The 144179-nt window shown below is 40.4% G+C and overlaps 2 protein-coding genes and 1 pseudogene across 8 annotated transcripts; 2 read left to right on the top strand and 1 right to left on the bottom strand.

Moving 5' to 3' along the window:
- The first annotated feature begins 16098 nt into the window (after nucleotides 1-16098).
- Nucleotides 16099-31052, top strand: LOC117978120 (interleukin-1 receptor-like 1). The gene is made up of 11 exons (XM_034951020.3): nucleotides 16099-16137; nucleotides 16919-17128; nucleotides 17641-17851; nucleotides 18902-19076; nucleotides 19470-19632; nucleotides 21007-21078; nucleotides 21818-21959; nucleotides 22052-22197; nucleotides 26733-26879; nucleotides 27867-28034; nucleotides 30324-31052. The coding sequence occupies exons 2-11, from the start codon at nucleotides 17068-17070 to the stop codon at nucleotides 30707-30709; spliced, it is 1671 nt and encodes a 556-aa protein (XP_034806911.2). The 5' UTR covers nucleotides 16099-16137; nucleotides 16919-17067; the 3' UTR covers nucleotides 30710-31052.
- Nucleotides 31053-48577: 17525 nt separating this feature from the next.
- LOC129397126 (ranBP2-like and GRIP domain-containing protein 4) lies at nucleotides 48578-117475 on the top strand. 7 transcript variants are annotated; one of them, XM_055107536.2, is made up of 23 exons: nucleotides 48578-52716; nucleotides 60182-60249; nucleotides 61830-61941; nucleotides 62385-62537; nucleotides 66589-66819; nucleotides 67165-67310; nucleotides 71894-72089; nucleotides 78118-78205; nucleotides 80328-80537; nucleotides 82653-82834; nucleotides 82918-83093; nucleotides 83262-83385; nucleotides 84309-84467; nucleotides 84734-84871; nucleotides 85134-85280; nucleotides 86225-86404; nucleotides 86491-86574; nucleotides 89734-89869; nucleotides 93416-93510; nucleotides 94234-96457; nucleotides 103496-103635; nucleotides 106188-106389; nucleotides 114237-117475. In XM_055107536.2, exons 1-23 carry the CDS (start codon nucleotides 52642-52644, stop codon nucleotides 114269-114271), a joined length of 5301 nt encoding a protein of 1766 aa, XP_054963511.1. In that variant the 5' UTR covers nucleotides 48578-52641; the 3' UTR covers nucleotides 114272-117475. The 7 variants fall into 7 exon arrangements, with proteins under 7 accessions (XP_054963511.1, XP_063450780.1, XP_054963512.1 ...); XM_063594710.1 differs by lacking the exons at nucleotides 103496-103635; nucleotides 106188-106389; nucleotides 114237-117475 and adding an exon at nucleotides 99793-100720; XM_055107537.2 differs by lacking the exons at nucleotides 103496-103635; nucleotides 106188-106389; nucleotides 114237-117475 and adding an exon at nucleotides 96797-99723.
- Nucleotides 117476-132713: 15238 nt separating this feature from the next.
- Nucleotides 132714-134248, bottom strand: LOC100974468 (cilia- and flagella-associated protein 144-like; annotated as a pseudogene).
- Between the last annotated feature and the right edge of the window lie 9931 nt (nucleotides 134249-144179).

Genomic DNA, 144179 nt, shown 5'->3' with positions numbered 1-144179 from the left:
TATTTTTCTCCTTAAGTGGATCACACTCTAAAATCTTTTGTAACTTTTTTTTATTTCTTTATGTTACTTATTGTCCTCCTGTAGGACATGAATTCCACAAGGGCAGGAGATTTTTGTTTCCCTTTGCTCTGTGTGGTGCATTGCTGTATCCCCAGCATCTGAAACAGTGATTGGCATGAAAGAATAACCCTCACTGGTTGTCTGGGTTCAGTATTTTGCTTTTCTAAGCTCAGTTGATGCAGAACAACTGGTTTTCTGGGTTCAGTATTTGCTTTTCTAAGCCCAGTTGATGCAGTGTTGGTATGTGCAGCCATGTTAGATGTTAGAACACTGACATCCTTACCACTGATGAGTCAATAGCCACTGCCCCCGACCCTCCTGATATTTTATGGTCCGAATAATTACTAGATGCATCTACATTTAAGGCTGCAAACATGAATTTACTGGAGGAAGCACAGTGGTGGTGGATGACCCAATCTCTCTCTCAAACTTACCAAAATCGCCAAGGAATCATAAATCCACCCCTCTTTGCATCTTCCAAGCAAAGGAAATTGTAGAAAACACAAGTGAAACTGTTTCACAGAGATATCAGCAATACATAGCAAATTTGAGATGATGGAGATTAAGAGGAAAATTAAATCATTCTTAAGTGGTCAAGGTGAAACATTATTGTGTGGTTCGCTATAGTTACATTTAAAACAGTCCGAAGTCAAACAACTCTAGTCTGATTAGTCTTGTCATTGATATGTGCTGTCTTAGAGTTCTCCAGAGAAACAGAGCTAATAGGAGATTATCTATCTATGTATTTATGTATCTACCTAATCTAGCTATACTCTCTCTAACTATTTTAAGGAACTGACTCATGAGATTGTGGGGCCTGGCAATCTAAAAGCTACAAGGCAGGCTGGCAGACTGGAAATTCAGATAAGAGTTGGTGTTGTAGTCTTGAATCTGAATTCCATAAAGCAGCCAGTCGGAATTTCAGGCGGGGTTTCTGTGTTGCAGTCTTGAGGCAGAATTCCTTCTTCTTTGGGAAACCTCAGTCTTTGCTCTTCAGGCCTTCAGCTGCTCACATTCCACAGTGCTGTCCTTCTGGCCATCCTTCATGCTTTTGTGTTGCCTGTCCCATTGCCCTTAATCTTATATGGAAAAATGGAAATAAATTCAGAGCGGAAACTTATCTAAAAGTTTTGAGGGGAAAAATGATCGAAACCAGAATTATTCACAGGACAACTTGTTCTATGAATAATTTTTGAAAAGGAACCATTTCCTCTACAGCTGGCTTATTATGAGGAGCTTGATGATAAAATATTGGCAAGGCCTCCAGTGAATATTTATCATGTTGTGACATATCCCAGAAATGAATCTGGGTCTCCCCACTTCAATACAGTTCTCTTCCTATTACATAATGAGAGAATACGATTTTCTACTCTTTTCTTTTACTTCACTTGTTGAGAAACAACTAATATTCAATTAAAAGCATCAATCTTACCTATTCAGTTGAATGAGATTCAGCAATCATATCCCCCATGTATCATCATCCATATCACCATCCCAACAGCACAGAAAGCATTTCTTCTTCCCAGAGATTTGCCCTCACCCCTTTCCAATCAAATTTCCACATACTCTCTAGTTTCCAGCATGATAGATTATAATTTGCCTATTGTTGGGCTTCCTATAGGTATGATATGTAATATGTAGTCTTCTGTGTTTAGTTTCTTTTGCTTAGCATAATTTTTCGGGAGCAAGGCTTTATTATGTTTTTGTTTGGAAACGAACTCAGAGTTACATAACATGATGTTTTTGACAGTCATCCTGTGGTTATATCAGTATTTCCTTCCTTTTCATTGCTGAGTAGTTTACATTAAAAAAAAGGATCCATTCTCCTGTTGATAGACATTTGGATTATTTTTAATTTTTGGTATTATGAGTATGGCATTTATGAACATTCTTTTACAAGTGTTTTGTGGATATGTTTGTTAATTCTCTTGGGTAAGGGGGGAGTTATTGAGCCATACAGTAGATGTTCTTTAACTTTTTGTTAGGTTTTATATATATATATAGTGTGTGTGTGTGTATATATATATATATGGTGTATATAATTTATATACACTAAAATATACACATTTTTAAGTGTAAAGTTCAATAAGTTTTGATACATGTATACTCCATTGTCTTTGTTTTGTATTGCTATAAAATAATACCTGAGGCTGGGTAATTTATTAAGAAAAAGTTTATTTGGCTCATGATTTTAATGGCTGCAAAGTTCAAGACTGGGCAACTGCATCTGGTGAGGGCCTCAGGCTGCTTCCAATCCTGGTGGAAGGTTAAGGGGAGGTGGCTTGTGCAGAGATCACATGGGAGAGAAGAAGCAAGGGGTGGGGGAGTGCTAAGTCCTTTTTAACAGCCAGCTCCCATGGGAAGTAATAGAGTGAGAACTCACCACCAAGGGAGGGGATTGAAGGAGGGAATTAATCTATTCATGAGGGATCCACCCCCATGACCCAAACACTTCCCCTTAAGCCCCACCTTCAATATTGGGGATCAAATTTCAACATGAGGTGAGGAGGGTACAAATATCCATGCATACCACCTCTGAAACCATCATCTCAATTGACACATTCCACAAATCTCTCTCATACTCCTTTATAAGTAATTGCTACCCTTCATCTTCCATTCTAGGTACCCACTCACTGGCCTTGCAGTTTGGGAACATTATATAAATGGGACCATATAACATGCATTCTTTTAAAACTGGCTTCTTTCATTCAGTATGTTTCTAAGATTCATCAGTAGTTCTTTTTTTTTTTGCTGAGTAGTGTTCCATTGTATGAATATAGAATAGTTTAGCCATATATGTGCTGACGGTCGTTGGTCTTGTTTCCAGTATTTGGCTATATGAATTGAACTGGTATGAACATTTGTGTACAAGTCTTTTTGTGTGCATAAGTTTTTATTTCTCTTAGGTAAATCCCCAGGAGGAGAATTTCTGGAGTGTAACACAAGCATATAATCAGAAACTGCCAAACTATGTTCATTGTATCATTTTACACTCCTGTCAATGATGCATGAGAGTTCTAGGTGTGCCACATCCTTGCAAAAATTTGGTATTGTCAGTCTTTTTTATTAGCTATGAAATAGAATCTCAATATTGTGGAGCCAAGATGGCCGAATAGGAACAGCTACAGTCTACAGCTCCCAGCGTGAGCGACACAGAAGACAGGTGATTTCTGCATTTCCAACTGAGGTACTGGGTTCATCTCACTGGGGCGTGTCGGATAGTGGGTGCAGGACAGTGGGTGCAGTGCACCGAGCGTGAGCCAAAGCAGGGCGAGGCATCGCCTCACCCAGGAAGCACAAGGGGTCAGGGAATTCCCTTTCCTAGTCAAAGAAAGGGGTGACAGATGGCACCTGGAAAATCGGGTCACTCCCACCCTAATACTGTGCTTTTCCAATGGTCTTAGCAAATGACACACCAGGGGATTATATCCTGCACCTGGCTTAGAGGGTCCTACACCCGTGGAGCCTCGCTCATTGCTAGCAGAGCAGTCTGAGATCAAACTGCAAGTTAGCATCGAGGCTGTGGGAGGGGTGCCCACCATTGCCGAGGCTTGAGTAGGTAAACAAAGCAGCCGGGAAGCTCGAACTGGGTGGAGCCCACCGCAGCTCAAGGAGGCCTGCCTGCCTCTGTAGACTGCACCTCTTGGGGCAGGGCATAGCTAAACAAAAGGTAGCAGAAACCTCTGCAGACTTAAATGACCCTGTCTGACAGCTTTGAAGAGAGTAGTGGTTCTCCCAGCATGCAGCTGGAGATCTGAGAACGGACAGACTGCCTCCTCAAGTAGGTCCCTGACCCCTGAGTAGCCTAACTGGGAGGCACCCCCCCAGTAGGGGGCAGTCTGACACCTCACACGGCTGGGTACTCCTCTGAGACAAAACTTCCAGAGGAACGATCAGGCAGCAACATTTGCTGTTCACCAATATCCGCTGTTCTGCAGCCTCCGCTGCTGATACCCAGGCAAACAGGGTCTGGAATGGACCTCCAGCAAACTCCAACAGACCTGCAGCTGAGGGTCCTGACAGTTAGAAGGAAAACTAACAAACAGAAAGGACATCCACACCAAAAACCCATCTGTATGTCACCATCATCAAAGACCAAAGGTAGATAAAACCACAAAGATGGGGAAAAAACAGAGCAGAAAAACTGGAAACTCTAAAAATTAGAGCACCTCTCCTCCTCCAAAGGAACACAGCTCCTCACCAGCAATGGAACAAAGCTGGATGGAGAATGACTTTGACGAGTTGAGAGAAGAAGGCTTCAGATGATCAAACTACACCGAGCTAAAGGAGGAAGTTTGAACCCATGGCAAAGAAGTTAAAAACCTTGAAAAAAAATTAGATGAATGGCTAACTAGAATAACCAATGCAGAGAAGTCCTTAAATGACCTGACGGAGCTGAAAACCATGGCACGAGAACTACGTGATGAATACACAAGCCTCAGTAGCTGATTCGATCAACTGGAAGAAAGGGTATCAGTGACGGAAGAGCAAATGAATGAAATGAAGTGAGAAGAGAAGTTTAGAGAAAGTAGAATAAAAGGAAACGAACAAAGTCTCCAAGAAATATGGGACTATGTGAAAAGACCAAATCTACATCTGACTGGTATACCTGAAAGTGACAGGTAGAATGGAACCAAGTTGGAAAACACTCTGCAGGGTATTATCCAGGAGAACTTCCCCAATCTAGCAAGGCAGGCCAACATTCAAATTCAGGAAATACAGAGAACACCACAAAGATACTCCTTGAGAAGAGCAACTCCAAGACACATAATTGTCAGATTCACCAAAGTTGAAATGAAGGCAAAAATGTTAAGGGCAGCCAGAGAGAAAGGTCGGGTTACCCACAAAGGGAAGCCCATCAGACTAACAGCTGATCTCTTGGCAGAAACTCTACAAGCCAGAAGCGAGTGGGGGCCAATATTCAACATTCTTAAAGAAAAGAATTTTCAACCCAGAATTTCATATCTAGCCAAACTAAGCTTCATAAGTGAAGGAGAAATAAAATCCTTTACAGACAAGCAAATGCTGAGAGATTTTGTCACCACCAGGCCTGCCCTACAAGAGCTCCTGAAGGAAGCACTAAACATGGAAAGGAACAACCGGTACCAGCTACTGCAAAAACATGCCAAATTGTAAAGACCATCAAGGCTAGGAAGAAAATGCATCAACTAATGAGCAAAATAACCAGCTAACATCATAATGACAGGATCAAATTCACACATAACAATATTAACCTTAAGTGTAAATGGGCTAAGTGCTCCAATTAAAAGACACAGACTGGCAAATTGGATAAAGAGTCAAGACCCATCAGTGTGCTATATTCAGGAAACCCATCTCACATGCCGGGACACACATAGGCTCAAAATAAAGGGATGGCGGAAGATCTACCAAGCAAATGGAAAACAAAAAAAGGCAGGGGTTGCAATCCTAGTCTCTGATAAAACAGACTTTAAACCAACAAAGATCAAAAGAGACAAAGAAGGCCATTAAATAATGGTAAAGGAATCAATTCAACAAGAAGAGCTAACTATCCTAAATATATATGCACCCAATACAGAGCACCCAGATTCATAAAGCAAGTCCTCAGAGACCTACAAAGAGACTTAGACTCCCACACAATAATAATGGGAGACCTTAACACCCCACTGTAAACATTAGAAAGATCAACGAGACAGAAAGTTAACAAGGATATCCAGGAATTGAACTCAGCTCTGCACCAAGCAGACCTAATAGACATCTACAGAACTCTCCACCCAAAATCAACAGAATATACATTTTTTTCAGCACTACACCACAACTATTCCAAAATTGACCACATACTTGGAAGTAAAGCTCTCCTCAGCAAATGTAAAAAACAGAAATTATAACAAACTGTCTCTTAGACGACAGTGCAATCAAACTAGAACTCAGGATTAAGAAACTCACTCAAAACTGCTCAACTACATGGAAACTGAACAACCTGCTCCTGAATGACTACTGGGTACATAACGAAATGAAGGCAGAAATAAAGATGTTCTTTGAAACCAACGAGAACAAAGACACAACATACCAGAATCTCTGGGACACATTTAAAGCAGGGTGTACAGGGAAATTTATAGCACTAAATGCCCACAAGAGAAAGCAGGAAAGATCTAAAATTGACACCCTAACATCACAATTAAAAGAACTAGAGAAGCAAGAGCAAACACATTCAAAAGTTAGCAGAAGGCAAGAAATAACTAAGATCAGAGCAGAACTGAAGGAAATAGAGACACAAAAAACCCTTCAAAAAATCAATGAATACAGGAGCTGGTTTTTTGAAAAGATCAACAAAATTGATAGACTGCTAGCAAGACTAATAAAGAAGAAAAGAGAGAAGAATCAAATAGACACAATAAAAAATGACAAAGGCGATATCACCACCGATCCCACAGAAATACAAACTACCATCAGAGAATACTATAAACACCTCTATGCAAATAAACTAGAAAATCTACAAGAAATGGATAAATTCCTGTTCACATACACTCTCCCAAGACTAAACCAGGAAGAAGTTGAATCTCTGAATAGACCAATAACAGGCTCTGAAATTGAGGCAATAATTAATAGCTTACCAACCAAAAAAAGTCCAGGACCAGATGGATTCACAGCCGAATTCTACCAGAGGTACAAGGAGGAGCTGTTACCATTCCTTCTGAAACTATTCCAATCAATAGAAAAAGAGGGAATCCTCCCTAATGCATTTTATGAGGCCAGCATCATCCTGATACCAAAGCCTGGCAGAGACACAACAAAAAAAGAGAATTTTAGACCAATATCCCTGATGAACATTGATGCAAAAATCCTCAATAAAATACTGGCAAACCGAATCCAGCAGCACATCAAAAAGCTTATCCACCATGATCAAGTGGGCTTCATCTCTGGGATGCAAGGCTGGTTCAACATACACAAATCGATAAACATAATCCAGCATATAAACAGAACCAATGACAAAAACCACATGATTATCTCAATAGATGCAGAAAAGGCCTTTGACAAAATTCAACAACGCTTCATGCTAAAAACTCTCAATAAATTAGGTATTGATGAGACGTATCTCAAAATAATAAGAGCTATCTATGACAAACCCACAGCCAATATCATACTGAATGGGCAAAAACTGGAAGCATTCCCTTTGAAAACTGGCATGAGACAGGGATGCCCTCTCTCACCACTCCTATTCAACATACTGTTGGAAGTTCTGGCCAGGGCAATCAGGCAGGAGAAGGAAATAAAGGGTATTCAATTAGGAAAAGAGGAAGTCAAATTGTCCCTGTTTGCAGATGACATGACTGTATATCTAGAAAACCCCATTGTCTCAGCCCAAAATCTACTTAAGCTGATAGGCAACTTCAGCAAAGTCTCAGGATACAAAATCAATGTGCAAAAATCACAAGCATTCTTATACACCAATAACAGACAAACAGACAGCCAAATCATGAGTGAACTCTCATTCACAATTGCTTCAAAGAGAATGAAATACCTAGGAATCCAACTTACAAGGGATGTGAAGGACCTCTTCAAGGAGAACTACAAACCACTGCTCAACGAAATAAAAGAGGATACAAACAAATGGAAGAACATTCCATGCTCATAGGTAGGAAGACTCAATATCATGAAAATGGCCATACTGCCCAAGGTAATTTATAGATTCAATGCCATCCCCATCAAGCTACCAATGACTTTCTTCACAGAATTGGAAAAAACTACTTTAAAGTTCACACAGAACCAAAAAAGAGCCCACATTGCCAAGTCAATCCTAAGTCAAAAGAACAAAGCTGGAGGCATCACGCTACCTGACTTCAAACTATACTACAAGGCTACAGTAACCAAAACAGCATGGTACTGGTACCAAAACAGAGATATAGATCAATGGAACAGAACAGAGCCCTCAGAAATAATGCTGCATGTCTACAACTATCTGATCTTTGACAAACCTGACAAAAACAAGAAATGGGGAAAGGATTCCCTATTTAACAAAGGGTGCTGGGATATCTGGCTAGCCATATGTAGAAAGCTGAAACTGGATCCCTTCCTTACACCTTATACAAAAATTAATTCAAGATGGATTAAAGACTTAAATGTTAGACCTAAAACCATAAAAACCCTAGCAGAAAACCTAGGCAATACCATTCAGGACATAGGCATGGGCAAGGACTTCATGTCTAAAACACCAAAAGCAATGGCAACAAAAGACAAAATTGACAAATGGGATCTAATTAAACTAAAGAGCTTCTGCACAGCAAAAGAAACTACCATCAGAGTGAACAGGCAACTTACAGAATGGAAGAAAATTTTTGCAATCTACTCATCTGACAAAGGCTAATATCCAGAATCTAAAATGAACTCAAACAAATTTACAAGAAAAAAACAAACAACCCCATCAACAAGTGGGCAAAGGATATGAACAGACACTTCTCAAAATAAGACATTTATGCAGCCAAAAGACACGTGAAAAATTGCTCATCATCACTGGCCATCAGAGAAATGCAAATCAAAACCACAATGAGATACCGTCTCACACCAGTTAGAATGGTGATCATTAAAAAGCCAGGAAACAACAGGTGCTGGAGAGGATGTGGAGAAATAGGAACACTTTTACACTGTTGGTGGGACTGTAAACTAGTTCAACCACTGTGGAAGTCAGTGTGGCGATTCCTCAGGGATCTAGAACTAGAATTACCATTTGACCCAGCCATCCCATTACTGGGTATATACCCAAAGGATTATAAATCACGCTGCTCTAAAGACACATGCACATGTATGTTTATTGCGGCACTATTCACAATAGCAAAGACTTGGAACCAAGCCAAATGTCCAACAATGATAGACTGGATTAAGAAAATGTGGTACATGTACACCATGGAATACTATGCAGCCATAAAAAATGATGAGTTCATGTCCTTTGTAGGGACATGGATGAAGCTGGAAACCATCATTCTCAGCAAACTATCGCAAGGACAAAAAACCAAACACCACATGTTCTCACTCATAGATGGGAATTGGACAATGAGAACACATGGACACAGGAAGGGGAACGTCACACACCACGGCCTGTTGTGGGGTGGGGGGAGGGGGGAGGCATAGCATTAGGCGATATACCTCATCCTAAATGACAAGTTAATGGGTGCAATACACCAACATGGCACATGTATACATAGGTAAAAAACCTGCACGTTGTGCACATGTACCCTAAAACTTAAAGTATAATAAAAAGAAGAAATAGAATCTCATTGTGATTTTAATTGTTTACATTTATCTAATAACTAGTAACTTTGTGCACTTTGTCCTGTGCTTATTGAACATTGATATATTTTCTTTTGTGAAATATCAGTACAAGTCTTTTCCTCATTTTAAAAATTGGGCTATTTTATCTTTTTCATATGAACTTGTAAGAGTTATTTATGAAGTAGAGATACAAGTCTTTCATCTGATGTGCAAATTATGAGTATTTTGTCTGGTCTGTGGCTTAGTCTATTCAAATTCTAATGATGTCTTTGAAGAAGAAGAGTTTCTAATTTTAATAAAGTCCCAGCTATGATTTATTTTTCTTTCATGATTAGTGATTTTTGTATCCATTTAAAAAATATGTTCCTACTTCAGGTTTAAGATGTTCTGTTATGTAATACAATCCATTTTTATTTCATTTTTCTGTATAATGTGAGGTAGAGCTTTTTCACATAGAGAGTCAATTTTTCTATCATTATGTGTCGAAGGCAGTGTTTTTCACAATAAACTTATGTTGGCACTCTAATCAAACATCAATTTACTCTATATTTTTGAGTCTATTTCTGGACTCTCTCTTCTTTGATCAACATGTCTGTCTTTATGCCCATACCACACTGTTTTCACTATGGTAGCTTTTATATTAAGTCTTAAGGTCAGGTTGTGTAAGTTCTCTGACTTTGTTCTTATTCTTTAGCCATGTCTTGGGTATTCCCAGTACTTTAATTTGCCATGCAGACTTTAGATTTCCATAGAAGCTTTAGAAACAGATTCTGCTGCTGGGAGAATAAGTTACACTGACCTCAGGACAAAAGAAGATGTACATGAACTAAATAAAGGATGACAAATGCAGACCACAGCAATAAAGTCTGTGGAATTAGTATGTGAGAAATTACACAATGGTCTAAAATATTAGTCTTGAAGGGATCTTAATGATGATTTAGTCATTTCACATGTGCAAACTGTTAAGACTGCTGGCTGTTTTTCACATGGCCACCAGCCCATTTCTTTTTCCTGAGTGTCTGCAGTCCACAGAGCTTCTTCTGGCTCTCTATGCTCCATCTTTTCTCGGCCCAGGAGTTCCCATGGGACCTCCCAAGGGTGACTCAGGTCTCATCTTCTGATGAGGTAAAAGAAATAAGACAGATATTCGGGGTAGAGATGTAAGAGCATGGTAAAAGGTAGACTGCTCCGTTTAGATCCATATATAAAAGCTTTATTTTTTGAATCCCAAATTCCATCCCCTGGTCATCTGTACTGGTTCATTCAATAAATATTTCTGAGGCTGGGCATGGTGACTCAAGCCTGTAATCCCAGCACTTTGGGAGGTCAAGGTTGGTGGATCTCTTGAGCCGAGATGTTTGAGACCAGCCTTGGCAATATGGTGAAACCCCATCTCTACGAAAAATACAAAAATTAGCTGGTCATGGTGATGTGTGCATGTAGTCCCAGCTACTCTGGAGGCTGAGGTGGGAGGATCACCTGAGCCTGGGAGGTGGAGGCTGCAGTGAGCCATGATCACACCACTGCACTCCATCCTGGGTGAAAGAGTGAGACCTTGCCTCAGAAATAATAATAATAATGATAATAAGTAAACATTTCTGAGCACCTACTTGGTGCTCTTCCAGGCACATGAGCTATATCAATAGACAAAACTCACAAAAATAGTCTTGCCTTCTGGAGGTCATATTCCAATGGATAAAACAGAAAATAATAAACGTGATGCATAAGTAGAATGTTAGACAGTGATGAATGCCTTAGAAAAAGATTGGAGCAGGTTAAGGAGATGGGGACTGGGAGAGGAGACATTGCAATTCAAAATTGATTGGTCAGGAACTCAAACAAATACTTGGACACTAATAGCAGCATTATTCAAAATAGTCAATAGCTAGAAGCAACCCAGATGCCCATTAAGGGATGAATGGATAAACAAAGTGTGGTAGGTACACACAGTGGAATATTATTCAGTCATTAGAAGCAATAAAGTACAGACCCATGCTACAATATGAACAAAACTTGAAAAGATTATGCTAAGTGAAATAAGGCAGTCACAAAGGGCACTTATTGTGTGACTCCATTTATAGGAAATATTCAGAATAGATAAACCCATAGAATCAGAAAGCAGATTGGTGGTGGCTATGGGTTTGTGGTGGAAGAGGAAGAATGGGGACTTCATGTTAATGGGTACGGAGTTATACTTGGGGATGGTGAAAATGTTTTGAAACTAGATAGAGTTAGTGATTGTACCACATTGTGAATGTACCAAATGTCACTAAATTGTGCACTTTAAAATAGTTAATTTTATGTTATGTAAATTTCAGTGCAATTTTTAAAACTCAGAAGCAAAAAAAGAACAGAAAATTGAGTAGTTAGGCTAAGTCTCACAGAGAATGTACAGTTTGAGTGCTCACTTGGAGGAGGTAAGTTAGCTCTTGGAGGAGGTGGGTAACAGGAAGAAGCTGTCCAGGCAGAAGGAACAATGTCTGCCTGGTGCCTTCAAGGAACAGCAATGAGGATACAGGGTTGGAGGGGAGGGGTCAGAGAGGTGATTGGCGGTGTTCCATCGTGTGGTACCTCCCAGCTTCTGTAAAGATGTTGGCTTTTCCTCTGGGTGAGGTGGAAGACTTTGGAGGCCCCCGTGATTTGACCTAGGTTCTAACAGAATCTCCAGAGTGTCTGTTTTAGGAATATACTTAAGAGGGTACAAGTGGAAGCAGGGATAGCCATTTAGAAGCAGTTATTCAAATCCAAGTGAGAGACCATGGTGGCTTGGACAAGGATGGTGGCATTGAGAATGGAGAGATGCAATTGCAGGTAGGATGTCCTTTGAAGATGAAACCATAAGTTGTCCTGATGGATTGCATGTCCAATATGTGAGGAAGAGAAGAGTCAATAATAAATGGAGTCTTGGTCTGAGCCAACATTCAGCATGGAGTTGTCATCATTACAATTAGAAGACAATGGGAGATGCTGAATTTTCTTTGGGCCAAGGGAGGCAAGGAGGCTGGAGGAGATCAGAAGTTCTGTTCTGGAGACATGAAGCTTTTGTGAATTCCACTTGTTCCTTGAATATATGATGGTTTCTTCTGTTTTTGTTTGTTTGTTTTTTTAAATTTTAGATTCTAAGGTACATGTACTTGTTTGTTACAAAGGTATATTGCATTACTGGTGGGGACTGGTCTTACCCAACTTGTGAATATTGTACCCAGTAGGTAATTTTTCATTCATCACCCCCTACCCTCCCTACTTTTGGAGTCCCCGGTGTCTATTATTTCCATCTTTATGTCCATGCGTACCCATGGTTTAGCTCCCACATATGAGTAAGAACATGTGGTATTTGGTTTTCTGTTTCTTAACTGGTTCACTTAAGATAATGGTCTCCAGCTCCATCCATGTAGCAAAGGACATAATCTCATTCTTTTTATGGCTGAATAGTAATCCGTGGTGCATAGGTACAACATTTTCTTTATCTAGTCAACCGTTGATGGACACTTGAGTTGGTTCCATGACTTTCCTATTGTGAACCGTGCTGCAGTGAACATACTAGTAGAGGTGGAGAGGTGTCTTTTTTATACACTAATTTCTTTTCCTTAGAAAAGTAGTGAGATTTCTGGGTTGAATGGTAGTTTTACTTTTGGTTCATTGAGAAATCTTCATACTGTTTTCCTTAGAGATTGAACTAATTGACATTCCCAGCAACAATGTATAAGCATTCCCTTTTCTCCACATCCATGCCAATATCTGCTGTTTTTTGAGTTTTTGATAATAGCCATTCAGACGGGTCTTCTGGTTTTTGGAGGGGAGGATTGGGTGAAGCAAGAAGGAGTTTGGAGGGAAGGAGTGGAGGCTTGAGTGGGCCTAGAGTTTGGAGTATGGGCAAGAAGGATCCCAGAGACAAGCACTTTGCCCACGGCTACACAGCTAGTGGAGCTGGGGGGCCCAGCATATTCTCCAGAGGCCCAGGCTAGGCCGTCTAGGGGCATGCTTGTTCTGCCCCATCCACTGCAGGTCCTGCAAACATTTTCATCAATTAAAAAAAATAAAAAAACAGAATAAAAATGATACCCAGATGTCCTCTAGTGAAAGGAGGGGAAAAAAAAAAATCCATCCCCGGCTTATTGTGAGAGTCACTGAATGAGAGCCTGACTCACTGAAATTCATATAAGATTAATGTAACCAAGTTCCCTGTCTTTTGACACCGGTTTACAGTAAGAGCAGGCCACACATGGCCAGCTCTGGAGTGTGTTAGGACATTTACATTTTACATTTCAGTGTGATATCTGCTAAGTCAAATGAAGAAGTCTTGAAAGATACCTTCTAAGTTCGGAAGTATTTGAGTGTCACATTCCATATGCCAGCAGTTAGTTGTTGCCCTCAAAACATAAGGTTTTGTTTGTTCTTTTGTTTTTTGTTTTTTTAGTGGTTATGTAAGTGAAGTAGATTATAAATAGGCACATACAGGATTTCAAAACTGTAACAAAATTAAGAAAAAGCTGGTTCAATGAGGTTAGATTCTATGAGATTAATCTGAAAAGGGAGAGTATTTATGAGAAGTCTTAAAAAAGTGGGTGTTTGCCAGAGAAACAAGCAGACACTGGAAGATTTCTGATTAAGTTGGCAGAAATTTATGAGTGCTTAAAATGCCTTGCTTTATTCACGTATTAGAAGCCCTTGCCTTTTTGCAGTTTGTCTGAAGTTGCTATAAACTACTCTCTGTTATGTTGAATGGTGCCTGAATAGTGAGAAGCCAAAATAATTTAGTTCTTTTCAAAGAAGAAATTATAGACTAGCTTATTTTAATAACCCAGTCCAAATTATAAAAAGAAAAGCTTTACCACCCTAATCTCTGGTATAGAGAATGTTCTCTTTTTTAGTTGACACTGGGGGGAAAAAAGCTTGACTTTGAAGTTCAGCAAGTCTGGTTTCAACCCCAGCCACAACTGGGTGAACTTTGTCAAATTACTTAAACAGTCTTATCCTTGGGTTTTTATTTGTATCTATAAAATTTGAGTGATGTTAATAAGGACCACAGAGTATTGTACTTTGAATGAAAGGTCTTAATTGTCAAATGAACAACTGAATTATTTTATAGGAAGAGTTCAACCTTAATGAATACTCCTGCAGAATTTCATCATTATGATGTTAAAATTGATGGAAGCTTCATTTTTTAAACTGAGAAACTAATGCTTACGTGGCCTAGTTTAAGAATGAATGCTCCAACTTAATACATGTTTTAAAAAGATGTTTTGGGATACCAAATGTAAAAGAATTCCGAGTTTGTGTTATTTCATTGAACAAACCCTATTCAGCACTTGGGGAATCGCAGGCAGCGTTGCAGACTCGCTGGCTCCTGGCTGTGATCTCACACCCAAACTGCAATAATATCCTGATAAAACGGACTTCCACAAGTAGGTCAAGAATAATAATGTGCAGACCTAATTCCTCTAATTTACGGCGAACATCTCGTGGTCAATATCCCCGCGGTCAAAGGACTGTGTATCTCTTCCTCTCAGAGCCACTCCACAGGCCAAAAGGCTGACAAACCCTGACAGATAAGAGATTCAAGAGTAGTCCCAGCCCCCATGGGGAGCAAAGACGCTGGCTCAAAAAACGTACTGATAACTCTCCCTTTTGCAGCTCCTCCTTTCTGAACCTTCCACAAGCAGTGGCAGTTGGATTCTGTGATTAGTCTAGTCTTCAGAGCCAGCCTTCTTGAGTTCAAATTCTGACTTCACCCCTTAATGTGAAGTGACATGGGCAAGTTGCTTAATCGCTCTGTGCCTCAGTGTCCTTGTCTGTAAAATGGGCATCATAATAATAGCACCTGCCACATTGGGTGAGTGTGAGAATGAAGGAATTAATACATGTAAATCACTTAGACTGTGTCTGGCATAGAGGACATTCTAAAGAAAAGTTAGCTATTATCATTATATTATTATATTGGTCTGGAATTAGTTCCTGAATCCTTCTGAGATGTGATGACTTATAAACGTAGGTTGAGTTTACTCATGATAGGGTCATCGCAACTATGCATAGCTAAAATCAAATTTTGCTTTTCAAGTTTGTTTTACCTGGAGCCCTAGAGTTCAGGGTTATGGTTTCCTTTGTCGCTCCCCTTGAGGAAAGCTTCTTAGTCACAGCCTCCTTCTCTTTCTCTGCACTCTATGCACTCTAGAAAAACTCCTTTTTTTTTTTTTCTTCATCCAGGCAGAGAGGCCTACTGGGACTTAAATCCAAGGAGCTGAAATCTGTTTTGGGATGGGGTGGAGTCACATTCTGGACCCTAGACAGAGAATTTCTAAGTTCCAGAAAGTGCTGCTTACTTCGCATTTCCTCTCCCCCACCTTTGCTTTTGAAACTCCTGGCACCAATGCTGCCAAGGCTGGCGGAGCTTTCCTGAGTGGTGTCTGCCAAATGAGGAGTCAAGGAATATCTGGAAAGGCAGCCTCCAGGTCCCTGATGTCAAGACCATTTAGAACTGAAAGTGTCCTAATATCGGGGCACAGGCAATAAGCATTAGTTATTAATCAGCCTGAGAAGTTGATTCTAAAATAGGAGGAAATGATTCAATTATTTCCTCTCAAAGGATTACTCAATGTTGTTTTTATGTTTAAATATTTATTTGTCAACATCAAGAATTCTTAGTACATGATGCACCAGCATTTTTGAACAAGTCATAGATTTGGCCACAAATCAAATTTCAGGATGGGAGGAGTGTCTCCCCTTTAAAATAGAAGAGAGTGAGTAGTCTATGAGGAGGGACCTACAAAGACTGGAAACTATTCTTAGCTCCATCACTGACTCCAAGTTCATCCCCTCTGTCTTTCAGTTTGGGTAAGCATCAATTACTTATCTAAAATTTGTAATAAGAAAAGTCTTCATAATTCATGATTGTGTTTATCCTTATGTTAGTAAATTTCTATGTTGGTTCTATTCTTCCCCTTATATTTTAAGAAAAGAAGTAAGAAAGTAAATGATTATTTTTCTGAAAGAAAAAATTAATGTATTTATTATTATTCATAGACCTTCAACTACTCTTAGAAAGCCTTTGGTGACTCCTGGGAACAAGCTGAGTCAGGAACAAAAGTTTGAGGGTTTGGGGTTGAGAATAGGACAATTACTTGGCTAATGCTTTAGTCTAGTTCTGATTTTGCTACTCCTTAGTTGCTTTGTGATGACTACTTGCACATGTGTCTGTTTGTGAGTTATTTTTGTGAGCATGCTGCCACCAGCCTGTGTGGATGTCTGTGGTTTCACATGATACATTTTATTTTCTAAAGTCTACTGAATTTTATGTTTTTTTTTTCAAAAATAGAAACTCATATTCTTTCCTTCTTAATTTAGTTTCTTTCAGGACATTCTCATGAGACTGGTGAAATATAACTGCGAAGCAGCATGATAATTGTGAAATAGCATGATCATTGTGAGAGCTATATGACCCAAAACTTCCATAGGAATAAGTGCAATGCTTGCATATCTGAAACCTGCTGTTGTTACATCTCTTTGCACTTAATAAATATGTGTTGACTGATTCATTCTCCTGGGTGGTGCTAAGAAAGTAAAAATCATGGCTGATAAAAATTCTGTTTATGGTTTTGTCTAATTTATTTTTCAGTTGAGATATAGGCTACTCTTCCCAACCCAGTCTTGAAGAGTATCACCAACTGCCTCATGTGTGGTGACCTTCACTGTCGTATGCCAGTGACTCATCTGGAGTAATCTCAACAACCAGTTACCAATACTTGCTCTTGATTGATAAACAGAATGGGGTTTTGGATCTTAGCAATTCTCACAATTCTCATGTATTCCACAGCAGCAAAGTTTAGTAAGTATTGCCTTCTAAGTATAATTTAAATTTTTATAAATTAAATAATTTCAAGAACATTTACCTTGTTTTAAGCAGTTTGCTTCCAGTTGTTCCAGTTGAATTGTAAACTGAAAAATATATTGCTTTTGTACAATCATTTTTCATTACTAATCTATCAGAAGAAATTCTTTGTAATGAATATATCATCAGTTTGGCTTTACATATTCAAATGCAGCAGAATTTAATGTGGTGCCTGCACATGGGAAGTGTTGTGGATGTTTATTGACTGACACACTGTTTGTTTAGATAGATAAGTCTGCTTTTCCATTGGATAACTGTGGGGGATTTAGCTCCAAATTAATTCATTAACATTTCATAAGAGATCTTAATCAGTTACTTATTCTTTCCCAAGGTATCACAGTATATGACCGGCTTCTAAATTTAATCCTAGAAGAAAATATTGAGAGTATAAGAATTATGATCTTTTCATTTGATCATTTCAGGACTGTCTTTATATCTTTTATTTGCAGGTAAACAATCATGGGGCCTGGAAAATGAGGCTTTAATTGTAAGATGTCCTAGACAAGGAAAACCTAGTTACACCGTGGATTGGTATTACTCACAAACAAACAAAAGTATTCCCACTCAGGAAAGAAATCGTGTGTTTGCCTCAGGCCAACTTCTGAAGTTTCTACCAGCTGAAGTTGCTGATTCTGGTATTTATACCTGTATTGTCAGAAGGTATTATGCGGAAAGCTCCCATCTTCTTTCACCCTGCTCCCCTTTCTTCAATGGTTGATTGCCTGAGCTGCCCTTGCTTTCATTCCTTCCCTAGTCCTTTCTGGAACAGTTAAATTTATAAAGTGATTTGTATAAAAGTGATTTGGATAAACTTCTAGGAATACTATCAGGTTGAGGTCTAGCTCATTCTGAGCTATTTGGATTTACAGTTGCAGGGATTGATTTGTAGCTGACTTAGAGAAAAACCTAGCTTTCCTAGTGACCAAGATAACTGAGAGCAATTGCTTACTTTTGGCTGGAATTAAGAACAAACTAGCACAGAAAATAGTAATCTGGATGTTTTCCATCTCAGGGGGCCTCTAGTAGGTGAAAAGGGGCTTTTAACCTTCAAGTTAAGCCAGAGAAGGCTGATGAGATTGTGTGCCTAAAAATTAATTACTTTTGTTCACAAATTGTTAAATGTTTTGATTTTGTGGCTGTATTTGGCACACACAAAATGTCAAATGAATTAAATCAAAAAGCAGGAAGTATTAGTTAAGGGCCTAGGTCTGAGACTAGACAAGTGTCAAATTCATGCTCTGCCACTAGTTAACTGTGCGATGCCAGCAAGTTACTTCTCTGCCCTTCAGTTTCCTTCTCTGTAAAATGCATATAATGTAATAATATATTTCATCTCAAAGCATTATTGTGAAAATAAACTAAGGTAATGTGTGAAAAGTGCTCATCATCATCACTGGTACAGAGTAAACTCTGAATAAATAGTAATTATCTTTATTACACTGGGATTACAGCATTACAGCAGATGTAGTGTATGAATAAATGGTGAAGAAGTCATTGTTAGGGCTACTATGGGGGCTATGTTTTTAGCTCAAGTGTAACAAAAAAGTATTTAAACTCTAGATTTTAATGTTTATTTTTAAATAAGAAAATAACCATTATGTATATTGATGGTTTTTAAGAAGAAAAGCAATATTAAGTAAAGGCTGAATTTAGATTAAGTTATTTCACAATGCTAAGTGACTCTTTTAATTGTCTGACTTATTTTAACAGTCCCACATTCAATAGGACTGGATATGCGAATGTCACCATATATAAAAAACAATCAGATTGCAATGTTCCAGATTATTTGATGTATTCAACAGTATCTGGATCAGAAAAAAATTCCAAAATTTATTGTCCTACCATTGACCTCTACAATTGGACAGCACCTCTTGAGTGGTTTAAGGTAAGAAGAAATTTGGAAGGAAATAGATGAAAATTACACAATTAAAATAGACACAAGTGGCCGGGCACAGTGGCTCATGCCTGTAATCCCAGCACTTTGGGAGGCCAAGGAAGGCAGATCACTTGAGGCCAGGAGTTCGAGACCAGCCTGGCCAACATGAGGAAACCCCATCTCTACTAAAAATATAAAAATCAGCTGGGTGTGGTGGCACACACCTGTAATCCCAGCAGCTCGGGAGGGTGAGGTATGAAAATCACTTGAACCTAGAAGGCAGAGGTTACAGCGAGCCCAGATTGCACCACTCACTCCAGCCTAGGCAACAAACATTCTGTCAACAGATAAATAAATAAAAGTGAAGAATTACTGAGAAGGAAATGGAATTTCTTATTTCAGAATTGTCAGGCTCTTCAAGGATCAAGGTACAGGGTGCACAAGTCATTTTTGGTCATTGATAATGTGATGACTGAGGACGCAGGTGATTACACCTGTAAATTTATACACAATGAAAATGGAGCCAATTATAGTGTGACGGCAACCAGGTCCTTCACGGTCAAGGGTAAGCTACTGACATTAATGAGATAGAATACTACGTGAAAGAAGTCGAAATGGGAACAGCGGTGCCCTTCTGGTTGGGTTTCTTGCACTTCTCCCTCCTCCCTTTACTTCCTCCTGCTCCATCTTATCTTATACATTCTGAACTATGACGCAAAGAGGTTTTCTGAACACACTATCAAGATTTAAGAAATTTCAGGGGGAAATTACATTACTAATTCAAAGCCACATCTGTTCTTTATTCTTTTTTTGTGACTTAATTTTCCAAAGATAAAGCAATCTGAATGCTAACTTAATTTACTTTTTTTGAATGGAAATACAACTATTTGGAGAGAAAAACCAGCTTTTTTTTTTTTTCTAGTTTGGTGTCAGAGTTTCTGCAATTTAAAAAAGAACTTAATCTTTAGTAATACTCATTGGATTCAAAGTTTAATGAGAGGCTTTGTGATAGTATACTATGGTGTACATAAATGTTGTCGAGTGGTTTTTAATCTTTGTTTGCAATACTTTCAACATCATCAATGGCCTTGAGTAGGTCACTTCATTCTAAAAATGTGTTTTCCAAGTTATTTTAAATTTTATAAAAGCTTATTTAAGGGAAAGATTTCACAATCATAGCTTATCAATCTACAAAGGATTGGGGTCTCCTTAGCACAAGTCGATCTACAGACGTAGATGTAATAGCCCCTTTACGTATGACAGTTTTTTCAGGGCAAAGCAATATTGGAGACAAATTTTTGGAGTTTTTCAATACTCCACCGCTGTAAAATAAGCATCACCAGACCACATTCCTATCAGTGCCTCTTCCTGTTTAATATCAACCCTTACAGTGGTCCTTAATCACACTGTCATTAAATAAATGAGCATGAAGGGATGGAGGATTGCAGCAGTGCTCCACAAGCACTGCCCGTCTTTCAGCCTTAGTGGTCACAGGAGTCAGAATTCTGTACGGGGAAGATTTCACTGAGGATGGGCCACCCTAGTGGAGAACTGCGAGCAAATCTGTGGACTCATCCATTTATTGTTTTCCTGGGTCTTTTGAAATCTTCTCTGTAGTCTTATTCTTATTCTGTAGAAGAGTAGTTTTCTAACAACTACTAGGTCATGTAATTAGTTTTATGGGTTGGACCTGCATTTGTTTAAGTGATATCAGAGAATAAAGATATTAAAGAGCATCATAGGTAATAAAAGAAAGTTTTATTTAAGTGCCTTTCTGTTTCGTGTGTGTGTGTGTGTGTGTGTGTTTGTCATTATGGGTTATTGTCAGAAGAACTTGAAAAACATTGCTATGAAATAGAATAGAAACATGAAAATACAAGCTTTATATTGACTAGCATTCAATGCTCTCCTAATATTTATATTTCTTTTTGTCTTTAAGATGAGCAAGGCTTTTCTCTGTTTCCAGTAATCGGAGCCCCTGCACACAATGAAATAAAGGAAGTGGAAATTGGTAAGAAAATTTATCAGAATGCTGTAAATATTGCCTGGAAAAATCCTTCCATATGACCCCTGTTCTGAATTCCCTTAGCAGGGGTCAGGCAATTAGCATAAGGAACCTTGAGGAGTAAGTGAGGTGACATCCCTGGAAGCACCTGCCCCAAGCATTTGCTAATATTGGGAACAGGGACACAGCAATTGCAGTGTTTACATTTGTTTATTGTACTTTGTAATTCATGATGCTTTCATGTATGCATCTAATTTCATCTTCATCTCTATCCCAGAGCTTGGGATGGAGACCTGCAGGGTGTTCATTCTGGGCAATGGTAGCCAGATCCGGTAAAACATGTTTATCTTCAAAGTAGCTTATGGAGAGATGAAGAGAGTTCTGTAGAAATATGTGGAAGAGGGCAGTTGGAAAGAAACTCTAATTTCTAGTAGAGGGCAATCCTTTTACTAGAAATCCTTTATAATGTGGGGTTGGTGAAGGCAGAATCATTGGCCTTGTTAGTTTCCCATGCAGATGAGAACATAGTGGGAGCTGAGCTTCAAACCCAGCTGGGTGAATGAAGGTAATGGAAGCAGGGAGGAGGCAAGAGAGGACATAGAAAGAGGAAGGTGCTAGAGATGAGGGAGGGAGGTCCTGGTGGGGTGCATACTAAGTGTTCAGTAAGGTTTTTTTTACATTAAATGGGATAAAATGCCAGTCGCAGAAGTTAATTTTATTGGTGAATGTCCTTACTCCCCTCTAGGAAAAAACGCAAACCTAACTTGCTCTGCTTGTTTTGGAAAAGGCACTCAGTTCTTGGCTGCCGTCCTGTGGCAGCTTAATGGAACAAAAATTACAGACTTTGGTGAACCAAGAATTCAACAAGAGGAAGGGCAAAATCAAAGGTATTTTTATATTGAAGAGAACCATCCTCTTCCCCTTGCACATGGTTTGCACCTGCAAAGTAGGCATTAAAAGTAACAGGTTGCTTTCTTAGTTTCAGCAATGGGCTGGCTTGTCTAGACATGGTTTTAAGAATAGCTGACGTGAAGGAAGAGGATTTATTGCTGCAGTACGACTGTCTGGCCCTGAATTTGCATGGCTTGAGAAGGCACACCGTAAGGCTAAGTAGGAAAAATCCAAGTAAGGAGTGTTTCTGAGACTTTGGTCACCTGAGCTTTCTCTAGCAAGTGTAAGCAGAATGGAGTGTGGTTCCAAGAGATCCATCAAGACAATGGGAATGGCCTGTGCCGTAAAATGTGCTTCTCTTCTTCCGGATGTTGTTTGCTATCTGCTCTTTGTAGACTGTTCCTGTTTGCTGGGAGCTTCTCTGCGGCTTAAATTGCTCGTCCTCCCCCACTCCCTCCTATCGTTGGTTTGTCTAGAACACTCAGCTGCTTCTTTGGTCATCCTTGTTTTCTAACTTTATGAACTCCCTCTGTCTCACTGTATGTGAAAGAAAATGCACCAACAACCGTAAACTGAACGTGTTCTTTTGTGCTCTTTTATAACTTGTATTACATGTTGTAAGCATGGTCCCTTCTATACCTTTTTCTGGTCATAATGAACACTCATTTTGTTAGCGAGGGTGGTAAAGTGAACAAAAAGGGGAAGTATCAAACTACTGCCATTTCAGTGAGAAAATCCTAGGTGCTACTTTATAATAAGACATTTGTTAGGCCATTCTTGCATTGATATAAAGAAATACCTGGGACTGGGTGATTTATATGAAAAGAGGTTTAATTGGCTCACGGTTCTGCAGGCTGTATGGGAAGCATGGCGGCATCTGCTTCTGGGGACACCTCAGGAGCTTTACTCATGGCAGAAGGCAAAGCAAAGGCAGGCACTTCAAACAGTAAAAGCAGGAGCGCGAGAGAGGTGCCACACTTAAACAGCCAGATCTCATGAGAAGTCACTCACTATTGCAAGGACAGCATCAAGGGGATGGTGCTAAACCATTCATGATGAACTCACCCCCATGATCCAATCACCTCCCACCAGGCTCCACCTCGAATACTGGGGATTACCATTCAGCATGAGATTTGGGCAGGAACACAGACCCAAACCATATCACACACATTATCATTGTTAAACTTTATAAAGTGTTTAAGGTACATGGAACACCTGGGAAGTCTGGTAGCTCAGCCCATTTCTTTATTGCATCTGTTATTCACCACGTAATTCAGGTACCACCTATTCCAGGGAGCCTTTCTTGGCCCTCAGTTTGCAGTATACACACTTTCCAAGTACTCTTGTAGCATCCTGTTTGTATCATAGCACTGGTCACATTGCCTTACCTAAATCTGTTTGACAGTCTGCTCAACACGACTGCAAGCTCCATGAGGGCAGGGACATTATCTCATCCATCTTTGGGTCCTTAGTGCAATACCTGGCAGCTAGCCAGTGCTCAGTTAAATATTTGTTGGCTGAATAAATGAATGCACAACCAAATTATTGATACCAAATGTTTTTTTGTGTACATTTCTACTTCTCTAGCTGTAAGTCTTAATTATACAACAAAATACTATTTTTATATTTATGTTTGGTAAATTCAATAACTTTCCTCATCATTTGGAAAGTCAAATTGTTTATTGCTTCCCTACAGTTTTTTCTGAATCTAGCAGGATTTTAACAATATCATTATAATTTGACACAATAAAAGGACAACATGAAACTGATGAGTCTTTATTGGGTTAATTTCAGACGCTATATAATCTTTTAAAAATGTAACATTCTTTTTTATATATAAATAATTGGTGGCATCACAAATAGCCAAAGCAGGGTGGAGAGAGTGATCCTTCCTGGGTGCAGGCAAGAAGGGGATATGTTGTCTACAGAGTTTTCAAAACAGTGATAAAGCTGTCTACAAGTCATTGTGCTTTTTATCATCACTATGCCCAGACAATGTGAAACATCAGAGATGAAGTGCTCCTCCCACAGAGGTGGACTGATCCTTCTCCCCACTCCCTTGGTGTGTCTCTGAATGCAATGTTGTCTTGGAAAACAGCTTTCCAAGCATTTCACTCCTGAGCACTTGCCAGTTTCCTCACTTGTTCTTCACATATCCAGGCAAAGACATCCTGTTTGCTATATGAAGCATTGTATCCCGTATAAAAGGAAGGAAAGAGAGAAATATATTTTTACACTCATCACTCCTCAGGGGCTGTACAACCATGTAGAAATTGTTTAATGTGCTTGTCAAATAGCCAAAGAAAGTGTTAAACCCTGAGTTCCCACCCATGTGTGTGGTATGGTTAGGATTCATCCAGATACACACAGAGAGACACAACAGGAGGAGAAAGGATAGGGGTGTGAGGACAGCGGGCCCCCAATATGGTGTAATCGTGGCAGGTCTCTGCCTGAAGTGGTATGTGGGGTTTTTCTGGTTTTAATTTTGACTTTAACCCCTGATTTGTAAGTTTTTCATGAAATAAACAGAATCATAACTCATGTAGATGGCTATAAGTGCCGTAGTGTTCTGTGGGTCTCTGGTGTCTGCCAGTGATAAGTGTGGCACCCCAGGAAGGCTGTGGACCCCATCAAGGTGCTACGTGAGGGCCATGCTTGGGGTGGTGGTGGGTCCAGTAGACCCTGCAGCCATCCATCCAGCCTGCCCACCCATACTGCCCTTGTGTCCTCCTGCTTTGCTACATTATCATTGATCAATGTCCCTGGTTACCTATGTGTTTGAATTATCTTCGTGTTACAGGTGTTTAATGATTTTGCTCTGTCTGGCTTATTTGTATTTCACCTGTTTTTCTTTAAATCAACATGGTTACACTCTGTTTCAGCAACTGTATAAATTAAACACAAATTATTACTACTGCTATTGAGTTGTCATGATGAATTCTTTTTTATTTCTGAAATTATAGCATTTCTTGAATTTAAGAGAACAAAAACTTGAAAGGCCTATGTCTCCATTTTATTAACTATTACTAAATACATATTTGATGCTCATAATAATAATAATACACATTTATTCATTATTTCCTATGTACAAGGACTTATCTACTTATTTTACATTTAACTTTCTCATTTATTTTCTCAATACTTCAAAGTGAAAGACAAAGAAAGTTGAATAACTTGCGAAATACTACAGTTATGGAGCAAGGATTCAAACACAGCCAGCATTTTCCTAGCTATATGTGTATACAGAAAGTAATGTTTTGTCATCACATACCTGAATTACTTATACTTTTATAAAATAATTCACACTTACGAAGACTTCCTCTGGTGTCTTGGATCAACTTCTTTCCTCTACTTGGAAGCGTCCAGCCAATGGCATGGTTACTTCCCAGCAACCCCCACAGGAAGTACGCATTCCTCTGTGCATCCAGCTGGGGTTTTTAGAGAGAGAGTGACCTGGAAAGGAATCCTGTTGAAACGATTTACTTACGGAGTTTTCATTATTTAACCTGATGACAGTAAGCTCTCTTTGTCAATTTTCACTTTTTCCCCCCAATTTTGTGTCACATCACCTTGATAATTCTTGATTCCATACTGCTGGTCACTGAGAGAACTGATAAACTATTAGAAGTTGTGGAGGAATTCGTGAATATGGGCCAGTGATTTTTCTACCTTAAAACTGGGAGCCCATGCATGGAGACTTAAGACGGAAAAGAACCGTATCAGCAAATCTCATTTGAGATTCTTCTCACATTCATCAGTGCATATGCATGTTGCATCTGCATTTTGTGAAGCAAGGAGTACTAGGAAAAATTTCTGGGTTGGTTGAGTAATGTTCACCATGAGAGAAGTATGGGCTATGAGTAGGACCTAGAACTTAGTAATTTGACTTTTGAATTCTTTATCAAAGATGCTTTAGCCACTTAGGTGACTCTTGCTTCTTCTCCTACCTCCCACACTGCCAAGCCCTTAGAGGCAACGAGTCTCTCAGACCTGTTGATGCCTTCTCCTTAATGCCCTGACAGCACCTTGTCCGTTCCTTTCTCATTATTGCATGAGTTACAACCCTCTGCATCTTGCAACCCAAGTACCACACTCCATTCTTCTCTGAGTGCCCATAGTTTCTTTCCACAGAAACAAACTTTCTGCTACCATCAGATTAATCTCTTGGGAAAACCACTCAAGTCTCCAGTGCTCCTGTGACCTTCAGAAGAAGGCAATCTGCCTTAGTTGGGGTTTCAAGTCTGGACAGAACCTGGCCCTGACCAAACTTTCTAATCATATCTTCCACCAATTCCCCAAACTGGGTTATTCCACTTCCTCAGAAAACATACTTCCTCTCTGCACTTAGGCTTATGGTATTCTCTCTGCCCAGGTGGGCATTTCCTTTTTTGCATCTCCCTGAATCCTACTCATCTTTCAGAGGCCTCCTCTTCCTCCAGGAAGGCTCCCTTTCCCAGTCCTGCATGGAGCAAGCTCTCCTTCTAAACTCCTCTGCCAGCAAAAATCATGCTTTTGCCTCCCATCTTAGTTAAGTTGACAAGTGTCTCTCTGCCTCTTTTGCCTTTGAGAATTCCCTATAATGCTTAGCCTGATGTGTTGTAGAGGCTCAATAAATGTGACTGTCCTGGTACTTAAAGCAGCCATGAAAATTCCCAGTGGGTATATCTTATGTGAAATTCTTGTACTCCCAAGGGAAGCCAGCATCCATGTATCAGTTTATTATATCTTGTTTCAGTAGTAATAATAATCTTTTTCTTTCTTTTGAATAGTTGATCATCATAGCACCTACTGCATAATTGCAGTATGTAGTGTATTTTTAATGCTAATCAATGTCCTGGTTATCATCCTAAAAATGTTCTGGATTGAGGCCACTCTGCTCTGGAGAGACATAGCTAAACCTTACAAGACTAGGAATGGTAAGTGGCAAATACCAAGTTTTTCTCCCAAAGAAAAAGTCCCATAATAACTGTTGGTTACTTGTCTATTAATCTTTCAGTAGCTAGGCTGCTAAGCCCAGATTCCATTTTGCTTGCTAATCTGTTATCAGTGAGTTGTGTTTTTGGATTTTCTTAGAGGCCATTTTCCATCCTGCTATGTAAATCCTCATGGTCCTGAGATCCATCTCAACAGCTCACTTTTCTTCCCCGATAGGATTGCTATTCCTACTGAGTTCCCAATAACAGAATCTGCCCCAAGCCCAGAAAGGTGTAAATTTCATAATGTATTGGTAAGACATTATGAAGTTAAACACAGTAGCAAAATTGTTCCTGTTTTCCAGATGTGAGCAGGTTAGAAAGGTCTATCGGAAAGCATGTGTGTTCTACCTGAAACCCTGATCCGTAAAGTCTAACCCAGGCACACAAGCATGTGCATGAAAGGAGTCAGTTCTGCCTGCTAGATGCAAACTTCATGCTTTCATTTGGAGGCAGATACATGTTGCATTTTTCAAACAGTTGACTGAAGTAGGAGCTCATTGTTTGATCTGTGGAAAATTCAGATCCCTTAAAAAATTCTATGCCCTTGCTACTATTAGCTTCAAATTTTTTCACTTCCCCAGGGGAGTATGGGGAAACCAAAGATGAAACCAAAGTCTATTCAGCACAGAAGGCCCCCTTATTCATAGATTATTAATCAAAATTGATGAGATGGACAGGTTCTTGTCCACTTTTTTGTTATTTAGTCTGTGACAGTAAAAAGGAGAAACACTTTGGGATGAAGACTGTTATTTCCTGATAGTGTTTTGTGGCAGTGGTTTGCCGTCAACATCTCTTGAGTCTAGAATATTTTGGAGGATGACATACATTCACCAACAGCCATAAAACTTGGAGAGGAATGTCTTTGAAGAGCCCAGTGAGAATTTTTAGAATCAAGTAAGAAGTTGTACTTCTTGTTTTCATTTTCAGATGGAAAGCTCTATGATGCTTATGTTATCTACCCACGGAACTACAAATCCAGTACAGATGGGGCCAGTCGTGTAGAGCACTTTGTTCACCAGATTCTGCCTGATGTTCTTGAAAATAAATTTGGCTATACCTTATGCATTTATGGGAGAGATATGCTACCTGGAGAAGGTAAAGCTATTGACATACATTAGGGACAGAAATTCATGCTTATTAAAGGCTGTGAACTAGGTGGCCTTATCCCTGCATTGGAAAATGAATTGCATTTACTACCACAGGCCTTAAGACCAGAACTTTAAATATTTATCCAGAAGCAGACACTTATCCTTCAATCGTCCCTCTCCCATCATTGTCCCAGTGATGAGATCTTCACAGTAATGTTGGTGGTGTGAATTCAGAGTTAGAAGTCCTTTGCTTCAAGGACTTAGCAAACCATCATCCCTACTTTATTCCCTTGGTCCCCCACCAGGATAACTCTGCCACTTCTTAATTCTGTCCATAAGATTTGAAAGAGGACTTAAAAATTGACGAATTTTGTTCTGGTAGCCATAGGCACTAGCTGAAATACCTTAAAAGTACTCAGAGAGTCTTCATGACTTTCTTCATGTTGGTGACACATTTGCAAATTTATATTCTCACCAGAACAAAAAGAACTATAGCTTCTGTTCCTTAATATTCCTACCCAATTTTATATACTTCTGACAGTTTTATCACAACTCCTGTGATTGCAGTAGTTATTTTTCCCTTCCCTTCATACATTTATGTCCAGTACCTATGGACCCTCCTTGTGAACTCTTCTCTAATTTCTCACAGACCAGGAAGGGTTTGGAATATAACTGGGGCTCAGCTATCAAGGGCCTAAGCATAATAAAGTAAATGTTCAGTTTTACATTTTAAACTCATTTTACTAAGAAGAGGAATTCACATGCCTATAGATGTAAAGGTATGAACAACAGGTGACTTTGGTTTACCCTGGAATATCTGGGAATGCTAATAGCCTCAATAACGGCTCAAGAGACTTGTGAAAGATACAATTTAGGAGAATCTAATGCATTTCTTCTCTCGAGGCTCTCTTCTTCCCCCATTTTCCCACTGGCCACCCATGCAGGTAGAAGTAATGAGTAATGCTCTCAAACACTCTTTTCATATTACAAATGTACTGAAGAACCTGCAGGGACTCCAGTTGTTTGTGAGCTCAACAATGTGCCACATCTGGCCACAAGCTCTTCACCTCTTCTTTCTCAGTCCATCCACCTAAGTTCTAGTTACACTTCTCCTCAGCCAAACCCAGGTGCTAGCTCTCTCACACTCAAGCTTGTGCTGCCTTCAATGTGTGACAACATACTAATCTGGAATGGTTTTCTACTTCCCTCTGTCAATGCATGTCCTCTGACCTTTCCTCAACCAAAATAAATGAAACCCAACAACACCAAACTTCACTCTTCACTTAGGAAAGTTCATGACTGACTAAGGTACTGTCTATAGTCTCATGCAACTTATCTTGCATTTGCCCCATCAAAATCCTCTCTGCACCACCACTCCATCCAGTGGCCCTGGGTGGCTGATCATCATGGAATCCATTGCACCCTTGTCCTCTGCTCCAGGCTGGGTTTGGCCAATGGGAGGCACTGGCAGGAGGTCAGAGGGTGGTCATGTACCTGCCTCTCCACGTGGGGCTTCTGGAGCAGCTGTGCTTCTCCCTCTGGGAGCACCTCTTCTCAGCTGGCCTGCCTCATGCATCTGCAATCCCTCAGACACCCCTCTGTGAGAATATCTTGGATTGTTTTCTTCACGGTTGTGCTTTCTCCTGTTGCAGTGAGGACTGGGTATTTCATGTTCTTTCTGAGTCCACCCAGAGCTAATTGGAATCACCATGGCGTCTACGCTGTATAAACACAAAATGGGAAAGGGGATCTATTGTCCCTTGAGATTTTTCTAGTTTGGATCAAATCAGTTTCTACAACAGAGATTAATGGGGGTGAAGTAAAGTCAGGACTTACTTTCCTAGAGACTTTGGACAATTTTGAGGGGCAAAGCTTCCTGAGTTTGTGCTTTTTAATATGTGAGTTAAAATTTTAAGCCATTGAAAAACATATAAGCAAATATTCTAAGAAGATAATATGTATTCTAAGAAGAATGAACCAGAATTCTAAGTCTCTAATGCAACAATAGACTAAATATCTTTACATTCCCATTTACTTGGAAGGACTCTGTTTTAGTTAAGACTAAGCTACCTGGGAAATAAAAAGAGGACATTGGGGCTGATATTCTCACAAATGAAAGGAACACAAAGAACAAAACGGGTTCTCTATCCACACATATTTCCACTTCTCTGAGTAAGTGACTTGATGTCAGAGAATCTCACACCAGATTATAACAATAAGACTTTTAAATGTTCAGGATGTTTATGTTTAAAGCATTAGACTGATAGGAAATCTGATCTATTTCTTGTATGACTAGATGTAGTCACTGCAGTGGAAACCAACATACGAAAGAGCAGGCGGCACATTTTCATCCTGACCCCTCAGATCACTCACAACAAGGAGTTTGCCTACGAGCAGGAAGTTGCCCTGCACTGTGCCCTCATCCAGAACGACGCCAAGGTGATACTTATTGAGATGGAGGCTCTGAGCGAGCTGGACATGCTGCAGGCTGAGGCGCTTCAGGACTCCCTCCGGCATCTTATGAAAGTACAGGGGACCATCAAGTGGAGGGAGGACCACATCGCCAATAAAAGGTCCCTGAATTCCAAATTCTGGAAGCACGTGAGGTACCAAATGCCTGTGCCAAGCAAAATTCCCAGAAAGGCCTCTAGTTTGACTCCCTTGGCTGCCCAGAAGCAATAGTGCCTGCTGTGATGTGCAAAGGCATCTGAGTTTGAAGCTTTCCTGACTTCTCCTAGCTGGCTTATGCCCCTGCACTGAAGTATGAGGAGCAGGAATATTAAAGGGATTCAGGCCTCAGGTTTCATCTGGTAACTTTCCTTCCATTTCCCTGCTTCTGGGTGGATGCAAAATGGCCAGAAATTTTTCTCCTCAATCCTCCACCATACTCCAGCCACCATTTCCTTCCCTTTTCCCTTTTGCTTGCCTGTCTTCACTGTGGTGTGGGATGTTTTCACTACTCTTTTTTCCTCTCTCTCTGTCTTGCTTTGTTTCTCCTCATTCTTTGTCAATAATCTGAATAGCAAACTAATCATTCGACAGTAGATTTTCACGTCATCTTGAAGAACATTCTGATTCCCTCAGGCAGAATGACAGTTGTAAATCTTGTTCCCAACATGCCAGATTTTCTTTATTTTTTATATGTATAATATTTTATATATAATATTATATACAATATTATATATAATATTATATAATATATAATATATAAAATGTGTATATAATTATATATATAATTATATAAAATATAACAGAATATCTAATAATGTATAATATATAACATATAAAAATAATATTATTTAATATATAATACATAATATTTTATATATAATATTTTTATATAACATTTTAAATGTAATATAATATATAATTATTAATTATATATAATTAATATATAATATATATTTTATATAATATAATGTTATATATAATATATTATATATTTTATATAATATAATGTTATATATAATATATTATATAGTTTATATAATATAATATTATATATAATATATTATATATTTTATATAACATAATATTATCTATAACATATTATATATTTTATATAATATATAATATATGATATATTTTATATAATATAAATAATATATAATATATTATATATTTTATGTAATATAAATATATATAATATATTATATATTATATAATATATAATATATTATATATATTTATATAATATATAATATAATATATCATATATAATATGATATATAATCTATAATCTATAATATATAATATATAATTATTAAACATTATTATTATTAATAATAGTAATTATATTATATATACAATTATATATAATATATAATAGTATATATCATATTATATATGATATATATTTTATATATATAAAATTTATATATAATATTATATATAAATTATATATTGTATATATAATATATATTATATAATATTATATATAATACATTTCATATATAATATTATATATCATATTATATATTTTATATAATATGATATATAATATAATTTATATATTATATATTTATATATGATTATTATATAAATTATATAACTATAAATGATATATTTATATGTAATTATTAATTATATAATAATTTATATAATAATTACATATAAATATTTATATGTAATTATTAATTATATAATAATTTATATAATAATTACATATAAATATATAATTTATATTTGTATAATTTATATAATAATCATATATAAATATATAATATATAAATTATATTATATATCATATTGTATATAAAATATATAATATGATATATAATATTATATACAAAATGTATAATATATATAATATTATATAACATATATTATATATAAAATATATAATTTTATATATAATATTATATATAAATTTTATATATATAAAATATATATCATATATAATATTATATAGTATATATTATATATATTCTATATATAGTATATATAATATATTATATATAATATATAGTATTCTATATAAATAATTTAACATGTTTTATATAGAATATTATATATAATATAATATATATTTTATATAGAATATTTTATATATATAGTATTTTATATATATGTATTTGAGACAGTGTCTCCTATGAACATACTTGTGGACTTACAATTTTATTTTGACACTTAAGAGTGGTCATAGGGTAGGTGCATATTTAACTTTCAGAGAAACTTATACATTGTTTCGCAAACTAATTGTACTACTTTCCATTCCCACCAGTTGTGTATGAGAGCTCCGCTGCTTCATTGCCTCACCAATAATTGGTGTTGTCAAGTTTCTTTATATTTTAATAATTTTCACAGGTGTTAGATGAAGATCACCATGGTCTTAACCTGAAGTTCCCCGACTAATGATCATGAGCCCTTTTCATGTTTTCATTGGCCATTCGTATATATTTTTTAGCGAAGGCAAAATATTTTGCCTTATTTAAATTGTATTTCTTTGTATATTGTTGATGTGTAGGAATTATTTATGTATTGTGGATGCAAGTTCTTTGCCAGATAGATGTAAAGTGAGAATGTTTCCAGGGTTATCTATTCATTTTTAAGTGATGTCTTTGTTTAGTAGACATTTTTAATTTTGGTGATGTCCAATTAATCAATGTGTCCCAAATGGCTATTGTTTTTTGTGTCCTAGCTAAGAATTTTTTTTTTTTTTTTGCCTCTCCAAGGGCATGATTTATTTATTTATTTTTTGCCTGTTCAAGGGTCTTCTCTGTATTTTTATGAAATATTTACGGTTCTAGCTTTTATGTTTAGGTCCATGGTCTATTGTGAATTGATACTTGTATATAGAACAAGGCAAGGACAAAGTACTTTTTTCTGCTGCTGCTTCTTCTGCAGAGGTACCCAGCTGTTCCAGCAATGTTTGTGAAAGACTGTTTTTTCCCCACTGAATTGACATGGTGCTTTGTTAAAAAAATCAATTGACTAGATATGTGTGGATCTATTAGTCTACTTTCTATTTTGTATGTTTGTATGTTTCTGTGAATATCACATTGCCATAATTACTATTGCCTTATTATAAATCCTCAAGTCAGTATAAGTCTCTCAACTTTGTTCATCTTTGTCAAGATTGCCCAGACAGGCCGGGCAGGTGGCTCACCCCTGTAATTTCAACACTTTGGGAGGCCGAAATGGGCGGATCACCTGAGGTCGAGAGTTCAAAACCAGCCTGACCAACACGGAGAAACCCCGTCTCTACTAAAAATACAAAAGTAGCCAGGCGTGATAGTGCATGCCTCTAATCCCAGCTACTCGGGAGGCTGAGGCAGGAGAATCGCTTGAACCCGGGAGGCGGAGGTTGCAGTGAGCCGAGATCGCGTCATTGCACTCACTCCAGCCTGGGCAACAAGAGCAAAACTTCGTCTCTGTCCGGACAATCCTAGATTATTTGCATTTTCATATGAATTTTAGAAACAGCTTCTTAATTTCTTTGAAAATTTTTCCTGGGATTTGGATTGAATTGTATTAAATATATAGATTCTGTAATATATAGAGTCTAAAAATATACAGTGTGGAGAATAGATGTCTTAAGTCTTCCAATCCGTAAACGTGGTATATCCCTTTATTACTTAGATGTTTCATCTCTGTTAGCAATATTTTGTAGTTTTCACAGGAGATATCTCATATATTATCCAATGAATTTATACTTTGGTATTTTGATTTTTAAATGCTATGGTAAATGGCACTTTTAACAAACTTCACTTTTCAAGTTTCCATCTCTAATATATAGAATTGCTATTGATTTTTATATTCCATGATCTTGATAAACTTAATATTTCCAGTAGTTTTTTTTTTTGTAGATTTCAAAAGTTGGTCTACATATAATTATGCTCTCTGTTAAAACCAGTAGTTTTAATTCTTTCTTCTCAATCTTTATGCTTTCTAATTTTATTTTTATTTCTTCACTTGTTGCAAAGCAGTTGTCCCAGGTGGGAGCCAAAATCCTTATCTCATTACTAATCTTAGGAAAAATTAAAATATTTCACTATTATGAGGTCACCTGTAAGTTTCTTATAGATGTTCTTTATCAGATTAAGAAAGGTCATTTCTACTCTCGGTTTTCTGATCGTTATTAATTCAGAAAGGGTGTTGAATTTTGTCAGATGCTTTTATTTGCATTTATTGAAATAATTACATATTTTTATTTATTATGTGGTGAATTATCTTGATTGGGTAAAAAGAATTAAAATCATTGTCTCATTAAACATTTTGCCTGTCGGCCATGGGTTTCCCTTTTCCTTTTGTTAAATAACAGTTCTGCCACAAAATAAAAATCTAGAAACACACATTCCCCTTTGGCCTCCTTAAAAAAAATTAAAACTTCAACAATTGCACCCCTCTCTATTACTTCCCTGTAGTGAACTCCCATCCTTCTGGGAAAGCAAAAAGCCTGGGGCGCATTTGTGTACTTGAGACGCGGAGCCCCTCTCACCTTCGGCATCCCCCGGGGACCCCTCTTCCACCCTCAGCCCTCCCCTCCTCTTCCTCTGAAGAGCCTGGCGGCCGCTGCGGCCAGCGGTCCTCCCTCCTGGCATCCTCTGCTGTGAACCGCGGCCTGCAGGGTGCTTGCGAGCGGCCCGGGCGCGCCCCCTTCCGGCCCCGCAGGTCACCCGGCTACGGCCCGGGTTTTCCCGGGACCCGCGCCGCGCGGCTGGGGAGGAAGCGCCAGACGCCTGGGGCCCACGCCGTCCGCGGGAAAAGGGCAAGGCGCTGGGTTTTCCAGCAGCAACCTTTGGACCCCGCGATCCAGTAGCTCCGGTAACTCCACGCGGGGCGTCTGGGTGGAGGAGCCGGTCCTGGAGCACGGCTGCGAGGAGCACCCGGACCGGAGGGTCCCCAGACCGGGCCCCCGAGTCAGGGAGGATTCTACGCCAGGGAGCGCCCCAGACTGAGAGCGCCCCAGACCGCTACACTCCCGGACCCGGAGCTTCGCCCGACCGCGGGCAGTGCCCACCTGCAGCCTCCACTGGCCGGGGTTAGCAGCCAGGAGCTGCCAGACGCCTGACATTCTTCTTTCTGTTCCTACTTTTTTTCCTTCTTCTTTTTTTCTTTTCTTTTTTTTTTTTTTGTAGCCCTCTCTGGGTGCCTTATCTCTTTAATCACACCTCTCTTTCACTTTCCACGGTAGTCAGGAGGCGGAGATCGCTGCTTCTCACCTACTTTCTGAACTTGGCCTCCGCAGTCGCGACCTGGCGTGAAGGAGGAGCTGCCGCCCCCGCCCCAGCCTCGGGGAAGCCTCTCTGAAGGTAAGGGTGGGCTCCGCTGCCACCCGCATCCCCTCCCCACCCCCCAGAGGAAGGGAAGACCACCATCCGGGGAGGGATTCTCAAATCAAGATCAATTAAGAGAGAGAGAGAGAGATAGTGTGTGTGTGAATACGTGTGAATAATTGATGAGACAGCATCCTGTCTTTCTCTGAAAGTATAGTTTTAGAAATTAAGACATCCCCAATTATTTTCTGGAGAGGTGAGAACGACTGAAATAAATGATAACAATAGTTGTCATTTTTTAAGTGCTTACTGTGTGCCTGACACTGTAGAAAATTTTTAGATATCTTATTTTCACATAATCCTCCTAAGGGCCACATGAAGTAGGAACTATTATTATGCTTTAATAAAAGGGAGGAGGAATTCCGTCATTTACCCAAGAGTGTCCAGCTACTAAGTAGTAGATCCCAGACCCACACCTACAGTTTTTCTGATTCCAGAGCCTTTATCTTTTTTCTGCCCAGCCTTGGGAAGTTAAAATGCCCAGCACGTTGCATCGTAGTTATCAGACAAATTAATGAGGTGTCAATTGGAGCCAGATACAGAGATCCAAGATTTTTGTATTCATTTCACTGACTTCCCTTGCTTCATTCTCAAGACCCTTTGCAAATACTGATTTTGTGTCATACACAGTGCTGCTATTGGGAGCACACCTGTCAACCTCAGGGCCTTGGATGGGCTAGGAGGGGTAAATTTGGGGAATTGGGTTTGTGCAGGTTCTGGGGACGGTGTTTTCCCTCTCCCTGCACAAATATACATCCAAAGGCTGAGAACTGAGGCTAAGGCCTAGGAATGCGGATTGAAAAGGCGGGGTCTAAATCCCAGCACTTGGGAGGCTGAGGTGGGCGGATCATGGGGTCAGGAGATCGAGACCATCCTGGCTAACATGGTGAAACCCCGTCTCTACTAAAAATACGGAAAATTAGCCAGGCATGGTGGCATGCATCTGTAATCCCAGCTATTCGGGAGGCTGAGGCAGGGGAATCCCTTGAACCTGGGAGGCAGAGGTTGCAGTGAGCGGAGATTGTGCCACTGCACAATCCATCTCAAAAAAAAAAAAAGAAAAAGAAAAAAAGAAAAAAGAAAAAAAAGAAAAGGCAGGGTCCCTGCCTTCAGGGACCTCACCAGAGAGTGGGAGCTAGTCCAGGAGTGATGGAAACACCTGCAGAGTGATGGAGACGGGCTTGGACATAGGCATGTGCCATTTGGGGCTGTTGCAGTTGGAGAGCTTCCTTGAGAAGGCAAATACTGAGCCAAGTTGAAAGGACTCTAGGGACCTGGCATCTGGGAGAAGTGGGGAGGGTGGCCCAGGTAGCACAGGCATAGGCAGATTTGGGGGGATGCATAAGGCTAACAACAGACACTTGTGTGACAAGGACTATGAGGTGGCATTGATTTTCTTGGCCTTACAGATAAGAAGCCAGATTCCACACAAATTATTTTGTTTGTTAGAGTTTAAGCGTGTGTGTATGTTATGCCCCAAGATCATTTTCTCCTCTTTGCATTTGGTTGTTTTATCATCTCACAGGCAGAGTAAAACGACTATGCATGGATCACTGTAGAAGAAAAATTATATTAAAAAAAAACTGGTGTTATGATTTTCATCCAGGCATTTTGTCTCATGAGTTGCTCGATTGTATGTGTTGCTAATGAGTGATTTATATTGAGGCATCTACATTGATTCATGTGTGTCCTTGTGAATAGCTGTAATCTGAGGCTGGCCATTTCACTTCCTCAAATCTCAGGTTCCTCACTAGAAAGAGCTTTGAAATGGCTCTTTCCCTGTACATTATGTGTTTCTGTGAATTACTTTTAGAGAAAGGTCAGTTTCTCAGGGTGGGACCCATAAACAAGGGCAACTGGGCAGAGCCAGGGGTTCAGGTGACTGTTTGGACCCTCTGGAAGGGCTTTTTACTGTGCTGCCTTGGGAGACAGAGTGGTCAGCTTGGAACTGACCTTAAGCCTAGGTCACCCAATTTTTGAAGGAAACTTTTTTTTTTCATTTAGAGAAAATTTCATGCCTTTGGGTGATTAGGTAAGTTTGTGACTATTCGTTATGTGTGTGTACACACACGTACGTACATATGTACATGCACAAATATTTAATATGTCTTAGACACATCAAATATATGCATTTAAGATGTATTAAATGTACTTTCCTAAGAATACAAATAAGTGCCCTACGTCGGCGGCTCTCTACCTGACTGTACGTTAGAGTCACCTGCGGAGTTCTGAGGACTCAGGATGCCCAGTCTGTCCTCCAGACCACTGGGTGGAGCCCGGGCATCATTATTTTTTTCCAAACTTGGGTGAGAGCTGGTGGCCTAGACTTCACATTAGTTGCTAAAACATACTTTCCAAGATATCATGCTTTAAAAAGCATTTCAAAAGTAGATTATGCAGATGTGCCAATGGATCAGATGATCACCTAGATTCAAAATTATGTATATTTTATGGATGTAATTCATTCAATAATTCAGCAAATAACAAAGAAACAAGCAGACATAAAGTGAAAATATGACAGTTAGTGATAAGTGCTATGAATAGAAAAACTAAACATGGGAGGGTAGAGGAACATTGGTGTGTGTGAGCATGTGTGTGTGTGTGTGCATGTGCGTGTTTGCATTTGGAAAAGCATGCTGTGCTAGACTTGCAGTAGAGTGCTCAGGGAGGACCTGTACATTATAAGCTAGTGTCAGCAAACCGTAGGGGAAATACAGGATTATTTAATAAACAATAGAGAAGTAATTAGTAGGTATTTGAGGAAAGTAAGTTTAGTTACTCCCTATCTTCATGTCAATCAAGAAAATTAATTGTTGGTGGATGAAAAAAGTGAAATATAAAAACAAAACAAAACAATACTGAGCCATAAAAATGAAGAAACTACGTAAGCATCTATTTGACCACCAACAGGAAAGTATATTCTACACTTAAAAGCAATGAAAATATCTCAAAGCAAAAGAATGATCGGTTTGACTACATCCATATAAAATTTGTCATATATTAGCATAACAAAAGAGAGAAAGTAAACAACAAGTTAGACAAACATCTGAGAACTGGACAAAAGACATAAAGAGATGGTTCATAAACATGAAAATAAAATGGCTGATAATAAGTGATTAATATTTGCCTCATTTATACCCAAAGAAATGCAAATTCAGAAAACAATGAGCTACCATTTTTCCATTTTGGCTGTCTAATTACATTTTAAAAGTAAAGCTGCTCAGTGTGCTTCTGGGTGTGGTCGATAGATGCTGTCTTGTGCTATTGAGTGAGAGAATATGAATATTGCAACATTTCTGGAATGCAGTTTGTCAGCATGCATCTGTCAGGTTTCAATGTAGTCTTCAACTCAATCACTGTACTGCCATCGAGTAACATCCAGGAAATAATAAGAAATGTAGACAAATAATAATAGCTAACATTTAAGTGGTATTACCATTCACCAGACACTTGGAATAGTAACTCATTTAACTTTCACATCAGCTCCAGGAGATGGTATTATTATTATCCCCTTCTATAGATAAGAAAATTGAGGCACAGAACAGGCAAGTCAGTTGCCCACAGTCGGTTAGCTGGTAGAGGGTAGAATGGAGATTCAAATCCACCCAGGATGCCACCTGAGCCCATGCTGCGAAAAAACTGAGCCATCCTGCCTTACCTGTGAAGATGGTCATGTGATTATCTCATAATACATCTGGTAAATGATAATATATCCACATGAAGTAATATTAGGTGGCAATTAGAATGGTTTTAACAAAGAGTTTTGTGACACAGGAAAAATGCTCATTATGTAATATTAGGTGGAAATGCAGGATATGCAATCATTTAAACATCTTTTTTTTTTTTTGAGAAGGAGTCTTGCTCTGTCGCCCAGGCTGGAGTGCAGTGATGAGATCTCGGCTCACTGCAAGCTCCGCCTCCCGGATTCACACCATTCTCCTGCCTCATCCTCCCTAGTAGCTGGGACTACAGGTGCCTGCCAACATGCCTGGCTAATTTTTTGTATTTTTAGTAGAGACGGGGTTTCACCGTGTTAGTCAGGATGGTCTCAGTCTCCTGACCTCATGATCTGCCCATCTCAGCCTCCCAAAGTGCTGGGATTACAGGCATGAGCCACTGCGCCCGGCCAAACATCTTAATTATGTGACAACATTTATAAAAAGTACAAGAAAACATGCTAAAATATTATACATGTTGAGATTATTTTCTTCTTTCAGTCTTTGTTTTGTAAATCTCCTACACTGAGTGTAAATTGCTTTAGAAATCAGAAAAACTTTAAAAAGAGAGAAACAAGAGTTACGGAAAAGCAAAAATATTGATGTTAAACATAACAATTAAAAACCCTTAAAATTCTTACATGTGAGACATTTAATATTTATATTCTTCTATGCCTATTTTATTAATACTTGCTAGAGTATCTGTTACATTTATCAGAATAGCTCTTTTTCTGGAAATGAATTCATTATTTAATATAACCTTTATCTCTTAAATTCACACATAAAACTTAAATACATTAAAAATTTTACATACACACATCCACATTTGCAGAATGGTGTGCAAATACCAGCTAATTTTTGTGTACTGAGATCTTAATATGTTTCATATTGAGACTCAGAGTTAACTTGTCAGTTTGCTGAACCATCTCCTGATAACTTTGTCTCTTGGTAGATATTGAATTTTTTTTAAAAGTGGTGCTTTTTATAAGGTTACGTCAGTCTTAATCAGAGTGACATAAAGGAAATAACATTTTTTATTCTATCCAAGATAAAAGAATAGGCAGAGTTAACAATAAAATGTGTGTGGAGGTAGCGGGGGAGGTTTCAAACCATAGAACTGGTCTAATTTGATTATGCACAGTTGGTACTTTCCATTCGTACTTGTTTCTTTGGCCTTTACTTTATTGATTATTATCTCTTGGAAATTCCACCAAATATTTGGTGATTTTTCCATAAGGATGTATGTGAATGGTTTGGCAGCTTAGCCATTAAGCTTTATCCTGGATTCAGGCATTGACAACCCTGTTTTTAGGATGGAAGATGAGTAGTTGTTGGTGAGAGGGGCATTATTCTGAGCTGAGAAGCTGCCATGCACTCAGGAAGTCTCCATAAGCCTTAGATGGTTTAATCACTCAATAATTCCAGAAGCAGGCCTTCTTATCATCTCCATTTTGGTAATGACCAAACAGGCTCTAAGACTTGCTCAAGTTTTGCACAGCTTGTCAGGACTCAAACTGGAGTGGCAGCCCAGGTTTGTGTGTTTCCGAAACCAGACTCTGCCATCAGGCTGTGCTCCCTGCACTCAGGATGGTAAACAAGGGATATGGTGTTGTTTATGCAGTATTTAGACTCTGAATGGTCTCCACTGTGGGGGATCCTTCCTCCACTGGGCTCTTAAAGTTGTAATCAGAAGTCCGAATGCTAGGTTGTAGTAGGATCAAAGTTCAATGCAGATCTTAGTTCCACTGGGTCACAGTCAATGTAAAGGAGGGGTCTGGACTGTAGGAGACTGTCACTTCATCTCTCCATTTCCCTAAAGTAAACTCACATGGGCAGCCACAGACACACGCAAACACATGCATACACACCTATGCCTCAGTGACACATGTTAGTGAGTGCTGGCCATGTGCTAGGCATCGTGCTGGATTTTAGTGATACAGTGAAGAGCAAAATAGACTTAGTGCCTAGAATTATGAAACCTACGTTCTGAAGGAGGAAGATGGATTTTTAAAAATTCAACCCTAAATGAAGATCTCATTACAATTCAGGAACGTTTTGATGTGAAAACACACACACACTCTGTTACATGGGCAGAACTGCCATACATAGCTCAGCATGTCACAGATTGTTTATTCATAGAATGGTAATATTTGTAGCAGTACTATTGTTCTGAACTTTGGCCTTGGAAGCAGGATTTAGTAGACCAGGCCTGAAATTCTTCAGACTCTGTTGTATCAGAGAAATAAATTATTAGGGATTTCTTCCAGAAGAAAAACTTCATTGCCTTGACATTTTATTAATTTTATATGGCTGAAAGTTCTGAGAATTGGTTACTATATCAAGATTATAAAAATCTTCTAGGTTGTTTTTTTAAACATCTGTGTGCCAGAAGATTTTTAAACCTTCATAAGATAGTCACACTTTTGTTTGAAAGCTTTGGCTGAATCTGATTTATTCTGTTTTCCAGAGAAGGCATTTGAAGCAGAATCCAAACCATGAATTGTAGAGAATTACCCTTGACTCTTTGGGTGCTTATATCTGTAAGCACTGCAGGTAAGTGACCTTATACATATTCTCAAACATATTTCATGAGTAATTGAGGAAGAATGTCAAAGTTTTTTTTTTTATGTGGTGGCTACTGAAGATGCTGAATTTATTCAGAAAAGAAAAGATTCTGCAGTCTGAGTTCATGTAGTGAGAGCAGAGTGAAAAACTTGCATCTTGAAATAAATTACATTTGTCTGAGGTGAAAATTTATTTCATGTTATTTGAAACTGAGGAGGTGGCAGCCATCTTTATTATTGGGTTTTAGGAAGTTTGAAACACACTTTCTCCTTCCTGAGAGGGAGGCAAAGATTCATCTCATTATTTAGGTAATAATGAGAAAAGTAAATGACAAATATATTAGACAGCTTAAAAAAATTAGAGTGAGACGGAATATACAAAAAAGAGACTGGCTAGACCAAGGAGCTCAAGTAGGCTTCATAGTAGATGTCAAATACCAATTTTAACTTATTAGCAGTGATTGCCTAGAGTTGTTTTTTTTTTTTTAATTGAGAAGGATTCTGAGACTTCATTCTTTAGCATTCCATGATTGAACAGCAAGGCATTCCTTAGGCTTTGGGGGAGAAAGTGGGAGCACAAATATTAATTTGCCTTGATCTATTATCTAGGAGAGGGAAACACATGGGCTCATTTCCCTACTTTGATAATTACTGCTGAAGAGATAGCTGAATTAAGCTTTTGGTACTTTCAAATAACACAGGTCCAATCTCAGGGTATATTTACTTACGTGAATCCATTTATTATTGAGATCCCTGCAATAGAACCCTACCCAGATGATAAAAGAATGAGGTAGATCTTCATTTTTTTATATGTAATGATCTGTCAGAAACAAGTGAGTGGAAAAGCAAGGTACAGGAAAATGTGTCATGAGTTCCATGTCCTGTGGACATACACTAATAGCCTTACTCCTCATTATAATGAGAGCATGTTTCAGGCACAGAAACAGCCATGCAGCCAGTTGTGCAAAGTTGCCAAGCTCCCAGCTGCCTGCCCTGGAGAGCACTTTTCATGAATGTTTCACTCTAGGGAGACATGACAATGTTCTACATGTAGGATTCACTGAACCTAGTTGAGTTTAAGTGACAAAATGCTATGATTGTCCAAACTCAAGACAGTTTCAAACACAGACTTTATTCCAAAGGGCATTGGTTGTTGGCACTGCTGGGTTCTTATACTGTGTTTATGGAACAATAGGAGTGCCTATTTTGGCACTTGGAACTCCACAAACCTTGAATTCCACTTATTTATCCCATCAAGAACCATTTCCAACAAGCATTATGGTAATCAACAAAGCCTCTAATGGTAAACCATGATTAGATATCCAAAGCTTCTAGCTGCCTGAGGAGGAGGGTGGTGTGGACTTTCAATTATCAACCTCCCACCTCTGGAGAGTGTGTAATTCACATTAAGTTTCTTCAAATGATAATACTTCCAGAGAGCACATGTCCATCCAAACACAGTCATATGTGTTTATAGAAGCTTTTTAAGACAAGCGAAAACCTGAAAACCTAGAAATAAGCCAATATCCAATAGACATTTGTTTAATAAACCAAATCCCCAACATGCATCCTTTTATAAAATGGATAAATTGCGAAATGGTAACACGATTAGATACTACATTACAATGAGAAAAGAACACATCACTGCTACAGCATGAATGCATTTATAACAATCATGTCAAAATAACCCAGACATAAAGGAGCACATATTGTATGGCCTATGCACTTTATTATATTAACTCTAAAACAGGAAAATAAATGAACTGTTAATGACTCACCAGGGTTTTGCATGTCAATTGAAGCTGACACCCACATATACACATGTATCACACCTTCTATGTTGAAGTATTAGTATAAAATAGAGATTGTATTGCAACCAGAAAACATGAAGTTGGTGCTCCTTAACTCTTGTGTTTTGTGGTAGATTCGACATCCATGTTTTCAAAGAATGTGTATTAGTCCATTCTCATGCTGCTAATAAAGGCATACTTGAGACCGGGTAATTTATAAAGGAAAGAGACTTTATTGATTCACAGTTCTGTATGGCTGGGGAGGCCTCAGGAAACTTACAATCATAGTGGAAGGGGAAGAAAACATATCCTTCTTCACATGGTGGCATCAAGGAGAAGGCTGAGCAAAAAGGGGAAAAGCCCCTTATAAAAACATCAGATCTTATGAGAACTCACTATCAGGAGCACAGCATGAGGGTAATCACCCCCATGATTAAATTACCTTCCACCAGGTCCCTCCTATGACACATGGGGCTTATGGGAACTACAATTCAAGATGATTTGGGTTGGGGTAGAGCCAAATCATATCATTTCACCCCTGTCCTCTCCCAAATCTCATGCTCTCACATTTCAAAACACAATCATGCCCTTCTAACAGTCCCCCAAAGTCTTCACTCATTCTAGCATTAACTCTAAAATCCAAGTCCAAAGTCTCATCTGAGACAAGGCAGGTCCCTTCCTATGAGTCAGTAAATTCAAGAGCAATTTAGTTACTTCCTAGATACAATGGGAGTACAGGCATTGAGTAAATACACCCCTTCCAAATGGGAGAAATTGACTAAAACAAAGGGGCTACTGGCCCCATGCAAGTTCTAAATTTAATAGGGCAGTCATTAAACCTTAAAGTTCCAAAATAGTCTCCTTCAACTCCATGTCTCATATCCAGGTCACGCTGCTGCAAGAGGTAGGATCCCATGGCCTTGGGCAGCTACACTCCTGTGGCTTTGCAGGGTACATCTTCCTTCCTGGTTTCTCTCATGGGCTGGTGTTGAGTTTCTGGGCTTTTTCAAGTGCATGGTGCAAGCTGTCAGTGAATCTATCATCCTGGGGCCTGGAGGATGGTGGCTGTCTTCTCTTAACTCCACTAGCTGTACTCCAATGGGGACTCTGTATGGGAGCCCCAACACCACATTTCCTTTCCACACTACCCTAGCAAAGATTCTACATGAGGGTTCCACCCCTGCAGCAAACGTTTGCCTGGACATCCAGCGTTTCCATACATCCTCTGAAACCTAGGCGTAGGTTCCCAAACCTCAATTCTTGACTTTTGTGCACCTGCAGCCTCAACACCATGTGGAAGCTGCCAAGGTTTGGGGCTTGCACCCTCTGAAGCCACAGCCTGACCTGGTATCTTGGCCTGTTTTAGCAATGGCTGGAGGGGTAGGATGCAGGGCACCACGTCCCTAGGCTGCACACAGAAGGGGACTCTGGGCCCATCCCAGGAAATCATTTTTTTCTCTTAGGCTTCTGGGCCTGTGATGGGAGGGTCTGCCATGAAGATCTCTGACATACCCTAGAGGTATTTTTCCCATTGTCTTGGCAATTAACATTTGGGTCCTCATTTCTTATGCAAATTTCTGCAACCAGCTTTAATTCCATGCCCCCCATTCCAGCGAACATGGATTTTTCTCTCCTACCACATTCTCAAGCTGTGAATTTTCCAAACTCTTATGCTCTGTCACCTCTTGAATGATTTGCTCTTTAGAAATTTCTTCTTCCAGATAATCATCTCTCAAGTTCAAAGTTCCATAGATCTCTAGGGCAAGGGCAAAATGCAACTAATCTCTTCGCTAAAACATAACAAGAGTCACTTTTGCTCCAGCTCCCCAAAAGTTCCTCATCTCCATCTGAGACCACCTCAGCCTGGACTTTATTGTCCATAACATTATCAGCATTTTGGTCAAAGCCATTTAACAAGTCTTTAGGAAGTTCCAAACTTTTCCATATTTTCTTATCTTCTTCAAACTGTTCCAACTCTTCCAAACTGCCCTCCAAACTGTTCCAACCTCTGCCTGTATGCAGTTCCAAAGTCACTTCCACATTTTGTGTATCTTTACAGTAGCACCCCACTCCTGGTACCAATTTACTGTATTAGTCCATTCTTACACTGCTAATAAAGGCATACCTGAGACCAGGTAATTTATAAAGGAGAAAGATTTAATGGACTCAGTTCTGCAGGGCTGGGGAGGCCTCAGGAAACTTACAAAAGGGGGAAAAGCCCCTTACAAAACCATCAGATCTCATGAGAACTCACTCACTATCATGAGAACAGCATGAGGGTGACTGCCCCCATGATTAAATTCAAGATGAGGTTTGAATGGGGACACAGCCAAACCATATCAGAATACTTCTATCACATCACTTCCTCTTTATGTTGTGGTTAACAATTTTGAGTTAAAACCAGACTGCTGCTTTGAGAAACAAACCCTGACTATAGAGAGGGCATTCTGTCCATGTCCTAAGGGAAATGTTTCGTTCAATTTAAATACTCTTATCCTCAAAATGCAGTAAAAGTGCACCCGAGAGTCACTGGAGGGTAGATTATGAGAAAGACCCATTAATGCTGAACTTGAAGTACCACAAGTGCAGAAAGAGGGGAAGGAGCACCTATCCTGTGTAGACGATGGTTCAGATATATTTCCAAAGCCAGAGAATCTGGGTCAATTGAGAAAGAGGGAAAGTGACAGATATGCAAATTTGGATTGATATTATATTAATGAATTCTTGATTATCCACATGGTGACCTACAGTAATAATAAATGTACACACACTGTAAGTTACATAGGCACACCTTTAACCATCCCCACACTTGCCAGGGAATGTTAGATAGGCAGGGTGAATGCAAGGTAAGTGAGATTTCTGATGGTGCAGAGGAAGAACGCCAAGGTTGCTAGGTTTCTTGTTTTCTTTTCTACTGAGACTCCTCAGCAGGGTATATTTTGAGGTAGGTATGGCAGCACTGTGACTTCTGTGGCTTTCCCTGTGAAGAAGTTGTAATGTGTAATATTTTCTTCTAAGAGGTGACACAATTATCAGTCTTCTAGCTACGGTTGGTTAAGTTCTGATACCTTCCTGTTGGGGAGAAACTGTCACAAGTTGTGTTTTCATCTATGTTCTGAAAGTGCCTTATCCTTTCTAGTGTTGGAAAGATTGATGCAAAAATAAAGAACCCACAGGAAATTGACACCGAGATTTCTCAGGACTTTCTTGCTAACCTTGCTTCTTCACCTAACGCATTAGGAGACCAAAAAAAGTTACCTTTGTCATTTTGGTTTTTGTTTTTATTTATTTTACTTTACTAATCTTTTGAAGAATCTTGTACTTCACGTCCCCACATTACTGTGGTTGAAGGGGAACCTTTCTATCTGAAACATTGCTCGTGTTCACTTGCACATGAGATTGAAACAACCACCAAAAGCTGGTACAAAAGCAGTGGATCACAGGAACATGTGGAGCTGAACCCAAGGAGTTCCTCGAGAATTGCTTTGCATGATTGTGTTTTGGAGTTTTGGCCAGTTGAGTTGAATGACACAGGATCTTACTTTTTCCAAATGGAGTGAGTAACCCTTTCTTTTCAAAATGTATTTCACAGCCCTCTTGTCCTTTGTTCAGCAACTCAAATATGCAGTAATCTGAAAGGTCAGATAATCAGCACATCTTTTTCTTTCCTACTCTTCCTATGACATGAAATACATTCTTTGTTATGGAACAAAATAAGTTTATCTCTCTCTGCATTTATTTTCTTAGTGATCTTAATGAAAGGAGATTACTTTGATAGGATTTCCTTTTAGGGGATCCTTACCAATGACAAGTGACGATTGCATGAAAGTCAGTTTTAAAATTCAGCTGCTCCTGTTGTCTACATGCCCCCAGTCAGAGGAAATCAGCAGCTCGGACTTCACGATAATATTAATGTGTTGTGAATGGGGCAGTGTCAGCTTCCTGGGTGGCATCCTTGGTGGGGAGCAGGGATGGGGTTGATGCAGACACACACTAGTCCAGTCTGCAGGGGCTCACTGGGAGCCAGGTGGCAGTGCTAGTGGAGGAAGTGTGTGTCTGGCAGCCAATCACAACCCACAGCTGGCGGCAGTGAGAGAGGGCAACACGGAAGGGCTTTGCATTTTACTCATGAGGTGGCCCTAGATTGTGCCAGGATACTCAAAATTGGGTTGCATAACTTCCATGAAATGAGCACAGCCAACTGAAAGCATCACCCACACTTACCGAACATGTTTCTTTTTAGATGTACCTACCTACATACGTAGGTAGTTTTATAGAGACATGAGACTGACCTGTAAGAAATAGCTCAGGGCCAGCTGAAGGTGATGGTGTGTAGATTTCATATGTAGCAGATTTCTTTTAGAAGCACTTCTAGAGTGAGTCCTGATCATTATCAACCATGCTGTTGAGAGCAGAGTGAGCTACCACTGTGAATCCTTGGTAGCACTTCTGTGGTTTTGCACCAAATCAGGTCATTTTTTTTTTTTGTTTTTATACATAGGAACTCCCAGGCATCAGAAAAAAATTAAATAAATCTTTTGATAAAAACCAATACATTTTTAGATGATCTTTTAAGAGTGATAATTACAGAAATGGGTCACAACTGGGATTTTTCATAACAAGCTAAGGAAGAATGAATACTCACAAATGGGGTAAAGGAAAAAGAACAACAAACACTGCCAGGAACAGCCAGGCATCTATCATCATCACTTGGAGATAACAGAAGCAAATGGCATTGGCCATCTTTCTGATATGGGTAGTAGAGAATACAGCCTGGCTTAGGAAGCAACAATGGAAGCAAGAGATTGAGGCAGGATGTCAGAGAGAGGTGTGGAGAGACAGGGTAGCAGATAGGAGATGCTAAGAAAAACAAGGTGTCCCAGAGTGGATATTGGAGACTGATCACTATGAGAGTAAAGTGATGAGGAGAGAAGCAGCTTTGACAATGGCCTTGAAAATAAATGGGATTCTACATGGAAGCAGGTTGTTTTAGACACCCAGGAGCATAGAAGATACAGACATATTCAAATATAGCATAATTAGTAAGCAGTATTTACTGCAGATGTGTGTGTATACACATATGTGTTCTAACTTAGGTGTGTACCCCTTTGTAGTTTGATGTGGGATCTATCAGTGAACAGACTTTACACCTGAAAATTTCCCATTAGAACAGTAATTCTTTAATTTTTAGGAGTACATTGCTAATAATCAAATGCCACTGAGGACTGATAATTTAATCCTGCAGTGAAAATCACTTTATCCCACCAAATTTTAAGAAAGAAATCAACTAAGAAGGAAGGGGATACAAAAGGGATAGTTTTCAATGATAGAGATGAAGAAATGAAGGTAGAGGGAAATGTACACACAGAAATCTAATAAACCAATCCTAGGCTGACAGGCAGCAAGTTCAGCTTGGTGAGCAGCCTCGGAAGTGGGGGCTGGTGTTTATCCCCTGGTGTGTGTGGACAAAAATGAGTGGTTTTCATAACCAGGATGGGCTGGGCCTGCAGCAGGAAAGTGTGGTCACAGCTTTGGGTCAGTTGGCCTCAGTGTTAACCCCAGCCTTGGAGCTCCTGGATGGCAGGTGCAGTGTGTTGTTGATTGTTTCAGTGTTCCTAGCGCAGTGTCCTGCACATGGAGTGTCATCAGTCCTCTAGTATTTATTGAGTGTTAGGAATTGAGGATTACAGAGGTAGAGAACAATGTAGTCTGAAAAAATGGGGATATTCATGTACCCTATTCCTTTTAAGCAACAAGTCATAGAGATCCAGAAATCTCTATCTCTCCAATTCATTGAGGTCAAAGCTGGGGAGACATTACAAAAACACACTTGAGAAGAAGGTGCTGCCAATGGGATCCTGAATCCATTTCAAGGGCCAGGTAGCTCTATCATGTCCCATGGCCATGGACCCTCTGCCTATAACTGTGACAACAGCCTGCCACATTCTCCAGTCATGGCCAATGTTTTATAAATTCATGCCCAAGGTGAAGGGGCCAGATTCATTGGATTGTGAAAGTGTAGAATTGTGCAGAGCACTTCTGGCCTCTGGGGCCAAATAGATGTGCATTTGTACCCTGGCCCCATCTTGTAGCAAGTGTGTGGCCTGAGTGAGTTGTTTAACCTGTCTGAGATTTAGCATTCTCATCTGAGCCTAAGGAAAATAGTCATCTCCCTTGCATGTACATAGTCTAATACCTGGAACTCAGTAAGTGTTAGTCTTTTCTTCCTTCTATCCTATTGTAGACCTAAAGGGGAACTGGAAGAGCCTAAGGTGGGCACAAATGTGTCAGGCATAGAGGATAACTTAAAAACACGTGTCTGCTGTATTTAGCAAATAAATCTATACATCACAGGTGCAGTGGAAGCAAACATGAAATTTGAAACATTTTCTCTTTAAAAACTTCATTTAAAAAATACTGTATTGTTTTCCAATTCCAGATCACCTTTTATTGTTGTTGTTGTTGTTGTTTTGAGATGGAATTTCGCTCTTGTTACCCAGGCTGGAGTGCGATGGCGCGATCTCCACTCACTGCAACCTCCGCCTCCTGCCTCAGCTTCCCGAGTAGCTGGAATTACCGCACCCAGCTAATTTTTGTAGTTTTAGTAGAGACGGAGTTTCACCACATTGGCCAGGCTGGTCTCAAACTCCTGACCTCAGGTGATCCACCTGCCTTGGCCTCCCAAAGTGCTGGGATTACAGATGTGAGCCACTGCACCTGGCCTAGTGATAGTCCTGATCACTAATTTCTGATCAGGAGTAACAACTATAAAATCTATTCACACTCACTTTTAGTCAGTAAGGCATTTAAAGAGCTAATTCAATTACACTTAGGGCAGCGACTCCAGACTTTGGTTTATTCAACAGTAAAAGAAGGGGATTGGAACAAGTTGCCTTGAGAAACAAAACCTAATGCATATATACACATATTTAGAAAACAACATCAGGAGTTTATAGACCTTTTGAAACCAAAGCCACCCTCCCATCCTGGGCCAAGACTCTCTGAACTTATCCATCAGTGAAGATCACTGAGGGTAATTGCTGAGAGAGAGTTAATCAGTGAAGCAACCCCATTAACCTGTCTATAAACCCCAGAGCTCATTCTTGAGCTGCTCCTGCATAGATCTGGTCCTGTTCAACGCACCAAAGATTGACAGCTGAACTGAGAGACCATCACCCACAGACACAACTGGCCACTGGGTGGTGCACAAGTCAGACAGAACTGAATAGTCCTGTGAAGACTTTGGACACTGAACTGACTTTGGAACCAGACTGCAGAATGGAGGGGTGGGAACTTGTGGCTTGAACCTAATCAGGTAGATTGCCTGGCCAAAATGAAAATACCTATCATCTCCATAGGATTTAATTTCATTCAATGATTTTTTTTTTTTTTAGTAAATTTGCAATGTTTTACAGCCTTCCCCAAAATCTAATTCCAAAATATCTCTATCACCCCAACGAGAGACTCCATTCACATTGGCAGTCACATGCACTCCCGGATTTCCCCTCTGCCCAGCCCTTGGCAATCACTAGTCTACTTCCTGTGTCTTTGAGTGTGCCTACTCTGGATATTTCATATAAATGAAATGATATATGAGGTTTTGTGATTGGCACCTTTCATTTAGAAGAATGTTTTCAAGGCTGATTCATGTTGTAGTATGCATTGGTACTTCATTATTTTTTATGCAAAAGTAATATTCTATTGTATGGCTATACCACATTTTTCTTTGAGACAGAGATCTCACTATGTCGCCCAGGCTGGAGTTTAGTGGCTCTTCACAGGCCTGATCACAGCTCCTGCATGGATCAAGGAGCATCACTGCAGCTGCAAACTGCAGCTTCAAACTCTCCAGCTCAAGTGACCCTCCTGCTTCAACCTCCCCAGTAGCTGGGACTACAGGCACGTGTGTCTGTGCCCAATAATACCACATTTTAAAAATCCATCTTCAGTAGATGGAAATTTGGATTGTTTCCACCTTTTACTAATAAAAATAGTACTGCTATAAACATTCATGTATAGGTTTTCTTTTGTTTTTGTTTTTTCTTTTTTTGTAGAGATGGGGGTCTCACTGTGTTGCCCAGGCTGATCTCAAATTCCTGGACTCAAGTGATCCTCCCATCAAAAACTCCCAAAGTGCTGGGATTACAGGCGTGAGCCACCATGCCTGGGCTGTATACAAGTTTTTGTGTAGACATGTTTACATCCAATTAATGAACACGGGATGTCTTTCCATTGATTTAGCTCCTCTTTAATTTCTTTCAACAGTGTTGTGTAGTTTCCAGTCTACAAGTCTTACACGTTTGGGTTAAATTTATTCATAATTATTTTATTATTTTTTATAATATTATAAATGGAATTGTTTACTTAATTTTACTTGAATTGTTCCTTGCTAGTGTATAAGTAGACAACTCATTTTTTTAAATTGACCTTGTATGGTACAATCTCTTTGAACTCATTTATTATCACTGATAGTTTAGGTCTTTTTTTTTTTTTTTTTTGAGGTTTCATTAAGGTTTTCTATACATAAGATCATGTCAAGACACCCTCAGACCACAGGGGGCTGCCAAGAGCCCTGCCGAGTGCAGCTCCAGCGCCCACGTCGCCAAGGATACACAGTGCTGAGGCAGAACGCAAGTTCGTCACAGTGGTTCTCCAACGGCTACACCGCTGTGTCACTGGCTTGTAGGCGCTTTCCTCTTGGAAGTGGCGACTGCTGCCGGGCTGAGCGGTGCTCTCACGCGTCTCAGGAGCCAGGTTGGTGGCGCGATGACGCGCAGCAACGCCGATGTGGAGCCGTACGTCTCCTCCTCGTTGCTGGGCTGCAACCCGTCGCCTCCAGAGGTGAGTGGATCTGGAAGAGACCGACGGCCTCGACCTGGCCGGGCGGCGGCCTCTCGACCTGGCCGGGTGGCGGCCCCGATCCGGCCCGGCGGCGGCCCCGACCCGGCCGGGCGATCGGGCGGCGGCGGCGGCGGGCCCCGACCCGGCCGGGCGATGGGGCGGCGGCGGCGGCGGCCCCGACCCGGCAGGGCGATCGGGCGGCGGCGGCGGCGGCGGCCCCGACCCGGCAGGGCGATCGGGCGGCGGCGGCGGCGGCGGCCCCGACCCGGCCGGGCGATCGGGCGGCGGCGGCGGCGGCGGGCCCCGACCCGGCCGGGCGATCGGGCGGCGGCTGCGGCCCCGACCCGGCCGGGCGATCGGGCGGCGGCGGCGGCGGCGGCGGGCCCCGACCCGGCCGGGCGATCGGGCGGCGGCGGCGGCGGCCCCGACCCGGCAGGGCGATCGGGCGGCGGCGGCGGCGGCGGCCCCGACCCGGCAGGGCGATCGGGCGGCGGCGGCGGCGGCGGCCCCGACCCGGCAGGGCGATCGGGCGGCGGCGGCGGCGGCGGCCCCGACCCGGCAGGGCGATCGGGCGGCGGCGGCGGCGGCGGCGGGCCCCGACCCGGCCGGGCGATCGGGCGGCGGCGGCGGCGGCGGCCCCGACCCGGCAGGGCGATCGGGCGGCGGCGGCGGCCCCGACCCGGCCGGGCGATCGGGCGGCGGCGGCGGCCCCGACCCGGCCGGGCGATCGGGCGGCGGCAGCCTCCATGGTTCAGGCGTCATGGTTCCCGACGGGCGCTGCTCCCTGGCGAGCTCTGTTGAGGCGCCGGCCGGCTAGCGCAGTCCTGTGGGCGGCCTGGCGCTTGCAAGCGCAGGAAGAGTCCTGGGGGGACCGCGGTGGGCGGGAGACTGTTGGCGCCGGCGCTTCCTCTTTCTCCCGGCTTGTTCCCGACGGGAACGTGGCGGGATCGTGGCTCACTGCAGCGTTGACGTCCTGGGCTCAATCCGTCCTCCCACCTTAGCCTCCTGGGTAGCTGAGACTACAGGCATGCCAGCTACAGGCATGCACCACCATGCCCGGCTTTTTTCTTTAATGTAGAGATGGGGTCTTACCATGTTACCCAGGCTGGTCTCCAACTCCTGGGTTCAAGTGATCCTCCCGCCTTGGCCCCAAGTGCTGAGATTACAGGTGTGAGCCACTCTGCTCAGCCCGATTTTTTTTTTTTTTAAACAAGCTTAAAAAAAAAAAAAAAAAAAAGCAACCTTAGAGCCTTTCTGAGATTCTTAGTGGGGACCTTGGCTTCCAAAAGATTAAAAACCACTGGTCTAGACAGAAGTTAGAATGTTCTTTCAACTACATAACTTTTACATTAAATAAAGTGGAGTGGTAGCAAAATTTTGAGGATTGGTTATTATGATCACCTCTCTTACACTTACAGAGTCTTCCCCCCCCCCCAAATTTAAAGTCATTTACATTAGAACCTGGGGATTTCAGCGGAATATGGATTAACTAGTGAGTAACTTTGGAACATGTGAAGCTATTCTGTGAAGTTAGGTTTGAGTGAAATGACAAAACAGGGTGCTTTGGATAGAAGGTAAAGAATGGAGGGAGAAGAGGCAGTGGCTGTGAAGAATATAAAGAGGTTAGTATTCTCCCCCAGTTTGGCAGAGGCTGGCCATCTGTGAACTGCCCATGCTTTCTAGAATGTCTGAGTTTTGGAGTGTGATGATGTGTCTGTATATCATATCTTTCTAGTCTTCCATTGTGCTTTCATTTGTTAGTCTTCTCTTGTTTTGCCATTTTTCTACTCCCTCACATGTGCTTTTGCCCTTCTTAAAAATATTCTTCGTCTGTAATCCGAGCACTTTGGGAGGCCGAGAGACCAGCCTGACCAATATGGTGAAAATCCGTCTCTATTAAAAATACAAAATTAGCCGGGCGTGGTGGCAGCGCCTGTAGTCCCACCTACTCGGTAGGCTGAGACAGGAGAGTTGCTTGAACCCTGGAGGCAGAGGTTGTGGTGAGCAGAGATTGCGCCACTGCACTCCAGCCTGTGTGACAGAGCAAGACTCTGTCTCCAAAAAAGAAAAAAAGAAAAAATATATAATTCTTTCTCTAGTTTTTCTTTTTCCAGATGGCTTCTGTTTAGTTTTTCTATGTTCTGTCAAGTTGGTTTCTTATTCTGCAGCTGATTCCTACTTCTCAAAGGCTACTTGACAGCTCTTATTTTTATTTATTTGTTTTTTAGAATAGGGTCTTGCTGTGTTGCCCAGGCTGCCATCAAATTTTTGGGCATAAATGATCCTCTTACCTCTGTTTCCTGAGTACTTAGGACTACAGGCAGGCACCTTTGACAGCTGTTAGTTGTTTTTTCTGCCCTTTACATCTATACTTCATACTTCTGAGTAACACACGTATATACTTTTGTTATTTTTAATTTCCTTTCTCCCATTTTAGACATTTTCTTTTCTTTTCTTTTCTTTTTGAGACGGAGTCTCGCTCTGTCATCCAGGCTGGAGTGCAGTGGCGCGATCTCGGCTCACTGCAAACTTTGCCTCCCGGGTTCACGCCATTCTCCTGCCCCAGCCTGTAGCTGGGACTATGGGCACCCGCCACAACACCCGGCTAATTTTTTAGTATTTTTAGTAGAGACGGGGTTTCACCGTGTTAGCCAGGATAGTCTCGATCTCCTGACCTCATGATCCGCCCGCCTCAGCCTCCCAAAGTGCCGGAGTTACAGGCGTGAGCCACCGCGCCGGGCCCCATTTTAGACATTCTGTACTGGCTATTATGCTCCTCCAAAACTGTCCTCAGACACTTTGGTTTGCCCCTCATTCTTTCAGTACTGTTATTGCAGTTTTTGTTTAAATGAATATTTAACATTTATATAAATATAAGGTAAATATTTTTGCATTTGAATTGCCCTTGTTGTGCAGTTTTGTTTTTCCTGGATTGAATAATTGCTTTATTTTTTGGTTTGCTTGTATGTTGTGTTACTACTTGCTTACTTAAACTCAGCAATTTACACCCTCAAATGTGGTCAAACTGGTCACATAATCCCATCAGTTGCAGCTTAAAACATTGATTGATTGATTGATTGTCTGTCTACCTGGAATACCCTTACTAACTGACTTCTCCAACCAGGATTGGTTTTTCTTCCTCTTTGCTACACAGCTGTGCTCTTGGGACTTCCCTTTATCATCAGTTTGAGAATTCCCTTCATCTTTTTTCTGAGTTAGACCCTTTGTTTCTTGTATCTCATGTCCTCTTCATTTACTTTGTTTGGGTGTAGCATAGTCTCACTTGCTTTGAGGAAAAGTGGATGAGAGGTTTTTTTGTTTGTTTTTGTTTTGGGACAGAGTCTTGCTCTGTTGCCCAGGCTGGAGTGCAGTGGCATGGTCTCAGCTCACCGCAACCTCCGCCTCCCGGGTTCAAGCAATTCTCCTGCCTCAGCCTCCCGAGTAGCGGGATTACAGGTGTGCACCACCACGCCCGGCTAATTTTTTCTATTTTTAGTAGAGATGGGATTTCACCATACTGTTCAGGCTGGTCTGGAAACTAATGGTATGTCTTTAAAACGTCTTTACTTAATTTGGTTGATCATTTGGTTATCGAATTCTGAGTTTGAAATATTTTTTTTCACAATTTTGAAAGCATTGCTTCATTTTCTAGAAGTTCTGTTGTTAGGAGTCCGATGAGATTCTTGTTCTTGGTAACTTAAAGGTTTTCTGGAAGTGTCCTTTCAATTGGGAAACTCATTTCTTTCAGTTCTGTAGCATTTCTTGTATTATTTCTTTGACCATTTCTTACCCTTTTTTTAATGATGTTTACCTGAAAGCTGGAGTTTCTCTAATTTTTCTCTTATTCTCCTCTTTTGTTTGTTCTGCCTTTTGAGAGATTTCCTTACCCTTATGTTCCCGGGGAAGAAGATTGGGGAACTCATGGTTCAGTATCTAGACTTTTCCTCATTGTCCTGTATAATCACGGCCCTCACCCTTGTTGGGACTCCACAGATTTGGAGCTGATCAGATGGGTTTGTTGAGAACAGCAGCTTTTTTGGAGGATTTTAGGGGGAGGGAGATTCATTTGACTGTGCAAGATGGGTGACAGAGCAAGACTCCGTTTGAATTAAAAAAAAAGAGAAATTTAGAACTGCATAATGAAAAAGTAGGCCACAAACATTAAGTTTTGGACAATTACAATTACATCTCTATCTTACTGTGCAAGATAGCGATGATGTGGCATCTCTTAGGGTCTTACTGTTCCTGTTTTGAGCCCTGCATCAGTTCTTGATATTTGGCAGCTTAAGTGAATTCAGGTATTTGCTTATAGTGACATCTGCTGTCATGTAAAGAAGTACTGCTTGAATCAGATATTGTCCTGTTTACATAACATGGGCTGTGCTCCTTCCTAGCTGTGTATCTTTAAACAAGACATTTACCTGATTGAGCTTCAGTTCCCTTGTAAAGTGAGCAGGTTAGAGGCAAAAGATCATATAGAAGAATAATTTGTAAAGTTGTTTAATTATCTTAAGATTGTCTACTTTAATAACATAGTTGGAAGCAAAGAAGGTAATGGAATTATTTTTCTATTATGTTTTGGCATTGTACCTTGAATCTATTTCTTCATTTTGAAAAGGGGGAACTGGCCGGGCTCGGTGGCTGACGCCTGTAATCCCAGCACTTTGGGAGGCGGAGGAAGTCAGATCACAAGGTTGAGAGATCGACACCATCTTGGCCAACATGGTGAAACCCCATCTCTACTAAAAATACAAAAATTAGCTGGGCATGGTGGCGTTGCCTGTAGTCCCAGCTTGTACCTGGGACACAGAGGTTGCAGTGAGCTGAGATCGAGCCACCGCACTCCAGCCTGGCGACAGAGCAAGACTCCATCTCAAAAAAAAAAAAAAAAAAAAAAGGAAGGGGGGAACAAGCCTTGTTCCTTTATGTGCTGTCCGGACTGTTGTGTATTATTTTTGTTAAGATTGCTATAGTTCTTTTTTTTTTGAGACGGAGTCTTGCTCTGTCGCCAGTGCTGGGATTGCAGGTGTTAGCCTGGCATTGAGCAACGTTTTGTAATTTAAGCATACAAGTCTCTCACCTCCTTGTTTACATTTATTCCCAGGCATTTTTTTCTTTTAGATGCGATTGTAAATGGAATTGCTTTCTTAATTTCCTTTTCTGATTGTTCGTTGCTGGTACAGTAGTCCCTTCTTATCCACGGTATTGCCTTACGTGGTTTTACTTACCTGCGTCACCCGTGGTCCAAAAATATTGAATGGAAGATTATATAAATAAACATTTCATGAGTTTTAAATTGCAAACAGTTCTGAATAACATGATAAAAATCTCACGGCCTCCTGCTCCGTCCTACCCAGGACACGAGTCATCCCTTTGTCCAACATATTCATGCTGTATGTGCTCGCCACCCGCTAGTTACATACTAGCCGTCTCAGTTATCAGATCAGTTGTTGGAGTATTGCAGTGCTTGTGTTCAAGTAACCCTTATTTTATTTAAAATGGCACCAAAGAGCAAGAGTAGCGATGCTGGCAGTTCACATATGCCAGAGAGAAGCCATATAGTGCTTCCTTTAAGTGAAGAGGTGAGTTTTTGACTTAGGAAAGAAAAAAGATCATATACTGGAGTTGCTAAGATCTATGGTAAGAACAAATCTTTTGTCCATGAAATTGTGAAGAAGGAAAAAGAAATTTGTGCTAGTTTTGTTGTGACACCCCAAACTGCAAAAGTTACAGCCACAGTGTGTGATAAGTGCTTAGTTGAGACGGACAAGACATTAAATTTGTGGGTGGAGGACACAAACAGGAAACATGTTTCGATTGATGGCAACCTGGTTTGGTACTATTCATCATTTTGGACATTCACTGGGGTCTTGGAATTTCAAAAATAAGATGTTTGAGTAGCTGTATACTCTTTATCACATGGATGGAACATACTCTGGTTGTATCAGCATTTTTTTTTTTTGGGGGGGGGATGGACTCATTCTGTTGCCCACGCTGGAGTGCAGTGGTGCGATCTTGGCCCACTGCAGCCTCTGCCTCCCGGGTTCAAGAGATTCTTTGCCTCAGCCTCCCAAGCAGCGGGGATTACAGGCGTGTGCCACCATGCCCAGCTAATTTTTGTATTTTTAGTAGAAAGGAGGTTTCTGTATGTTGGCCAGGCTGGTCTCGAACTCTTGGCTTCAAGTGATCCACCTGCCTCAGTCTCCGAAAGTGCTGGGATTACAGGTGTGAGCCACCGCACCCAGCCTGGTGTGCATCAGCATTTTGGACTTTGGAGTTTATGTAACCAAGGAGCCAGGCTGTGGACCTCATTTATTACTTGAAGAATTCAATATTTATTTCTGCCTTTTTGACTCCTTGACTGTAAAATACTGATCTGATCTGTAGAGAGAACAGTACATGGACCAGGGAATCCTCAGTGCCTTAATAGATCCTAAGTACTTACTTATTCTTTCCCATAGAGGCTTACACATGGTAGGAGAAGAGATTTCTGGAATACCTTTGCCCCCCAAAGAAAGCTGGTTTCTTTTGTTTGTTAAGTGAGAGAGTGGTACCACAGGGTTTCCAAGATTTCCAAGGCTGATGAAAATTCTTAACTTCTGTTGTCTGCTTGTCTTTCTTTCTTGAATTTATTTTTTGTATGTTATGTATTTATTATTTAGAGAGAGGATCTCCCTGTGTCACCCAGGCTGGAGTGCAGTGTCACAGTCATAACTCACGGCAGTGTCAACCTCCTGGGCTCAAGTGATTCTCCTTCCTTGGCCTCCTGAGTAGCTAGGAACACAGGCATGCTCCACTATGCCTGGCTATTTTTTTCCCCCTGGAGACAGGATCTTGTTGTGTTGCACAGGCTGGTTTCAAACTCTTGGCCTCAAAGCTAGCCTCCCACCTTGGTCTCTGAAAGTGCTAGAATTAAATAGCATTAAAGTTGTGACCAACTGCACCCAGCTTATTTATGATGATGATGATGATGATGTTTGGGAGATTGGAGTCTCTGTCACCCAGGTTGGAGTGCAATGGCACGATCTCAGCTCACTGCAACCTCTGGCTCACTGCAACCTCCACCTCCTGGGTTCAACTGATTCTCGTGCCTTAGCCTCCCGAGTAGCTGGGATTACAGGCACCCCCCATCATGCCTGGCTAATTTTTCTATTTTTGTAGAGACGGGGTTTCACCATGTTAGCCAGGCTAGTCTCAAACTCCTGACCTCAGGTGATCTGCCCACTTCGGCCTCCCAAAGTGCTGGGATTACAGGCATGAGCCGCTGCACCCAGCTCTATTTTTTGTTTTGTGATAGGAAATTATAAAACATGGAATTATGCTTTTGTCAGGCTTTAAAAAAAACTTTTAAGTGAATGAAAATGGCGTATTTGAACATAAACTTAGGACAGATTTTTACTACTTTTGAAAAAATGTTGGAAAATATTTCTGTATGAAACGTAAAACAACTTTTAATTTTTTTTAGAAGTCAATGAGAGAATTCTATTTTGCAAAGCTGCATTATGAAGCTAAAGAATATGATCTTGCTAAAAAGTAAGTACAAACTGTAACATGTATTCTTTTTTTTAAAATCAATGCCTTTTCTCATTTTCTTCTTTGAAATAGGTAAAAATATGTTCTTAGTAGTTCTTCCTAAGTGTATTCTGGAATAAAGGATTTATCACTCAGACTGATGCTAAGGACCAGCCTAGATTCCATTGAGATTGAAACTGCAATTAGTGTTTTCTGCATGCTGCTGCTTTATACCAAGGGCAAGAAATTGTTTGGCTTAAAACACTTTTTCTAAAAATTGTCTTCTGTTGGAGTAAAAGAGGACCATGCCTATATCTTAATTTGTTTTTGGTTAGATATCTGATACCTTAATCAGATGGAAAATAGCAATGAATAAAAAATTAAACTGTAATTGTAAGGCAGGAGAATAGCTTGTATAAAAGATCTTTAATTGACACAATATGTGATGCTGTAAGGCTCTATCCTAGGGATAAGAAGCTTGGTGATTCTGATTTCCTGACTGGGAGTGGATTAAAGCAGGAAATTAAGAGGGAGGCAGGCTTTTTTTTTTTTTTTTTACGCAGTATCTGTCTCTCTTGCTCAGGCTGGAGTGCAGCAGCTGGCTCCATCTTTGCTCACTGTAACCTCTGCCTTCTGGGCTCAAGAGATCTTCCCACCTCAGCGCCCCAAGTAGCTGGGGATACAGATGCGCACCACCACGTGGACCTGGCTGAGGTTTGCATTTTTTGGTAGAGACAGGTGTCACTATGTTGCCCAGGCTAGTCTTGAACTTCTGAGCACAGCAGTCTGCCTGCCTCGGCCTCCCATAGTGTTGGGACTACAGGTGTGTGTTACTGCTCCCAGCTGGGAGGCAGACTTTTAAAGGCATCCAAAGGAAGTTGGAAATGCTGGTAAGAAAGGAAAATGGTGGTACATAAATTATGTAACTAGCAGCACTGTGACTGTTAACTCTTGTACCTTTTTACTGTGAGACTTTAATCCCTTAGTTTGGGTCTGGCCTAATTTCTCTGATCGTAATACTGTCAAGGAACCTAGAGGATATTTACTTATTTTAGTTGTTACTTGATTTGAGAAATGGAAATTTCCTGCATTTGGTACTGTAATTAGTAATTTTTCTTCTGTTCGATTTTAGCTGGATATAGTACTGTTAGAAATTACTTTCTTGCTTAAAGGGTAAATGTATTTCCCTTTGTTTGGGAAATTGTTGCTGTTTAGTATTTTGCATTATGATAACTTTAAAAATGTTTATTATAATCACTTCTAATTTATTGGCAAAACTGTTAGTGCTTTATTAAAATGTGATCAGGAAGAAAAAGCAATTGATATGTTCATTTATTATGTGTGGATAACACTGGAGAAAAATTTGGTAAATGTGACATTTAATGGTAAAACGAGTATGTGGTCAACTCTATGTACATGTTTTTAAGTATTACCCATTTCTTTCTATGAATACTTTTGAGTTATCTGTATGAATAGTGGTAGTTTTGAGTAACAATATAAACGAGTTTAGTGGTTGCTTTGGTTTAAGATGTATTCTTCGGTTAGCATTTAAAAGTACAGTTCTAAGTTTAATTTACTTTTGTATTATTTTTAAAAAACAGATGCATATGTACTTACATTGATGTGCAACAGTGGGATCCCAGAGCTCACAGATTTCTGGGTCTTCTTTATGAATTGGAAGAAAACACAGAGAAAGCCGTTGAATGTTACAGGGTAAGTTATAGGATTCAAATATAGCCTTTGCATAGCCAAACACATGATGCCCAGATAAATTTATATAAGTAAGTCAAATATATTTTATGAATATCATAAAACAGGCATTGGTATCATAGTACAATTATGTGACACAGCTTGGAACAGATTTAGAATTGTTTAACACCTATAAATTGTAAGTCTAACACGGTCAGAAATGGTGTTCTTTTGTGTTTTTTGTATTCAAATGACACAAATATAATTTTTATTTGATTCATTTCTAGAAAATTCCAAGACACTTTTATTTTAACACCTTTGAAGTAACATGTTTTCTCTAGAAGTAGAATTTTTTAAGGGTTGGAGTGATAATTTTTAACCTTTATCTATAAGTATATAAGTATATATACTCCTACTTACATACATACAATTTATTTACTAATCTTTAATTTCTTTTCTGATATTAGCGTTCAATGGAATTAAACCCAACACAAAAAGATCTTGTGTTGAAGATTGCAGAATTGCTTTGTAAAAATGATGTTACTAATGGAAGAGCAAAATACTGGGTTGAAAGAGCAAGTAAACATTTCCCAGGAAGTCCTGCAATTTATAAACTAAAGGTAAACAAACAAAACATAAAGGGAGAAAACTTAAGACATAACCATTTCTAATATTTGGAGTTTAAATTACTTTTCAATAGCAAACCTTAAGCCCAGGTGTTTGTGTTTCCTTTAACATTTTTCTTTTAAAAAGTGTATTAAAACCTTTCTGAGCATCTACTGTCTTATTAGGCATTGTTATACTTTATAAGTGACATCTCATTTACCCTTCTGGAATAATTAATATTTTAGGGATTTTACAGTTTAGTAGCTGTAAACTAAGTAGAGCTAAGATTTACATTAAGTTCTGTCTGGTATACAATTTTTGCTTCATTAAGTGAAAATTACCTACAGGATGACAATTTAGGGATATTTTAAAGAAGTGTTTTCTAATAACTATTGTCTGAAAGTGGAAGGGATTGTATTTTGAGATAGTAAGGTTTTCAAGCAAAAGATAAAAGGTGGTTTCTCTAGTATATAAGACGTAATTACTAAAAATGGTAGGAAGTTCTTGCTAGTGTGTTGACTGGTCCTGATATTCTTTATAGAGTAAAATATAGTTTACTAAGCAACTGTTCTGGAGAAAATCTACACAAATATGTTTGGCAAACATTTAAAATGTATATTGTAATGTTTTATATATTAATGTATACTTTATTGTGTATGTACAATATAAAATTATAAATGTATATTTGCCTTTAGCTTCCTCCTACCCCCATTATATATGTTTCTGATAGAAATTTAAAGAAATTTAATTTTGAAATAATTATAGAGTTTTTTCACAGGAAGTTGCAAAGATTGCACAGAAAGATCCTATATGCTACTTCATTTTCCCCCAATGCTTATACAGTTTGAGCATTTAAAATCCGAAATCCTAAATGCTCCAAAATCTGAAATTTTTTGAGCGCTGACATGATGCTCAAAGAAATGCTCATTGGAAAATTTTGGATTTCAGATTTTCAGATTTGGGGTGCTCTACCTGCTAAGTATCCTGCAAATATTCCAAAGTCTGAAAAAGTTCAAAATCTGAAATACTTCTGGTCTCAAGCATTTTGGATAAGGGATACTCAATCTGTTTAACCCGACCAAAGCACAATATCAAAATCGGGAATTTTGACATTGGTACAATGTGTATGTATAGTTTTTCTTTCATTTTAACATGTGTAGATTCATACCACCACTGCCGTCAAGATACAGAACTACTCTATTACCACAGAGATCTTCCTCATGCTGCCCCTTTTGTAGTCACGCTATTTACTTCTCTTCACTATGCCTGACCTCTGGCAACCATTAATCTGTTCTCCATCTTTATACTTTGGTGATTTCAAAATGTTATGTAAATGTCATCATGAAATGTGTGACTTTTTTTTTCTTTTTTCATTGTTTTTGAGACAGAGTCTCGCTCTGTTGCCCAGGTTGGAGTTCACTGGCGCAATCTCGGCTGACTGCCACCTCCGCCTCCCAGGTGCAAGCGATTCTCCTGCCTCGGCCTTCCGGGTAGCTGGGACTACAGGCACATTTTACCATGTCCCGCTTATTTTTGTATTTTTAGTAGAAACGGAGTTTCACCATGTTGGCCTGCCTGGTCTCGAACTCCTGACCTCATGTGATCTGCCCACCCCAGCCTCCCAAAGTGCTAGGATTACAGGCGTGAGCCACCGCGGCCAGCCAAGCATGTGACCTTTTGAGGTTGGCTTGTTCAGTCAGCATAATACCATTTGTGATCCATATTAAGTTTTGTATATCCATAGTTGGTTCCTTTACTTTTGAGTAGTATTTCATGGTCCACAATTTAACCATTCAGTTTTTTTATTTTTATTTTTTTGAGACAAGAGTCTTGCTCTGTCACCCATGCTGGAGTGCAGTGGTGCTATCTCGGCTCACTGCAACTTCTGCCTCCCGGGTTCTCAGGTGATCCACCCACTTTGGCCTCCCAGAGTGCTGGGATTACAGGTGTGAGCCACTGTGCCCAGCCTTAACCATTCACTTTTGAGGGGCATTTTGGTTATTTCTAGGTTTTGGCTATTGTTCAACTGCTATGAACAATCATGTACAGATTTTTGAAGCTGAAAAAGCATTGAAGATGCTTCCAAAGATAAATATTACTGATAAGTTTTTCTCCCCAGTAATAAGCAGCTGGATTTTAAATATTAGTCTAAAACGTGAGGTCTAATTGTGCAGATTTCTTTACTCTCTTAGGTGTTATGCCTCAAACATAACTCCCCTATTGGGCGTGGCAATCCAGTTAATCTGGTGTCAGTAGTGTTAAAGAACATATGTAATGGCAGGAGATTCTTTTCTTGCAGTGTAACAAGTTAGATACTTTGAAGCATTCTTTAAAGATTTTCTTTAATAACTTGAAGGCACTGTTACACCTTTCCTGTATCAGATTTTTTTTTTTTTGGAATTGAAATCCATGAGATTTATAACTGTCATGCAAAGTAATTCCATTTCTCCTAAAATTTAAGGCTTGCTAAGGTAAACAGTTTCTGACATTTGTTTAATGAATGAGAGTATTACTGTTGAGAAGGCTTTTTCTCTCAAGTATGAGATAGAACTTTTTAAAAGCACTCATAGTGGTTTTTAAAAAAATGTTTAACATAGAGTCAAAGACTAGGGCTTTTGCAATAGGGAGAGACCAGGGTATCATCCATCTCATCCAGAAGAGGAGAAATTGATAAAGGAGAGAGGGGAATGAAATACAGAGTACTAATGGGCAGCTTGGTCTTGAGAGCTGGGGAAAGACGAGTTTAAGTAGGTAAGGTAAAATGGAATTTATATGTGATAGCATCAGGTTTCTCAGTGAAGGATGAATCTAGGTTATAAGTTGAAAGTGAGGGTCAAAGGAAGGTATGGGGAAGTTGAGGAAATAGTAGGAGGTGTGAAGTGTCAGGGAGTGGAGAAAGTGAGTCTGTTAGTACTAAAATGGTATTTTGTTTTAGGCAGCACCAGTTTGATGGTTGAGATAATGCAAATGAAATCAGTTAGCTTGGGGTTATGATTTCCCAAATCTAAGCACACAGAAACCAGTTGGGAGGGTTCTTCTGAGGAAAAGAGGGAATTAGTTGGAGGGCTCTGTAAGCAAACAGTAATTATGGATATAAGGGATTATAGCATTTTTTGCCTGACAGAAGAAAGTGTGTGTATTTATATGTGTTTACAGGTGTTTAAAACTTGATGATGTTATTGTCTTGAAGGGAACTTGTCATATGGTGGAGAAGTATATTTCTGAAAGTAAGGGTATGTAGGCCCTCAGTGAGGTGGAAGAATAAGAAGGGTGGTATGGTGGTTTCGGTGGTATGACCAAAATGCAGATTTTGAAGACCTGTGTCAGTGGCAAGTGGATGGTTGAGGTTGGAGTAGAGGATAACATCACTGGAGATGAGGTGATTAAGGAACTGAGTAGTCAGCCTGGGCAACACGGCAAGACCCCATCTCTACAGAATGTTAAAAAAAATTAGCCGGGCATGGTGGTGCATGCCTATGGTCCTAGCTTCTTGAGAGGCTGATAGAAGAGCATCGCGAATGAGAAGCGAGTGGCCACTTCCTCTCCTTGTATGTAAGTTCAGAGAGAAAAAGCCATCATGGTAGTGGGGGTTATCCTGAGATGATACTGTCTTCATTTAAGGTCAGGAGGTGATGACAGTGCTTTGAGATGATGATGAAGGTAACAGAACAGTGGGAGGAGAGGGGATGTGGGATTGAGTCAGATTTAAGGAGATACAGAGCAGTTTGAGTATAAGGACCTTGTTGCTGAGGATTGACTGGGGAGGTCTAGGCTTCTGGTGGTGACTCAGACAGACAGGGATGTGTGGCAATAGTCCTGGTAGTCTCTGAAGAGAGTATGAGCTACTGCAGTAATCACAGATGCTTTTCTTCACATACAGTTCTTGAGGCTTAGTTTCTGGGTTGTAAGCAACTCTCAGAAGGGACGAATAAGGTATATAGGATGGTGTTTTTGGTGGCATCATCATAAAACTAGACATAGTGGAATGGTGCTCTTTGGGAGCATGACTTGTTTAAAATTGCACAAGTGTTACTCTAATAATTTTTCTTTTTCCCCTCTAAATAGGAACAGCTTCTAGATTGTGAAGGTGAAGATGGATGGAATAAACTTTTTGACTTGATTCAGTCAGAACTTCATGTAAGACCTGATGACGTCCATGTGAACATCCGGCTAGTGGAGTTGTATCGCTCAAAGAAAAGATTGAAGGATGCTGTGGCCCACTGCCATGAGGCAGAGAGGAACATAGCTTTGCGTTCAAGTTTAGAGTGGAATTCGTGTGTTGTACAGACCCTTAAGGTAGATAAAAGCTACTGGGTCTTTACATTTCTATGTAGGCAATTAGCATACATCTTTTTGTGCTAAAGCAGCAGTGCCCCGCAGGACTTAAATTTCTTTTATTTAGGTAGAACAGTTATAAAATGAAATTTTTACCAGGATCAGCTAAATTTATAATGGGAAAATTGGGGAGATAACTATGATAAATGTATATATTTTTGGTGTTTTCATTTATAAGGTTGATGTAAAAATCAATGTAGTTTCACAAACGTGGTTGGAGTGAGAAAAGGAATTTATAGGCATAAAATGGTTAATTTCTTAACACTTGATTAAGTTTTGTAACTTATTATTCATTCCACAAAATAGGAATATCTGGAGTCTTTACAGAGTTTGGAGTCTGATAAAAGTGACTGGCGAGCAACCAATACAGACTTACTGCTGGCCTATGCTAATCTTATGCTTCTTACGCTTTCCACTAGAGATGTGCAGAAAAGTAGAGAATTACTGGAAAGGTGCGTTGACTTTGAGGAGAATGCTTTAGTATAAATTGCAGTTTTTCTTTTTGCAGTAAGTTCATTGCTCTAAATTTCTTCACTGAATCATTATTTCTATAATGTACCTAGGAGTTATAGTTAATACAGTGAACCACTAGGAGGCAATCTTATTTTTCTTCTTTTACGGGGAAGTTCTAATTGGTTTTATATGACTTTCCTTTTTAGAGAACTCTTATAGTTCAAGCTTGATTAAAATTAGCCTTATGGTTACTCAGTTTTGTCATAGTCAAGCTTAAAATGAATGTTCTAACTGCTATTTCATATTTTATTTTTTTATAATAGTATAATCTTGAGTGAAAAAGTTCATCTGTCATCAGATGGCTAGGTTCACATGTACTAGTATAAGCACTTAGCATCACTGGTATTTCAGAAAATACTGTTTTAGCTAAGAAACAAAATAACTCAACTATGTGATTTACCTTTTTTCCTAAATTTTGATTTTGAAAACCAGTGTCTCCATTTTGAAAATAAATTCCATTGAACAAAAACATCACTTGGATTTGTATAAAGATGTTAGTTTAGAGCAGGGGTTGATTAGAACTTGTGGGCCAAATGTGGCCCCTGCCTAATTTTGTTAATATTTATTGGAATGCAGCATGCCTCTGTTTATGTATTGTCTGTGGCTGCTTACATACTACAAGGTTGGAGTTGAGTGGTTGCAGCAGAGATTGTATGCCTGTAAAGCCAGATTAGTAATCTCCTCCTTTTTGTAGAAAAAGTTTACTGATTGCTAGTTTAGGCTGTCCATTTGTTTGGAAGTTAATTTATTTCCCCATCTGGTATAAGGAAAGAAGTTCATTTCACTGAGTGCATGGAGTAGGTAATTTTCTTGAAAAAGTACATAGTGTCCTAAATTGGTAGGGTAAGAGCAGTATCTAAAAGAACTAACATAACTTTAAGATTATTTTAGAAAACATGTAGGATGTTTTATTTTGTGTTCTTTGTATACTCAAATTTTTTGGTCACAAGTTCCTTTTACATTTTTCTTAAGGACATCAAAGATCTTTGTATGTGGGTTCCTTTTTTTCTTTCTTTCTTTCTTTCTTTCTTTCTTTTTTTTTTTTTTTTTTGAGATGGAGTCTTGCTCTGTCACCAGGCTGGAGTGCAGTGGCACGACCTTGGCTCACTGTAACCTCCGCCTCCCGGGTTCAGGTGATTCTCCTGCCTCAGCCTCCCAAGTAGCTGGGACCACAGGCACACACCACCACGCCCAGCTAATTTTTGTATTTTTAGTAGAGACGGGGTTCAGGATGGTCTCAATCTGTCTTTTTTTTTTTTTTTTTTGGGACTGAGTCTTGCTCTCGCCAGGTTGGCATGCAGTGGTGCAGTCTCGGCTCACTGCAACCTCTGCCTCCTGGGTTCAAGTGATTCTCTTGTCTCTGCCTCCTGAATAGGTGGGACTGCATGTGCCCGACACCACACCTGGCTAATTTTTTGTTTTTTTTTTTTTTTTGAGACAGTCTCGCTCTGTCACCCAACCTGGAGTACAGTGGCACAATCTTGGCTCACTGCAAGCTTCACAATTTCCTCTCAATGCTCTGAATAAGAGCTTATCCTCCTGCCTCAGGTTGTTCCCCACCAGGAAGCCCCAGGAGGGCCCTGAGGACAGCCCTTGGCCCTCAGAGGGGGAGGCTCAGGAGGGGAGATGACCATGGGGATGGAGTCACTCAGGGGAGAATCTGGACCACGAGGGGGTGACTTGGGGGCCTGAGGGGAGGACCCTGAGGAAGATAAAAAGCTGGTGCCACCCTAGGCAGTTTCACAGTGTGGCTTAGGGCTGTGGGTGACAGATGGTTTGTCAGATCAGTTAATCAGGCCTCATGGGCCCTTTGTTACCCCCCTTGTGAACCTCCCAGGTTCACGCCATTCTTCTGCCTCAGCCTCCTGAGTAGCTGGGACTACAGGCGCCCACCACGACGCTCGGCTAATTTTTTGTATTTTTAGTAGAGACAGAGTGTCACCGTGTTAGCCAGGATGGTCTCGATCTCCTGACCTCGTGATCTGCCCTCCTCGGCCTCCCGAAGTGTTGGGATTACAGGCGTGAGCCACCGCGCCCAGCCCACACCTGGCTAATTTTTGTATTTTTAGTAGAAACAGGGTTTCATCATGTTGGCCAGGATGGTCTCGATCTTTTTTTTTTGAGATGGAGTCTCGCTCTGTTGCCCAGGCTGGAGTGCAGTGGCGCCATCTCGGCTCACTGCAAGCTCTGCCTCCAGGGTTCATGCCATTCTCCTGCCTCAGCCTCCCGAGTAGCTGGGCCTACAGGTGCCCGCCACCACACCCAGCTAATTTTTTGTATTTTTAGTAGAGATGGGGTTTCACCGTGTTAGCCAGGATGGTCTTGATATCCTGACTTTGTGATCCGCCTGCCTCAGCCTCCCAAAGTGCTGGGATTACAGGCATGAGCCACCGCGCCCGGCTGGTCTCGATCTCTTGACCTCTTGATCCGTCTACCTTGGCCTCCCAAAGTACTGGAAGGTCTCAATCTCTTAACCTCGTGATCCGCCTGCCTTGGCTTCCAAAATGCTGGGATTGCAGGTCTGAGCCACTGCACCCGGCCGTATGTGGGTTATTTCTGTCAGTGTTTATTACATTAGAAATTAAAACAAATAAAAAATGTAATCCATTAAAAATGTAATAAGCCCTATTGTGTGTTAATAATAGTAGCTTTTTTTTGTTTGTTTTTTGAGACGGAGTTTTGCTCTTGTTGCCCAGGCTAGAGTGCAACAGTGTGGTCTCGGATCACTGCAACCTCTGCTTCCCAGGTTCAAGCGATTCTCCTGCCTCAGCCTCCCAAGTAGCTGGAATTACAGGTGCCCACCACCACGCCTGGCTAATTTTTTGTATTTTTAGTAGAGATGGGGTTTCACCATGTTGGCTAGGCTGGTCTTGAACTCCTGACCTCAGGTGATCCACCCGCCTCGGCCTCCCAAAGTGCTGGAATTACATGTGTGAGCCACCACGCAGGGCCAATAATAGCATTTTTTATGAAAAATAATTATTTCCCAACAGCAAAAAAGTAGTCAGAAAAGTGTCATTGTTTTTGCATTTTTGTAAATCTTTTTAATGTCTCGCTTAATAGAACATAGCTAGATTCTCATTTACTTCCTCTTTCAATCTGTAAAACTATTACATGTCATGAAGCCTCTAGAAAACTCAGCTCAGCGGGGCGCGGTGGCTCAGGCCTGTAATCCCAGCACTTTGGGAGGCTGAGGCGGGTGGATCACGAAGTCAGGAGATCGAGACCATCCCAGCTAACAATGGTGAAACCTTGTCTCTACTAAAAATACAAAAAATTAGCCGGGCATGTTGGTACACGCCTATAGTCCCAGCTGCTCGGGAGGCTGAGGCAGAAGAATCGCTTGAACCTGGGAGTCAGAGGTTGCAGTAAGCCAAGATTGTGCCACTGCACTCCAGCCTTGTGACAGAGTGAGATTCTGTCTCCAAAAACAAAAACGAAAAAACTCAGCTCTACATACATGAGAAAATGAGTATGTAATATATAAATTTTTTTTGGTATTATTGTAAAAGTAATTTTAACTTCATGGATCCCCTGAAGGGGTTTTTGAACACCCTTAGAGATCTTTAGACCTCACTTGCTCTGGTTGCTTTATTGTAAGCCACTTTAAAATCATGCTTCACGTTTAAGTGTTTGCTTTTTGCTTTTACTTTTCTTCCAAAGTGAGGATTTGGAGAAACATTAGGATTTAGAAGAACTAATTTAGAATATAGATTACAAATAGTAGGCCAGGCATAGTGGCTCATGCCTGTAATCCCAGCACATTGGTAAACTGAGGCGGGCGGATCGTGAGGTCAGGAGTTCGAGACCAGCCTGGCCAACATAGTGAAACCCTGTCTCTACTAAAAATATAAAAAAAGTTTAGTGGGGCATGGTGGCAGGTTCCTGTAATCCCAGCTACTCAGGAGGCTGAGTCAGGAGAATCACTTGAACCTGGGAGGTGGAGGTTGCAGTGAGCTTAGATCGTGCCATTGCACTCCAGCCCAGGCGATAGTGAGAGACTCCGTCTCAAAAAAAAAAAAAAAAAGACAATTTATTTAATGCTGTAATGATCTATATAGTAAAAAGAGCAATTGCTGTATTGATACTCAAATACCTGTCAGTTATTTACTTATAATTTGGAAATGGTATGTCTAATTTGAGAAATTACAACTGTTAATTAAATAATGAAATTATATGATCAGGAAGAAACTACAAAATAGTCTCCCAACTTTATCCTGGTTTATTTTGAAATGTGCACCTATAATCACTAATCTTATATTTATCCTGTGATTGGAGGGCTGGAAATAACTGGGAATAAGACGACATTTGAGAGGTTAAGCATGAAGTATAGGAAGTATGCAGGATAAAAATAAGCATTAGATGATTCATAATTTATAACATGGGGAATAAGAATTATTAGAAGTTGAATGTGGAAGATGAAGCTTGAAATAAAATTTTTATTTTGTTTTGAATTAAATGAACCATGATTATTCACAGTGCAGTAAGTGTGTATCATCTGTTTGATATTTTCATATTACAGTTTTGATAGTGCTCTTCAGTCTGCGAAATCTTCTTTGGGTGGAAATGATGAACTGTCAGCTACTTTCTTAGAAATGAAAGGACATTTCTATATGTATGCTGGTTCTCTGCTCTTGAAGATGGGTCAGCATGGTAATAATGTTCAATGGCGAGCTCTTTCTGAGCTGGCTGCATTGTGCTATCTCATAGCATTTCAGGTAAGTCTTCCACTTGTAGGAGCAATTGACATTTCATGGAGTCTTGATGTGTTTTAAATGAAGGTGTGCTCTGGTATGTAATGACAATATGTGAACAAACCTGTGGAATTAAAGTTAAAATGAAATAGTCAATTTGATACAGTGGAAAATAACTAAGCATACACAATACTGGTGAGGCTGGTGAAACAGGGATGTTGAATGCACTCTTGTCGAAAGTCTGCATTGCCATGATTTGTTTGTAGACAAATTTGAAGAGTTTGATCTTTTTACTCTGCCATTTTTGGGAACATGATAAAGATGTAATCTCGTATTATGGGTAAAGCTTGATTCAAAAAGATGTGTTACTTGGACAAAATCCTAATAAGTAGACGTAGGGCAATGGCTTTATAGCCTGTGATAGAAGAATATGATTGCAATTTAACATGTTAATTGAAACACATGTATATAACATTTATGACTGTATTGTGTATATGTAACAGTATATTAATCTTTGAAAACATAAAACCTTTTCTTATTTTTTATTTTTTTATTTTTTTTGAGACCAAGTCTCTCTCTGTCGCCAGGCTGGAGTGCAGTGGCGTGATCTCGGCTCACTGCAGCCTCCACCTCCTGGGTTCAAGTGATTCTCCTGCCTCAGCCTCCCGGGTAGCTGGGACTACAGGCCCGTGCTACCAAGCCCAGCTAATTTTTTGTATTTTTAATAGAGATGGGGTTTCACCATGTTGGCCAGGATGGTCGCAATCTCTTGACCTCTTGATCTACCTGCCTTGGTCTCCCAAAGTGCTGGGATTACAGGCGCGAGGCACTGCGCCTGGCGCGCCTGGCTTTTTTTTTTTTTTTTTTTTTTTTGAGACGCAGTCTTGCTCTGTCGCCCAGGCTGGAGTGCAGTGGCGCGATCTCGGCTCACTGCAAGCTCCACCTCCCGAGTTCACGCCATTTTCCTGCCTCAGCCTCCTGAGTAGCTGGGACTACAGGCACCTGCCACCACGCCTGGCTAATTTTTTTTTGTACTTTTAGTAGAGACGGGGTTTCACCATGGTAGCCAGGATGGTCTCAATCTCCTGACCTAGTCATCCACCTGCCTCGGCCTCCCAAAGTGCTGGGATTTACAGGTGTGAGCCACCATGCCTGGCCTTTTTTTTTTTTTTTTTTTTTTTTTAATGAGCTTGCATAACTTTTGAAAGGAAAAGAAATAAGCAGTCTTCCAAAAAAGCATTAAACCAGGCTTAGAAAAATGATTAATTTTAGAGAAGGATTTTTTGCTTGGGGAGGGGAAAAAAAAGGATTCATTACTTTTAGAGAAGGCCCCTCCTTCTAATATAAATCTTTTTTTCTTTTTGAGACGGAGTTTTGCTCTTGTTGCCCAGGCTGGAGTGCAATGGCGCCATCTGGCTCACTGCAACCTCCGCCTCCCGGGTTCAAGCGATTGTCCTGCTTCAGCCTCCCGAGTAGCTGGGATTACAGGCGCACGCCACCACGCCCATCTAATTTTGTATTTTTAGTAGAGACGAGGTTTCTCCATGTTGGTCAGGCTGGTCTTGAGCTCCTGAACTCAGGTGATCTGCGCGTCTCGGCGTCTTAAAGTGCTGGGATTACAGGCAGTGAGCCAGCATGCCCTGCCTAATATAAATCTTTTTATTTTTATTTGAGACGGAGTCTCGCTCTGTCACCAGGCTGGAGTGCAGTGGCACAATCTCAGCTCACTGCAACCTGTGTCTCCTGGGTTCAAGTGATTCTCCTGCTTCAGCCTGTCACGTATCTGGCATTACAGGCACACACCACCATGCCTGGCTAATTTTTTGTATTTTCTAATAGAGATGGGGTTTCACCATGTTAGCCAGGATGGTCTCGATCTGACCTCGTGATCCGCCCGACTCGGCCTCTCAAAGTGCTGGGATTACAGGCATGAGCCATTGAGCCCGGCCTGTAAATCTTTTAAAAACACTGTTGATAGACAGTTCACATGTTAAGTGCTAATATTTGCTCAGTAGAAACTTGTATGTTCATAAGGAATGGATTAGTGAAAATTAATGGATTTAGTGAGGTTCACTAGGTAATACAAGCATTAAAAGGTTCTTATAGAAATTCTCAAGTAACTGATAGTTCTTATTTTTATTTATTTTATTTTTTTTTGAGATGGAGTCTCACTCTGTCACCCAGGCTGGAGCACAGTGGCACGACCTCGGCTCACTGCAAGCTCCGCCTCCTGGGTTCACGCCATTCTCCTGCCTCAGCCTCCCGAGTAGCTGGGACTACAGGCACCCACCACCAAGCCTGGCTAATTTTTTTGTATTTTCAGTAGAGATGGGGTTTCACAGTGTTAGCCAGGATGGTCTCGATCTCCTGACCTCATGATCCGCCCACCTTGGCCTCCCAAAGTGCTGGCATTACAGGCGTGAGCCACCGCGCCCTGCCAATAGTTCTTATTTTTAATGGAAACTTTAAAATTTATCTGTCTGTGTGTCTATTAGAGTCTTGCTGTGTCACCCAGGCTGGAGTGCAGTTGCGTAATCGTAGCTCACCGTAACATTGAACTGGGCTCGAGCTTCCCAGAGTGCTGGGATTATACGTGTGAGCTACGGCGCACAGCCTAAAATTTTTTGATATGTAGTTTTGGGAGGCAGAGTCTCACTCTTGCTCTGGCTGGAGTGCAGTGGCATGATCATAGCTCACTGCATCCTCGAACTCCTGGGCTCAAGTGATCCTCTCCTGCTTCAGCCTCAGCTCAGTAGCTGGGACTACAGGTGCCTGCCACCATGCCTGGCTACATTGTTAAATTTTTTGTAAAGACAAGGTCTTGCTATGTTTCCCAGGCTGGTTGGTCTTGAACTCCTGGCTTCAAGTGATCCTTCTGCCTTGTCCTCCCAAAGTGCTGAGATTACAGTATGAGCCACCACACCTGACTGTGAACTTTTAATCATAATAAGTTAGTTTCCCTCTTAATCCAGTCACTCAGGTCTCCTTTCCTAGATGACAGCTACTGTTAGGAGTTTCTTGGGTGTTCAGAAATATTTTTTGCATATGCAAATGTGCAATACATTCTTTCTCTGCTTTTAAAAGATATTGTGCCTCAATGTGGGTGTGCTTTACCTATTGCCAGACACCTTGCTTTTCTAAATGTTTCTTCATTGTTCCACTTCAGCACAGAGATACCTACCTCAGTCTTTATTAACTACCACATATTTCTGTAGAATGAATATATAATAGAAACATCTTAGATGCTTGTATTTTATTTGATCAGTTTATTTTAAAGCTTAATGAACAAATGATTATAAGCATAAAATGTAGGTTATGTGCTGGCATTTGGGTATTTACGAATTGGCTAACTTTTATGGCAAGATTTTCAGACTCTTCATCAGAGGAATACTGTGGTTCTAGTAAGTGCACCTGCATTGCAGCTAGGTAGTTAACAAAGTGTCTTGAAACCTTTTAGTTAAGATGAGGAAATAGCCAGGCGTGGTGGCTCACACCTATAATCTTAGCACTTTGGGAGGCTGAGGCGGGCGGATCGCTTAAGGTCAGGAGTTTGAGACCATCCTGACCAACATGGTCAAACCCCATCTCTACTAAAAATACAAAAATTAGCCACGCATGGTGGCGGGTGCCTGTAGTCCCAGCTACTTGAGAGGCCGAGACAGGAGAATTGCTTGAAATCAGGAGGCGGAGGTTGCAGTGAGCCGCGATCGTGCCACTGCAGCACTCCAGCCTGGCGACAGAGCGAGACTCCATCTCAAAAAAAAAAAAAAAGAAATAGTGAATTGAGATGATTTGATTGAGTGGATTCACAACTAATTAACTGGTCACAGATTCAACTGTTGAATAATTTTGTAAAAGAGGCCGGGTTTATGAATTGAGGTCAGTTTGAAAACAAAAAATGATGTCAACATTTTGTTTCTTACTTTGTGTGCTCTTTTCAACATATAGATGACAAACTTTGACATGATGTTTAGAAAACTTGTGAGTAAAAGGATAGGCGATACGAATATTTCTAAAATTCAAAATCAGAAGCTTTTAGGTTCATAAATCATATATTTTGAAAAATGAGCATGTTTGGAAAGAATTATATATACATGGTTTAAAATTCTGGCGGCTCTTAAGAATATGCTATGAAGACTCCTTTCTGTTCCCTAGTTATTTACTTTCTCCACCCCCAAAGAAACTAATGTTATTGCTTTCTTGTGTGTTCTTCAGGAAATGTTTTATGCATCTCCAAGTAAACACACATATATCCCCTGTCTTTAAAAGAAGGAGGAAAACATTTGAACATTGCATTTACTTTATTTCCATTAACTGTATCTTGGAGATGTTTCCATGTCTGTATATATAAAGGGCATTCTCATTAGTTTGGATGCTTGCATATTATTCCATTGTATGGATGTACTGTAGTTTTGGAGTTTTTAAAACCAGGGTCCTAAAACCAGGACATTAGCTTGCTTTTACTTTTTTTTTTAATGCTACTTCAAGTAATTTAGCAATGATTAACTTGTGCCATGAATTCCTGAAAGAATTGCAGTATCAAAGTATATCTGTGCATTTATAATTTTTAGAGCTGTTGCCAAATATCTAACCCTAAAGAGGTTGTATCAAATTACATTTCCACCACCAATTAAGAAAGTGGTGATAGAATTAAAAGCCGATGCTCTAGTCACCCATATAGTTACTTTTGGCATGTTTCTAGTAAGCGGGCATTGCCTATGACTGGACGTTTTCAGTGATGGACATTCATTACTTTTCAAGATAGCCCAGTGCATCTTTAGGTGGTTTGGCTCTTGGTACTTCCTTATATAGAATAAAAATATTCTTCAAGCCTTCTACCTGTTGGTCTTGTTTCTTCTTTTGATGATTTCTTTTATAAAATAATTTTAATATTTGAAGGCAGCTGTCACGTCTTCCCTTCGCCATTCTATTCATCATGCTTTTTTTTTTTATAGGTTATTGCATTAGGATCTCTTTAATTTCCTGGTTGTCCCATTTATTCTAGTGCTATCCCCTATTATCCATACTCTGAAAATGTGTTATCTACAATGTGGCGTTTCCAAGTGTCATTTCACCTGTACTTTTTAAAGTAGGGTGTCATATCTACTCAAATAGGACAACATCTGCTGTTGTCCTATTTATGCAGGGTAGAAAAGTAATGTAATTAAATTTTCCATTTCTCTGAATGTAACATGAATGTGCTTTTAGTAGAAACTAATTTCTCAGAGCTGCTCTGTGTATGCTTTTTTTTTTTTCTTTTTTTGGAGATAGGGTCTCACTCTGTCGCCCAAGCTGGAGCACAGTGGCATGATCATGGCTCACTGCAGCCTTGACCTCCTGGATTTAAGTGATCCTCCTGCCTCAGCCTCCTGAGTAGCTGGGACCACAGGTGTGTGCCACCACGCCTGGCTAATTAAAAAAAACTTTTTTTAGAGATAGGGTCTCACCGTGTTGTTCAGGCTGGTCTTGAACTCTGGGCTCAAGTGATCCCCCCACCTTGGCCTCCCAAAGTGCTGGGATTACAGGTGTGAGCCAACATGTCTGGCCCCTCTTTTTTTTTTTTTTTTTTTTTGCGATGGAGTCTCGCTCTTTCACCCAGGCTGGAGTGCAATGGCACAGTCTCGGCGCGCTACGACCTCTGCCTCCCAGGTTCAAGCTATCCTTGTGCCTCAGCCTCCCGTGTAGCTGGAATTAACAGGTGTGTGCCACTACGCCTGGCTCTTTGTTTTTTTTTTATTATTTTTAGTAGAGACTGGGTTTCACCATGTTGGCCAGGCTGGTCTCGAACTCCTGACCTCAAGTGATCAGCCCACCTTGGCCTCCCAGAGTGTTGGGATTATAGGTGTGAGCCACCACGCCTGTACCTGGCCTATTTTTCATAGGTTATATAAATTCCTTGGTTCCCAGTTTTTGCAGTCTTTTCCAATTCAGTTTAATTAATGGTTAACTGTTTATTCATTATCAAAAAAAGTACAGTGTAATAGATAAGACCATGTTACTATTAGAAGTATGGGTATCATCAAATTAAGATTTTTGATTCTAAAATTATTAGGTTCCAAGACCAAAGATTAAATTAATAAAAGGTGAAGCTAGACAAAATCTGCTGGAAATGATGGCCTGTGACCGACTGAGCCAATCAGGTAATAGTAATATTAAACTAATTTAATTTAAAAAGAAAAAGGAATTTCTGTTAAGGCATATCTTATGATAAAATCTTCATCTGTCCAGGAGATAATTTGTCAAAATTATTTCTTTTCACTGTATCAGTTAAGAGCAATAGGTATGGAAGAGATGCGAAGAAATAGCACATTCTTTAAAAAAATGAATATTTGATATTGTTTGTTCCTATGTGGAGAGGATTTCTTAACTCTTTCTTCATCTGGCTGCTAGAGCCTCTAGCCTGAATATTTAGTCACTTCCTGAACTAAGTATAATTATTGATTTGCTAACCATTTAACACCAGCTGATTCTAAAAACACTGCTGTGGGGATATAAAGATGAAGAAGATACGGATCTGTCTTAAAGAGCTGAGAGCATAGTGAGGAAGATAGAAGATATATACTTACCTTATATTAGGCTCTCGGAATTTGTGGATTTTTTCCCCCATTTTTGGCTTGGGATGAATGCTAAAGGTCTGTTGCATATTACCTGTGATTTTGCTAAGATACAAACTTTAAGATAGTTAGATGGCCATTGAATCAAGCAGTGAACTGAAGAAACATAATGCTTTCTATAAGGAGCAGTTTTGATATAAAATTGGATGAATTTTGTAAAGAGCAAGATGTAATATTAAATCAAGGTTATTACAAGCTTTGGTATATAGTTAGGCTGTTGGCCAGAGCTCACATTGCTCTTTTACTCCATAGCCCACTTTTTTTGTGGGAGTTAGGCTTTCAGTCCTTAAAGTGACTTTCTACTTTCTCCCTTTTCTCTTTTCCTTCTACCCTTGCAGGGCTCTCATAAGTGCCTTTGCATGGTGTCACAGTTAGATGAAAATTGCCTGTATTTTTTTTTATGTCTTTGATCTGGGCATCCCGAGGGTGCCTCTGTAAGTGTGCTGAGACACAACTGTGTAGTGGTAACCAAACCTAATTGCCCAGCAGAATTAACTCGAAGGAGGGTTTTTTTAAAAAGTTCAATTGAAATATAATTCATGTACCATACGCTTCACCCATTTAAAGTGTACACTTCAGTGGCTTTTACTGTGTTCGTAGAGTATTACCACTGTCACCACAGTCAGTTTTACAAGATTTTCATCACTCCATGAGGGATTCCTTACCTATTAGCAGTTACTCCCCATTTTACCCAAACCTCTCAGCCTTGGCAACCGCTCATCTGTCTCTGTAGGTTTGCCTCTTCTGAACATTTCACATAAATGGAATCATATAGTATGTGGTCTTTTGTGACGGGCTTCTTTCATTTAGCAAGGTTTTCAAGGTTCGTCTGTGTTATAGCATGTATCAGTACTTTATCCGAGACTATGATTTTTTGATTGCTTAATGTAAACCTATGGAATAAAAATCTCTGGGAACGAGGCCTGGAAATAATTCTTTTTTTTTTTTTCCTGAGACAGTCTTACTCTGTCACCCAGGCTGGAGTGCAGTGGCGTGATCTCGGCTCACTGCAAGCTCCGCCTCCCGGGTTCACGCCATTCTCCTCCCTCAGCCTCCCCAGTAGCTGGGACTACAGGCGCCCGCCACCAGGGCCGGCTAATTTTTTTTTTTTTTTTTTTTTTTTGTATTTTTAGTAGAGACAGAGTTTCACTGTGTTAGCCAGGATGGTCTTGATCTCCTGACCTCATTATCCACCCAGCTTGGCTTCCCAAACTGCTGGGATTACAGGCATGAGCCACCGTGCCCAGCCGGAAATAATTCTTAAAAGCTGTTTAAAGGAGGATTCTGATCAGCCAGGTTCAGAAATCAGTGTATCAGATCAGAGAATAAGAGCTTGTCCCGGTTCTCCTATGGCCACTTAAATCCAGACCTTTTCATCTAAAATGCAAATATGTTTGGCATTTTTCATACACATTCCTGTCTTTTTTACCCCTTCTGCTGTCTTATGTAGATACTGAGAATATTAAACCTGTACTCTTTTCATTTGCTACATAAGCACCCGTTTTGTTGTCCAGCTGTATTTTTTGGGTTGGAGGGTTAGGTCTGCAATAATCATGTTATTTCCCCTTTGGGTATACAAATGAGACAACGTGAGCAAATACAATCTGTATTTTTAAAGTGATGGAAATAACTTAAATTTTTTTTTCAGGGCATATGTTGCTAAACTTAAGTCGTGGCAAGCAAGATTTTTTAAAAGAGATTGTTGAAACTTTTGCCAACAAAAGCGGGCAGTCTGTGTTATATGATGCTCTGTTTTCTAGTCAGTCACCTAAGGATACATCTTTTCTTGGTAGCGATGATATTGGAAACATTGATGTACAAGAACCAGAGCTTGAAGATTTGGCTAGATACGATATTGGTAAGTTATATGTTTCAGAGGAAATGGTCTCCGTCTTAATTCTTATAAATTGCCCATAATCTTATTACCCAGAAATAACGACTTAATATTTTCCTGTATTCCTTTTGTGTGTGGGTTGGGCTGGGGGGAGTTTGAATGTGGTGCTGTGGGGGTGGCATGTATTTTTTGTTGTTGTTGTTGTTTTTGAGACCAAGTTTTGCTCTTGTCGCCCATGCTGGAGTGCGGTGGTGCGATCTCGGCTCACTGTAACCTCTGCCTCCCGGGTTCAAGTAATTCTACTGCCTCAGTCTCCCAAGTAGCGGGATTACAAATGCCCACCACCACGCCCGGCTAATTTTTTGTATTTTTAGTAGAGACGGGGTTTCATCATGTTGGTCAGGCTGGTCTCAAACTCCTGACCTCAGGTGATCCACCTGCCTTGGCCTCCCAAAGTGCTGGGATTACAGGAGTGAGCCACCACGACCAGCCTTGTTGTATTTTGAGACAGGGTCTCACTGTGTCACCTGGGCTGGAGTGTAGTGGCGTGATCGTAGGTCACTGCTGCCTTGAACTTCTGGGCTCAAGGGATTCTCTTGCCTCAGCCTCCTGAGTAGCTGGTACCATAGGCACATGCCACTTGGCCCAGATAATTTTTTTTTTTTAATTGGTAGAGACAGGGTCTCCCTTTGTTGCCCAGGCTAGTCTCCAACTCCTAGGCTCAAGTGATCCTCCTGCCTAAGCCCCCCAAAGTGTTGGGATTAGGCCTGGCACAGTGGCTCATATCTGTAATCCCAGCACTTTGGGAGGCCGAGGCGGGCAGATCCCCTGAGATCAGGAGTTCGAGACCATCCTGGCCAACATGGTGAAACCCCATCTCTACTAAAAATACAAAAATTATCCGGGGGTGGTGGCATGTGCCTGTAGTCCCTACTCAGGAGGCTGAGGCAGGAGAATCACTCCAACCCGGGAGGTGGAGGTTGCAGTGAGCCAAGATCACACTGCTGCACTACAGCCTGGGCGACAGAACGAGACTTCGTCTCAAAAACAAAAGTGTTGGAATTATAGGCATGAGCCACTGCATCTGGCCATATTTTTCATCTAAATGGTTGTTTATGTATGATTTATCTTGCTTCCTTCATGAATTCTCTCCCATAGTCTCTGTATTAAAACTATAAATATCACTTTTATTGGCAATATAATCTTTTTTATGAAGTAGTCATAATTTTCTTGCTACTTTCTGTTATTGGGCATCCAAGTTTTCTCAACTTTTCCACTGTTAATAATCATACTCTGATAAAAACTTCAACAAAAAGTGTCTTCATTGCAAGTTATTTCCATAGAGATACCTAAAAACAGAACTACTGAGACAAAGGACATGAACATCTTTAAGTCTTGCAAATTGCCAAAATGACGGAAAGATTATACCTCTTCATGCTTCCAGAAGCGCATAACCTTTTCTTTTCTTTTCTTTTTTTTGAGACAGAGTCTCGCTCTGTCACCCAGGCTGGAGTGCAGTGGCGCAATCTCGGCTCACTGCAACTTCTGCCTGCCAGGTTCAAGCAATTGTCTTGCCTCAGCCTCCCAAGTAGCTGGGACTATAGGCACGTGACACCGTGCTCGGCTAATTTTTTGTATTTTTAGTAGAGACGGAGTTTCACCATGCTGGCCAGGCTGGTCTCGAACTCCTGACTGCACATAACCTTTTCAATATTGACTTTCTTGTAGAAAAACAGATTTCTTTACTGTACCAATGGATTAATGTAGTGGTGTTCCATTGCTTTAATGACTTAAAGGAAAACCCATTGTTTTGGGGTTTCTTATTAGGTTAGGTGTTCTTTATTTGGCTTTTGTCAGTTGATTTTGGTTTATTGAGTTCTAGTCAGTGTCATTTTTTAAGATGGACTTAAACATTCTTCATCACTACTATTTTTATTAAAATTTCTAGAAATAATCAAGTGAGAATGCATTTAATAAGAACATGAGATTTTGCCTAACATAGAATTCCCTCCAGCTTTGATATAGAAAAGCAGTTATATAATTAAGATATATATATAATGTGAATTGTTTATGTTGGCAAAACTAATGGCACAAAGAAAAATTTCAAACCCTTAAGCCAATTTTTAAATTTTATTTCAGGTGCTATTCGAGCACATAATGGTAGTCTTCAGCACCTTACTTGGCTTGGCTTACAGTGGAATTCATTGCCTGCTTTACCTGGAATCCGAAAATGGCTAAAACAGCTTTTCCATCATTTGCCCCATGAAACCTCAAGGCTTGAAACAAATGCGCCTGAATCAATATGTATTTTAGATCTTGAAGTAAGCAAAGATTTTAACAAATTAAATATTCTGAATTTTGTTTAATTTTTTTTTCTAACTTAACTTTTCCTTAAATAAAACAGGTATTTCTCCTTGGAGTAGTATATACCAGCCACTTAGAATTAAAGGAGAAATGTAATTCTGACCACAGCTCCTATCAGCCGTTATGCCTGCCCCTTCCTGTATGTAAACAGCTTTGTACAGAAAGACAAAAGTCTTGGTGGGATGCGGTTTGTACTCTGATTCACAGAAAAGCACTGTAAGTAGTAAAACAAAAATATTGCTTTCACTTCGTGCGTAGGTTTTACCAGGGATTTAATCCTCATGTGAAGATTTAATTTGTCATGTGACCCATTAACATATATGTATGTAAGCGCTGAACTGTGTATTTAGAAAGCAATTTTAGTATATTGAACTATTTTTTTAGACCTGGAAACTCAGCAGAATTGAGACTTGTAGTTCAGCATGAAATAAACACTCTAAGAGCCCAGGAAAAACATGGCCTTCAACCTGCTCTGCTTGTACATTGGGCAAAATGCCTTCAGAAAATGGTGAGTCTTAAAGTATAAGCATTTTTAAAGAACATTACCTTAATTTTTTAAAATCATGCACTTTTTATTGAAAGTTTTTTTGTTCTGAAAACAGCAGCTTGGTCATATTATGACAGATGTGTTTTTTATTGCTGCAAAATAGTTAATGTAGTTAAATATAAGCACTTAGAGGAGCAATGCCTGGCACACAGTGAATGTTACATATTAGCTGAGCTGTTACTGTTATTCCTTAATAATTAAGTTCTGATAATTATTCAGCCTGAAAATTAAAAACAAATTAGCACAAGGCTTTGTAGATAAGACCATTATAGATCTTTCTAAATATTTAAGGTTTGTTTTGTGTCACCATTAGGTGTAGATGGTCAGCCTTTTGAACAAACTGACACTACAGAAGAGGCAGGTTTCAGCTATCTAAAAATGGCAACTGTTAAAAAGTAGTTGGGATTGCTACATTAGGGTGGTATCATTAGAAGTGTTTAAAAGTTGAGTGTAGAGGCCGGGTGCGGTGGCTCACATCTGTAATCCCAGCACGTTAGGAGGCCGAGGCGGGCAGATCACAAGATCAGGAGATCGAGATCATTCCTGGCTAACACGGTGAAACCCCGTCTCTACTAAAAATACAAAAAAAAAAACTCTACTAAAACTACAAAATTAGCCAGACATGGTGGCAGGTGCCTGTAATCCCAGCTACTTGGGAAGCTGAGGCAGGAGAATTGCTTGAACCTGCACGGCAGAGGTTGCAGTGAGTTCACTGGTATTAAGGTGGTTTAGTTATTACAGTATTTGGAAGTTGAACAAATGACTATTGAGGTACCATTTGGTTTTGACTTGAAATTTTAGTCAGTTCTTACAACTTGTAAATGAACTTTAGATCTAATCATGCGTGTTCCTTAAAGTTGTGTGCTTTTAACTTTCTTTTTTAGGGCAGCGGTCTTAATTCTTTTTATGATCAACGACAATACATAGGGAGAAGTGTTCATTATTGGAAGAAAGTTTTGCCATTGTTGAAGATAATAAAGAAGAACAGTATTCCTGAACCTATTGATCCTCTGTTTAAACATTTTCATAGTGTAGACATTCAGGTAACAGAGTTCCTTTATGAATTTATTGGAGATGGGAATTTCCAGTTTATAAACAAAGACGTGGAGCTATAAACTGCTTAAATTAATTGCCTTGTTATTTAACGGTAATCTTGTTTTCTAAATTCACTAGCTCTCACAGATAAGATATGACAGAGAAGAGTAATGAGATGTTTGTCTCTTAAGATCATATAAAATCTTTGGAAAATCATTTGGGTTTTATATTCTGAGTATAAACAATTTGACTAAAAACTATTCTGTGCGTTTAGGCATCAGAAATTGTTGAATATGAAGAAGACGCACACATAACTTTTGCTATATTGGATGCAATACATGGAAATATAGAAGATGCTGTGACTGCTTTTGAATCTATACAAAGTGTTGTTTCTTATTGGAATCTTGCACTGGTAAGTAGATGCGGTACTTGAGCTAAAAGTTTTATTTATTTATTTATTATTTCTTTTAAAAGACGGGGTTTCTCTGTTGGCCAGGCTAGAGTGCAGTGGCACAATCTTGGCTCACTGCAACCTCTGCTTCCCAGGCTCAAGCGATTCTTGTGCCTCAGCTCCTGAGTAGCTGGGATTACAGGCATGAGCTACCATGCGTGGCCAAGCTGAAAGTTTTTTGTTTTAAAAAGCTAATGATGTCATAAAAGCACTGTTTGTATAGATTTTTCACAGGAAGGCAGAAGACATTGAAAATGATGCCATTTTTCCTGAAGAACGAGAAGAATGCAAAAATTATCTGAGAAAGACCAGGGACTACCTAATAAAGATTATAGATGACAGTGATTCAAATCTTTCAGTGGTCAAGAAAGTAAGTAGCAGGTTGTTGTATGTACGTTCTTACTGATAACCCACTGGTCAATGTTTTTGCGTTGGTCTTATATTTTGGTAATTTCAAAAATACTCAGTAATATGTTGCTATTAATGCACAGAAGGGATGTGTGTATCTAAATGCTTATATTTGCTTGCTTTGTCTTAGGTTTGGTGTGTCTTTTTAAACTTGGGAATCTAGGTATATGCTCTTAAAAAGTACTTCTTGGGGAATTAGAAAAGATTTCTAAGATAAGACATTGATTTTGTTATCTTAGCAGTGTAATCAAAACAAATATTATAACCTCAGGACTAATTCTTAATGAACTTTGCTGAAATCGAAAGTTGTTGCTGACAACTTAAGAGCATTTCTTCTCATCCTCATCAGCCATTATGAACGCCCTTGTTTTCTTGCTGTCAGCTGTTTGAGATTGTCATGATGATGTTAAATTATGTTCAGTCTTCTGAGTGTTTTGTTGATTAATTTGTGTTACTACTCTTTTATTAGGATTTATGTTGTCTGGTGTATTGTAGCATCTGTATTTCTGTCACCATTGAAAATCAGTTAGAAAACATCAGTAACTTATTTTGTTCACTTGGAAAAGCTTTCCAAGTTAACATTCCTCTACAATTATCATGGTTAACAGAAGTAATAGAAAGAGCATGGACTTTAGAATCAGAAGATGTTAGATTGTACAACACTTTTCTGTGTTCATGAAGAAAAAAATAGAATAAAGACAAAAAAATAAAAATAATAATACAAAACAGCAGAAAAACAAAGAAAAAAGATAATTAAAAAACACTTTCACGTGTATTATTATTTAAAGTGTAAAGTGCTTATTAAAATGACAAAAATGTAAATAAGATAAAATATATCATTTTAGAGTTTTTACTTTTGGAATTTTTTGCAAATGAAAGCCCTTAATTAATGTCTTTTATTTTTAGTTGCCTGTGCCCCTGGAGTCTGTAAAAGAGATGCTGAAGTCAGTCCTGCAGGAACTCGAAGTCTATAGTGAAGGAGGTCCTCTCTATACAAATGGTTCTTTGCGAAATGCAGATTCAGAAAGAAAACATTCTACACCGTCTCCTACCAGATATTCACTATCACCAAGTAAAAGTTACAAGGTAAACAGGAAAGAATGGAATCGTTTCATTGTGAAATTGTTTCTAAGTGTTTTAAATGCTCTTTTGTTATTTTTATTTTTTTTTAGTATTCTCCCGAAACACCACCTCGATGGGCAGAAGATCAGATTTCTTTACTGAAAATGATTTGCCAAGAAGTAAAGGCCATTAAGGTAAGTCACTTAATTTCTCTAGCTGTACTTTTTATTCCAAGATTCCTTCCCTGGCCACTCTCTCACTTTTTTTCTGAAGCTGGTCAGAATGTCCCCTTGCCATCCAAATAGTATGGCAAGCGGACATTTTGGTCTTTTTTTTTTTTTTTTTTTTTAAGGCAGGGTCTTGTTGTGCAGGCTGGAGTACAGTGGTATGATCACAGCTTACTGCGGCTTCGACCTCCTAGCTCAAGAGAGCCTCTTGGCTCAGCCTGCCACGAAGCCAGGACTACAGACAGTCACATGCCACCAGGCCCAGCTAATTGTTGTATTTTTTGTAGAGATGGGATTTTTCCATGTTGCCCAGGGTGGCCTTGAACTCCTGGCTCAAACAATCCTCCTGCTTCAGCCTCCCAAAGTGCTGGGATTGCAGGTGTGAGCCACTGTGCCCAGCCTACATACCTTGGTCTTGACCCTTTACCATATTTTGTTTTGTTTTGTTTTGAGATGGAGTCTCACTCTGTTGCCCAGTCTGGAGTGCAATGGTGCGATCTTGGCTCACTGCAACCTCCACCTCCCAGGTTCAAGCGACTCTCCTGCCTCAGCCTCCCGAGTAGCTGGGATTACAGGCACCCACCACCAGGCCCAGCTAATTTTTGTATTTTTGGTAGACACAGAGTTTCACCATGTTGGCCAGGCTGGTTTTGAACTTCTGACCTCAGGCGATCTGCCCGCCTTGGCCTCCCAAAGTGCTGGGATTACAGGTGTAAACCACCGCACCCAGCCCTTTACTATATTTTTGAAAGTACTTTATGTGTCTCTCTCCTCATCTTCCACAAAATTTGAGACCTTCAAAGGTAGAAACTGTTTTATTTAAAATATAAGAGTTCCTGACACAGAGAAGGTTCCCAAGTGATTGAACTGCTACAATGTACTAATCATACTCTGGTCTATGAGTTCATTCCCAGATTAGCTGTGGATTACATGTGTTCAAATGTATAGCTAGGAATTGAAAAGTGGTCTGAGCTTCAAAAAGTCTTACTATATTTTAATACTTCCATATGAATTTGACTTAATTATGTAAGGAAATAGTTATGTATATATATCTTATTTTAACAATAGGGTTCAAAGGAGCTTGACTTTTTTGGAATTGGAAATAAAAGTAGGTTCTTTCATGTTTATCACGCAAGAACTAAATTATACTGCTAAAGTTACATCAAGGATATGCTGATGTGTGGCGATTATTACAGTGTGATCAGCAGTATTTGCAAATTAAGAGAATACTATTTGGTGGGGAAGACATTTTTGAATTTGCACAAAAATCTTGAATGTTAATTCTGTGTAGTCATGGCCTATGACAATTACATACAATTTTGACTTAACATACAGGTTTCAGGCTCCCAACATTGTATTCTGTGGAAGCATAGTGGAGCACTAGTCCATGAGCTTGAAAAGCTTGGTACTAGTACTGACTCTGCCATTAATTAATGATCTTGGGCCAGTCACTTCCTTTGTGACTGTTTGGCTTCTTATCTTTAAAATGAGAGAATTATTGAAGCCAATTCTCATCACACTGAATGTTAAAAATTACAGTTACAGCAGTGATTGCAAATTCAAAGCTCTGGTGTGGATACCAGCAGTGACCATAAAGTTTTCTAGGTGATTCCACTAGTTTCTTATTTCTTGGATGTGTATGTGTAGCATCTGGACTAGGCACTGTAGATGGATGAATGGGGGAAATTTTATTTAGCTTGAAAATTGAGATAGTTTTGGACCTCATGGTTAGGTCTTTCTGGGAAATTTTTATTTGAAACACTTGTAGAAAAAGAAAGCAGACATGCTAGATCTGTCCCTGACCTCGCTTGTTAGAACTGATCGGATTCCTGGGCTGATACAGAGAAGTTTGAAACTTTTCAAAATTTACCTGTTTTCTGATACCACTACAATTTCTTTGGAAAAAGAATTTCCTGTTAAGTGTCTGTTTTGTAAGGGGACATTTTGTAGGTTCTAGGGTTGGGTATGGTGCTGTCATTTAGTTTTCTTCAGCGGAGATCAGGTAGCCACATAGCTACACTAGACGGCATTGTATCTATCTGCCATCTTGTCAAGGCAGCAGAGTTGTGTAAGAAAACATTTTTGGAGTCAGATGTGGTTCAAATTCCAGCTGTTATTCCCTGCATCCCTTTTTCTCATTTTAAGATAGGAGCTAATATTGTTTACCTAACAGTGTAGATAGTATAAAAATTAAGAGTTTAAGTGCATTGGATGTATTATTATATACATAATAAATTATCTGCAGCTACTGCTTTTTTCCCTTTCCTGGTGGAGCATTTGAACATCACCTGGAGAATTAGTTGTATTTTGTTTCAGCATGGGGTTAAGTGAAAAGCTAATTTGGGGAGGTGATTTGGAATGTCAGGTATTCCAGATTGCAGTGTAGAAAGAACACACTGAAAGGATGGTCAGTGTAATGTTAGAGGACTGTGAAAGTTGGGGAAAGAAGTTTAGTTTGTAGGTACTTGTTTCTTTGAGCAGGGAATTGTCTTGGCTGGAGGTGAATGTCAGAAAGGTTAATGTAGGCAAGTGTAGAATGGAAATGAAGGTGTGATCATTTAGGAGGTTATTTGTTTAGGTGAGAGAGTTAATGAATTAGGTTTTGTATTAACGAATGAAAATGGGAGCAGATAAATTTTTAACAAATTAAGAATCATATTTTAAAATCAGCACCAGGTACCTAGAACTCATTGGCAAATAGAAACTTTCAAAAGATGTAATCAGGTCCAGGCGTGGTGGGTCACACCTATAATCCCAGCACTTTGGGAGGCTGAGGTGGTGGATCACTTGAGGTCAGGAGTTCAAGACTAGCCTGGCAAACATGGTGAAACCCCATCTCTACTATTATACAAAAAATTAGCCGGGCGTGCTGGCTGATGCCTGTAATCCCAGCTACTCGGGAGGCTGAGGTGGGAGAATTACTTGAGCCCAGGAGGTGGAGGTTGTGGTGAGCCAAGATTGTGCCATTGCACTCCAGCCTGGATGACAGATCGAGACACCATCTCAAAAAAGAAAAAAAGAAAAAATCAGTTATTTAAATTTAAAAGAGTAAGTTTCCCCAGCACTGTTTCTGGCATGATATAATTAAATGATTAAAATTATTTGATTTTTTTTTTCTTCCAATAGAAAGAAATGCAGGAGTTGAAACTAAATAGCAGTAAGTCAGCATCCCATCATCGTTGGCCCACAGAGAATTATGGACCAGACTCGGTGCCTGATGGATATCAGAGGTCACAGACATTTCATGGGGCTCCACTAACAGGTGAGCTGGCAAGTGGATAATCGCATATTTTAGTAAAACTACTTTACTTCCCTCTTTTAAGTAGATAACGTGTGAAATCACCTTGTTTATATATGTTTGTTAATATACATGTCAACGTCTGTTTATCTGTGACTTCAAAAGCTGTATTTGATGTTACGGAGATTTTTATAATCCCAAGCAGAAAAAACGAGCCGTATGTGATCACGTGTATATAAAGGCTTAAAGAACACTTAATCCACACCTCGGATGAGCTGAGATGAGATTATTCCTTAAATTGAAAAATGTTATTGAATAGAGTTATGCACTAAGAAATGCTTAATTAAGAACCTACACCTCTGGGGAATTATTTTGATGATAATGATGAGAGGCAGGACGTTATATAGGAAATCTTACTTAATTTGAAATATTATGGTTATATAAAGAAAGAAAAGGAGTTTGGACCTGAATCATACTGGGTTTTTAAGTTCTGCTCTATCACTTACTATAATAGCTGTGTAAGTTAACCTGTCTGAAATGTGGAGATAATACTTGCCTTACATAATTACTATGAGCATTTGTGTATGTGCAGGTGGGCGTGGGTGTGTATCAGACATTTATTAGAGTATAGAGTAAACAGTTAATGAACTAAGGTTACTAATAGTGTTTACTGTGGGTTGGCTATGTGCAAAAGTGCTTTGTGAATGTAATTTGATTTAATTACAGTAACTTAGAATGGCCGGTACCATTATTAATCCCTTTTTTATAAATAAGGAAATGGATAAAGAAAGGTTAGGTAACTTACTCATTATTATACAGCTAGTTATTGATAGAGCCGAGATTCACACTCCAGTGGTGTAACTCCAAAGCACTTGCCAGTATAATACATTGCTCCCAGGCAGCCAGAAATAACAAAATTGTTCCTTTTACGTACGACAGACTTCTGAAATGGTAGTAGTAGTGCCCTTTTTTTTCTCTCTTTTTAGCCCAGGAAAGATTTAGAAGAAAATGTAGTTTAGATGAGCACATTTGTGTGATGGTTCATATAGTTAAGGCAACCCCACTAACCTTTTGTGATAGTATCTTCTCAACACAAGCAAAATAACAGAAAATCTTTGTGAAGTCAAGCTTATTAAATGTCGTAAGTCATAGATAAGTATATGAAATGTCTAACGTTCAAACCTTGTTTTCTTGAAACCTTACACATCATATAGGTCCTTGTAAGAGGATAAACAAACCGGCTAGCCTTTCCTGGGGCTTTTTTAGTGATGTGTGCAGTCAGTTATTTGGTGCCTTGTGGGTCATGATTTCCATTTCTTCTGTGTACAGGCATAAAAGGTCTTCTGTTCTTATACAAGCATGTAAATCCAACATTCTCATTGTCTCATTTTATTCTTGCAATGACCCTGTGAAATGTGTAGAAGCAGCACATCCTCATTTTACAATTGAGAAACATGGAGACTCCAAATGGATTATTTACAGGTTCACAAAACAGCTTTGTGGCACTGAAAGGGCGAGAGCCAAGATCTCCTGATTTCTGTTCCTGTGTTCATAGATTCTTTTTCCTTAATAAAAGTAAACATATATCAAGATGGTCCTTGTTTTTTTAAAATAAGGTGATTAAAATTAAAGATTAATGAGCTCATAGGAGATACTCAGAAGTACTGAACAGGGTGAAGAAAACTAAAAACTAACCACCTTATTAACATTTCTTATATTTGAGAACATTTCCTTCTGGTTCTTTCTCTATACATATAGTATTTTTTATGAGATTGTTAGCATGTTACTATGTTGTGTGTAGATGAGCTAGCCTGTTTTTTAAATGTTACTTTAGTTCTGAGCATTTTTAAACTTAAATGTTTTTTGAATATTAATGAGTTCATGGTATCCCATCACATGGAAGTACTGTAAATTCTGTTCCTTTATTTATGTTGTTTCTGGTTTATGCCATTACAAATTCTAGGACACTGTCCTAGTTTTGTAGGGTATTCAAAATATTCAGTTTATGCTCTTACCACTAGTATCTGATAGTGCCATTTTCGCACTTTTGCTAATGCTGACTTACTAGCTTATAAAATCCTTTGCCAATTTGTAGGAACAAAAGTGATATCAATTTTTAAGTTTTTTTAATACTAGTCATGCTCAACAATTCATGCAAATGGCAGTTGGTAGTTTTGCCATCTTCAACGTGGGTACCTTCCAGTTGTTTGGTTTCTTGGTAAAACTCACACAAAACAGATGGAGAAGAGTTTTTGTATATCAACATGAATGTTAATGTGATTTTTTAAAAGCCAACGAACACATTTGTGTTCCTTGTGAGATCCTGTGCATGAATTTGTCAGGTAATTTTTTTGACCTGAACATTCTCATAATAGCTTCAATTTGCACAATGCAACCTCGTCATTTTGCAGATTTTCAAGGCTCACTTCAAAAACATGTTCCTTGAGGCCCATTAACATTTCTTTCCTAAATTGTCTATTCATACGGTGCTTTAAAAAATTAGATTACTTTTAGTAGATTTATTAGAGCCGCACAGTTTAGAGTCAGTAGTCAATTAAAGTCCCTACTTAAACTTCACACTAAGATTTTTTTTTTATTTAATATTTTATTTTTTCTTTTTGCTTTCATGCAGACAGACATCTTGCAAGACTTTAAGATTCTTGGGCCATTTCTGTCAGGTTGTTCTGTGTTCTGTGCCTGCTTCCTCCCCATAGTAATTTCAAAATAGCTATCCTCACCTCTGTAAGGTTTCCAAAATCAAACTTGGGCTTCTGGCTAGCCTTTTCTAGGTCTTGATTTTTCAGTGCTTTCCAGAGGCAATTGTTTGGAACCTCTTGGCACAGTTTCTGTTTCTTCTTCCATGTACAGGCATAAAAGGTCTTTTGGTTGTTTTCTGGTAAAACTATCATAAAACAGTTCAAGCAAATGACTATTGGTAGTTTTGTCATTAACGTGGGTGCCTTCTAGTCATTTTGTTTCCTGGTAAAACAGACCAAACAGAGAGAGCAGACAGTTTGTACATCTGTATGAGTGTTGATGTGCTTTTTATTTTAAGCCAGGGAACACATTTGATGTTATTTATGACATCCATTCCATGAATTTGTCAGGTGATTTTTGAGCTGAACATTCTCAGTAATAGCTTTAGTTTACAAAATACAACCTAGTCTTTCTGCAGATTTTCTAGGCCCACTTCAAATGCATTGACCATCAGATGGCATCTTGGTTCCTTACGTCCTTTCTGTGACTGAATGTCCATAATTCCACATCATACTGATCTTTCTTAGAAAAGGCAACAGTTACTTTCTTCTTTATTCCTTTTTTAATGCTTGTGAGGTAGTTCTTGTTGATCACAGCGATGCTATTCTCTTATTCTTCATGTCATATTTAGCAATTTTTTCTAGTTTGTCATTTGATAATCTTGATTGGTGTATTTTGATGTACAGAAATTTAAAATTTATGTAGTTAAATCTTTCTTTAATTTCTATTGCCTTTGTATTTATAGCTCTTGCCTAGATAGTCTTAACTGTAGTATAGACTTTAACAGTGTTTTCTTTCTTTCTTTTTTTTTAGTTGCAACTACTGGCCCTTCAGTATATTATAGTCAGTCACCAGCATATAATTCCCAGTATCTTCTCAGACCAGCAGCTAATGTTACTCCCACAAAGGTAACAAAGGAATAATTTATACATTTATAATTATTTTCTTTTTAAATTGTTTAGGGTTCCTTCAAATAAATTCAAGAGAGCAGTTCACTATGAAAACTTTTATGTCCCTTAAAATGTAGATATTTTAAATTTATCTCCAAATACAGAAATTATCCTTCTTAGTCACCTTATTTTTGTGTTAATAAGTGTGAATATTTAGAATATTTTAAAAATGGGAGTGGTGGTGGTGGATCCTTCATCGTTCTGTTTTAACAGAAATAGAACTGTAATGCCCTTGCTGACCCACTATGTGGTAAGTACTTTCAGGCCTGATACAGCTATATATATAACAATTGATTGAAGACTCAATATTACAGTGGTAGTTGAATGTGACAGCTTTGAGGACAGAGTGTTGGGGTGCATTTAGACCCTTGCTCTTCTGCTTATTTTGACCACAGGCAAGTTTCTTAACCTCTCAATACATCAGTTGCCTCACGTGTAAAATGAGGATAATAATAATACCTTAATTCATAGGGTTTTTGAGGATATTAAAATGAGATAATAATGTAAAGTGCTTAGAACAGTGCCCAGCTGGTGCATTAATAAATGCTCAATAAATGTTATCATCATCATCATCATCATTATTGTTAACATCATTTGATAAATTAGGAATGAAGAAGGTATTTATTTCATGACTATTTTGGGCATGTGGATCAAGAAAATTCACCTTCATTTATGTTTCAGGGTTCTTCTAATACAGAATTTAAGTCAACCAAAGAAGGATTTTCCATCCCTGTGTCTGCTGATGGATTTAAATTTGGCATTTCAGAACCAGGAAATCAAGAAAAGAAAAGTGAAAAGCCTCTTGAAAATGATACTGGCTTCCAGGCTCAGGATATTAGTGGCCAGAAGAATGGCAGTGGTGTGATTTTTGGCCAAACAAGTAACACTTTTACATTTGCAGATGTTGGAAAATCAACTTCAGGAGAAGGATTTCAGTTTGGCCAAAAAGACCCCAATTTCAAGGGATTTTCAGGTGCTGGAGAAAAATTATTCTCATCACAATGTGGTAAAATGGCCAATAAAGCAAACACTTCCGGTGACTTTGAGAAAGATGATGATGCCTATAAGACTGAGGACAGCGATGACATCCATTTTGAACCAGTAGTTCAAATGCCTGAAAAAGTAGAACTTGTAACCGGAGAAGAAGGTGAAAAAGTTCTGTATTCACAGCGGGTAAAACTATTTAGATTTGATGCTGAGATAAGTCAGTGGAAAGAAAGGGGCTTGGGGAACTTAAAAATCCTCATAAATGAGCTCAATGGCAAACCAAGAATGCTGATGCGAAGAGACCAAGTACTAAAAGTGTGTGCTAATCATTGGATAACAACTACAATGAACCTGAAGCCCCTCTCTGGATCAGATAGAGTATGGATGTGGTTAGCCAGTGATTTCTCTGATGGTGATGCCAAACTAGAGCAGTTGGCAGCAAAATTTAAAACACCAGAGCTGGCTGAAGAATTCAAGCAGAAATTTGAGGAATGCCAGCGGCTTCTGTTAGACATACCACTTCAAACTCCCCATAAACTTGTAGATACTGGCAGAGCTGCCAAGTTAATACAGAGAGCTGAAGAAATGAAGAGTGGACTGAAAGATTTCAAAACATTTTTGACAAATGATCAAACAAAAGTCACTGAGGAAGAAAATAAGGGTCCAGGTACAGGTGCAGCCGGTACCTCAGACACAACAATAAAACCCAATCCTGAAAACACTGGGCCCACATTAGAATGGGATAACTATGATTTAAGGGAAGATGCTTTGGATGATAATGTTAGTAGTAGCTCAGTACATGATTCTCCGTTGGCAAGTAGCCCTGTGAGAAAAAATCTTTTCCGCTCTGATGAGTCAACAACAGGATCTGACTTCAGTTTTAAATCTGCTTTGAGTCTATCTAAGTCTCCTGCCAAGTTGAATCAGAGTGGGACTTCAGTTGGCACTGATGAAGAATCTGATGTTACTCAAGAAGAAGAGAGAGATGGACAGTACTTTGAACCTGTTGTTCCTTTACCTGATCTAGTTGAAGTATCCAGTGGTGAGGAAAATGAACAAGTTGTTTTTAGTCACAGGGCAGAACTCTACAGATATGATAAAGATGTTGGTCAATGGAAAGAAAGGGGCATTGGTGATATAAAGATTTTACAGAATTATGATAATAAGCAAGTTCATATAGTGATGAGAAGGGACCAAGTATTAAAACTTTGTGCCAATCACAGAATAACTCCAGACATGAGTTTGCACAATATGAAAGGGACAGAAAGAGTATGGGTGTGGACTGCATGTGATTTTGCAGATGGAGAAAGAAAAGTAGAGCATTTAGCTGTTCGTTTTAAACTACAGGATGTTGCAGACTCGTTTAAGAAAATTTTTGATGAAGCAAAAACAGCCCAGGAAAAAGATTCTTTGATAGCACCTCATGTTTCTTGGTCAAGCACTCCCAGAGAGTCACCATGTGGCAAAATTGCTGTAGCTGTATTAGAAGAAACCACAAGAGAGAGGACAGATGTTATTCAGGGTGATGATGTAGCAGATGCAGCTTCAGAAGTTGAAGTGTCTAGCACATCTGAAACAACAACAAAAGCAGTGGTTTCTCCTGCAAAGTTTGTATTTCGTTCAGAGTCTGTTAAAAGCATTTTTAGTAGTGAAAAATCAAAACCAGTTGCATTTGGCAACAGTTCTGCCACTGGGTCTTTGTTTGGATTTGGTTTTAATGCACCTTTGAAAAGTAACAATAGTGAAACTAGTTCAGTAGCCCAGAGTGGATGTGAAAGCAAAGTGGAACCTAAAAAATGTGAACTGTCAAAGAACTCTGATATCGAACAGTCTTCAGATAGGAAAGTCAAAAATCTCTCTGCTTCCTTTCCAACGGAAGAATCTTCAATCAACTACACATTTAAAACACCAGAAAAGGGTAGGTACTTTGTTGTTTAAGCACAATTTTTCTTTCTTTTAATATTTAGCTTGATGCAGACTCTCTGTGGGATACTAATGTTGGGATATAAACGATGCTTTGTGAACACCCCCAAAATATTTGAGCAATTTTTTTTCTCCCTTAAGTTCACGGTGAGGTTTCAAAGAGCAAGAGAACTTAGTTAAAGACATTTCAGTAACTGGAAGATACTTCTATCATGCTAGGGCAGAGCAAAAGAACTTGGTACAGTGTACGGACTCATGCTTGAATCATGCGCATTAACGTGAGTCTTTTTTTAAAGTGTTCATTTTCATTTGTTCTGTTTCTTTTGTCACTCAGAAAACATGATATTGAGGCTGGGCACGGTGGCTCACTCCTAGAATGCCAGCACTTTGGGAGGTTGAGGTGGGCAGATCACTTGAGCTCAGGAGTTCGAGACCAGCCTGGCCAACATGGTGAAACCCTGTTTCTACTGAAAATACAAAAATGAGCCGGGCGTGGTGGTGTGTGCCTATAATTAGCAGCTACTCAGGAGGTTGAGGCAGGAGGATCGCTTGAGCACAGGAGATGGAGGTAGCAGTGAGCTGAAATCATGCCACTGCACTCCAGCCTGACTGAGTGAGACTTTGTCTCCAAAAAAACAAACAAACAAACAAACAAACAAAAAAACCATGATATTGAGATGTTCTCATTTTATGTGTTGTATGTCAGTCTTGCTCATGTATTAAATGAGCAAAGAATGAAACTACAGGGATAAATGAATATGTAAGACAGTCAGATTGGTGGTATAAATTGAGGGATTCTGGCTTTTTATGTTTTAAAAGCATATTCATTTTGTTTCCTAAAATGTTAAAAAATGAAATATTCTTTATTTTCTAGGATTTAATTTTAGCCTTTTTAAATCTAATCCCATGGCCTTTTGGACTAGCACCCCTTCCTCACAGCCTGAGAGCAAAGGTATAGAACTAGCATTCTCAGTATGAGATAACAGCAGTTTTTAGCAGCTGGTAGCCCTTAGCAAAGTATTAATAACTGTGGCTGTATGAAATGAAGTACTTACCACTACAACATGCATGTTAAAGAATGCCAGTTTAAGCAAAGTACCTTTTGACTGGTGGCATGACACCCTTGTTGGTTTGTTTTTTAAAATGTACTGGGATGCTGATTTGTAATGTACTTCATTGCTCTGCTATTTGAGGTCTGCTCAATGAAGACCTATGTTTTATCTAATGTTTATCTTTAGCCACTAACGTCTGCCAGTATTCACATGTAGTGGCAACGGCATGTATACAGTATGGAAGAGTGTCCCTGTAGGGCTGTTCTTTTGTGCATGGTTTAGAAAAATGCTGTATTTGAAAATGGACCCCATTTTTAACAGCCAGCATTCTACAGCTTGCATATTATGTATGTTGCACAGATCATTTTTAGAAGTGTGGCTTCTAGAGTGGAACAAGAAGTGGGATCTGTTGAAGGCCTTCAAGAACAGGTTAGGGAAGTGAAATCTCACCCTTAGTGACCAGTAACACATCTTAGCCATGCCAAACAAGTACAATGATAAAGTAACAATCTCTGATTTTTTTTTAAGTATACCAGTTTTATTACCAGCTAAGGTAGCTCTTAATCTTTTATTTTAAAGATACGGTCTTTGAGAAATGTGAAAAGTGTTAACTTAAAAGTGGATGTATACTTGCGTACAGTTTCTGTGAGCTCTAGGTTAGGAATCCCTGACCTAAGAACAAATGTGCCTATACACTACTGTAGAACATAGAGCCTTATTCTGTTTTGAATCTGATAATGTCATTGTCCCAAGGGACCTTAGAAATGAAGACTTTAGACATGAGTAAACTGAGGCCAAGAGAGGCTGATTTACCCAAGGGGTCTTTACTGAGTAATAGCAGAAGTGGAACAAGAATCTGTATCTTACGGTGTACTGTTATTTCTCCTAGCTAGGAAATGATACTAAGTTTTTGTTTATAATGAAGGAGAGGGACAAATTTCACATTGTAAAAGGAAGGGCACTGGTTCTGCAGAGCAGTGTCATCCAATAGAAAGAAAATATAACCTGTGTATGTAATTTAAAATTGTCATTTGGTGCAATGGCTTGTGCCTGTAATCCCAGTTACTTGGGAGGCTGAGGCAGAGGGATCACTTGAGCTCACAAGTTCCAGGCTTCAGTGAACTGTGATCACATCACTGCAGTCCAGCTCTGGGTGACAAAGCAAGACCGCATCTCAAATAAATACATAAATAAATAAATTTTCTAGTAGCCATATTAAAAAGAATAAAAAGAAACCGTTAAAAAGGGAAACAGATGAAAGTAACTTTATCGATAGATTTGATTTAACTCATTATGTCCAAAATATCATTTTAACTTCTAATTAATATAAAAAGTAATGATATTTTACATTATTGTTTTTCACCAAGTCTTCAAAATCCAGTGTGTGTGTTTACACTTACTGTTAGCATGTCTTGATTTGGACTAGCCACCTTGTGAGGTTTTAATAGAATGTGGCTAGGCTACCATATTGGACACCATAGCTCTCAGAATGTTTCCCTGTCACCAGTTGGTATACATGGCATGCTTCATAACTGGCTTACTTTATTAAACTCCTTTAGCCAGAAGTTCTTCTTTACATTAATAGATCAGAACAGGTTGCATATAGAAGTTTTTTCTGTTTCTAATTTTTTGCCCTTTGCATTGATGGTGGCTGGGGATGGGTTGTTTTCAGCCATATGAATGGTCTTAGATTTTATAGTGTTAGCTACCCATAGAGTAACAGTTTTTATTTAATTTTATCTAGTATCATGCTTGAACACAGGCAAACTAGACGCAACTCTAGTCACCTTCCATTCTTGGCAATTGTTAACTTTCCTTACAGGAACTAATCACAGTTGGCTTTGGATTAGTTTCATATGTATACTAATACTTGCTTATGTTTTAAGATTTTTTTCAATTGCTGCAAATGCATGGATATTTTGGTAAACTATTGTATGCTAAGTATAGTTAGGCAACACTTTAAAATTTTTAAGCTTTTTAAATTCTAGAAATTTGTAGTAATTCTTTTCAATGACTATTAAGTAAACACAAGATTTTTTTTTGTTTTCTTTGGTTTTAAATAGATTCTGTGTTCACTTAGGGTTTTTGGTAGAACACTAAATCAGGATGCTAATTCTAATTCATGATTATCGTACATCTCTGCATCAAAGTATATGTGTTTTTTTTCAGTATGCTGTATTAACCTATAGATAGGTTCCATGGTTTTTATTTTCAGGTAGAGTATTAACGTCAATACTTAATACCTTATCCTTGTCAATTTTTTTGACTGGTGTTACAGCAAAAGAGAAGAAAAAACCTGAAGATTCTCCCTCAGATAGTCTCGGTCTCCTGACCTCGTGATCCACCCGCCTCGGCCTCCCAAAGTGCTGGGATTACAGGCATGAGGCACTGCGCCTGGCTGACACATGTCTTAATTCTGGTATTCACCAGATTTGTTTCGTGTTCTCCGTTGTTAGTCATCAAATTTGTCTACTTTTTAAATAGAAACATTAGCTAGAGCAAGGAACTTAGAAACACTCAAGCGGCACTGAATGTGTAGAATTGCATAACCAATATAGCTTCTTTGCTTTCACATTTACAACTAGTTGGAGTTTTAGTTCAGCCGCACCCAGTATCTTCCATTCTGCTTCCAGGAAGAAATGGAAAAATGTCAGCCATGATGATGCAGTATTTTAGTAGCAAGTTGATGGTGTTTTGGTTTCCCATGGGAAATATTGTCACTGGAGCATTAGCAGCTATCGGTCACTTATTAGGGTAAAAAAGCAACTTCAGAAGAATTTAACATATGCCAAAGAATCAACAAAGGAAGTAATCAGCCAGGGCAAAGGTCGCACAAGAGATTGTAATCTAGCAATCAGCAGTGGAATAAGCAGTCAGCTTACCAGAAACCCAGGAAAATGCTTCAGAAAGGGCAGTCAGGACTAAGGCAATTTAATGAAATGCAAAATAAATGAAATCTGAAGTTTAAAAATCTAGATTGCAATTCTGGTTTCTAACTCAGTTATGAGACCTTGGGCAAAGTCATTAAATTTCTCTGAACTTCAGATTTTTGGGAGTCAATAAACCAATACATGTCAAAGGGCCTGATAAACTTGACAGTTTAGACCAGGCGTGGTGTCTCACCCCTGCAATCTCAGCACTTTGGGAGGCCAAGGCGGGTGGATCACGTGAGGCCAGGAGTTTGAGACCAGTCTGAACAACATGGTGAAATCCCATCTCTATTAAAAGTACAAAAATTATCTGGGTGGGATGGCATGCACCTGGAAGTCCCAGCTACTTGTGGGGCTGAGGTGGGAGGATGGCTTGAGCCTGGGAGGCAGAGGTTGCTGTGGGCCAAGATCGTGCCACTGCACTCCAACCTGTGTGACAGAGTGAGACCCTGTCTCAGAAAAAATAACACTTTACAGTTTATCAGCAAACAGGAAAGTCTTGCTAGGCAATGTAATTGATTAGTTCCGTGCCCTGGATTCTGGGCTCTTAACTGTATGAGCACTGTAGGTGTGAGCAGCAACAATTAAGAAGCTGCAGAGGTAAAGGTATAAGGGCAGTGATTGAGGATGTCTACCAAGCAGATTTCAGCAAGTGTGTTTCAAGAAGTATGCAGCAATCTGAAATACCTAATCCTGAAAAATTGCTAGAATCTAGTCTTTTAATTTTGGCCAGTATTTAGCAGTAGTTTGGCCCTCTACTCTAAATTAATAAAAAATAAGTAGTACTATATTATGAGCTGTGTTATCTAACAGTTTATCTTAGCTAGTAGCAATTAATTTATAGCTGCTATTAAAATGACTAACGTAGTTAAAAGTTTGATGACTAAGTTTTTTTGTTTGTTTGTTTTTTTTTTGAGCTGGCGTCTCGCTCTGTCGCCAGGCTGGAGTGCGGTGGCGTGATCTTGGCTCACTGCAACCTCCGCCTCCTGGTTTCCAGCAATTCTCTGCCTCAGCCTCCCCAGCAGCTGGGATTACAGGCACCTGCCACTGTGCCTGGCTAATTTTTGTATTTTTAGTAGAGATAGGGTTTCACCATCTTGGCCAGGCTGGTCTTGAACTTGCTGACCTCGTGATCCACCCACCTTAGCCTCCCAAACTGCTAGGATTACAGATTTGAGCCACCATGCCCGGCCTTGATGACTAAATTTTAAGAAATGTTTTAGCAATTCTTCATACACCTTTCACTTATCTTATAGTTACTTAATTCCTCTACTCTTATCATTTGATATTTTCATTTTATTGTGTATCTCTGTAAGGCCGAATCAATAGATTTTGAACAATCTCACACTTAACCTTTAAAAAAAATCTAATAGGCCCAGTTTCCTCTCAACAATCTTTGAAGAACCTTCGAGAAAGGAGAACACAGACCTCCCGCTTCTAGACATGCACACTGTAACCCGGGAAGAGGGAGAAGGCACGGAGACAACTGATACGGAGTCTGTGTCTTCCGCCAGCACATACACACAGTCTTTAGAGCAGCTGCTTAATTCTCCCGAAACTAAACTTGGTCTGTTACTCTGTCTAAATATGTTCTTCTTCTTTAATTTCACAGTCTTATTTAATTACTATTACTCTAAGGTACATATGCTTTTTTGGGCTGCTCCAATAAAATTTCTTTCAATATTCCACTACCTGTTTGTATTAGGGTTCTCTAGAGGGACAGGGCTAATTGGATGGTTGGATGGATGGATGGGATGGATGGATGGATGCTTATTAAGTATTACCTTACACGATCACTAGGCCATCTGCAGACTGAGGAGCAACGAGAGCCAGTCCAAGTTCCAAAACTGAAGAACTAGGAGTCTGATGTTCAAGGGCAGGAAGCATCCAGCACAGGAGAAAGATGTAGGTTGGGAGGCTAGGCCAGTCTCGCCTTTTCAGGTTTTTCTGCCTGCTTTATATTCGCTGGCAGCTGATTAGATGGCACCTACCAGATTAAGGGTGGGTCTGCCTTCCCCAGCCCACTGACTCAAATGTTAATCTCCTTTGGCAACACCCTCACAGACAACACTCAGGATTAATACTTTGCATCCTTTAATCCAATCAAGTTGACACCCAGTATTAACCATCACACTGTCCAAATGGAAAAATTATTAAACAAATCTTTTTAAAAATAAAATGCTAGCTCTTGCCCTAGGCTTGAACCATAAATAAGTGGTGGGAAGTTTATAGTCACAAATAGGTGGTGGGTATTAGACAGCAGGATAAACTATCCTCTCACCCTTCCAAGAAACTGACAGTTTCAGTTTATTCCTCTTGATGAAGTAATGCTAAATTTTTGTAGTGATGTTTTGGTATATTTTATTACTTGTAATTAATATTACTGTTCAAAATTTAGGGGGAATCTGTCATCTTCCTGAAACTTCAGAATCACCTGGAGTAAGGGTCATTTGTATTCATGGTCACTGGCCACGTGGGGTAGAAACTGCAAGTCATGGTTCCTTCAGGCAAAGTTAATAATGGTGACATGGAGGCATCATGATAGAGCAGCAGACTCCAGAAGCCAATTTGACTTTGTGATTTCTGAAAAAATTACCTGTCAACTGTGAGCCTGTTTCATCATCTGTAAAGTTTGAATAATGATACCTACCCCGCCTGATAGAAGATTCTTATGAGGGAACATGATACATGACCAGTAAATGTTAATGCTTTCCTTATACGTGAAATGACATAAAATCTTGGAATATTAATAGATGGGAAGAAGATGTGTAATAAAACTGTCTATAAACACAATTCTGACAAATTTCAGAACTGGGACTCATAGGGCTTTATTCAGTTAGATGACATGCTTTACAACAGAGATACTGTTTTATTTGTGTCACCTACAATATATAATCTGTTGATTGAGGTATGCTGAATAGATGAATGGCAAAGAAAGCAGACCTATAAAATATCACATAGTAAGATATTTATATTTAGATTTTTCTTATTTAGAATCTTCATCTGTAATGTATGATTTTGAAAATTAATTCTTGGAACAACATCTTGCAGAGCCTCCATTATGGCATGCTGAATTTACCAAAGAAGAATTGGTTCAGAAGCTCAGTTCCATCACAAAAAGTACACATCGCTTAATCGGCCTGCTTTGGGAAACAGAGGCAACCAATACAGTCCTTATGGAGCAAATTAAGGTGAGATCAGAAAACCTGGCCACCGTGAAAACCGCCAGTTTGGTTTTCTGGACCCTCCATACACATGCACCCAAGTTTAAAAATTCACATTGCAGATGCATCTATAACGTCTTGATCTTTATATTAGATTCCTGATGGTGAGAAATATTGCCTTTTTTTTTTTTTTTGAGACAGTCTTGCTCTGTCACCCAGGCTGGAGTGCAGTGGCACGATCTCGGCTCACTGCAAGCTCCACCTCCCAGGTTCACGCCATTCTCCTGCCTCAGCCTCCCGAGTAGCTGGGACTACAGGTGCCCGCCAACATGCCTGGCTAATTTCTTTGTATTTTTAGTAGAGACAGGGTTTACCATGTTAGCCAGGATGGTCTCGATCTCCTGACCTCGTGATCCACCTGCCTTGGCCTCCCAAAGTGCGGGTATTACAGGTGTGAGCCACCGCATCCAGCCAAAATACTTCTTTTACACCTATTACATAAAGATTATTTCTTAATTCCTACTTTTCCTAAGAAACCCTAATAGATTTAGAAACTAGAGAGATGTTCACAAATCATTGTTCACATATGCTTAAATAAAAAATGGGTGTGAGTCTTTGAATTCTAAAGATAACCAGTGAATTTAAATTATTCAACTGATATTTATAGTACTGAACTACTAAACAGTTTTCAGGTGGAGATGGCAAAGTGGCATGGGAAGTTTTTCCTGTTTAAAGTAGACACCAGAAACATCTAGGAATGTTGCAGAACAGTTGAGGATTACTCAAATGAGGTATTTCCACCCTGGCTCACTGATAAATCACCCCTCAGAATATAGTCATACTGCTTATTGAGGAGTTCTTATGACCCAGGCCCTGGGCTCTACATACATTATTTAATCTCATCACTGGTTGAGAGAAAAATTGAAGCTGGTAAATGGTGGAACAAAATTCAAACTCATAGCTGTCTGAAAAGTACATGCTTTTCCCCTGTACTTTGCTGCTCCTAATAGATCTGTCCTGCCACTGTGCAAGGCCACTAGCTATCCTTGTCAGATTATTTTAAAGCCGAATTCAGTTATTTTCAGTAAATTGTATATATCATGACATTCCACCATTAAATACTTCAGTGTGCATCTCTATAAAATAACATTTTCCCACTAATAAAAACATTATCATAGCTAACAAATCACTAGCCCAGTAAACCTAAATGACTTATTTAAATGTTATATTTTCTTTTTTTTTTTTGAGACAGTCTCGCTCTGTCACCAGGTTTGGAGTGCAGTGGTGCAATCTCAGCTCACTGCAATCTCCGCCTCCCAGGTTCAAGTGATTCCCCTGCCTCAGCCTCCCGCGTAGCTGGGACTGCAGGCACGCACCACCATGCCCGGCTAATTTTTTTTATTTTACTAGAGACACGGTTTCACCATGTTGGCCAGGACGGTCTGAATCTCCTGACCTCGTGATCTGCCTGCCTCAGCCTCCCAAAGTGTTGGGATTACAGGCATGAGCCACCACGCCTGGCCAAATGTTATATTTTCATAAATTTATACTCTCTTCATGATTTCTTCGTCTTCTTTATTGTCACTTTTTTAAATGGTCCTAGGTTTGAGGACAAAGTTCGCTAACTTTCTTGCCTAACCTAAAATGAAAATATACTAAAAGCTATGGCTTGGTTTCAACCTGGAAATCTTCCTCAAAGACTTGAACATGATATTACCTTTTTTATATCGTTCTTTGCCTCATTTCTCTGATAGTGTTTTACATTGTCTTATATTCCTGAATTTTCACTGTGTCTGAACTTTTGATTAAGTGCCGTTCACTGTGGACGTCTTAACTGCCTGGGACTTTAGGAACAGCGTAGGGGCAGAGGGTTAGTGGAGGCTACCGATGTTCCCCTCAGCCCATTTTCAGAGCCCCATGCCAAACTGGCTTAGTTTCTATCGAAAGTAGAAGGCAGAGGGAACATCTTGGTACCAACCCATGGCTCCAGTTAGTTGCTCCTCATGGAGATGTTCCATCAGTTCCCCAGCTTTCACCTCCATTTCCATGATACCCTGTGCTTCTGAGACAAGAACTCCAGTATTTACACAGGATGCATCCTCTCCTCTTGTCAGTGATACTTGGTAAGCTGCTGGACTGACTCATTTCCACCTCTTCATCTGTTTCTCGTGAGAATTTCTTGATGTGTCTCATCTACTTTTTCTCCTCTTGTATTAGCTTGTTGCTTTTCTACTTCACCCGTCTTCCTTCCAACCCCAAATAGCTTAGGACAATGGAGTCATATAGCCCAACACTTGGTTCATATGCAGCAATCCACTTTCTAGGCAAATGCAGCTTTGAAATTATCTCATAGTTGGAGTTCCGGTTTTCATGTCAAATGGATTTTATATGGTGATGTCATAAACTCCTTTGAAATGCTTCACATGCAGCTGCTGTAGTTAACTGAATTCCTTCCTTTATTGCCATATGGAGGGAAGGGGGAAATTTGGGGGGAAGAGAAGAAAAATACATGAGTTCAGTCTGCCATATTTAATCAGAAGCCCCTAAAGCCCATTTTTAACTCATTTCTCTAACACCAGCTTCTCAAAAGTGAAATAAGAAGATTGGAAAGGAATCAAGAGCAAGACGAGTCTGCAGCTAACGTGGAACACTTGAAGAACGTCTTGCTGCAGTTCATTTTCTTGAAGCCAGGTAGTGAAAGAGAGAGACTTCTTCCTGTTATAAATACAATGTTGCAGCTCAGCCCTGAAGAAAAGGGAAAACTTGCTGCGGTTGCTCAAGGTGGGTAAAAGGAGAGTCTCAGAACTTCTGACTTCTAACTTAAACTAAACAGCCTGGTGGTTGAGAAGTTGTCTGTATGTGTAACTTTTCAATTTTGCTCATTTGAATTGGGTCTGTCATATGAGTAGGCCATGACTAGATTTGAAAAGCTGACTTTTTAACATCTTGAGGCAACTGTAGTACATTTATATAATTTTAATGTTCAGCAAAATACAATAAGTGCTTAGCTTGATCTTCTAGCTCTTTGAAAATTGGATTTTTATCCTGGTGTTGAGTTCTGGTGTTCAGCTGAACGTGGTTTTGTTTTAAATTCTACTTTTTAAAAAACATTTATTAGCTTGTTCCTTTTCTACTTCACCCCTCTTCCTTCCTCCAACCCCAAATAGCCTAAGACAATGGAGTCATATAGCCCAACACCTGGTCTATATACAGCAGTCCACTTTCTAGGCAAATGCAGTTTTAAAGCTGTGCCACAGGCCAGGCGCCGGTGGTTCATGCCTATAATCCCACCACTTTGGGAGGCCGAGGCAGGCGGATCACAAGATCAAGATACTGAGACCATCCTGGCCAACATGGTGATATCTCATCTCTACTAAAAATACAAAAATTAGCTGGACGTGGTGGCATGCGCCTGTAGTCCCAGCTACTCAGGAGGCTGAGGCAGGAGAGTCGCTTGAACTCACGAGGCGGAGGTTGCAGTGATCTGTCACGCCACTGTACTCCAGCCTGACGGCAGAGCGAGACTCCATCTCAAAAAAAAAAAAAAAAAAATGATGTAGTTAGAGTTGGTTTCCATGTCAGATGGATTTAATACTGTGATGTCATTAACTTCTTTGAAATGCTTCATATACAACTGCTATAGTTAACTGAATTCAAGCTGCATCTTAAGAATTATGGTTTCATTTTTGTTTTAGTTTTAAATTACTTTTATTTTTGACATTTACAAGCACAAGGAAGACACTATAATCTCTCTTGAGTTGTCACCCATCTCTAACAGTTTTCAACTCATGGACAATCTTTTGGCGTAAATAGGGGAGAGTTAGAGACTTAAATCCCACACATCATTTCTTTCCTCAGTGAATAATTCAATGTTTATTGGATTTCTCTGTCACCTATACCTAGTTTATGTTCATTTTGCCTGTGTTATTGTGAATGTCTTTTTATAGTATCCTAAATAGGGCTCATATATTGCATTTGGTTGATGTTCCTTAAGCTTTATTTCGTTGTTATGTTTTTGTTTGTTTGAGACGTAGTGTTGCTCTGTCACCTTGGCTGGAGTGCAGTGGTCCGATCATGGCTCACTGCAACCTCCGCCTCCCGGATTCAAGCGATTCTCCTGTGTCAGCCTCCCAAGTAGCTGGGACTACAGATGCACGCCAGCTAATTTTTCTATTTTTAGTAGAGACGAGGTTTCACCATGTTGGCCAGGATGGTCTCAATCTCCTGACCTTGTGATCTGCCTGCCTTGGCCTCCCAAAGTGCTGGGATTACAGGTGTGAGCCACCACGCCCGGCCATTTTGTTGTTTTTTTATCTATAACAATTATATATATAAGTATATTTTTAATGTGCCACTTATTAATTGAAGAAAGTGGTCGTTTATGCTATAGCAGTCCTATATTTGGGTTTTAATCATTACAGGGTAACACTGAGCTTGTTCCAATTGCCTATAAATAGGAAGATCCAGGTGCAATTGGGTGGGATGGTGGACAAAAATACATCATAGATGGTATTGTGTGCTTTCTAAGACATCAGGAGGCCCAGAATGTCCAGACATCTTACTTTTGACTGATTGACCTTATCTAGTTGGTGCTCTTTAACATGTTCCCCATCCCCTGTAAATCCTAATAACTAAACTGATAACAGTCATCCTCAAAATTGAGCAGGCATCTGAATCATCTGGTATACTTACTAAAATTCCAATTGCTGGTCCCCAATTTCTGACCCAAGATTCTGCATTTTTAGCAATTTGTTGCTGATACTTCTGGTCTGGGGCCCATACCTTGAGAACCCCTGGTCTAGAGGCCTGATAAGATTCAGGCTTAATTTTTTTTATAGACATACTTCATAAGTAGTATTGATAGTTTCTTTGAACCTGGTTTTTAATAATCTTTCTAATGATGAAGGAGGAATGTTCTCAATACTGACAGTAATCTCAGTTCTTCAAACTATAGGATAGGTTTCTATAGCCACAATAGTATTTTTTGTCACAAGGGCCCAAATAAGAATACATCATGTATATTTTTAGTACTTATTCAAATTACAAATTCACTGTCTTTAATTTATTCTAACAAAAGTAAGCCTAATTTTATAGTTATAAAAAAGAAGAAATCTACTTCTAGTCACCTAAGAGTAAAACTGCCCCTATAAAAAACAAGACAGAAATCTCAAAATTATAACTAATTTTATAGTTATAAAATTAACCAGGACTTTAAGAACGTTTGCATTTTAAAATTAAAGTTTTCAATAGTTTTCAATATAACAATGATACTATCTCAAAATACTCAGCATGTCTAACAGGCCTCTTTTAAAAGCTCAGCATGTTTAATGTAGATGTTGCTAACGTCCAGGTGGCTCCTATAAGTTAAGGGTCCATTGATTTAGAAGTTCTAAAAGAGACTAACCTAAGGGATACCAATAACAGATATTTTTAAAGAATTTCATAGAGGAGATACACATTAGAAACCCAGAACTCTAAGATGTGCATTGCTAAGTCCTGTAAACAGACAGGAAAACACATTTACATTAGTTTGCCCTTTAAAGATTATTTCCTACTTGTCTCTTATCAATGTGAGTACATAAAAGAGAACTTATTACAATTAAAAACAATGATGGTTTAGCAGCAGATTTAGATACCTTACATTCTCTCTTTAAGAGAGAGAATGTAAGGCCTGGTGCGGTGGCTCACACCTGTAATCCAGCACTTTGGCAGGCCGAGGAGGGTAGATCACCTGAGGTCAGGAGTTCGAGACCAGCCTGGCCAACATGGTGAAACCCCGTCTCTACTCAGAATACAAAAATTAGCCAGGCGTGGTGGCGCATGCCTGTAATCCCAGCTACTTGGGAGGCTGAGGTAGGAGAACTGCTTGAACCCAGGAGGCAGAGGTTGCAGTGAGCCGAGATGGTGCCATTGCACTCCAGCCCGAGCAACAAAAGCAAAACTCCTATCTCAAAAAAAAAAAAAAAAAAAAAAAAAAAAAAAAAAAAAAGAATGTAAACTACAAGATGGTTCAAAAGAAATTACACAGAATTCAGCATGGGAGAAACAAAAAACAATAGTGGGAAAAGACATCAAACATGTTTTTACTAATCGAAGCTCTAAAAGGAGAGACAAGAATACAGCACAGATAATATATGAAGAGAATGGCTGGAAATCTTTCAGAACTGTTGAAGGATATCTATCCACAGATTCAAAAACCCAATAAAATCTCAAGCAGTATTAAAAAAAAAAGAAGAAATCTACTTCTAGTCACATAAGAGTAAAACTGCCCCTAAAAAAGACAGAGAGAAATCTCAAAAGCAGGCAGAGAAAGAAGACACATTGCCTCACAATAGACTTCTCAACAGCATTGGTGTAATACTATCTCATGTACTAAAAGAAATAACTGCCAACCTTTTATATTTTCCAAGATCTCTTCTGGAAAACAAAAACTTTAAGAATCTGCCCTCACTGAAAATTCTTAATGATGTACTTCAAGCAAAAAGAAAATTTCCTAGGTAAAAGGTCTAAGATGCCAGAAAGAAAGACATGCAAAGGAAACTTACCACCATATTACAGATATGGACTGTCAGTCTAACTGGTCACACTAGGGGCATTTTGTTACCAAGGCCTTGAAAATAATAACCAACACTGCATACATGAGGGATGCCAGAAGAAAGGTCTGAGAGCCACTCTTCCTGGCACTGAAGGAAACAGGGCCCATCAGAGCAAACAAGTACCTTTTGCCTCTCTCATCTCCTTGGAAGCAAATGTTTATAATCTCTGGTTTTGTCTAAAGTTTATAACAGTATTTTTCATTCAGATTGCTACCTATTAGTGGATGGTGAAATTAATTTGGTGGATCACATTCAGAATATTTTTTTTTAAATCAAAAGAATACAAGCTGGGCTCAGTGACTCACACCTGTAAGCCCAACAGTTTGGGAAGACCAGGCAGGAGGATTGCTTGAGAACAGGAGTTCAGAATCAGCCTGGGCAACATGGCGAGACCCTATGTCTACAAAAATTTTAAAATATGCCAGATCTGGTGGCATGTGCCCATAGTCCTAGCTACTCGGGAGGCTAAGGCAGCAGGATTGTTTGTTATAAGGAGTTCGCGGCTGCAGTCAAACTTCTGGTCAAAATCCTGGTCACGCCACTGCATTTCAGCCTGGGTAACAGAGTAAAACCCCATCTTTAAAAAAATATTAAGAAATAAAAATAATATGTGAAACATTAGAATATGTTGAATCTGGTAAGGATAAGCAATTATTTCTTGAAACTCTACATATATACATGAGTGTTGGTAAATACCTGACTGTATCATCAGCTCTAGATATAAAATGTTTATGATGTTGGCTGTGAGTTAATGTGGAATGGTTTTCCTTTCTGTGGGTTTGGGTGTATTTGGGAAACATTAGCTTAGGGGGTAAAGTAGGTTACCCAACTCTGAAAAGCAGCATCAAAATCTTTAAAATAAACACATATTAGGGGCCCAACTTAAATTTCAAGCAGATGTCATGAGCTGCTCAGAGTAGCGTGTTACAACTCTGCGTTATAAGGTAAAATGACTTAGAGTGTAGCAGTAGTCCCCAAACAATGTCAAATAGACAGTGGTAAGTATAGATTGCTCTTCTCCTTGCATCACAAATGTTAATTCACCCTGCCCCCACACGCATTAAAACTCAGCATATTTCACAAATTGAGTGTTTCATTTCTATTTGAGATAGACTTATGGTAAGTCAGCTTTGCTCCCCAAAGAAGTTAGCCATATAGTACTTCTATATGCAAAATTTGAATCTCAATTTTACTACTCAAGCCGGAAGTAAAAGTCATTTTTCTATATCTTCTTTGCTCCCAGACTGGGTTACAGTTTACAGATCTGAATATTGTCACTTGTACACCATACATACACAGAGGTCTAAAACTCTCTACAAGTAAATAAAGAAAAAAAGCCCAGCAACCCAATAGGAAAATAGGCCAAGCCTGTTATAGGCTTTTTGATCATCTCCAGACTGGCAGGAAGAGAATGCATACTCACACTGTAAGTGCCTGATTTGATTTGCAGAGGATATAGAACCTTATCAGAAAACAGCCTTCCAAGGCAAGAGCAAATGCACCCTATCTAAGCACAGCTTTTCTCCAATTCTTATTTACCTAAGGAGATGAATAGCTGCCAGGAACATTGTTTGCACAAGGGCAGGAGCCTGCCAGATCTGAGAACACAGCAAAATTTTTATTTTGTCAAAAATCTTATATTCAGCTTACACCATTCATTTCAGGTGAACATACAACAGTCTGCATTTCAGTTTAGGGAGATGTTTACAGTCGTCTGGTTCTCTTTATTCTTGGGAACAAGGTTACCTCACTTGGAACACATAACCAGTGCCAAGTTGTCCATCCCTAAGCAATATCGCTTCCTCCTACTTTCTAGAAGTTCTTCAGATTGTGGAAGACAGACTTTTCAGAATTCTTTGCCCTCATTCCCTCCTCCAGAAATGCATGCCTTTGTATAATCTCTTCCCCTTGAGGGCCAGTAGGCTAACCTGATGAGTTATTTTTAACCAGTAGAATACAGCAAGAATGATAGATTACAAGAGATTGTGGCTTCTATCTTGCTAGCGGACTCTCTCTGTCTTCTCTGCTTGCACACTTTTTTGAAGGAAGCTACCATCCCAGAGGCAAGGAACACAGGCCATCAGTTTAGCAGCCTTGAGGAACTAAATTCTTCCAACTACCACATAAGTTTGGAAGTAGATTCTTCTCCAGTCCAGCCTTCAGATGAGACCCCACCCATGCCAACATCTTGATTGCAGCCCTGTGAGAGACCTTGAAATAAAACCATTTCTGATCTCCTGACCCACAGAAACTGTGAAATAAATATGTGTTAAGGTACTAAGTTTGTAGTAATTTGTTACGCAGCAGATTGTAAATAACACGCAGATAAAACCAGACAGAACAGAAAAATAAAATGGCTTTAACTCTAGAAAGTTTCCCCATGTAAAATTTTGAAAATGCTACTCTGCCTAAGGTCAAACTGTCCTACATATATATGTATGAAAACACAGAAAGGTGTCTGGAAGGGTAATACCAAATTAAATCTTTATCCAAGAGGAATGAAAACCAGTATTCACACAAAAACCTATGCACAAACCTTGTGAATATATTAAAAACCAGTGAATTATGCACTTTAAAAAGGTGAATTATGTGGTATATGAATTATATCTCCAAAACATTTAATTAAAAACCTGTACACAATTATTCATAGAAACTTTCTTTAAAATTGTTAAAAACGAGGAAGATCTCAGTTATCCTTCAACTGGCAAATGAATAAACAAACTGGTACAGCCATGCAATTGAATACTGCTCAGCAATAAAAAAGAATGCACTGCCAGTTCAGCAACATGGATAATTCTCAAATGCATTATGCCAGTTGACAGAGGTCAGACTCAAAATACTGTGTACAGTGTGATTCTACTTATATGACACTCTGAAAAAAGCAGAACTATAAGGACAGAAAACAGGTTAGTGGTTGCCAAGGAGTGGGAGAAGCAGCCAGGGAGAACTTTGAGGAGGTAAAAATGTGCCAGGCCTTGGTCGGTGGTGGTACATAACTGTGCATTTGTCAAGACTCAGTGCTATATGCTGAAAAGGGCAGGTTTTACTCTAAGTAAGTTGTACCTCAATAAACATGATTTTTAAATGATTAAAACTTTGGTTTTTGTTTGTTTTGGTTCAGTTTTAAGGTTTACCATAAATCTATTGGTTTTAGATTCTAAGTTGTATATAAGCTTCTGTTTTAAAAGAATTTTTTTTTAAATCCTCTTATCGTCAACAATATTTAGTTGTGCTGGAAATTTTATTTTGGAATTGTTTAATAGAGAAAGACAATAAATAATGTTCAAGAACAGACATTGATTCATAACATCAAAGTATATTGTGAGAAGATGGTATTTCAGAATAGAGGAAGAATTTCTTATGTGCTGGTAAGATTGTTTGTAGATAATCATTTCTGCATAATTTTCATAGCTGGATTGCTTTAATAAAGCCATTTAAAGGTTAAGTTCTAGATTGCTTCATGTTGCTTATCAATGTTTAAAAGCTAAAATAGAAAATTAGCTGTTAAGTTGGCTCAACCGGAAATTCAGTATATCCTTTAAAAAGAGAAATTTAGTAAGCAATGTGTCTAAAGAATGACATATGGTTGGGTACAGTGGCTCGTGACTGCAATCCCAACACTGTGAGGCTGAAGTGGGAGGATCACTTGAGCCCAGGAATTTGAGACCAGCCTGGAAAACAGTGAGACCTGCATCTCTACAAAAAAACAAAAAATTACCCAGGCATGGTGGTACACACCTTGTGGTCCCAGTTGCTTGGGAGGCTGAGGTGGGAGAATCACTTGAGCCTGGGAGATCAAGGCTGCATTGAAGTCTCATCACGCCGCTGCACTTGAGCCTGGGTGACAGAGCAAGACCCTACCTCAAAAAAAAAAAAAAAAAAAAAGAACCCCCCCCACCAAAAAAGGCATGTGATCAGTAAAAAAGACATTATTTGCTTATATTGTAGAGTGGTTCTAAAATATAGATTTTACATTGAGAAATTTTAATACTCTCTTTTTTCTTTTTTTTTTCTTTGTTTTACTTTCCAAAGATGAGGAAGAAAATGCTTCCCGTTCTTCTGGATGAGCATCCTATCTTCGTAGTTGGTTTGGACTTCCGATAGGTTGATGGAAGGAATACTGTTATTAACCAAATAGAATCTGTTTACAAAAATGGTTCGTGTGTGTTACCATCATTCTTTCGTCAAAAAGTGTGTATATATGTTTGCATTTACATATATTTGTACATCTGTATGACAGATGTATTTTAAAAGTTTCAACTTGAAGTAAAAGTACAACAGCTTGAAGTGTTGATACCAGGCCACAGCCCTCTAACTCATGTGATCTCCCATGCATGCTGCCAGAATAAAACCACCAGGAATGAATTCACTCCCCACTTCTCTGGAACCTCAGGACCCGCCCATTTCTCGGCAGTACTGTGAATTTTGAAGTTAAACTAAATTTTGGTACCATACCAACTGGAATTTAGGCTTTAAAAATAATGTTTCAAGGCCAGGTGTGGTGATTCATGCCTGAAATCCCACTACTTTGGGAGGCTGAGGCTGGAGAATCGCTTGAGGCTAGTGAGCTGTGATTGTACCACTGCACTCCAGCTCAGGGAACAGAGCGAGATCTTGTCTCTAAAAATAATAATAGTAATAAAAATAACGTTTTATGACTATTTATTGCAAGGTCAGAGTTACAGATTGTTATAAATTGTTGAGAAACTTTTGTGATTAGAATATGAAGGAAAAAGCTTTGTTGGTAAAAGTGACATGTTAAGGGGCTATGAAGTAAATATGCTGCAGTGAATTATGCTAAGTTAAAATACAGTTTAGTTATTTGCTTTAAAATAAACTCTTCTTTTTTTCTTTAAAGTATACTATCTCAAAACTCATTATGTTGTCAGAGCCCTAGAGCTGGCTAGTGTAACACTGACTATGAATAGGTGGGCCCACCACTTGAGTTGAGGTGATTTCATGGTGTCTTTCCAGGCTCTTGATAGGGTGTCACTGCATGCAAGCCATGAATCTGTTTTGAGAATCCTCTCCATTTTCCCAAATAAAAACCTATCCCAACAGTGACTATATCACTCAGCATTGGATCTAAATATAAAACTGGTGCTTTCAGTGTTTTTGGCAGATAGTGTTCCATAAGCTTTCCATCAGAAGGGATTTTAGACACCTTAGAGGTCCGTGCTACATCTTCACAGTTCCTCCGAATAACCTTAGGTGGTAGTGTTAGTTGCCTTTGACACCTGTGCATATGTTTTAATGACTAGATCCAAACTGTGTTGTTCTTAAATCAAAAATTGGATAATTTTTAATGTTTATGTATTAATCACACAGTATGCTCTCTGAAGTTCTCTTAAGCCTTCAGTTTATACTCTTAATTTTCTTTCTGAGCTGGGGAACTGACTTTGCACTTTGGTTACACAGAACATTGGTTTCCAATTTAGTTTAACTGAAATTTGCTGCTGATATGTTGAGTTTGTTCTTTAAAAAATATCTCCTATATCTCGTCTTTCCTCCTTAGAAGAACAGACCTAACTAGCGAATGTATGAATGAAAAAGCATCTATTTCAGAGCCGACATGAAGAGTTCAGTTTTTTTACTTTATAAACTGTGAATATGAGTATGCCAGCTGCATACGATGTAACTAATCATATTTAAATATATTTCACTTTGATTTTAGACCTTGTGAAGTCTGTATAAACTTGTTTTGAAATACAGTCTCCACTTACGAATGTCATAACAAAATACTTTTTTGCATGATAAAAAATTACTTTGATTACAAAAGGCATATTCTTTCATGGTTTCTGCAATGAGAGGAAGTGTAGTGATTATTTTAATATTTCTATTAAATATGTTTAACTGTATATTTTTATGGCTGCTCTTTTATGTTACCCACTGTCTCTTTGGGGTTGTTAATTGGTTTCTGAAAGGGAACTTCAAACTCCTTTACTACTGGCCTTCCATGGTTGGTCCCTATTAGGTTGTTGAGAGAACGTCGACCAACTCTTTGATACCCGCCAGGTAGACTGTAGTACCTGCCATGTCTGATACCCTGCATCCAGCTAAAACCAGAAACAGCGCTGGGCCTCCCTGTGGACAAGACATTGATTTGACCAGAAGCAGATGTCTGGCTAAGGCTGCCAACCAAAGGGTGGCCTTAGATGAAGGGCTTTGTTCAGTTAGGGGCAGAGGTCATTAATTTTTTTTTTTTTTTTTTTTTGAGACAGAGTCTTGCTCTGTCACCCAGACGTGAGTGCAATGGCGCGATCTCGGCTCACTGCAAGCTCTGCCTCCCAGGTTCACGCCATTCTCCTGCCTCAGTCTCCTAAGTAGCTGGGACTACAGGCGCCCGCCACCATGCCCGGCTAATTTTTTGTATTTTTAGTAGAGACGGGGTTTCACCGTGTTAGCCTGGATGGTCTCGATCTCCTGGAGGTAATTGATTTCTTTGGATGTTTGGACTAGGAGATGGGGAGAGACAGAGCAGAAAGAGAAACACAGATGCCACAAGGAGGAGGAACAGAGCTAACCCTGGATAGGACTGGACACAGAAGCCAGACCAAGAGAGGCATCTAGTGAGAAGCAGCTCTTCAGCCCTGGGCCTGGTGCACACATCACTCCTTGGTTTCTAAGAACCAAATTTGGCCCAGCACAGTGGCTCATGCCTGTAATCCCAGCACTTTGGGAGGCCAAAGTGGGTAGATCATGAGGTCAAGAGATCAAGACCATCCTGGCCAACATGGTGAAACCCCGTCTCTACTAAAAACACACAAAAAATCAGCTGGGCATGGTGGCGTGCACCTGTAGTCCTAGCTACTTGGGAGGCTGAGGCAGGAGAATCACTTGAACCCAGGTGGCAGAGTCCAGTGAGCTGAGATCACACTACTGCACTCCAGCCTGGTGACAGAGTGAGACTCTGTCAAAAAAAAATAAAATAAAGCCAAATTCATACAGTCCCTGAGGAGTGGGAACTGATGCACATCTCTTGTATACAATAAGCTATGCTTGTGCTCTGAACCGTGTAAGATTGAGAATTGTATTCCTTTAAAGAAAGTTCGGCAGAACTGTAACTGAATTACTAACAAGGCACTGAGAAGGCATACCGTACTTTGTATTCTTTTTAAAGTCCCTGTTAGGTGGTGATGTAGCTGGAAGTGTATAGTATTGAGGATGTAAAGTTTCCCCTAAAAAATTTTTGGTATTTGGTGAATGGCATAACACATCAAAAAATTGGTTGTATTGTATGATTAAATTGCAATGTGATGATTTCAACTTGGTGGAAGACTTCTACTTTGTCTTGGTATGTGAAAATCCCCTTTGCTTCAAACTTAATACACACCAAGGAAAACAACCTGATACAATTTTGCAAGTGTCTTTGAGCTAATGGTTTTTCATGGGTATTAAAAAGCATTGGGTTATTTATGTATAATTATGTAGAAAGAAAATATTTGTTCCATTCAAGATACGGTTACACGAAAAGGCATCTAGTTGTGACCTTCAAATTATTACTTATATACCTATAGAAAATTCCTATAAATAGGCTGGGTGCGATGGCTCACACCTGTAATCCTGGCACTTAGGGAGGCCAGGGTGGGCAGATCACCTGAGGTCAGGAGTCCAAGACCAGCCTGGCCAATATGGTGAAAACTTGTCTCTACGAAAAATACAAAAATTAGCCAGGCATGTTGGCCCATGCCTGTAGTCCCAGCTACTCAGCAGGCTGAGGTAGGAGAATCGCTTGAACTCGGGAGGGGAGGCTGCAGTGAGCCAAGATCACACACCACTGCACTCCAGCCTGGGCAACAAAGTGAGACCCCCATCTCAAATAAGGAAAGAAAATTCCTATGAAGAAACACTATACCTCTGAGTTTCAATAATAGAGATGATTAACCCAGTTTCCCTGCAAGGATGTGCTCACTGTGAACAGATGTAGTGGTTACCACTCCAGATGTCTGCCTAGCATTTGAGACAACAGTCTCTGTCACCCCTGCCTCTCTCTGGGAACTTCTGCCCCACCACCATACAGAGGGGCAGTAGGCCCAGCCATAATCAACTGAAACAGACACAAAGTTATGACCTGAGCCTAGGCAATTAGGTTTTCTCAGGAATATGGATCTGGGACTAAAGAACTCAGCATCTTCCTGTGACTGGAATTGTAGCATGTAAGTACAGAAGCTTTGGAGTGCCCAGAAAGAGCAGAGAAAGCCAGCCAAGAGAGTGCCAGGTTTAAGTTGACATAAGAGGTCAACAAAATCGTGAAGTGAGTGTTCTGGGGACCTGAGAGTCAAGGGACTGGATTCTGTACAATGTCTCTGCATCATCATAGTAAACTTCCTACACATGCTTTGAAAGTAAATATCAGATAATTTGTAGCACAGTATAATGGTAAAGTATAAACTGTGAACTTACACAAGGACACCACAATTTCCGCCTCACTGACGAATAACTTGGGGCATGTTCTTGACTGCTCTGAGCCCCCATTTCTTTATCTGTAAAAAGGAAATAAATTACGTAGTTGTGAGTTATTGGATGACAAAATAAAACCCAGCACAGAGGGCTGGATGCAGTGGCTCACACCTGTAATCCCAGCCTTTGGGAGGCCAAGGTGGGCGTATCACAAGGTCAGGAGATCGGGACCATCCTGGCTAACACGGTGAAACCCCGTCTCTACTAAAAATACAAAAAATCAGCCAGGCATGGTGGCGGGTGCCTGTAGTCCCAGCTACTTGGGAGGCTGAGGCAGAAGAATGGCTTGAACCCAGGAGGCAGAGCTTGCAGTGAGCCGAGATTGCGCCACTGCACTCCAGCCTGGGTGACAGAGCAAGACCCCATCTCAAAAAAAAAAAAAAAAAAAAAAAAAAACAGCACAGAGTAGGCATGCCAGCATTCTCTCACTTCTCAGCCTGCAAAAAGATTTACCAATTTACCTCATTTTCTTCTGTTCCTTGTTCTGACCTCAGTGCATGACCCATAGCACCAAGTGTTACTGTCGTTTATGAGTGAACAATTGTGTTAATAAGGAAATAAATGGAATGTTTTCCAGCATTTTGACCTTATTTTTTAAAACTTTGTACCTCCCAGAGCTGGGAAGAGATTCCAGATTTCCAGACTTAGTCCAGAGTCATGACTAATGCTGGACTTCGTCTATAGCTCTTATTGAAATGTCAGAAAACATTTTTTGCCCCAAAAACTATTAACTGATAAATTTATAGCATCAAACTGCATTTTTTAAAGGAGGCTTTTTGTTTTTTCTTTTTTGAGAGAGAGAGAGAGTCTTGCTCTGTCACCCAGGCTGGAGTGCCTTGGCATAGTCTCAGTTCTCTGCAATCTCTGCCTCCCAGTCTCAGGTGATTCTCCTGCCTCAGCCTCCCAAGTAGCTGGGACTACAGGTGTGCACCACCACATCCGGCTAATTTTTGTTTGTTTGTTTTTGGTAGAGACGAGGTTTTGCCATGTTACCTAGGCTGATCTTGAACTCCTGGACTCAAGTGATCCACCCACCTCGGCCTCCCAAAGTGCTGAGATTTCAGGTGTGAGCCACCACACCTGGCCAAAAGAGACTTTTTTTTTTTTTTTTTTGAGACGAATGTCGCTCTGTTGCCAGGCTGGAGTACAGTGGCATGGTCTCAGCTCACTGCAACCTCCACCTCCTGGGTTCAAGCGATTCTCCTGCCTCAGCCTCCCGAGTAGCTGGGACTATAGGCACGCGCCACCACGCCCAGCTAATTTTTTGTATTTTTAGTACAGATGGAGTTTCACTGTGTTAGCCAGGATGGTCTCGATCTCCTGACCTCGTGATCTGCCCACCTTGGCCTCCCAAAGTGCTGGGATTACAGGCATGAACCACCACGCCCAGCCCATGCCCGGCTAATTTTTTTTTTTTTTTTTTGATTTTAGTAGAGACAAGGTTTCACCATGTTGCCCAGGCTGATCTTGAACTCCTGAGTGCAGGCAATCCGCCCACCTCGCCCTCCCAAAGTGCTAGGATTACAGGTATTTGGTTTTTTGTTTGGTTTTCAAGCAACCTTTCTAAATTTTGCTATGCTCACTCTTTCTTCACATGTTGGTACTGGCTAGATACAGATTTTGCTTTCCTATTGGAGACTCTTTTGAGAGCTGGCTATCCCCTCTTGCTCCTTTTCTTTTTTCTCTTCCCTACTTTCAAGTTTCTTGCTCTTTTTCTTACCCCATAAGTTACCAGAAATTCATACCCCCTTGAGAGGGCTTTTTGTTTGAACTTCAGTCTTTAGTTTCATCAACTTTTCTAAGGAAATTGATCTGTTAATGAAAGTTGGCTTGCTTGACTTCAGAATATCTGTATTATTCAGTGATGTGTTTTTCTGGTTGCTTTGTTTGAGCATAGTGTAAATATCACCCATTGCATAGCTTTGGCAGTGACATAAATCTAGCAGCGTAAGACTGAGAAAAGCTAGAAGTCCCACCACAGATTGTATTTCAGTGAAAGGGATTCTTTTTAACTGCTTATAAAACTAAAGGAAACCTATAAACATGGGAAACAATTATTAAACCCACCATATGCTCATACTGATATTAAATGGTGTGCCAGATTCTAGAAAGAATTACCTTTTGGTAAGAGCACTGCTTGTTAACTATAGTTGATTGCTTTAGATGTCTAGTGTGTACACAAAAGCATGAATTTTATTCCTTATAACCAAAGTAGAAACCTACTCTGAGCAATTTGACAAAAGGTTTACATTATTTATTTTAGTGTAGTTTAAGATTACAGTAAGATACAATTCCCAAAGAGTGAAATATAAGACTGGGCGTGGTGGATCACGCCTGTAATCCTAACACTTTGGGAGGCTGAGGCGGGTGGATCACCTGAGGTCAGGAGTTCGAGACCAGCCTGGCCAACATGACAAAATCCCGTCTCTACCAAAAATACAACAATTAGCCAGACGCGGTGGTGCGGTGCGCACCTGTAATCCCAACTACTAGGGAGGTGAGGCAGGAGAATCACTTGAACCTGGTGGGGCGGAGGCTGGAGTGAGCTGAGATCATGCCATTGCACTCCAGCCTGGGCACACTCTCAAAAAAAAAAAGTGCAATATAACTTTTCACAAAATATGGAACTGTGGTAGTCTAGAACAATGTCTCAATATACCTCCTACACTAAGTATAATAGTAAATATCTGTATTTGGTGGCATAATATGTTCTTAGTATAAACCAAAAACACATGCTGAGCATTGGACATTGTCCAATGTTTAATTCATATGATTCATTCTGAGTTTCTGACTGAGATCATTCTTTCAGACTATGTGTATTTCTCCTGGGATCCATAAAATATGCAGCCCTAACATGATTTCATTTTTGTTTCCTTTCCTGGAAAAGGAGAAATCATTCAGATCAGCTTTCATATTGCCTTATAGACGATGACTTCAAAATAGTTTGAAAGGGACTCCTTTGTTCTAGAACTGCTCTAACACAGTAGCCACTAGCCACATGTGGCTATTGAAAGATTGAAATGTGGTTATTCCAAATCAGGATGTACAGTAAATATAAAATACACACCAGATTTCAAAGGCTTACATGGAAAAAGTAATGTGAAATATCTCACTAGTAGTTTTTATAGTGATTACATGTTGAAATTTTAACATTGTGAACATATTAGTTTAAATAAAATGTATTGTGAAAATTAATTTCACGTTTCTATTTACTTTTGATAAAAGTACTACTAGAGGCTGGGTGTGGTGGCTCACTCCTGTAATCCCAGCACTTTGGGAGGCTGAGGTGGGAGGATCACGAGGTCAGGAGACCGAGACCATCCTGGCTAACAAGGTGAAACCCCGTCTCTACTAAAAACACAAAAATTAGCCATAGTTTTTTAATACTATGAATTAGCTGTAAACCCTCATCACTCCTTTCCAAGACCCTGGCTTGAGGGAATTAGAGACTCCCCTGGGAATCCCCAGGGACTGACCTGGAGGTAGGGCTGCGAGCGGAGATTGGACCAGAGAGGTGAAATACAGGTGCTGAGTCGCTGGGTTACCTTTACATTCACCTTCCCATAATGACTGAGTCAGCCACAAAACCCACTACCTTTGGTATCTCCCCTCAAATACCCTGAGTCAGCTCGTGAGAGAGGCCCTGGGAAAGACCCAGTCACATTAAATAAAGGGACCGGGAAGGTGTGGTCTTTCCCCGGAGGACCAAGCAAGATGAAGATATACATGCGAAAAGTGCTTGGCAAACCGTGGGATGCCATGAGGAGCTGGCCTGACAAAATATGGAATGTGCTCAGGGAGCCTCAGTCCCCAGGGCCCCCCACACCCATCAGCACCCCATAGTGATGCAGACCACTTCCTGCCACATCATGGTTGACCTTTCCTCGGCACTTGGTCCTGTTTTTTATTTATAAACTTCCCTCCAACACATGCTTGTTTGGTATTGATCTGGGGCTGTGTAAAGTGGAAAATTCCTTCCTGGTTTCCTTGAAGAACAGAGGCTGTTCCAGGTGAGGTCTGGAGTGAGCTACAGAGGGTGATGCTGGCTTTAGGAGTGGTGGCTGCTGGGTCTGAATGTTAGAGGCCACACATCTCCAGTAGTAGTATTATTCTGGGAGATGGGAACTCTGTGTGTGGATGTCCCCTCCCATACACCCAGGGACTTCTGAGAAATGCTGCTGTTCACTAATACAATTCCACCCTCATCTCCCAGGCTGTCCCTGGAGAGGAGCTCTCCACTTGAGAAGGACCTCAGAGCCCTGGCTCTTGTCATCCAAATTCACCTTTCCTCTGGGGCTCTTATAGGAAAGGTGAGATTTGCCACTACTCACCTGTGATCCTCTGGCATAACCCCCTTGCAAAGATAACCCAAGAGAAATGGAAGCCTCAGGGATATACCACCAGATGAACTGACAGCAAGGTAGAGGTTTTCGCATTCCCATGGCAGGTTTCCTCATTAGCCCCCATCTCCCACCACATCAGAAAAGGAGAAAATAGATCTTTCCTGATTTCAGGCCCAGAACTAGGCTCAAGAAGAAAGAAGTGTACTCTCACGACTGGCTAACACTTGCTGGACTGACACCTATGGCTGGAAGATGACTTGTTTTGCTCCATGTCTCCTCATTCCTACACCTATTTTCTGCTGCAGGATGAAGCTAGGGTTAGCATTCTAGACACCCAGTTGAGCTCAGGCGTAGAGAAGAGGAGGATGGGATAAGAGCTGGGGCCATCCCCATGTCATGGTGGGTGAGAGCTGGGGCCATCCCCGTGGTCATGGAGGGTGAGGTGAGAGCTGGGGGTTATCCCCATGGTCATGGAGGGTGAGGGCTGGTGGGGGGAGGCATCCCCACGTCATGGTGGGTGAGAGCTCGGAGCATCCCCATGTCATGGTGGGTGAGAGCTGGGGGTCATCCCCATGTCATGGAGGGTGAGGGCGGGTGGTCATCCACATGGTCATAGTGGGTGAGAGCTGGGGGTATCCCTACATCATGGTGGGTGAGAGCTGGGAGCATCCCCATGTCATGGTGGGCGAGATCTGGGGGGTATCCCCACGTCATGGTGGATGAGAGCTGGGGGAATCACCTGTCATGGTGGGTGAGAGCTGGGGGGATCACCTGTCATGGTGGGTGAGAGCTGGGGGGATCACCTGTCATGGTGGGTGAGAGTTGGGATTCATCCCCATGTCATGGTGGGCTGAGCCCACATGGAAGCCTGTGCTTGGACAGCGTATGCCCTTTTCTCTGTTTTTCCACAATGAACAATTAAACTGTAAATGTTAAAAATATCAGTAATTTGTGAAATAAATTTTATTCTCATTTGAGCCGCATAAATCACAATTTTGTTTGTTTACCATGCCTGTCAAAATCATAAACATTTTCTTATCGGTTTAAATAATGAAAACTGATTTCTGCTAAAATCATCTGACAATTAGCTTGTCAACATTCAAATATTTTTCACCTTAAATCCACTACCTTCGTGGTGTGGTCCACTGAAAAGTTGGGCAAAACCCAATCTGTGATTGAGGCTATAGAGAAACATGAGGGTCATGCACAATAGCTTTTTTTCCCCACACTTAGTAGATGGACTGTTTCTCAGTCTGACAGCCACCAAAGCTTTATGTCCTGATGAATATTTTCGTCCTCTCATCTTCTCTGATGGCCTCATTTCTCCAAATTTCTTCTTCTCCTCCTTTTTTTTTTTTTTTTTTTTTTGAGACAGAGTTTCGCTTTTGTCACCGAGGCTGGGATTACAAGCATGAGCCACCGAGCCCGGTCAAGGCTTTCATATTTTTAAAACTTTGAAGTACAATGAGAAACATAATTTAGTAAGCAACTCAGTATGCACACACGGAATGGAAAAAGCTCTGTTCTATGTTATTTGTTCTATTTTGTTCAAGTCTAGCTCAATTTTTCAAAATGCTGGTCACAGCTCGCCAACTTGTTTTAATAACCAACTTATGCCTTTCCACTGCAATCTGGAGAGCTCAGCCTCTCAGGCTGCTGGTCCCCCTGTCAATCACGATACTTTGGCTACTTTGCTTTCTTCAATCAACAAGGCTTTATCAAGAATTTATGGCTCTTTTAATTATCTGACTTCCTGGTCAATCAGCTTTGTTTGTGGTTTTAAATGACCACAGGATAGTAGAAGTGAACATAATTTCCTGCCTGTGTAAAAGGATGACATCAAGAGGAAAAGAAAGCAGCTCACTGGGTGAAGAACCTTGAGAAAGAGATGAACATTTCCTCTCTTGAGACACAGGACAAACAAGATCACGCCTGAGCTCGGCAAACAAGGACTTCGGTGCCTGCCTACGGCGCCATTGCGCCCTCTAGTGGCTGCTGAGGAACCGCTGTCCAGCCCGAAGCTCACAGAGCCCCGTTCAGGCTGCCGCAACCTACCTAGGCGGCCAGAATGGAGCCTTATAGGTGGGCGGGCATCCCGGGGTGCACACATTACCTTCTCGGGGCTCTCCAACTTAAGGCCAAGGATATCTTTCTTCTTTTTCGGCTGCTGAGAAGGTGGAGATAGTGCCATTTTCGAATGTGTTCCTAACTCTTGGGCTTCTGAGACTGCCGCAGCCTGTCCAAGGGTGGTGAGTGGGGATCAGCAGGCCCTGTTTACTGTGTGCTCGCAAGAGGGGACTGCGGTCATAGGGATTTCAGAGAGGTGGCCCTGGCGTCGGGCCCCTGGACTCCAGTCACAACTCAACCACTTGCTGAGGGAGTATGCTAGCTAAATCCCTCGTGCAAGTCAAAAACCCTGTGCCCCAGTTTCTTCCTCTGTAAAAAAGGGATAATACGATGTTGGTATCCTTATTGCCCACTACAAAAAGGGCCAGAGAATATGAACAGGACATTTACAAAGTAAGGATTAATTCGTACAAAAGCCCGGTGAACGGAAAATGTGTGTAACATCACAAATGATCTGATGCTGCCAGGTAGGGGGGCATTTGCCATGTGCCAGACCCTAAGCTAAGCTCTTTAAGTACATTATCTCATTAACAGTCAATTATCCTATATCCTCTCCATTTTAAAATGAAGAAAGTAAGTGTGTAAGAGATTAGATAACCCACCCAGGGGTAACACAGTTGTTAGACATGGCCCCAGGGAAGTGTATCACTGGCTGGGTATTTCACGATGTTACAGCATTCCTTTTAAATTGTTAGGCATGATAATGGTAGCATTGTTATGTTTCTAAAAGCATCTTATGTGTTAGAGGTGACATACTGAAACATTTGTGAATGAAATACTATGATGTCTCGGATTTACTTCAAAATAATCCAGTGCAGGGAGTGGTGGAGGACATGAGTTTGTGAAACAAGACTGCCCATGAGTGAAGTTCATTCATGAAAACATACAGCAGTAAAAAAAATTTTAAAAACAAAGAAACTCACAACCCTCAGACACTTACGCAAGTCTGCTGTGAAATAAGACATCCTGGCTATTCTGAAGAGCCGGATGAAACTAGGGATGGAGATTTTTGTTTTGTTTTCAAAATATGAACAGCTTTTTCCTCCCTGATTATTTGCTCGTTGGGTAAATTTATGAAAACAGGAAGTTATAAAAATATTCATTATCCTTTTGGTGTATATATGAATATTCACATAGATTTGATCTTGCAATACCAATCTTAGATTTATGAATTGCGTTAGTCAGGGTTTTCTAGAGAAACAGAATCAATATGACTTTTATATATATACAAAATTAAGAACTGTCTCCCATCATCATGGAGGCTGAGAAGGCCTACAATCCACTCTCTGTGGGCTGGAGACCCAGGAAGGCCAGTGAAATATTTCTTTAGTTGGAGTCCAACACCCTGAGAACCAGTGGCGCTGATGATATAAATCCTGGTCTGAAGGCAGAAGATGAGATGGTTCAGCTCAAGTAGTGAGTGAGGCAGATTTTGAAAAGGGGTGGAGAAGAATTCCTCTTTCTTCTGCTTTTTGTTCTATTCAGGCCTTCAAGGGATTTGGATGATGCCCACCTGCTCTGGGGAAGGCTCACTGTCTTACTGAGTCCATTGATTCCTGTGCTAATCTCCGCTGGAAACACCCTTACAGACACGTCCATAAATAATGTTTAATCTGGGCATCCTTCAGCCCAGGCAAGTTGACATATAAGGTGAACCATCACATGGATGTTTAGGTTTGTTCTATTTGTTACTTTTACAAACAGAGTGCATTCATCTGATCATTTGCCTTAGATAAATTACTGGAAATAGAAGAATTTATCTTTTAAATAGATCTATTTATATCTGATCATTTGATGCATTCTTCCAAATTTCCCTCCGGAAAGCTTGTACCAGTTGTGACTCCCACCAATGCTGGCTGAAGATGTCAGAAAGAAAAACCTATTCTAAGGTGTCCCAGGCTCAAGCCTGAGTTCCTAGTTTGGTAATGACACTGGGGAATTTCTTGTTTTATATATTTTTTGTGCATTCCAAAAGAAATGATCAACAAGCTGTGATGGGATGTTTTTGGTCTTGAAGGACCTAGTAATACACTTCTCTGTTTCAAGGTGTGGCTGTGCAATTCCCAGCCCCACTAGTCCCCTGTCTTGTATGTTTATCCATTGTACCTTCTCTGCTGCTGGTGATTCTCAGTAGGGCACGTTCTCAAGCAGGCCTCCCTAGGGGTGGATGGTGCCATTGCTTCCATCCAGTTGGATGGATCCTAAAAACTTAACAGGCCATAACACAGGGGTGGAGAAAGCTCAGAGCTCCTAACAAAAGGGGAGAACCATCTGGCCTTTCCCAGTACCTACTCTAGTAGAGCAGGTTAATTAAAAACAGAAGCAACCATAAGACCTGACTGGTGTTATCTCTTTTCCCAGCCCCAACCAAGGCAAAACAACAAAAAAAGCCCATACTGAGTCTCAGGGTCTTTTGTGTTTATGATTCCCATGTGTGTGGTCCCAGAGAGAAAGAGGTTGGAGGAGGCAGGGGCTTGAGGTCAGCAGGCTGCAGTGGAGAGCTGCTTTCCTGTGAGGAGGCTGAAGTCCCCTAAAACGAAGAGAAAGCTTGGGATGTTGGGCTATTCCCGACCCTGCTTTCATGTCACTCTCTCTGATTTCATTTCACATATCACAGTTGACAGGGCACAGATACTCTCGAGACTTTTTTTTTTTTTTTTTTTTTTTTTGAGATGGAGTCTCGCTCTGTCACTCAGGCTGGAGTGCCGTGGCATAATCTCGGCTCACTGCAACCTCCACCTCCTGGGTTCAAGTGATTCTACTGCCGCAGCCTCCCAGGTAGCTGGGACTACAGGTGCATGCCACCACACTCGACTAATTTTTGTATTTTTGGTAGAGACGGGGGTTTCACCATGTTTGCCAGACTGGTCTCAAACTCCTGACCTCAGGTGATCTGCCCACCTTGGCCTCCCAAAGTCCTAGGATTACAGGCATGAGCCACCACACCAGGCTCTAGAGACATTTCTAAAGGGGATGCTTGGAATCTTGAGAAGCCTGTAGGTCTTCTTGTAGGCAATCAATTATCTGCTCATTGAAGTAAGAAAGCCAAGTACTTGATTGGGGGCAGGTGGGTGGGCAATGGTAGGACATTTACTCCCAGCCCCCATGCTTGAAAATCAATTCTCTTTCCAGTTTTCCAACTTTTCTGTTTCAAGCAACATCAGTCAGGTGTCAGAATGCCCACAAAGCTTTTCTGATTGAATGAGTAATAGGTAGGCTCTATTTTATTCTGTGTGAAAATTAAGGGTCTTTATCTCTCAGCTCTTACCATGGCCAATAAATAAATGCTTTGGAAGGTACAGCCGTGGCCTTCTCTGGAATTGAGGACCCTCAGAACACTGCTGGCACCCTAGACCTTCCACAGAGCTTGGCCCAATGAATGAATGATGGGAACTTGGACGCAACAGCAGTGGTGAGATTTGCTCGGGTCTCTCCTGCCCAAGTTAATTTGCATATCTGTTGTATGGCTTCCAAGCAAGGTAAGGACCATTTGGCCTAATTTTATTTGTATCTATAATCCAACCTAGGGGTTTGAAGGACAAATATCAAACAGTGGCAGATTTCTGTTTCGGTGTTGAGCACCGGGTGTCCCTTCAGGCCTTGTTCAAGGCAGCTCCCAAGAGACCAGTGGGCAACCTAGCGTTAGGAGGGTGCCTGTTCCACCTCTCTAGGGTATGAGACCAAAAGATGGGCTTTGTTTGGCTTCCTGGAAACCTCGCCTCTGTGAAAGAGCATTCAGGGATCTCAAAGGACCAATCTTGTACTTGCCTCCATGCCACCTGTCTACCTTCCAAGCCAAAGGTGCATGGTAGCCACTTTAGGGGGAAATGGGAGAACTCAGGTAGTCATTTAGCCATGCTATTACAAAAGTCCCAAACTGGCCTTTTGTAGTTTTGTTGTCACCTTCTGCCACTCATTGAACACATGGGCCTCCTATATGGATACAGAGGTGAGCATAGAGGCATGTCTCTGCCCTGATGGCATGCATGATCTAATAGATGGAGGAGACAGCCACAAGGAAGGGGTGGGAAGATGGCTGGGGGTAGGGGAGTGAGGAGATGCAGAGAGAGAGCAGGAGGAAAATCATGGAAGAAAGCCATTTGATGAGAGACTCTCTTTTTCTCTTTCTTTTTAAAAAATGCAACACTAGTCACAAGGGGTTGTGGCTGACCTGACTGTGACACCCCCAGCCCCCACCTGAGGAAGAGGCAACAGCTCCGGCACCTGTTTCTGACCTAGGGGCCAGGTGATGGCCCGGCTCCACACCACATCAGGCCTGAGTGTGGGAAAACATTGCGGCCAGGAGCCATCTGGGAACTTGAAACAGAGCCGTGCTCTCCTCCGAGCTGTCTGGTTTCAATTAAACCCATGGCTAAAACCTCCACCAGGCATGTCCATTTGGGACGTTGTTTTGGCTTATTTAGAATAAATAATCTATAGTGGTTTTCCCTTGGTACTCAGGGAAATTGTCATCGGGTGAAACCAGCCTGAAATAAGTACTGAGATCATGCTTGGAGGTCCCGCTGGCCCGTGGGGAGGGGTGGCGGGGGCGGTGGCGCGGGGTGGAGGGAGGGTCGGTCCTGCTTTGCTGAGGACGGAGCGGCCTGGGAAAGAACGGCCTGTCTTCAGGGCTCGTCCTCGCCTCACTCTGTCTGCCCCTGAGGGTCTGTCCACCACAACACGAACCCTGTGGATGTTCCAGGGAGGTATCTGGTAGTCTGACCTCAGTGACAAAGAAGGGACCTTACAACCCAGGCAGATGAGTAGCGTTAAGTCCCAAACCCAAGTGAGGGCTCCAGCGATTGCCCCACGTGTCCCGCAGGGAGCGCCCTGTTGTTTTTCCTTCACTTCCTAAAGGGATTCTAAAAAGAACATGCAACCTTGATTTGTCAGAAAGCAATAAAAATGCATGCAGAGAGCTGACTGGAGCCCGGATTCTACATGCCTCCTTCTTGCCTCAGAAACACAGAGGAATGAATGAATTAAAGACACAACACTCAGCCCTAGGCTTCAGGATTGGATGGGTGAACATTTTGGGGTAGGCTTTTCTAGAGATGTGCCATCAAGGTGGGAAGAGTGTCAAATGAAATCTCACTTTATAATCACAACAGCCCCATAGACTGTTGTGGCAGGTGGAAGAGAGGTGTAGCCAGGTAATTGAGTTCAAGGCAGCATGGTAGAAACATGATTTTTTTCCCCAAAGTCAAGCCCTTTTTTTCCATTAGGTAGAAGCTCCCTTCAGTTATTTCTGCTAGGTTTCATAGTTTTGCAGTCACTTCTGGTGCTTTGAAGAGTCATTTGGGGTTTATCAGATTCAGCTCTGGTTCATGTTAAAACTTTAATCATTTGATTCCAAGCTTTTCTTTTCCTCTACTCTGCTCATGGGATATGGGAGCTGAGACTAGTGGGTGGAATAAAGGTGGTGATGGGCTGCTGTCACACACCTGTCCTCTTCCTCCATCTCTCCCACCTCATTTGGAGCAGTGAGAGATGAGGGAAAAAACCATGTCTACATCTTTGACTACATATGATGGCTCTGCCTGGGGTACCACAACTGCCATCCCTGCTCATTGCCCAAGGGCATCAAGTGGATGGATGGTGACACCTTCATGTCCTACAAGGGGCTCACATCTGAGGAGAGACCCTGGCAAAGGTGGGTTTTGGAGGGACCCAGCTGTGCTTTCAGGCTGCCATGCAGTGGGTGACCTCACACGCACACCTGTGGGGCCTGTGCTGCTTTGTGCCTGGAGCTTCTAGCTCAGTTTCCCACCACGGTCTACCTTCAGGTCTGCAGGTGCGCTGGGGCTCCATTTCCCTACTTCTTAGGAATCAGAACCTCTGGTGGCATGTGCCCAACTTTGAGGGGAGCAGGCATTCATGGCCCACTCCATTGGGCAGGGCCTCACCACACCACCTCTTCTCAAGTCTACTTTTCTCTAGTTCAGGGACTCAGGGACAGACAGTACAGTGAATCTACCAGCTAATCAGGTGCACAGCTGGAATCAAAATCCAGTCCCACTTTATTGATGGCACTCAAAGTTTTGGAATAATTATCTTGGGGATCTCCCCTCACCCTGGTAGAGTGAGGAAGAAATAAGCTCTTTTCATGAACCAAACACAAAGGCCCAAAGACGACCTGTGAGCTCTCCTCATATGTGGAGTGGTTGCTCATTGGGGTGGGGTTGTGGGTGGGGCCAGTTCCTAGGGAACGTCCCTCTCAGTGGGCTTGTGGCTGGTGCTCAGCATGTTCTGTCTTCAGCCTCAGCCTCTGCTGAAGATCTTGAACAAGAGGAAGGATACTGTGTGGCATCTGACACCACATTTTCTAAAAGAACTTCTGAAAACCAAAGAAAAAAGACAATAGAAAAATGGACAAACAATATAAACAGGAAATTCAAAGCCACAGGACACCAAATAATCAAGACCCATAGGAGAGCCCAACCTCACTAATAATAAGGGACATGTCATTACACAATAGTTACTGCTTTATATCTTGCAGATTAGCAAAGTTTAAAGGGCCTGGCAATGTTGGTGAGGTCATGGGGCAGTAGGGATGCTTCTCTGTTGAACTTACTGCTCACTGGTAGAATCACTGTGGAGAGAGCATTTAGCCATAATGCTCATAGCTGTTCTAGGCACATAGCCTAAAGAAGCTCTTATTCATGCAAATAAGGGCATGTGCATAAGAATATTTATTGATGTGTTATTTGTAACTGTGGAATTTTGGAAGCAGACTAAATATGTCCGTGGATAGGAGTACAGAGAAGCTGTGTACATCCCCCAAATCCACTATTATCTGCAGTTTAAAAAGAATGAGCTTCAGATACATGTATGAACATGGGTAAACTTCAAGCCATGCTGATAAAAAGTTTCAGAATAATATGCACAATATTTATATTAGTTATATATAGCAAAATATAACATACAAAACAGAATCTAAGATTGTCTCACAAGGTTACTTGTGAGTTTATCATAGTCTTATTCACTTCCAGCTTTAATGTAGGATGCTTTTGTTACCTTATTCTGGGCTCAAGCTTTTGGGAACAGCTTATATCTGAAACATCAAAGGCCATTGATTCTATGTCCCAAATAAAAGCCTGCTATTGGCTTGAATGACAATAACAGACTTTTATTATTGACAACAGTAATAAAATTGATGCCTATTGCTTGATGCTGTGTCTCAGCTAGACCTGGCTTTCTATATAGGCAGTTACCTACCCAGTAACATTTTAGAGATGCTGGAAAGTTGTGTTGCTCTAAAACATCTCTGGGGGAGACCAGTCTACTACTACATACATTTCTAGAATTAAAATTTTAAAATAGTTAATGTATGCAATCAGCAAGAGTATTTTATTAATGTCTCCAACAGCTTCATTCACACACTTGCAAGGGTACATTTATTTGATTGCATTTCAATTTGATGGCTGAGATAGAAAGGAGACAAAATGGAAGCTTTGTTATAGGAAAGGAGTACAGAATTGACATTTAGTGCGGGCTGCTGTGAGAAGAAGGCATAAGTGGGCACCACTCTGGGGATGATGTTACAATGTTCTTTGGACAAAAGGACAAGGAAGGACAACGTTGAATGAATGCAGGTGTTTTGTCTAAACATATAAACAAGTCACAGCAAACTACACTCGGCATCATGAAATGGTGCTGCTGACCACTATAGGGATTCATGTTTTGTTGAGCATTTAGTATGTGCCAGGCAGTGGCTGTACAAGCCTTTACAAGAACCTTCTGAGGTATATTTTGCACATGCCTATATATCAGGCTTTAGAGAGTTTTGATCGCTTTCCCTAGTACTCCATAGTATTTGAACCCAGGGCTGGCTGACTCCAAAATTCAATAAGCCATAGTGCCCCTAAGTGACAGTTTCCCTCCTACTCTATAGTTTATTCCCGGAGAATGTGTAAGTTTGTAATAGACTACACTTTGGGTATGAGCAGTACATTTTCTCACCCTTCCTTTGATTCCACTAGGAAGCTTCCTGTGTGCATTTGGCTCCTGTGAGTCCATGCCCAGGCTTGGTCAACCCTAACATGGTACAGCTTGCACAGTTTGTAGGCAGCTTTGCAACACAGGATAGATGAACCTAAATCCTCGGAGATTCTTTTCAGCTGGATTAGGTGGGAAAAATTGTCTCTCTCTTGCTCCCTCTCCTACTCTGTCTCTGAAATGTGGGTATAGCTTTGCTAGTAGCAGTCTTTCCTTCCACAAGGATAGATTTTGTTAGCGTCAAGAATGAATCATGTCAAAAGTGAAGAGTCAAGAGATAAGCAGAATCAGAGAAGGAAAGAGAGACCAAGAGAGATCTGTGACATTGTTTGAGTCCCTGGATCCTGTCATGCCTGAATTCCTTGGAACTCTGAAGTTTAGGAGTTAACTATTTCTCATTTCTGCTTAAATTTGGTTTCTGTTTCTCACAATGGAAATAATCCTAACAAATACAAGCCTCAATATGTTAGTCTTTTCCGGCAGACTTCTTTCTGATTGATATCACCGTAGCAATGTGAATTTTTCTATGAAATCATGTAAGTTTCTCTCCTTGGAAAAGAGATTAAAAAGCCATACTAGGTTTGGGGTTCCTATCATAAGTGTGTTTGGGTATAAATTATACAATGGCTCAAAAGTAACATGAAAAATTTATTTTTGGGGGCAGTGCACACTTAGGGCATGAAATCCGGCGCCTCAGTCCACTGCTGGGATGCCACTGGTGGCCATCATCTCCTCCCAGGCTCCACATCTGAGCCTTGTACAGAGCGATGTCATTGCAGACCCTGCAGTGGTTCAGCCTGCGATCTGGGCATTCTGGGTTGAGGGAGGGCCCTGAGTCCCATGCACTTTCCTGGTTTTCGGTCTGTGTCTGGGTCCCTCTTCCTTGGTCCCTGGGCAGCGTGGTGAATGAGATTCGGAAACCTGGCGTCTCCAGGCTCCTCCAGGTTACCATGCCAAGACATGGGCTTCCTGGTGATCTGTGGACCTCGTGGAGGGGTTCACGTGATACCGCGCATAGACGTTCTGGGCTGGTAGCCCTTTGAGGTACAGCTCCTGCAAGATCTGGTTCTGACGGACCTCATCCTGGATCACCTTCTCCCTGGGGTGTCCCGCCATGGCCTTGGCATTGCTCCATCGGGTTCGATGCGCTCTCTGCTCCCTTGTGCCTCTCTCCCTGGCCCCGGGCTTCTGCCTTCTCCAGGCAACGGTGTCCCACACGGTCTCCAGGCTACAGCACTCCCACAGCCCCAGCTCCTGGCGACCCAGCCCTTACCCCAACCGCCCGTGGACACCTCCAGGAAAGGGCTTCCTGTCACGGGACAGACCCGGAGGTCATGGGCATGTGGTTAGGCCTCACCTTGGCCAGTCGTTTCTCTCCCAGCGAGCAGAGGCGCTGCTTCCTCGTGCTCTCCCTTCTCTGTCTCGGGCCTGTAGTTTGCTCCGTGGTTCCAGACCAAGGCCCACGGGGAAGCCATTGCCAAATGCAGAGGCTGGCCCGGCTGGCTGAGCAGGCAGCGGAGGCCGAGGGTGGGTGTCCGTGGTCCTGCGTCCCCGTGTCCACAGCCAGGCCGCGGGGACCCCAGGGTCCGCTCCTTCGTTGCCCGAGCACGGCACCTGCAGGGGCCCCTCCGTGGGGTCGTGGATCGTCAGGGCCGCGTGGGTGGCTGGGTGGGGGCGGGCTGCAGGCAGGCTCTAAAAGCAGGGGCTGGGCGGGGGCGTGGGGGGATAGGGAGGGACGTAGTGGAAGTTGGGGCCCCAACGGACATGCGGGCGGCAGATGCAGCGCTTATGAAGATTCAGGCAGGAAGAGCTCGGCAGGGCGATGCCCACGACGGGGTAGTGGACGGGGACGAATTGGTTCAGAGACGGGTAGCAGATGGGGCAGAAGGACGAGTAGGTGGGATGGAACAGGAGCGTAGTCTGCGGGTCCAGAAACGGGGGACGGATGGGAGGAAAGAAGAGCCGACCGCCAGGGCGCTGCAGGGTGGCGCCGAGCGGGCGCCAGGGTTGGGAGGCGGAAAGGCGGGGCAGCTTTCGAGTCATTTTCAGCGAGTGCAGCGCTCCCTCGTGGGAACGGTCGGAGTGCGCGGCGAGCGCGGGGCCTGCGCGGCTTTTATCTCCTCAGGGCGTTCCAGGGCGGAACGTGCTTTGTGACCTGCGCCCCCCGTGAAGCCGGGAGCCCCTCGCGAGTTGGGGCCCCATCTCAGGGTTTAGGAGCGAACGGGGAAATGGAAGACAGAGGAAATGGGGGGACATAGCAACCCCTATTCTTGTACCCTGTAGTTTTGCCCTCAGTAGGCAAAGGCTGATCAGAGGGCTAGGATACAGTTAGAGGCCGGGGGCCTGGGGGAGCGGCTCTGAGCAGGATCTGGGAAAAGGGGACGAAGTCAGTGCCCCAGGCGCCTTCCCTTAAGACAGCGCAGCGTTCAAAGCCCTTCAGTCCTTCACATCACTGCGGGAACATGCGCAATTAGACATGCTAGGTCCATTTTACCCATGGGACAGGAAGGACCAGAGAGGGAACCTCCATAGGCTGGCGGTGGGTGACAAAGCAGGTGGGGCTAGAACTTGGGTCAGGAGAGGGCAGGTAGGAGGGAAGGCAAAATGCCCCAAGCGCGCACCAGCGGCCTTGCCTCTCCTGCATGTCTGGACGGGCTCCTGCAGGGGGCGCGTCAGAGCAGACCTGGGCGTTTCCTAGCTTACCCTTGGTCCCCGTGTTCCTTGGTTTGAAGCTTTACTCTTTAAAATACTTTTTAAAAATCTTTAAATATTTATTTTATTTCATTTTAGATTCCTGGGTACATGTGCATGTTTGTTACATGGATATATTGCATAATGGTGAGGATTTGGCTTCTAGGGTACCCATCACCAAAATATGAACATTGTACCCAACAGGTATTTTTTATCCCTCACTACCATCCCACCCTCCTCCATTTTGGAGTCCCCAATGTCTGTTACTTCCATCTTTATGTTCATATGTAGTCATTGTTTAGCTCTCACTTTTAAGTGAGAACATGCAGTATTGTACTTTCTGTTTCTGAGTTATTTTACTTAGTATGATGGCCTCCAGCTCCATGATGTTGCTTCAACGGACATGATTTCATTCTTTTTTATGGCTATATAGTATTCCTTACCATATTTTCTTTATCCAATCAACTGTGGCTGGACATTTAGGTTGGTTCCATGATTTTGCTATTGTGAATAGTGCTGCAATAAACATCTGAGTACAAGTGTCTTTTTTAATGTAATGATTTCATTTCCTTTGGGTAGATTCCCAATAGTAGGATTGCTGCGTCAAATGGTAGTTCTATTTTTAGTTAATTGAGAAATCTCCACACTGTTTTCCATAGAAGTTGAACTAATTTACATCCCCACCAACAGTGTATAAGCGTTCCTTTTTCTCTGTGTCCTTGCGTTGTTTTTTTGACTTTTTATTAACAGCCATTCTGACTGGTGCAAGATGATATCATTGTGGTTTTAATTGGCATATCTCTGATGACGAGTGATGTTGAGCATTTTTTCATGTGTTTTTTGGCCGAGAAACAACTTTTAATGTATCTACTTGGCATAACCTAGCCAGACAAATGCTTTCTATAGTTATGAAAGCGGAATTAAATTTGAACCAATAAATGTCATAATCCTCTACTACTCCATCACTTCTCCCCACTCCTAGACACACAAGCTTTAGGAATAAGTGAAAGAGTGAGGGCTGATCCCTAATGAGGCAGTGTGGAGCAGATGGGCTATCAGTGGGTCTCTTCAGGCGATTGGCTGGTGCTAGAGAGGAAGGGCACACCCAGGAAGGGACTGGGGCTGTCACTGGTACACTTGGGTTGTTCCGATGGTGCTTCAAAACACAAGAACAAGCCAAGCAACCACACAAATGGGGGCTAAGCACAGCCATGCTTTGGGTTAAGCCGGCATATTGTCATCAAAGACCTCTCCACCTTTCTCTGTCCTGAAGAAGGTTGCCCAGATTGTGAGCACAGCCCGTCCTGGTTCCATTTGGGGAGTTTGGGATGCTTAGAAAATTTCCTTTTCATACCTGACATGCCCAAATAAAGAGAGATCTCTTTCTTTTTCTCTTTTTAAAAGGCCTGATTTAAAGACTGCTTAAATCAACATAGATGAATTAGATAAGTCATTATGCAACAATGCCTTTTCCATAATGACTCAATTTCTGAACATGGTGTGACTTGGTGGGTTGCGTTTTGCTCTGGTTGTTCTAAGGAGGGGAGCTTAGGGCAATGACCTGGGACAGCTCTAAGATTTTGCCTTTTCTTTTAGCTGGAACCATGTGCTAGAACTATCAGAGTATGACCAAGTTTTCCTTTTTTGCTTGGTTTGACATTGCTGCCTAAGATAAGACATACAGTACAGGCTGCAGAAACACACAAAAATTCTGCTGATAATACACACTTGTTTCTATGGCCAGGAAGCCCCGATTTGCTCACCTCCTCACCACCATGACCAGGTGTGAATTCACAGGTAAAAGGGCAAGTTTGTTTACTCCTAGTTGCTCTTGAATAGAGAGTTGACTTTTTCACCCCCTTGGCTTGTAACTGCTGAGTTCACTAATAAACCCTTCCTTTTAAAATGGGGGAAAATAAAACTAATGAGAAAATATCGTAGGAGATAAAGAAGAATCATAAGAACCCATTGTGGAAGTTCAAAAAGAAACCGTTGAAGGTCTAAAAGCTCAGAAAAATATTTAGATCACTGATGCTATAATAGATTTAAGTAAAACAGACAGGGGCCACAAAGGGTAACATTCTAGAATATTTTGAACAATAAAATTTAGTGTAAGCCACTTGAGGGCACCCTTTCTGCTCTGCATATCTCAATAGAGGCTCTACTTATAAACGCTTTTTAAAATCTCTGGGCTTTCAATTTCTTTATGCCAATTTTCAAACAGATTATTGAAATCTGACTGAAGAATAAGCTTATAAACATCCCTAGTAATATATCCAAATTGTGTTTAAAAAGTATTTTTGAGTTGAGATCAATAAACTGGTTTGAAGTCTAAGGTTTCAAACATAAGTAAGACATGAATCTTGAAAATAACTCAATTAAGAAATAAGTAGAAAAGATTTCAACATAAGGCAATAAAAGATACCCTCCTTCCACAGCGAAATATCACCTTCAACCAAAGTTTCTTTTTCTTGAATCAATTTTATTATGTTTAATTTTCATATTGTGTAGGAAGGGCAAGGGAAATGGGGCATGGGAGGTCAGAGAGAACTTTCTGGAGAATGTGATCCCCACATAAAGGAATGTCGGCTGGAAACGGTGGATGGGGTGGAGGTGGATGTGGCCGAAGACCTTGTCTCACACGAAGAAGAAGCATAAAATCATGAGAAGTGTTCAGAGCCCCACAAAGACTTCAATTTCTCAAAACATGAAGTCAAGAATGAAGGGGGGACTAGAAGGTGGAGGTTGGGGTGAAGAACTCAAGAACGAGGAGAGAGGGAAGGGTGTGGGAGCCTTGAACAGGCACAGCTGGAGAAAGACTTAGTGGTATTACATTTTTAAATATTTCTCTGCTCATAAATACTTGAAAAAAAACTTGAAAATGCAAAAAGCACAAAGAAGTCATCCCCAATCCTGGAATACAGGCATAAACACAGACTATTTTTATTTTATAATGTATTTTAACATCTGACAATACCAGCCACCTTTATCGTTATACTTTTGTCTACACTTTCTTGACTCTTTTTGTTCATTCATTAGTGTCTTAAGTTTCTATTGGTATTTTGATTTTAATTGTTTTGAATTTATGCTAACTTACAATTTTATGCCTCTCTAGAAACAGGTACTATCTCTTAATACAATATTTCTCTAATATCTCTTAATATAACAGTACTTTTTCACATAGATCCTGGCTTAAGTTTCTTTAAAATTTCTTCTCAGAAATTGTTTTGTTGTTGCTATTGGGAATGTTTTTTTCCATTTTTTTTTCTCATAGTTACTTCCAGGCTGATGAAATCCTGGTTTTTCTACTTTTATTTTAACTTGTCAACTGCTGTTTATTTTATTTTATTGGCAGATTTATTTTGTTTATATAGACAATCATAACCGGAAATAGTAATAAACTTGTCTTTTTCTTTCCATTATTTGTGGTGTTTGTTTCTTTTTTCTGTCTAATTTTTAGACTGTCTAAAATTTTGCTTAATAGGAATGAGAGGGGACATCTCTATGGTTTTACTCTTAGCTATGATGTTGGCTGTTTTTATTTTCTTTAAAAATTTTAATTATTTTACATTTAAATTGTTTTAAATTAAATGATCTTCTAGGCTTAGTTGACTAAAAGCTTTAAATTTTGAAAATTTGTATTGAATTTTGTCATAGGAGTCTTCGGCATATATTAAGATGATTATATGATTTTTCTTCTTTGACTTTTTGGTATGATGAAGCATATTGATACATTTCCTGATATTAAGCCATCTTTGAATTCCTGAGTATACAGTGTACTTATATTTGTTAATGTGCTTCATTTATCTAATTTTATTTGTAATTTTCATTTATATTTGCAAATGAAATTACGAATGAATCTTTACATTTACTAACTCTGTCCTGTAGAAATTATGCTGGCTTGCCAGGTGTGGTGACTCACACCTGTAATCCCAGCACTTTGGGAGGCTGAGGTGGGTGGATCTCCTGAGGTCAGGAGTTCAAGACCAGCCTGGCCAACATGGTGAAACCCCATCTCTACTAAACAAAACAAAACAAAAACAACAAAGAAACAACAAAAACAAAGTAGCCAGGCATGGTGGCAGGCACCTGTAATCCCAGCTACTTGGGAGGCTGAGACAGGAAAATCGCTTGAACCCAGGAGGTGAACGTTGCAGTGAGCTGAGAAAGCACCATTGCACTCCAGCCTAGGTGACAAGAGTGAAACTCTGTCTCAAAAAAAAAAAAAAAAAAAAAAAGAAAAGAAATTATGCTGGCTTTATAAAGCAAATTACACACCTTTTCATCTTTTAATAAGCTCTGGCAGTGTTAATATAGGCTGGAAATTATTTCTTCTTTACAGATGTGAAGGCAATTATCTGAGTCAGGTACTACTTTGGTGATTATTCTTAAATTATATTTGTTATTTCTGACACATTTATTTATTTGATTCTTTTTTATTTCTTTAATAATAAATAAAAGTTTGGTAATTTACTCTTATCTAGAAATAATGCACATACAATTTTCTAATTAATTACTATATGGAGATATAATCTTTCTAAAAGCAGTTAATGTTCTGAATGTATATTGTTCTTTGTTTCATCTCTAACTTTGTTTACTTTCACTTTCACTTCTCCCTCCTGTGACTTAACTAGGCAGAGATGCCTATTTTACTGTCTACCCTCTATTCCACTTGAATTTATCAATGCAAACATTTTCTCTTAACCAATTAATTTTATCTTTAAGTCCTTCTCCCTCTTTTTTTTCAAGTTTATTTGTGACTCTCATGATTGTTTTCTAAATTCTCAGGATAAGTACTTAGCAACTTCATTCAAATACTTTATTTTTTTTTAAGAATTAAACAATTGCCCTCCCAGTACAGCTTTGGCTGTATTCCAGAAGTTTGCTATGCAGCATTCTTCTGGGTATTTTATTAATATTGAGATACTTAAGTTTTGATTTTTGATTTTTGAGTTTCATTTTAAACAATGTTGTTGCCTTTCTTTTTTCCTAGCGGTTCAGTTTGTTTGCATGTAACATTGTTAATTATTTCTAGCTATATTTCATCGTAATCAGAAAACAGAGTCTTTACCAATCATAATATAATGTTAAGTAACCTCTTGGCATAACTACTGTACTTCTACTGGCATTAGAAGCAAGATGATAATTTTCCTATTATAACTTTAGTGTCCAATTTCCACATTCTCACATTTCTTTACTCACCAATTGTTAACTGTACGGGACAATGTTGAGCCAAGCATGACGGGGACATAATTGAGGACTGCAGTTAATGTGCTGTTGCCAGAGAGCAAATGTAAAAGGGATCTTCACCATTAGCCTGTCTCACCCTTTGCCCCTCCCCGCTTAGGGGCTGGTAAGGGTACTGTCACCTCAGGGGCAAGAGATGATGAGGATTTGGGCTATAGGTGTTGAGGATTTGGGACTCTGTTGTAAGTAGAAGCTGGCTAGGATGGCTGAGGGTTCAATCTCCTTGGTGGAAGACCCAGGGAGACTGTGGCAGTGAGGGGTGAGTCTCAGGGAGGTGAGTTGCTACCCATACAAGCAAAGCTGCTTCTGGAGGGCACACTCAGGATATCACAGAGGAGGCTGGGGTCCCCGTCTTGGTGTCTGGAATGAGCACTGGGTCAGGAGCTGATCGAGTGTATGCCTCTGTCTGCCCTGGTCTCGCTGGCCATTAGCAATGCCACTATGTGGAGTCACTCTCTTTCCTTAGGGCAATCAACACTTTTTCCCTTTTTCCCCTAAACCTACCCTTCTAAGGAAGACACTGTTGGTGCTTCAGAGGTGGTGTGACTTTCTAAATGAGGATGGCCTCTCAAGAAAACACGTGTGATTTTTTATCCTAACTTATCTTACATCATAGTAGAAACTTCTCTCATTTTAAAGGACTGCTGCTAGCACACAAACTCAAGTTCAATTTCTGGGTAGGGTCCCTCTGGTAGGGTCACTCATTACAAAAGAATAAAGAAATATTTCCTGCATCTTTATTTTCTCTTATGTTGGGGCCACAACAAAATAATCACATTTATGCCTTTAAGCTTCTAACTGCACCCTAGTTGATTTACTATTTGTATATTCTTCTCTAATATTGTCTGTGCCTGTTTAACCATCTCTGAGCACTCTTTTCCTAAAATGTACATTCCTACACAAAGCCAATATCCCATTGCCTATTAAAAAGTATCCAAAATTTATTGAGAAGAATGTCATTTGCATTTAAAAAGTCAACTCCTTGCCTGGCAATCTAAGACCCTTCTCCCTTATCCTGCTCATAATTCTACTGTCTATCATTAGTTCTTTTCAGCTAATCATGCTCCAGGGGACATGATGACATTTGGCAACTGGAGATCAGTTTCATGGAGGTCGGGTCCTGTTACATATCCCACAATGTGCAGAACAGCTGCCGCCCACAACAAAGAAGTGCCAGGCCCCAATGTCAATAGTTCTGAGGCTGAGAAGACCTGCTCTAGACAATGAGGGAAAGGGATGCCCTCAGAACCACCTGGGGGATTCCCACCAAATGATTCTGATGTGCCCCATTCCTGGTTTAGCATAACTGTCCTGGAACAGAGTAAGATCATCTCCTGAATGAAGTTACTCTCGTTTCTCCAAACACCATTAACTGCTCTTTCCTTTGGCTTAATTATATCACTGTAGAATGGTTTCCAGGAATGGCAATTTTCTTTATTCTCTCCTACATGCACACTCTTTCCATTGGAGGGTCTCCTTTGGGAAGATTAAGTGATGTGAGAATCATGCAGAGCACCTGCCTCATCACCCAGAGTGTGAGATCCTCCATGAAAGGGAGTCTACTCTCCTTCCTTTTTCTGTAGTTTAAGCACTTTGGAATCTGAGGCCATGCCTCATGCAACTCACAGCAATGCAGGAAGGCACTCATCTACAGAGTTACCCAGTGAGTCATTCATACTAAAGTAATATCTCTTTTCATTTCACCATCAGGAGTAGTAATGTGGATTCAGTAACAGGCAAGTAACACTCTCAAAACCACAAGTATCTCCTGAGAGCAGCAAATAACAGAGTTAAAAACTTTCCTTTCTGAGAACATTGCCTTTCTCAGAAACGAAGGTGCTAAAATCACTTTTTCTTGTAAAGTGGTGATTGGAAGTAACCATTGATCACAAATGCTAATTCAGCTTCTCTAAAAGACATGTCGTCTCAGACATGGCCTCTAGGCTATTGTACCCTTCCTCTCACCAAACACACATGCAGGTAATCCTCTCCATGTGCTCAAGTCTGGAGAAATGGCATATCTCACAAGTTTACACCTTTTCTTTAACCTGAAATAAATGTAACCTGAAATCAACACAAAATCCAACCATGTCTTACTGTTATTCACTAAAGGTTTTTAGAACCACAAGATTACAGTATTTTGTGGTTACTGGGAGATATTTTCATTTCTTTTTCACAAAAAGACCCAGTTATTTGACTGGTACCATCAGGGTTGACTTTTGTGTAAAATTGTGTTTTAGTGTCTCTTACACCCCACACATACATAGTTAATTTATCAGGGTCCTTGTTATTATCTCCTCTTCTTTGTAAAGTTAGACTAAAAATATACAAGTTTTGAAATGAACAAATGGCTGTGAATTGATTGGCTGAGAATGGTTTCTTCATGGAATAGAAGAAAGACAAGCGCTCTTTTCACTCTGTGTTCTTAAACAGTCTTCATGCTTAGAATATGATTTTAAATTTAAATACCTAGTTCTCCTATCCATAATTAACTTGAAATGATTACTACTTAATTTTCTACCTGAATACATCATTTTCTTTTCCTTTATCTTTTGGATACATTTTTATTTGTGTACCTTCCATGGGTCAATTTAGGAAAGTTATGTACCTTCTTTGGCTCTTAGTTTCCTCAAATCTAGAGTGAGGGGTTTTGACTACATTAGTGGTTCTCAAACCTGACTGCACAGAATAATTAACTGAGGAGCTTAAGGAAATACATAATGCCCAGTTGATTCTGAGTGAGACCCAAGGGGCAGATCAACTCTTAGATTATTTCCAACCTTAAAATTCTGTGCTCTGACAATACCCATTTTGGCGAGGCTGGTGAAATTGGCGAGCCATTGATCTCAAATGGAATGGTTAGCTTGATGATTCCAAGGGCCCGTTTCATTACAGGTATCAAAAAATCTTTAAAAAGTGCCTAACTTTGGGCCAGGCATGGTGGCTCGCACCTGTAATCCCAGCACTTTGGGAGCCTAAGGCAGGAGGATTGCTTGAGCCCAGGAGTTCGAGACCAGCCTGAGCAATATAGTGGGACCCTGTCTCTACAAAAAGTTTAAAAATTAACCAGATGTGATGGAGCCCGGGGTATCAAGGCTATAGTGAGCCA

The sequence above is a fragment of the Pan paniscus genome, chromosome 12, assembly GCF_029289425.2.
Source record: "Pan paniscus chromosome 12, NHGRI_mPanPan1-v2.0_pri, whole genome shotgun sequence".
Lineage (NCBI taxonomy): Eukaryota > Metazoa > Chordata > Mammalia > Primates > Hominidae > Pan > Pan paniscus.
The sequence above is the reverse complement of the archived record's forward strand: the minus strand, read 5'-3'. Positions and strand labels throughout refer to the sequence as shown.

Bases quoted from the DNA above. Each gene is read 5' to 3' on its own strand.
- LOC117978120 (XM_034951020.3), top strand. From the start codon at position 17,068: ATGGGGTTTTGGATCTTAGCAATTCTCACAATTCTCATGTATTCCACA. The intron at 17,129-17,640 runs GTAAGTATTGCC...TTTTATTTGCAG, and splicing joins TTCCACAGCAGCAAAGTTTA to GTAAACAATCATGGGGCCTG. The intron at 28,035-30,323 runs GTAAAGCTATTG...TTGTATGACTAG, and splicing joins AGATATGCTACCTGGAGAAG to ATGTAGTCACTGCAGTGGAA.
- LOC129397126 (XM_055107536.2), top strand. From the start codon at position 52,642: ATGACGCGCAGCAACGCCGATGTGGAGCCGTACGTCTCCTCCTCGTTG. The intron at 84,468-84,733 runs GTAACAGAGTTC...CTGTGCGTTTAG, and splicing joins TTCATAGTGTAGACATTCAG to GCATCAGAAATTGTTGAATA. The intron at 85,281-86,224 runs GTAAGTAGCAGG...TTTTATTTTTAG, and splicing joins ATCTTTCAGTGGTCAAGAAA to TTGCCTGTGCCCCTGGAGTC.